This window comes from Carex rostrata, chromosome 29 (genome assembly GCF_964058835.1).
Source record: "Carex rostrata chromosome 29, lpCarRost1.2, whole genome shotgun sequence".
Taxonomy (NCBI): Eukaryota; Viridiplantae; Streptophyta; class Magnoliopsida; order Poales; family Cyperaceae; genus Carex; species Carex rostrata.
The window spans coordinates 722026-866204 of NC_135946.1; the positions used below are offsets into that span (position 1 = coordinate 722026).

Consider the following 144179-nt stretch of genomic DNA (forward strand, 5'->3'; position numbering starts at 1 on the left):
ATTTTCCTCGCTAGCAACCGAAGGGGCATTCTTTTATTCCAGAAAATGTACTCGTTTCGTTGCTTCCAAATTGCCCATACTACCCTCATAAATTCTGTGGTCCAAACCCTTTTCTTCTCGCTCATGCCTGATGCTTGTTGTATAAATTGGCACAGGAAAATGCATCTTTGAGCATGGCAATAATGAATTCCCAACTTTCTGGTATGTAACTGGACAAATTCTCCTATCCACTTTCATTACTATTATATTAAATGAAAACTGCATTTCTAGAGCTTGAGTGAATAACCATGAAATTCTAACCAAAGAATGACAACATAAAGATTTTTACCTTATTGGTACTGATTGACACTGACGATAGTGTACCAATTTTCTACGTCTCGCTAGACCTAGTATTCACAATGGTAATGGTAGACTTCTCACTCCACCTTCACAAAGAAGGTGATCAGACGTGCTGGAGCTTGGAAGACTTCATTTATTTTGAAGGTTTACCTCTCGAGCAAGTCGCCTCACTCTAGAGGCAAAGACGATAAATATTAATTATAAGATATATATGATTTATCGAAACTTGTATTGACTAGTGCAAGCATGCCTAGAAGGCAGGGTTTTATTATTGACAATAAAAGATTACACACTAAATTTGAATTGTAAACAAATTGTTACATATCATGTTGGAGACACGTTTGATTAGTTGTTATTGGAGAACTGAGCCTGGAGCCAGTCAACAGTTTTCTTGTCAAGTTGGAATGCCTTGGATAGCACATCATCTGAAATAGGTGGGTTTGACCCAAAAACTGCATTTGCGACAGTGACCAAGCCGGGATTTTGGCTACTCAGACCCGCAAATGCAACAGCAGGGACATTTCCAATGTTGAACTGGAAGTGGATGAGTCCCTCAGGAAAAACAAACACATCACCCTTGTTCAGCACCTTGGAGAAGAGCTTGAAGTTAGGGAATGACGTCACAAATCCGACATACAGGGTGCCCTCAATGACGGTGAGCACTTCAGTTGCTCTGGGGTGGGTGTGTGGTGGGTTGAGACCGCCGTTGGGTGCATAGTCGAGACGAGCAATGGAAATTCCCAGTGTATTGAGTCCGGCAAGTCTTTGCACATTGACCAGGGTGACGTTTGACCCGACGAGATTCTTACTTGTGTCGCCAGCCTTGTCGAGGCCTGAGAAGAAGAAGTCTTCTGGTTTCACGTCAGCAGAGTCCTTGCAAACTAAACCGTTCACAAATACTTTAGATCTATTGTCAGCAACACAGAAATCTTGAAGTGGGCTAGGGTCAGAAGCGAATGCTTGAGAGCTGGCCAAGGCAAGCAAAGTGAAGAGAAAAAGTGTACAGTAAGCCATTTCTTTCAAGGTTGTGGTTTGTGTAGGCAAGTTGCGAATTGCTATTTGGTTATACAATGTCCAAAGCTTGTGTGGTTATTTATAGTAGCGGGTGCTTGAAATGTTCCTCACAATTTGGAAATAAAATAAGTGAAGCTGTTGGCTAATTAGTCCATATTTGAAATGTTCTCTGTGAATTGGTCAGGAGCTAAAGATTTTTTTATCTTAGCCGTTAGCATACTTGGGCCATTAATTAAATTATTGGGAGATGATGGGATGAGGTCAAAGATGTAGACAGCTTAATTCAATCTCAGCTATGTAATCTAATTAACAAAGTGTTTTCAATTAATGATCCCGCTCTTTCGTATGTAAACATCACATATATTAATTATATGTTACTTTGCTAGGAGTTTACCATTTACTAGTCAAAAATGTGCGACGTAGAAGAGTTGGTGCAGTACTACGTAGAAGAACTTGTCAATCTGTTAGCAACAATTCTATCTTTTGATTAGTTCCCCATTAAGCACATCGATCAGTTAAAATCCGATCCAATTAACTGCATATAAAATATAATCAAAATTAAATGTATATATACCACAAAATTTTTGAAATTATATTTTGAATGAGCTTAATTTTAAAATTGAATTATGCTTATCCATCATTGAAATATGTTTATGTTTACTCTACTTAAAATGAGTTGTTTATTTATTATTTTATTATAGTATTATTGAATGAACAATTTTCTTATTTCTAGTAATAATATATATTGTGTTGGATTGTATAGAATATTAATTATTGCATGACTATTATTACTTTAATATTCTAATTAATAATTTTATGTACGTTGTTATTAATACTTTTGTTATTAGATGTAATTAATTAGCTGTACTTATAAATATTTTTGTGAATGAAACCTTATAAAATAGGAAGATCCGAGCACCTGAAAATGAGGATTCTATGAATTTGAAGTACGGTTATTAATTATTGATTGAAAGTATATATAACCCGACTATTACGGATTGAATCAAAAACATAGAAAAATGAGGATTCAATGCAACCCATTTACACCCCTATTTGCAATTTATTCTGTTATTTTTTTAGACATACTCTCTCATTACGTAATGAAAATGGTTGCTTTTGGATTAAAAAAAAATAGCCATTGTTTATCCGTACTAACATATATTTGATTAATTAATATGTACCTCCCCTAATAATAGGCTTTGGGCCTTTTCAGGCCTCTAACTTTGATTCTGTTCTCTCATTAGCGGATAACATTTTTTCTTTTGTACACAAGTAGACATGCTATTGACGTTATTAATAAAAAGTAGAAACTTATATTATAGACCAATTAATGAAATTGACAATATCCTGTAGGCTTCTTTCTTTGTAAAAGGTATGTCGTAATTAACTTCGTCTTCTAGACTCGCGACCAGCACCACCAGCGTCTCGCCCGGAACCGACGACACTGGTATCTTCTCTCTTTTCCCTTGTTCGATTTTGCTTAGTGAGATTCTAGATTAATTTTTTTTTTCGTTAATTTGATATTAATCTAGCTAATAATTACTAGAGCTTGATTTTGCATTGTTGAAGTATGATTTAAATCTTTAGTTTAAAAAAGAGCTTGATTTTGACCATCTTCTTAGTTCAGAACTGGATAGGAAAATTGAATTGACGATTTCTTTGGATATCAGGCTCATGTTTTAATACCAGTGCACTGGAGGATAAAATAAAAGAATGAAAATATGTAATTAGATTTGTTTAATTTTTAGGTTATTTGCAAATACCCAATTGTTAAAGTTAAGGTTAAAATTATTGTCCCAACAAAATTTCCTCCATTTACTAAAATAATCCAGACTTAGCTCTCTTTGACAGGAAACAAAAGGAGATTGAACTAAAGCTATTGGAAGAGGAGACTGCTAAAAGAATTGAAGAAGCAATTAGGAAGAGGGTCGAAGAGAGTTTGAGTTCAGAAGCTGCCTTGATCGAAGCCAGAGAACGGTACTTAATTATCTTGTATTTAAATAATTGTATCAGGGTGGTACCAAACTAGAATGGTACTGGTATTGACAAGTTAGATATAGGTTTGTGTAGTTTAGATGTTATTTGGTATGGTACAATGACTTATGTAGTTTAAATGTTTTGTTTAGATATTATTTGAGATATGATTGGTATTTATGTTTGATTTTTGGTATGTTTGTTATGTTTTTTTGGTACTTGTATGTTTGATATTTATTGTCTTATTTATGTTAATTGATGTAATGTTGTATGTTTGTTATCAAATATCATGGAGAAATGTAAATAATAAAACAAACAAAAAAAATGTTGGTAGAATCATCAGCGACCGGTAAACCGGTCTTTGCTACTTTTTTCTGACGTCAGCAAAAAACAACAGCGACAAAAAAAAATTAGTCGCAGAAAACTTATCAGAGACCGGATGACATCAATCAGCGACCGGTGACGTCATCAGAAGAGTATCTGCGACAATGCTTTCAGCGACCGGAATATCAGCGACCGGAATCGGATACCTGTGACCGGGATCACTATCAGAGACCGGCGCCATGACAATCAGCGACCGGAAAACCGGTCGCTGATAGTCTTTTCTGCTGTAGTGTTTCATTGATCAATCAAATAACTCGCTGCATCCCATTTCTCTTGATCTCGATCCCACATTCCCACTCTACTCTAATCTTCCCTGTTAGAGAGGAAGCCTCACCTGGTAGCCAGCACCACCGTTCTCTCGATCCCTTTCTAAATTCTAGTACTCTCATCCCCGTCAAAGAGAGATCACTTCTTTCCATTATTCTTTCGCTCCTAAGAGGCACACCTTGTCTGAGCTTCCACAGTTCTCTTCACGATCGCGGGCATCAAATAACTCTACTGGGATTTATTTTTCATTTAAGCAATTAGGAGATTACATTGTTCAATTTTAAACATCTCTACTATTTCAAAATTAGTAGTATTGTTGGAACCGACATAGGAGATTACATTTTTTTCATTTTGCATCAGAGCACATGATATATCATGTGCTGTGATGCAAAATCTTTAACCGGAGTAGTGTTCTGAAATTTTAATTTACGACAATGTCAACATATTTGATGCACACCGTTTTACAGTATGTTGTGGAAGGGATATTACGAAATTAGTTCTTTCGACTTTTAATTAGCATGCATTCTATACACGGTTTGATGTTCCGTATGTAACTGATTTTAACGGTTTCTATAAATAACAGTGAAATTCTAACCAAAGAATGAACCATGCAAGTGTGATCACTTCAATAAAGAGGCAACACCAGTAAGTATTAACTCATGCAAACATGCCCAAAGTGGCTGGGTTTTATTACTGAAAATATGAAATCATACAATAAATTCTAAACAATTTATTACATATCACGATATGACGAATCTTTAGCTGATTAGTTGTTATTGGAGAACTGAGCCTGGAGCCAGTCAACAGTTTTCTTGTCAAGTTGGAATGCCTTGGATAGCACATCATCTGAAATAGGTGGGTTTGACCCAAAAACTGCATTTGCGACAGTGATCAAGCCGGGATTTTGGCTACTCAGACCTGCAAATGCAACAGCAGGGACATTTCCAATGTTGAACTGGAAGTGGATGAGTCCCTCAGGAAAAACAAACACATCACCCTTGTTCAACACCTTGGAGAAGAGCTTGAAGTTAGGGAATGACGTCACAAATCCGACATACAGGGTGCCCTCAATGACGGTGAGCACTTCAGTTGCTCTGGGGTGGGTGTGTGGTGGGTTGAGACCGCCGTTGGGTGCATAGTCGAGACGAGCAATGGAAATTCCCAGTGTATTGAGTCCGGCAAGTCTTTGCACATTGACCAGGGTGACGTTTGACCCGACGAGATTCTTACTTGTGTCGCCAGCCTTGTCGAGGCCTGAGAAGAAGAAGTCTTCTGGTTTCACGTCAGCAGAGTCCTTGCAAACTACACCGTTCACAAATACTTTAGAGCTATTGTCAGCAACACAGAAATCTTGAAGTGGGCTAGGGTCAGAAGCGAATGCTTGAGAGCTGGCCAAGGCAAGCAAAGTGAAGAGAAAAAGTGTACAGTAAGCCATTTCTTTCAAGCTTCTGATTTGTGTAGGCAAGTTGCAAATTGCTATTTGGTTTTACAATGTCCAAAGCTTGTGTGGTTATTTATAGTAGCGGGTGCTTGAAATGTTCCTCACAATTTGGAAATAAAATAAGTGAAGCTGTTGGCTAATTAGTCCATATTTGAAATGTTCTCTGTGAATTGGTCAGGAGCTAAAGATTTTTTTATCTTAGCCGTTAGCATACTTGGGCCATTAATTAAATTATTGGGAGATGATGGGATGAGGTCAAAGATGTAGACAGCTTAATTCAATCTCAGCTATGTAATCTAATTAACAAAGTGTTTTCAATTAATGATCCCGCTCTTTCGTATGTAAACATCACATATATTAATTATATGCTGCTTTGCTAGGAGTTTACCATTTACTAGTCAAACATGTGCGACGTAGAAGAGTTGGTGCAGTACAACGTAGAAGAACTTGTCAATCTGTTAGCAACAATTCTATCTTTTGATTAGTTCCCCATTAAGCACATCGATCAGTTAAAATCCGATCCAATTAACTGCATATAAAATATAATCAAAATTAAATGTATATATACCACAAAATTTTTGAAATTATATTTTGAATGAGCTTAATTTTAAAATTGAATTATGCTTATCCATCATTGAAATATGTTTATGTTTACTTTACTTAAAATGAGTTGTTTATTTATTATTTTTGTTATATTCCAAAATTTTAAAACAGGATTAATTTGCTAAAATGATCTTTACACTAAATAAAATTTTCTAACTAAATTAAAGATCAATCAGATTGTCTAATTAAGTTTATTCAAATCTAAAATTTCAAAATATAAACGAACTATGAATTATGTACATTCAAATTATAGGAGTTAGAAGTAAAATAATTTAAAAAATATATATATATATATATTTATATATAAACTAAAATTTTGGAGATAATCGATTATAAGATTAAAAACACTAACTCAAGATTTAGAAATAAAAATTCTAGAACTTATAAAAGAAATTTGAATTATCCGAGAAAGTTTAGGGATTAATAATTGGAGAATGTATATACAAGTCGCGTTGAATTAATGGAAACAAAATTTATTTAAATTGATTTGTATTAGTAAATAAATAAATTGAGTTCTATAATTGGAAACATAAGTATATGAATTATTCGTACGAGATAAATTATGAAATTTACAAATTTCGTTCATTAGAAAATTATAAAGGTTTAATTAGATATATATATATATATATATATATACATATAGATGATATCGAATTATTCGGATCCTAAATTGAAATATAATTATTCGAATAATTCGTAACAAATTTTCCAATCAAATTTGTTGAAATCCAATTAACTAATCGAGTTATAACAATTAAGTACATCCATTCATTTCTAGAATTCTTTCACCCATTGGATCCCATCCAGCACGAATCTTGAAGCAGCCCCATTTAATAAAATCTCTTCTCTTTCTCTCGTCTCCCTCTCTGTCCGTGGAGCCCCAACCAACGCTCCCCCTTTCTCTCTTTTCGCCTCCTCCATCCCCTCCCGTTCCCTAGCCCTAGCTCCCCTCTCTTCCTTCACTGACCCGCGACCCCACCCAGGAAATCCCCTCTCTCGTTCCTTCCAGGAGAAGGATCTTGGATTCGATTTTCCCCGCTCTCTTGTGCAGTCCCGTCGGTTGTCAGAAAACCCATCCCCCGTGCTTGACTTGTGCGCAGTTTCACCTGCCCAGTGCGACCTTCGTGCCTTGCGCGTGCCTACCCTCTGACAGGGGCTTGGCCGTACCCCTCTCCATCCCTGTTGCCGTGTGCCTCCCTTCCTGGTATAAGTATACCTCTCTCTCTCTCTCTCTTGAGCTGGTTTTTGCTTTCCTATTGCTCATGTGTTGAGACCTTTGCTTGATTTTCTCTGTCTCCTTGCTCTCTCCTCTGAATTGTTGAGAATCCAAAACCCTAAATTGAATTTGGGTTTCTTGAGAGAGAATTCTAGTGTTGTTGTTGAATCTTGGGTGCTTGCTGTGATTTGGGGGCTAGCTGATTTATTTCTGGTGCTTGATTTGGGGCGGCCGAAGAGCGAGAATTCGAATCTTGGGACCGGCCGTATCTACTAAGCTTTCCCTGCGATTATTTGTCTCTCTCGGTTAGTATTAGCACCCTTGATTTTCTTGATTCGGGTTGTTTAGAATTTGGCTTGCTCGGGTTGTTGATTTTCTCGGCAAGCCAATGCACATGGCTGTGTTGCCGTGCTCTCTGACCTGTGCCTTGGCTGTGTTCTTTGCTCTTTTCTGGTTCTGTTTGCCTTGACCTGCACCTTGTTTTCTGTTTTGCTGGTCTTGCTTGTGCTTGGCTGTGTTGCTGTTGTGTGAATTGCGAAGTGCTGGTACCAGTGGTACCAGCCCAGTATACTACTGGTATGGTGCTGATTTTGTGTGTGAATACCAGCCTTTGAACTGACAGGGACCATATTGCGATTAAATTATTATTAGGGGCTGTTTGGAAAATTATAGGCTCTTATGTGAATTATATAATTATAAGGGCCTAAACGTAAATGTGAATTGTTTTTGAAATTAGAGGCCGGCCTCTATGTATGCATTTTAACAATTAGGCCTTTAAGATGAATTTGACTCTTGATAACATGAAATTGAATTGATTATGTGTAGATTGAATAAGTGGGACCAATCATAAAATACAAGAGAAGTGAAAATAAAAAGGAATTGAAATTTCGGTTTTGACATGGGAAATAAAATTACGGGATTTGGTTTAAAAGCCAAAAATGCATAATTGTTGGATTAAAAGTGCGGCTTTAAAATTTAGGTTTTGATAAAGAATCAAATAAAATCGGACACTTAATTAAACCTAATTAAATCACCCAACACATTAAACTAAAATAAAAGTTTTATAAAAAGTTTTTAAAGTTAAAATAATTCTTTTAAACATTTTCGAACTTGTGCAAAAAAATTCGTTGCTAATTAATAAAGAACAATTAATTAGCAACGAAAAATATTCATTATGGACTTTAGATTCGAAACGGCTAATTAAACGTAGAAATTAAATTAGTTATAAAATAACGAATTGCTCGACTTAGAAATAATTAGAAAAACATGTACAATAGATAAACATTTTATCTCTAAAATTTTGTAAGATTAATTTACGTATCTAAATTATAATATAACTAAAAGTATATTTTAACACTTATTGGTTTAGTAATAATTACGTAATTTATGCATGTTTATAAAAATAAATAGCATTAGGAACTTTTGATAATAACTAAACTTTTGAAACCGTATTTCGACCGATTTAAAATGATTAGGGGTTAAGCAAAAATAAATCAAATAGATAAGTAATTATGATGTATTAATAGGTAAGACACGTTTAAAATTACCTTAACTAACAAGTGATTATTTTTGTGAATATTTCGACATTAGAATTTTTACAAGCAATTTATCTTCAAATTAAATTATTAAAAATATAAATTATTTTAGAATTAAATTAGATTAATTTAGATCAAAGTAAATAATTAATATCTGATTAACCAGTTCAGTCAAACTGACTGAATCGGTAATTTTTATAAAATTAAAATAATCGAGAATTTAACTTGCACATTAACTGGGATGAGGGTTAGAATAAAATCTGCGTAGATTTTAATTAGTTTAAATTACGTGATCACAGATCAGTCAACTACGTACGAGTCTGACCCGTGGGCCGATCCGATTGACCCGCAGTTCGGAGCATACGCGGAGCACGCTGATTTTTAGCGACAGAGACTCCAGCCCCCTCAGGTGTGGGATATCTGAATTATTCTTTTCGTGGGCGTACTCTTACCAGTCGATCCATCTGACCTGACATCCGCACTTTATTTTTAAGTAGTTGCATTAAAACTTTAGAGCATGTTTATCCTTTTCTGCACTATAGGTAGAATTGCATAAGCCCCGAAAAACCTGAATTTACTGTATTGTAGGAGTAGAGTAATTAAATAATACTATATTTATATTATTAGAATATTAGGATACTAGTTTGTCTTCTTCTCGTGGAGACAATATATTATTATTATATTACGTGCATACGCATGCATTGGTGAGAGTTGAGCAGAGCCGAGTGACTTCGTTCCGTCTTGGTGTCACTTGGCATGGGACGGCCCGACAGCCACTGAGCTGAGGGTCACTTGATCCTTGGATGGCTTTAGGACTATATTATATGTATAAACTTTGATTATATCATTTTTCGATCATTTTGCTATTTGACGTGAGCAGGTCCGATCTCGAGTTCTGTGGCATGGACGATTCGGGATGTTTCCCACGCCTACATTAGGAGCTACATGCCTAGAACGGGTTACCCCACCACGGTTCCGATCTCGAGTTCCGTGGTGGCATTTTTATTACTTGAGACTGCACAGTTCCGATCTCGAGTTCTGTGTAGGTCTGTTTTACGCTACCGCATGGTTCCGATCTCGAGTTCCATGGCGGGTGTTGGTGTGGCGGGTGGCGGGTGAGGGCACAGTTCCGATCTCGAGTTCTGTGGCCCTGGTGATGATATTTTTACGACTTGCATTGTATGATTTCTCCTATTGGATATGTTTGGCTTATGAATCGTCTAGGTGAGATGACACACCGAATTTTGATATAACCATCGGCTAGTGTGCTATTATCTTGTGGAGCAATGCTCGATGTCACTAGGCAACGTGTATCATTGCACTCTGATCACAGTCCTTGGATTATATTGCTGGATCTTGTGATCCTATTGGCACAGCACGGGGTGATTTACTTTATCCATATTATTATTATTATTATTATTATTGTATTTGGGCACACAGTGCAAGGAGTACTGGATGCCGACTTGATTTATATCTGATATTTTACCTTGATTTTATTTTGGGTTATTCCGCATGTTGGCATAATAGAATAATCGCATCATGGCATCGTTCAAAAGTATTATAAATTCTATTAGATATTAATATAGGTTCACACAGGTGCATATTTTTAAATTGTATTCATATTATAAATAAAAGTGCTTTGACCATAGAGGATCCCTGAGGGGATAATTCTGGGTCACATACTGGGCGATTCGTCGCTCACCCACAAGTTGTTTCGTGGGTTTTAGGTACAGCATCTGGCGATCCGCAGCAGGAGTTGTCAGGAGTTGTCCCCGATGGCCACACCGTTTGATTAGCTAGAGTTAGACTTTTGATTAGGTTTATGAGTCTCGTATTTCCTGTGTTATATATACAAGCTCGATAGATCATGTATCCCCTTCTATAGATGGTGTTATTTGGATTCCGAGATGGATCGAATTTTATGTTATGTATGTGTATGTTTATTTATTTGCTATGTGACTGATGCTTGATATTTATATTATTTTTGCTTCCGCTGCTGTTTGATTTATTATTTATGGTTAGCCTTGCGTGCTTAATGATTAATTAAGCACGAGGCGAGGTTGATCACATCTTAATCCAGAATTCCTGATTTGGGGTATGACAATTTTATTATAGTATTATTGAATGAACAATTTTCTTATTTCTAGTAATAATATATATTGTGTTGGATTGTATAGAATATTAATTATTGCATGACTATTATTACTTTAATATTCTAATTAATAATTTTATGTACGTTGTTATTAATACTTTTGTTATTAGATGTAATTAATTAGCTGTACTTATAAATATTTTTGTCAATGAAACCTTATAAAATAGGAAGATCCGAGCACCTGAAAATGAGGATTCTATGAATTTGAAGTACGGTTATTAATTATTGATTGAAAGTATATATAACCCGACTATTACGGATTGAATCAAAAACATAGAAAAATGAGGATTCAATGCAACCCATTTACACCCCTATTTGCAATTTATTCTGTTATTTTTTTAGACATACTCTCTCATTACGTAATGAAAATGGTTGCTTTTGGATTAAAAAAAAATAGCCATTGTTTATCCGTACTAACATATATTTGATTAATTAATATGTACCTCCCCTAATAATAGGCTTTGGGCCTTTTCAGGCCTCTAACTTTGATTCTGTTCTCTCATTAGCGGATAACATTTTTTCTTTTGTACACAAGTAGACATGCTATTGACGTTATTAATAAAAACTAGAAACTTATATTATAGACCAATTAATGAAATTGACAATATCCTGTAGGCTTCTTTCTTTGTAAAAGGTATGTCGTAATTAACTTCGATATTCAAAACCTCTCGTTGCAAAGACCCGACCAATAACACGGTAACTTGGAATTGGACGGCAAATGGAACCTAGCTACTTGTGCTCGTCAGCATACAATTAAATTCATCCATAACGGAGGTGTATACTACTCAGCATACAACTAAACCATATGGAAGCAGAGGGTTCGAATGAAAATCAGGATATTCATGTGGCTCCTTTTTTGAAATAAAATCCTAACGCAACAAGTGTTGACCAAAAGGGGATGTATAGTGGATGGAGGATGTTGTTTTCGCAACATCAGTCAGAAAGAAACACATCAAGATCTATTTTGGTAGCGTAGTTATGCCAATAATTTTCGGACGGCTCTAAAAGGGGAATTGAACCTTCCACCGCTCTCAGGGACCACTCTTTGCTTAACATATGGCAAAAGGGACGCAATGGGCTAACTAAACAAGATAGACTGCACAGCATGGGCGGCAGGCACCTGGGCTCTATGGAAATAAAGGAACTGACGAGTTTGAGCTGGGGCCTAGCTCGTTCGCAAGTTGGCGAGCCAGCTCGATGAAGGTACGAATTTGTGAATTTGTGTGAATTTGTGTGAATTTGGTATGCATGAATTTATTTTGTGAACTATGCTTGCATGAATGTGGGGATATTATATTTTGGTAGCACGAATTTATTTACAAACTTAATCTATGGTAGTTAACTTTACAATACATTATCTAATACATTTGGACTTTAGGCCCACAAGCTTTCACGAGCTGGCTCGGCTCGCTCGTTGTCAAAACGAGCAAGCCATGAGCTTGGCCTAGCTTGGACCGAGCTGGCTCGTTGCCAGCCCAATTTAAACGACACGATATAATTTAGTCTCCTGTTTTTTTTCTTTTTATTTTTTATTTTTTTGGGCCTCACAATTTCGATGGATTTATAACCTAATTTTTGGGCCTTAGTAGGCCCATATTAGAAGTTGCCCGCGTTCATTATTTACTCGCACTTTCTTTGATCAATCAAATAACTCGCTGCATCCCATTTCTCTTGATCTCGATCCCACATTCCCACTCTACTCTAATCTTCCCTGTTAGAGAGGAAGCCTCACCTGGTAGCTAGCACCACCGTTCTCTCGATCCCTTTCTAAATTCTAGTACTGTCATCCCCGTCAAAGAGAGATGACTTCTTTCCATTATTCTTACGCACCTAAGAGGCACACCTTGTCTGAGCTTCCACAGTTCTCTTCACGATCGCGGGCATCAAATAACTCTACTGGGATTTATTTTTCATTTAAGCAATTAGGAGATTACATTGTTCAATTTTAAACATCTCTACTATTTCAAAATTAGTAGTATTGTTGGAACCGACATAGGAGATTACATTTTTTTCATTTTGCATCAGAGCACATGATATATCATGTGCTGTGATGCAAAATCTTTAACCGGAGTAGTGTTCTGAAATTTTAATTTACGACAATGTCAACATATTTGATGCACACCGTTTTACAGTATGTTGTGGAAGGGATATTACGAAATTAGTTCTTTCGACTTTTAATTAGCATGCATTCTATACACGGTTTGATGTTCCGTATGTAACTGATTTTAACGGTTTCTATAAATAACAGTGAAATTCTAACCAAAGAATGAACCATGCAAGTGTGATCACTTCAATAAAGAGGCAACACCAGTAAGTATTAACTCATGCAAACATGCCCAAAGTGGCTGGGTTTTATTACTGAAAATATGAAATCATACAATAAATTCTAAACAATTTATTACATATCACGATATGACGAATCTTTAGCTGATTAGTTGTTATTGGAGAACTGAGCCTGGAGCCAGTCAACAGTTTTCTTGTCAAGTTGGAATGCCTTGGATAGCACATCATCTGAAATAGGTGGGTTTGACCCAAAAACTGCATTTGCGACAGTGATCAAGCCGGGATTTTGGCTACTCAGACCGGCAAATGCAACAGCAGGGACATTTCCAATGTTGAACTGGAAGTGGATGAGTCCCTCAGGAAAAACAAACACATCACCCTTGTTCAGCACCTTGGAGAAGAGCTTGAAGTTAGGGAATGACGTCACAAATCCGACATACAGGGTGCCCTCAATGACGGTGAGCACTTCAGTTGCTCTGGGGTGGGTGTGTGGTGGGTTGAGACCGCCGTTGGGTGCATAGTCGAGACGAGCAATGGAAATTCCCAGTGTATTGAGTCCGGCAAGTCTTTGCACATTGACCAGGGTGACGTTTGACCCGACGAGATTCTTACTTGTGTCGCCAGCCTTGTCGAGGCCTGAGAAGAAGAAGTCTTCTGGTTTCACGTCAGCAGAGTCCTTGCAAACTAAACCGTTCACAAATACTTTAGAGCTATTGTCAGCAACACAGAAATCTTGAAGTGGGCTAGGGTCAGAAGCGAATGCTTGAGAGCTGGCCAAGGCAAGCAAAGTGAAGAGAAAAAGTGTACAGTAAGCCATTTCTTTCAAGGTTGTGGTTTGTGTAGGCAAGTTGCAAATTGCTATTTGGTTATACAATGTCCAAAGCTTGTGTGGTTATTTATAGTAGCGGGTGCGTATGAAATGTTCCTCACAATTTGGAAATAAAATAAGTGAAGCTGTTGGCTAATTAGTCCATATTTGAAATGTTCTCTGTGAATTGGTCAGGAGCTAAAGATTTTATCTTAGCAGTTAGCATACTTTTTTTGAAACATTGGTAGAAGCAATCAAGGGGAGCAGTTAGCATACGTGGGCCACTAAATAAATGGGAGATGATGGGATGGGGTCAAAGATGTAGACATCTTAATTCAATCTCAGCCATGTAATCCAATTAACAGAGTGTTTGTAATTAATGATCCCGCTCGTTGTCTCGTATGTAACATCAAATATATATGTTGCTTTGCTGGGAGTTTACCATTTACTAGTCAAACATGTACGACACATAGGAAAGTTGGTGCAGTACTACGTAGAAGAACTTGTCCAATCTGTTAGCAATAATATTATGTTTCAATTAACTGCATAATATAATTAATATATATATCTAATAATTTTTGAAAGAACAGTAAACAATATTTTGAACGAGGTTAATTTTAAAATTGAATTATTGCTTTGACTTCATATCTGTGTAAGTCTTGTTTAGATAATCCATATTTTAAATCATTATTGATTATGCCCTTTGATATTTATCCTCTCACATAGATAGATACCTTGATAGTGATATCGGGCATGGACCCTTAGGACAGAGCCAGCTCCCATATGGTTTTAGATGAAGTCCCTTCTCTTAGTTTAGGAGAGTCGGATGATAGGAACATCTCTGATGTCATTGATGAGGCAGCTGGTTTATTGTCTCCTGATTGGTCTTTAGTTGATACCTAGCTCTTCTAATGTTATTGCTCTTATTGATTGATATTAGGGATTTTGATGTTTTTAGTGATGTTAGTTTGATTACATTTTCTGATATACTACTTTGTTTTGTGGTTGCTGATCTTAGTTGGTTGTTGTTCCACTAATTCAGAATAATTGACTTTTTGTATGACCTATATTGTTTCGTAAATAAACAGGTGGGATTCCTCTTTCTTTTTAAAAAAAAAATGTTATACTTTACTTAAAATGAGTTGTATATTTATTATTTTATAATAGTAATATTGAATAAATAATTTTCTTATTTCTAGTAAATATATATTGTGTTATAGCACTACAGCAGAAATACCCTTCTGTGACCGGCCAAATGGGTAGAAGTCTAAATTTAGTTCGAAACATACTCGCTACATGAAAAGCCGCATAGAAATTATTTCACTTAAACAAATATAAAAACGTGTTTCCTCTGTACTCGCTTCTTCCCAATGCGAATACGCCTCTTTTCTTTTTTCGAAGCATCGATCTCCTTTTTCAATACGCTGCGAGAGAGAGAGCAGAGAAAAGCCGCATAGAAATTATTTCACAACGACGGCGCCTCTAGGGTTTCCATTTTGTTGTGCATGAAATGATTGTGCAAGTTTAACAATCTCAGTGAAATGAGTTAGTTGGACCCACTGTCTCAGTACCATTGGTACAGATTCAATGTTTGACCCAGTCGAAGTGTGACATTTTATTCATGCATATCTAGTTATCTACTGAGTATTAATTTTTTTTCCATGTAGGATGAACTAGAGATAGAAGGAAATCTACTGAGTGCTGGGAAATCTGTCAATGACACCTCAATTGATTAACAGCCGGGAAAATAATAACACAAGCACACAGTAACAAGTATCTAGCAATATCTAGCAGATTGTAGTGGTTTATGATGTACATATGCTGCTTGTATTTTTTTCTTTTTACAAATAATTGCAATTTCAGGCATTTTTAATGTTCATAAATTCGTCAACTGATGAAAAAAACATGCAGATGGTTTTCTTCAAGGCAGATTAAGATATAAACTATGTACTCTTTTTTTATAATTTTGAAAAAGAGGGTGTGAAAATGACTTAATTACTGTCATTCTGTTTTGATAAAAGATTGCTATCACAAGAACTTATCTAAATGATATTCCAGAGATAAATTTAACTAAAAGTATCATAATTATACTTAATATAATTAAAAGTTGTAATATAGACACATCTTGTGTCCTTATAAATGAAAAAGTTTCATAGCTAACAAATTGGAAAGAAAAAAAGAAGAAGATAATTTTTATAAAAGGAAAGTTGAAGAAATTATTTTTATAAAACTTGCTCTTTCTCTGATTGGTTCATAACGCAAGCGAAGAAATTAAAACCCAGTGGTTACAAAATAAAGATTGAATTAGTTTCTATTATTACCGAGACAAATGTATTTAGGGTCTCCTTTTTTATTATTTGGCTGCTCATTTCTTCTCGATTTGCTGAATCAATCAGCTGCCTCCATTTTTTAGCAATTTCTTGTGTTGTCTAATTCATTTCAATCTCCTTTCTACTACAAAAAAAAAATCATGATAATTCTTTTAAAAATGTGTAATTGTTTTGGCATATTTTTAGAGTTAAACACTAAGACTCTTGTTTGCTCTCATTATTGATTAATACATTATGAAAAAATCAAATAAAAATTAATCACTTCTAAAGAAAGAAAGTAATCAAAACAATATTTTAATCCCATTGCAACGCACGGGCACTTAACTAGTTATTCAACAAAATAGTCACCCATAAGGTCAGAAGGATTAGTTTATTTTTCCAAAAAATAATATATATGATGAAGATAAAATTAAAAAAATAATATTTATGCGGAAAATCTTACCGTACTAAATTCAACTAATTTTTTGATATTTTCTTCAAATGATACTCAAACCTCAAGGAGTTCACATTGGGTACCAGAATGCAAACTTGTTCTGACAAGAAAAGAATAAAGCATAGTAATAACCATTAGTACTGGTATAAATACATTATTCAGATTCACACCATAATCCTAATCAGACCTCAAATAAATCATTAAACAATTTGTAAAATTTTCAAGGGTACTGGGTACTAGGTAGTTTGCAGTAAGGATTGCTTTTTTTTTTTTTTTGGGTTGTTAAATTACAAAAAGGAGGAGACTATGTAAGAATATCATCTTATGCACAAATATAATCTAAATAATCTTAGTTTTCTACCGAATGTTTTCATGAAGCTTCTCAAAACTTCTGTGAAGAAATATCCACAACTAGCATGTAACAAACTTCAAATGAGAATTGTCTTTACTGATGTTAAAAAAAACAATAGATTCAAGCACCTAATGCCATCTCTACTTCGCTAGGGGTTGAAGATGTAGTCTGAAACAATTTCATCGGGTATTGTTAATTTAGGGAATCGCTGATTTAGGTGAGTTAGATGATGTGTCATTTTTAAATTCCTGAATTTTACCTTTCAGTAATGCAGTCAAGTTCACGCATAAAGGCACAGTTGGTATAAATCTTCGAGTGGTGCCTAAACCAAACTCTCTTCATACATGCACTGCAAATGAAACAGTAATGCAGTCAAGTTGTGCTGACACATCCTGTTCTTCCAAAGTCGGAAAAGAAATTGAGAATATAGGTGAAGAAATTGTGTGGCTACAATACGAAGTGTATGACACTGGAAATGGAATTCCAGGTTTGGATTTACCCCTTTTATTATATACTTTTCCTCTCTTAAAATAAAATGACTGAGTATTGTGTTTATGCGTATGCACAGAAAATGCCATCCCAACTCTGTTTAAACCATACATGCAAGCAAGTGCCGATCATGCATGGAAATATGATGGTACGGGACTGGGACCGGGACTTGCCATTTGCAAACAATTAGTAAGCAACCAATCAAATTTTTTTAACCAATTTAATTTATCGAACACCCACCCCCACAAAAAAAAAAAGAAAAAGAAAAAAAAAAAATAAGTAGATAATACAATTTGCAATAATAGCTTACTGTTATTGTTGAATTTGACACGGAAAGAATGTAATATCAATTTTTTCTGGTTGAATTATTCCCAAATGACAATCTGAATTCTAAATTCTAATAGTATGGAAAATTATCAAACAGGTGGAGCTAATGGAGGGGAATATAACAGTAAATAGCAGAGAGAATGTGGGGTCCACATTCACATTCGTGCTTCCATGTAAAGTGCCTCTTGATAAAGGCCTCTCTGACGATCCTGATGAATCTCCTACTGTTTCGTGTTTCTTCCTCTTTAAGCCAATAACAGTTGAAAAACCAAAATCACCTTGACCAGGCAGCTCACATTTGAAACAAACTGATGGTTTAGACCTTGATATTAAAGAGAATGGGAAAAGCAGGCCAATTAATTAATCAGAGTTGTACCGTTGTGTGCGATCGACCACAGTTCTAATTCTTGATTTTCAAATTGTAATGATCGATTTTTAGAATATTAGCCAATTTTGGCCCATTGTCGACTACCTTATTAAGCACCATTGTAATGATTGATTTTTAGAATAATGTACCTTTTGAATTCCTTTTTAAGTTCCCTGGAACCATTGATCTAACAGGCGGGTATCTGACATGCATGCTAAACATTGTTTGATGTTCCGTATGTAATGATCTAATAAATTTCTTGAGGTGTTGTTTTGTTCAATTGGCCCCTTTGGATTTTGATACTCTTGTCGATAGTCCCATAATTAATGACTAATCCTTGTATAAATATGTTTGAACATCATTTTCAAAGTGCTTTTTCCTTTCGGCCTGACAATTATAAACTCCTAATAATCAGGTGCGTACTGGAAAATCTTCTCTTATCCACTTTAATTACTATATTTCAACTGAGAACTGATTTTAAGGGTTTCTATAAATAACAGTGAAATTCTAACCAAAGAATGAACCATGCAAGTGTGATCACTTCAATAAAGAGGCAACACCAGTAAGTATTAACTCATGCAAACATGCCCAAAGTGGCTGGGTTTTATTACTGAAAATATGAAATCATACAATAAATTCTAAACAATTTATTACATATCACGATATGACGAATCTTTAGCTGATTAGTTGTTATTGGAGAACTGAGCCTGGAGCCAGTCAACAGTTTTCTTGTCAAGTTGGAATGCCTTGGATAGCACATCATCTGAAATAGGTGGGTTTGACCCAAAAACTGCATTTGCGACAGTGACCAAGCCGGGATTTTGGCTACTCAGACCCGCAAATGCAACAGCAGGGACATTTCCAATGTTGAACTGGAAGTGGATGAGTCCCTCAGGAAAAACAAACACATCACCCTTGTTCAGCACCTTGGCGAAGAGCTCGAAGTTAGGGAATGACGTCACAAATCCGACATACAGGGTGCCCTCAATGACGGTGAGCACTTCAGTTGCTCTGGGGTGGGTGTGTGGTGGGTTGAGACCGCCGTTGGGTGCATAGTCGAGACGAGCAATGGAAATTCCCAGTGTATTGAGTCCGGCAAGTCTTTGCACATTGACCAGGGTGACGTTTGACCCGACGAGATTCTTACTTGTGTCGCCAGCCTTGTCGAGGCCTGAGAAGAAGAAGTCTTCTGGTTTCACGTCAGCAGAGTCCTTGCAAACTAAACCGTTCACAAATACTTTAGAGCTATTGTCAGCAACACAGAAATCTTGAAGTGGGCTAGGGTCAGAAGCGAATGCTTGAGAGCTGGCCAAGGCAAGCAAAGTGAAGAGAAAAAGTGTACAGTAAGCCATTTCTTTCAAGGTTGTGGTTTGTGTAGGCAAGTTGCAAATTGCTATTTGGTTATACAATGTCCAAAGCTTGTGTGGTTATTTATAGTAGCGGGTGCTTGAAATGTTCCTCACAATTTGGAAATAAAATAAGTGAAGCTGTTGGCTAATTAGTCCATATTTGAAATGTTCTCTGTGAATTGGTCAGGAGCTAAAGATTTTTTTATCTTAGCCGTTAGCATACTTGGGCCATTAATTAAATTATTGGGAGATGATGGGATGAGGTCAAAGATGTAGACAGCTTAATTCAATCTCAGCTATGTAATCTAATTAACAAAGTGTTTTCAATTAATGATCCCGCTCTTTCGTATGTAAACATCACATATATTAATTATATGTTGCTTTGCTAGGAGTTTACCATTTACTAGTCAAAAATGTGCGACGTAGAAGAGTTGGTGCAGTACTACGTAGAAGAACTTGTCAATCTGTTAGCAACAATTCTATCTTTTGATTAGTTCCCCATTAAGCACATCAGTTAAAATCCGATCCAATTAACTGCATAATATAATCAAAATTAAATGTGTATATACCACAAAATTTTTGAAATTATATTTTGAATGAGCTTAATTTTAAAATTGAATTATGCTTATCGATCATTGAAATATGTTTATGTTTACTCTACTTAAAATGAGTTGTTTATTTATTATTTTATTATAGTATTATTGAATGAACAATTTTCTTATTTCTAGTAATAATATATATAGTGTTGGATTGTATAGAATATTAATTATTGCATGAATATTATTACTTTAATATTCTAATTAATAATTTTATGTACGTTGTTATTAATATTTTTGTTATTAGATGTAATTAATTAGCTGTACTTATAAATATTTTTGTCAATGAAACCTATTAAAATAGGAAGATCTGAGCACCTGAAAATGAGGATTCTATGAATTTGAAGTACGGTTATTAATTATTGATTGAAAGTATATATAACCCGACTATTACGGATTGAATCAAAAACATAGAAAAATGAGGATTCAATTAATGCAACCCATTTACACCCCTATTTGCAATTTATTTTGTTATTTTTTTTTAGGCATACTCTCTCTCATTATGTAATGAAAATGGTTGCTTTTGGATTAAAAAAAAATAGCCATTGTTTATCCGTATTAACATATATTTGATTAATATGTACCTCCCCTAATAATAGGCTTTGGGCCTTTTCAGGCCTCTAACTTTGATTATGTTCTCTCATTAGCGGATAACTTTTTTTCTTTTGTACACAAGTAGACATGCTATTGATGTTATTAATAAAAAGTAGAAACTTATAGACCAATTAATGAAATTGACAATATCCTGTAGGCTTCTTTCTTTGTAAAAGGTATGTCGTAATTAACTTTGATATTCAAAACCTCTCGTTGCAAAGACCCGACCAATAACACGGTAACTTGGAATTGGACTGCAAATGGAACCTACTTGTGCTCCTCAGCATACAAATTCATCCATAACGGAGGTGCATACTACTCAGCATACAACTAAACCATATGGAAGCAGAGGGTTCCAATGAAAATCAGGATATTCATGTGGCTCCTTTTTTGGAATAAAATCCTAACGCAAGAAGTGTTGACCAAAAGGGGATGTATAGTGGATGGAGGATGTTGTTTTCGCAACATCAGTCAGAAAGAAACACATCAAGATCTATTTTGGTAGCGTAGTTATGCCAATAATTTTCGGACGGCTCTAAAAGGGGCATTGAACCTTCCACCGCTCTCAGGGACCACTCTTTGCTTAACATATAGCAAAAGGGACGCAATGGGCTAACTAAACAAGATAGACTGCACAGCATGGGCGGCAGGCACCTGGGCTCTATGGAAATAAAGGAACTGACGAGTTTGAGCTGGGGCCTAGCTCGTTCGCAAGTTGGCGAGCCAGCTCGATGAAGGTATGAATTTGTGTGAATTTGGTATGCATGAATTTATTTTGTGAACTATGCTTGCATGAATGTGGGGATATTATATTTTGGTAGCACGAATTTATTTACAAACTTAATCTATGGTAGTTAACTTTACAATACATTATCTAATACATTTGGACTTTAGGCCCACAAGCTTTCACGAGCTGGCTCGGCTCGCTCGTTGTCAAAACGAGCAAGCCATGAGCTTGGCCTAGCTTGGACCGAGCTGGCTCGTTGCCAGCCCAATTTAAACGACACGATATAATTTAGTCTCCTGTTTTTTTTCTTTTTATTTTTTATTTTTTTGGGCCTCACAATTTCGATGGATTTATAACCTAATTTTTGGGCCTTAGTAGGCCCATATTAGAAGTTGCCCGCGTTCATTATTTACTCGCACTTTCTTTGATCAATCAAATAACTCGCTGCATCCCATTTCTCTTGATCTCGATCCCACATTCCCACTCTACTCTAATCTTCCCTGTTAGAGAGGAAGCCTCACCTGGTAGCTAGCACCACCGTTCTCTCGATCCCTTTCTAAATTCTAGTACTGTCATCCCCGTCAAAGAGAGATGACTTCTTTCCATTATTCTTACGCACCTAAGAGGCACACCTTGTCTGAGCTTCCACAGTTCTCTTCACGATCGCGGGCATCAAATAACTCTACTGGGATTTATTTTTCATTTAAGCAATTAGGAGATTACATTGTTCAATTTTAAACATCTCTACTATTTCAAAATTAGTAGTATTGTTGGAACCGACATAGGAGATTACATTTTTTTCATTTTGCATCAGAGCACATGATATATCATGTGCTGTGATGCAAAATCTTTAACCGGAGTAGTGTTCTGAAATTTTAATTTACGACAATGTCAACATATTTGATGCACACCGTTTTACAGTATGTTGTGGAAGGGATATTACGAAATTAGTTCTTTCGACTTTTAATTAGCATGCATTCTATACACGGTTTGATGTTCCGTATGTAACTGATTTTAACGGTTTCTATAAATAACAGTGAAATTCTAACCAAAGAATGAACCATGCAAGTGTGATCACTTCAATAAAGAGGCAACACCAGTAAGTATTAACTCATGCAAACATGCCCAAAGTGGCTGGGTTTTATTACTGAAAATATGAAATCATACAATAAATTCTAAACAATTTATTACATATCACGATATGACGAATCTTTAGCTGATTAGTTGTTATTGGAGAACTGAGCCTGGAGCCAGTCAACAGTTTTCTTGTCAAGTTGGAATGCCTTGGATAGCACATCATCTGAAATAGGTGGGTTTGACCCAAAAACTGCATTTGCGACAGTGATCAAGCCGGGATTTTGGCTACTCAGACCTGCAAATGCAACAGCAGGGACATTTCCAATGTTGAACTGGAAGTGGATGAGTCCCTCAGGAAAAACAAACACATCACCCTTGTTCAACACCTTGGAGAAGAGCTTGAAGTTAGGGAATGACGTCACAAATCCGACATACAGGGTGCCCTCAATGACGGTGAGCACTTCAGTTGCTCTGGGGTGGGTGTGTGGTGGGTTGAGACCGCCGTTGGGTGCATAGTCGAGACGAGCAATGGAAATTCCCAGTGTATTGAGTCCGGCAAGTCTTTGCACATTGACCAGGGTGACGTTTGACCCGACGAGATTCTTACTTGTGTCGCCAGCCTTGTCGAGGCCTGAGAAGAAGAAGTCTTCTGGTTTCACGTCAGCAGAGTCCTTGCAAACTAAACCGTTCACAAATACTTTAGAGCTATTGTCAGCAACACAGAAATCTTGAAGTGGGCTAGGGTCAGAAGCGAATGCTTGAGAGCTGGCCAAGGCAAGCAAAGTGAAGAGAAAAAGTGTACAGTAAGCCATTTCTTTCAAGGTTGTGGTTTGTGTAGGCAAGTTGCAAATTGCTATTTGGTTATACAATGTCCAAAGCTTGTGTGGTTATTTATAGTAGCGGGTGCGTATGAAATGTTCCTCACAATTTGGAAATAAAATAAGTGAAGCTGTTGGCTAATTAGTCCATATTTGAAATGTTCTCTGTGAATTGGTCAGGAGCTAAAGATTTTATCTTAGCAGTTAGCATACTTTTTTTGAAACATTGGTAGAAGCAATCAAGGGGAGCAGTTAGCATACGTGGGCCACTAAATAAATGGGAGATGATGGGATGGGGTCAAAGATGTAGACATCTTAATTCAATCTCAGCCATGTAATCCAATTAACAGAGTGTTTGTAATTAATGATCCCGCTCGTTGTCTCGTATGTAACATCAAATATATATGTTGCTTTGCTGGGAGTTTACCATTTACTAGTCAAACATGTACGACACATAGGAAAGTTGGTGCAGTACTACGTAGAAGAACTTGTCCAATCTGTTAGCAATAATATTATGTTTCAATTAACTGCATAATATAATTAATATATATATCTAATAATTTTTGAAAGAACAGTAAACAATATTTTGAACGAGGTTAATTTTAAAATTGAATTATTGCTTTGACTTCATATCTGTGTAAGTCTTGTTTAGATAATCCATATTTTAAATCATTATTGATTATGCCCTTTGATATTTATCCTCTCACATAGATAGATACCTTGATAGTGATATCGGGCATGGACCCTTAGGACAGAGCCAGCTCCCATATGGTTTTAGATGAAGTCCCTTCTCTTAGTTTAGGAGAGTCGGATGATAGGAACATCTCTGATGTCATTGATGAGGCAGCTGGTTTATTGTCTCCTGATTGGTCTTTAGTTGATACCTAGCTCTTCTAATGTTATTGCTCTTATTGATTGATATTAGGGATTTTGATGTTTTTAGTGATGTTAGTTTGATTACATTTTCTGATATACTACTTTGTTTTGTGGTTGCTGATCTTAGTTGGTTGTTGTTCCACTAATTCAGAATAATTGACTTTTTGTATGACCTATATTGTTTCGTAAATAAACAGGTGGGATTCCTCTTTCTTTTTAAAAAAAAAATGTTATACTTTACTTAAAATGAGTTGTATATTTATTATTTTATAATAGTAATATTGAATAAATAATTTTCTTATTTCTAGTAAATATATATTGTGTTATAGCACTACAGCAGAAATACCCTTCTGTGACCGGCCAAATGGGTAGAAGTCTAAATTTAGTTCGAAACATACTCGCTACATGAAAAGCCGCATAGAAATTATTTCACTTAAACAAATATAAAAACGTGTTTCCTCTGTACTCGCTTCTTCCCAATGCGAATACGCCTCTTTTCTTTTTTCGAAGCATCGATCTCCTTTTTCAATACGCTGCGAGAGAGAGAGCAGAGAAAAGCCGCATAGAAATTATTTCACAACGACGGCGCCTCTAGGGTTTCCATTTTGTTGTGCATGAAATGATTGTGCAAGTTTAACAATCTCAGTGAAATGAGTTAGTTGGACCCACTGTCTCAGTACCATTGGTACAGATTCAATGTTTGACCCAGTCGAAGTGTGACATTTTATTCATGCATATCTAGTTATCTACTGAGTATTAATTTTTTTTCCATGTAGGATGAACTAGAGATAGAAGGAAATCTACTGAGTGCTGGGAAATCTGTCAATGACACCTCAATTGATTAACAGCCGGGAAAATAATAACACAAGCACACAGTAACAAGTATCTAGCAATATCTAGCAGATTGTAGTGGTTTATGATGTACATATGCTGCTTGTATTTTTTTCTTTTTACAAATAATTGCAATTTCAGGCATTTTTAATGTTCATAAATTCGTCAACTGATGAAAAAAACATGCAGATGGTTTTCTTCAAGGCAGATTAAGATATAAACTATGTACTCTTTTTTTATAATTTTGAAAAAGAGGGTGTGAAAATGACTTAATTACTGTCATTCTGTTTTGATAAAAGATTGCTATCACAAGAACTTATCTAAATGATATTCCAGAGATAAATTTAACTAAAAGTATCATAATTATACTTAATATAATTAAAAGTTGTAATATAGACACATCTTGTGTCCTTATAAATGAAAAAGTTTCATAGCTAACAAATTGGAAAGAAAAAAAGAAGAAGATAATTTTTATAAAAGGAAAGTTGAAGAAATTATTTTTATAAAACTTGCTCTTTCTCTGATTGGTTCATAACGCAAGCGAAGAAATTAAAACCCAGTGGTTACAAAATAAAGATTGAATTAGTTTCTATTATTACCGAGACAAATGTATTTAGGGTCTCCTTTTTTATTATTTGGCTGCTCATTTCTTCTCGATTTGCTGAATCAATCAGCTGCCTCCATTTTTTAGCAATTTCTTGTGTTGTCTAATTCATTTCAATCTCCTTTCTACTACAAAAAAAAAATCATGATAATTCTTTTAAAAATGTGTAATTGTTTTGGCATATTTTTAGAGTTAAACACTAAGACTCTTGTTTGCTCTCATTATTGATTAATACATTATGAAAAAATCAAATAAAAATTAATCACTTCTAAAGAAAGAAAGTAATCAAAACAATATTTTAATCCCATTGCAACGCACGGGCACTTAACTAGTTATTCAACAAAATAGTCACCCATAAGGTCAGAAGGATTAGTTTATTTTTCCAAAAAATAATATATATGATGAAGATAAAATTAAAAAAATAATATTTATGCGGAAAATCTTACCGTACTAAATTCAACTAATTTTTTGATATTTTCTTCAAATGATACTCAAACCTCAAGGAGTTCACATTGGGTACCAGAATGCAAACTTGTTCTGACAAGAAAAGAATAAAGCATAGTAATAACCATTAGTACTGGTATAAATACATTATTCAGATTCACACCATAATCCTAATCAGACCTCAAATAAATCATTAAACAATTTGTAAAATTTTCAAGGGTACTGGGTACTAGGTAGTTTGCAGTAAGGATTGCTTTTTTTTTTTTTTTGGGTTGTTAAATTACAAAAAGGAGGAGACTATGTAAGAATATCATCTTATGCACAAATATAATCTAAATAATCTTAGTTTTCTACCGAATGTTTTCATGAAGCTTCTCAAAACTTCTGTGAAGAAATATCCACAACTAGCATGTAACAAACTTCAAATGAGAATTGTCTTTACTGATGTTAAAAAAAACAATAGATTCAAGCACCTAATGCCATCTCTACTTCGCTAGGGGTTGAAGATGTAGTCTGAAACAATTTCATCGGGTATTGTTAATTTAGGGAATCGCTGATTTAGGTGAGTTAGATGATGTGTCATTTTTAAATTCCTGAATTTTACCTTTCAGTAATGCAGTCAAGTTCACGCATAAAGGCACAGTTGGTATAAATCTTCGAGTGGTGCCTAAACCAAACTCTCTTCATACATGCACTGCAAATGAAACAGTAATGCAGTCAAGTTGTGCTGACACATCCTGTTCTTCCAAAGTCGGAAAAGAAATTGAGAATATAGGTGAAGAAATTGTGTGGCTACAATACGAAGTGTATGACACTGGAAATGGAATTCCAGGTTTGGATTTACCCCTTTTATTATATACTTTTCCTCTCTTAAAATAAAATGACTGAGTATTGTGTTTATGCGTATGCACAGAAAATGCCATCCCAACTCTGTTTAAACCATACATGCAAGCAAGTGCCGATCATGCATGGAAATATGATGGTACGGGACTGGGACCGGGACTTGCCATTTGCAAACAATTAGTAAGCAACCAATCAAATTTTTTTAACCAATTTAATTTATCGAACACCCACCCCCACAAAAAAAAAAAGAAAAAGAAAAAAAAAAAATAAGTAGATAATACAATTTGCAATAATAGCTTACTGTTATTGTTGAATTTGACACGGAAAGAATGTAATATCAATTTTTTCTGGTTGAATTATTCCCAAATGACAATCTGAATTCTAAATTCTAATAGTATGGAAAATTATCAAACAGGTGGAGCTAATGGAGGGGAATATAACAGTAAATAGCAGAGAGAATGTGGGGTCCACATTCACATTCGTGCTTCCATGTAAAGTGCCTCTTGATAAAGGCCTCTCTGACGATCCTGATGAATCTCCTACTGTTTCGTGTTTCTTCCTCTTTAAGCCAATAACAGTTGAAAAACCAAAATCACCTTGACCAGGCAGCTCACATTTGAAACAAACTGATGGTTTAGACCTTGATATTAAAGAGAATGGGAAAAGCAGGCCAATTAATTAATCAGAGTTGTACCGTTGTGTGCGATCGACCACAGTTCTAATTCTTGATTTTCAAATTGTAATGATCGATTTTTAGAATATTAGCCAATTTTGGCCCATTGTCGACTACCTTATTAAGCACCATTGTAATGATTGATTTTTAGAATAATGTACCTTTTGAATTCCTTTTTAAGTTCCCTGGAACCATTGATCTAACAGGCGGGTATCTGACATGCATGCTAAACATTGTTTGATGTTCCGTATGTAATGATCTAATAAATTTCTTGAGGTGTTGTTTTGTTCAATTGGCCCCTTTGGATTTTGATACTCTTGTCGATAGTCCCATAATTAATGACTAATCCTTGTATAAATATGTTTGAACATCATTTTCAAAGTGCTTTTTCCTTTCGGCCTGACAATTATAAACTCCTAATAATCAGGTGCGTACTGGAAAATCTTCTCTTATCCACTTTAATTACTATATTTCAACTGAGAACTGATTTTAAGGGTTTCTATAAATAACAGTGAAATTCTAACCAAAGAATGAACCATGCAAGTGTGATCACTTCAATAAAGAGGCAACACCAGTAAGTATTAACTCATGCAAACATGCCCAAAGTGGCTGGGTTTTATTACTGAAAATATGAAATCATACAATAAATTCTAAACAATTTATTACATATCACGATATGACGAATCTTTAGCTGATTAGTTGTTATTGGAGAACTGAGCCTGGAGCCAGTCAACAGTTTTCTTGTCAAGTTGGAATGCCTTGGATAGCACATCATCTGAAATAGGTGGGTTTGACCCAAAAACTGCATTTGCGACAGTGACCAAGCCGGGATTTTGGCTACTCAGACCCGCAAATGCAACAGCAGGGACATTTCCAATGTTGAACTGGAAGTGGATGAGTCCCTCAGGAAAAACAAACACATCACCCTTGTTCAGCACCTTGGCGAAGAGCTCGAAGTTAGGGAATGACGTCACAAATCCGACATACAGGGTGCCCTCAATGACGGTGAGCACTTCAGTTGCTCTGGGGTGGGTGTGTGGTGGGTTGAGACCGCCGTTGGGTGCATAGTCGAGACGAGCAATGGAAATTCCCAGTGTATTGAGTCCGGCAAGTCTTTGCACATTGACCAGGGTGACGTTTGACCCGACGAGATTCTTACTTGTGTCGCCAGCCTTGTCGAGGCCTGAGAAGAAGAAGTCTTCTGGTTTCACGTCAGCAGAGTCCTTGCAAACTAAACCGTTCACAAATACTTTAGAGCTATTGTCAGCAACACAGAAATCTTGAAGTGGGCTAGGGTCAGAAGCGAATGCTTGAGAGCTGGCCAAGGCAAGCAAAGTGAAGAGAAAAAGTGTACAGTAAGCCATTTCTTTCAAGGTTGTGGTTTGTGTAGGCAAGTTGCAAATTGCTATTTGGTTATACAATGTCCAAAGCTTGTGTGGTTATTTATAGTAGCGGGTGCTTGAAATGTTCCTCACAATTTGGAAATAAAATAAGTGAAGCTGTTGGCTAATTAGTCCATATTTGAAATGTTCTCTGTGAATTGGTCAGGAGCTAAAGATTTTTTTATCTTAGCCGTTAGCATACTTGGGCCATTAATTAAATTATTGGGAGATGATGGGATGAGGTCAAAGATGTAGACAGCTTAATTCAATCTCAGCTATGTAATCTAATTAACAAAGTGTTTTCAATTAATGATCCCGCTCTTTCGTATGTAAACATCACATATATTAATTATATGTTGCTTTGCTAGGAGTTTACCATTTACTAGTCAAAAATGTGCGACGTAGAAGAGTTGGTGCAGTACTACGTAGAAGAACTTGTCAATCTGTTAGCAACAATTCTATCTTTTGATTAGTTCCCCATTAAGCACATCAGTTAAAATCCGATCCAATTAACTGCATAATATAATCAAAATTAAATGTGTATATACCACAAAATTTTTGAAATTATATTTTGAATGAGCTTAATTTTAAAATTGAATTATGCTTATCGATCATTGAAATATGTTTATGTTTACTCTACTTAAAATGAGTTGTTTATTTATTATTTTATTATAGTATTATTGAATGAACAATTTTCTTATTTCTAGTAATAATATATATAGTGTTGGATTGTATAGAATATTAATTATTGCATGAATATTATTACTTTAATATTCTAATTAATAATTTTATGTACGTTGTTATTAATATTTTTGTTATTAGATGTAATTAATTAGCTGTACTTATAAATATTTTTGTCAATGAAACCTATTAAAATAGGAAGATCTGAGCACCTGAAAATGAGGATTCTATGAATTTGAAGTACGGTTATTAATTATTGATTGAAAGTATATATAACCCGACTATTACGGATTGAATCAAAAACATAGAAAAATGAGGATTCAATTAATGCAACCCATTTACACCCCTATTTGCAATTTATTTTGTTATTTTTTTTTAGGCATACTCTCTCTCATTATGTAATGAAAATGGTTGCTTTTGGATTAAAAAAAAATAGCCATTGTTTATCCGTATTAACATATATTTGATTAATATGTACCTCCCCTAATAATAGGCTTTGGGCCTTTTCAGGCCTCTAACTTTGATTATGTTCTCTCATTAGCGGATAACTTTTTTTCTTTTGTACACAAGTAGACATGCTATTGATGTTATTAATAAAAAGTAGAAACTTATAGACCAATTAATGAAATTGACAATATCCTGTAGGCTTCTTTCTTTGTAAAAGGTATGTCGTAATTAACTTTGATATTCAAAACCTCTCGTTGCAAAGACCCGACCAATAACACGGTAACTTGGAATTGGACTGCAAATGGAACCTACTTGTGCTCCTCAGCATACAAATTCATCCATAACGGAGGTGCATACTACTCAGCATACAACTAAACCATATGGAAGCAGAGGGTTCCAATGAAAATCAGGATATTCATGTGGCTCCTTTTTTGGAATAAAATCCTAACGCAAGAAGTGTTGACCAAAAGGGGATGTATAGTGGATGGAGGATGTTGTTTTCGCAACATCAGTCAGAAAGAAACACATCAAGATCTATTTTGGTAGCGTAGTTATGCCAATAATTTTCGGATGGCTCTAAAAGGGGCATTGAACCTTCCACCGCTCTCAGGGACCACTCTTTGCTTAACATATAGCAAAAGGGACGCAATGGGCTAACTAAACAAGATAGACTGCACAGCATGGGCGGCAGGCACCTGGGCTCTATGGAAATAAAGGAACTGACGAGTTTGAGCTGGGGCCTAGCTCGTTCGCAAGTTGGCGAGCCAGCTCGATGAAGGTATGAATTTGTGTGAATTTGGTATGCATGAATTTATTTTGTGAACTATGCTTGCATGAATGTGGGGATATTATATTTTGGTAGCACGAATTTATTTACAAACTTAATCTATGGTAGTTAACTTTACAATACATTATCTAATACATTTGGACTTTAGGCCCACAAGCTTTCACGAGCTGGCTCGGCTCGCTCGTTGTCAAAACGAGCAAGCCATGAGCTTGGCCTAGCTTGGACCGAGCTGGCTCGTTGCCAGCCCAATTTAAACGACACGATATAATTTAGTCTCCTGTTTTTTTTCTTTTTATTTTTTATTTTTTTGGGCCTCACAATTTCGATGGATTTATAACCTAATTTTTGGGCCTTAGTAGGCCCATATTAGAAGTTGCCCGCGTTCATTATTTACTCGCACTTTCTTTGATCAATCAAATAACTCGCTGCATCCCATTTCTCTTGATCTCGATCCCACATTCCCACTCTACTCTAATCTTCCCTGTTAGAGAGGAAGCCTCACCTGGTAGCTAGCACCACCGTTCTCTCGATCCCTTTCTAAATTCTAGTACTGTCATCCCCGTCAAAGAGAGATGACTTCTTTCCATTATTCTTACGCACCTAAGAGGCACACCTTGTCTGAGCTTCCACAGTTCTCTTCACGATCGCGGGCATCAAATAACTCTACTGGGATTTATTTTTCATTTAAGCAATTAGGAGATTACATTGTTCAATTTTAAACATCTCTACTATTTCAAAATTAGTAGTATTGTTGGAACCGACATAGGAGATTACATTTTTTTCATTTTGCATCAGAGCACATGATATATCATGTGCTGTGATGCAAAATCTTTAACCGGAGTAGTGTTCTGAAATTTTAATTTACGACAATGTCAACATATTTGATGCACACCGTTTTACAGTATGTTGTGGAAGGGATATTACGAAATTAGTTCTTTCGACTTTTAATTAGCATGCATTCTATACACGGTTTGATGTTCCGTATGTAACTGATTTTAACGGTTTCTATAAATAACAGTGAAATTCTAACCAAAGAATGAACCATGCAAGTGTGATCACTTCAATAAAGAGGCAACACCAGTAAGTATTAACTCATGCAAACATGCCCAAAGTGGCTGGGTTTTATTACTGAAAATATGAAATCATACAATAAATTCTAAACAATTTATTACATATCACGATATGACGAATCTTTAGCTGATTAGTTGTTATTGGAGAACTGAGCCTGGAGCCAGTCAACAGTTTTCTTGTCAAGTTGGAATGCCTTGGATAGCACATCATCTGAAATAGGTGGGTTTGACCCAAAAACTGCATTTGCGACAGTGATCAAGCCGGGATTTTGGCTACTCAGACCTGCAAATGCAACAGCAGGGACATTTCCAATGTTGAACTGGAAGTGGATGAGTCCCTCAGGAAAAACAAACACATCACCCTTGTTCAACACCTTGGAGAAGAGCTTGAAGTTAGGGAATGACGTCACAAATCCGACATACAGGGTGCCCTCAATGACGGTGAGCACTTCAGTTGCTCTGGGGTGGGTGTGTGGTGGGTTGAGACCGCCGTTGGGTGCATAGTCGAGACGAGCAATGGAAATTCCCAGTGTATTGAGTCCGGCAAGTCTTTGCACATTGACCAGGGTGACGTTTGACCCGACGAGATTCTTACTTGTGTCGCCAGCCTTGTCGAGGCCTGAGAAGAAGAAGTCTTCTGGTTTCACGTCAGCAGAGTCCTTGCAAACTAAACCGTTCACAAATACTTTAGAGCTATTGTCAGCAACACAGAAATCTTGAAGTGGGCTAGGGTCAGAAGCGAATGCTTGAGAGCTGGCCAAGGCAAGCAAAGTGAAGAGAAAAAGTGTACAGTAAGCCATTTCTTTCAAGGTTGTGGTTTGTGTAGGCAAGTTGCAAATTGCTATTTGGTTATACAATGTCCAAAGCTTGTGTGGTTATTTATAGTAGCGGGTGCGTATGAAATGTTCCTCACAATTTGGAAATAAAATAAGTGAAGCTGTTGGCTAATTAGTCCATATTTGAAATGTTCTCTGTGAATTGGTCAGGAGCTAAAGATTTTATCTTAGCAGTTAGCATACTTTTTTTGAAACATTGGTAGAAGCAATCAAGGGGAGCAGTTAGCATACGTGGGCCACTAAATAAATGGGAGATGATGGGATGGGGTCAAAGATGTAGACATCTTAATTCAATCTCAGCCATGTAATCCAATTAACAGAGTGTTTGTAATTAATGATCCCGCTCGTTGTCTCGTATGTAACATCAAATATATATGTTGCTTTGCTGGGAGTTTACCATTTACTAGTCAAACATGTACGACACATAGGAAAGTTGGTGCAGTACTACGTAGAAGAACTTGTCCAATCTGTTAGCAATAATATTATGTTTCAATTAACTGCATAATATAATTAATATATATATCTAATAATTTTTGAAAGAACAGTAAACAATATTTTGAACGAGGTTAATTTTAAAATTGAATTATTGCTTTGACTTCATATCTGTGTAAGTCTTGTTTAGATAATCCATATTTTAAATCATTATTGATTATGCCCTTTGATATTTATCCTCTCACATAGATAGATACCTTGATAGTGATATCGGGCATGGACCCTTAGGACAGAGCCAGCTCCCATATGGTTTTAGATGAAGTCCCTTCTCTTAGTTTAGGAGAGTCGGATGATAGGAACATCTCTGATGTCATTGATGAGGCAGCTGGTTTATTGTCTCCTGATTGGTCTTTAGTTGATACCTAGCTCTTCTAATGTTATTGCTCTTATTGATTGATATTAGGGATTTTGATGTTTTTAGTGATGTTAGTTTGATTACATTTTCTGATATACTACTTTGTTTTGTGGTTGCTGATCTTAGTTGGTTGTTGTTCCACTAATTCAGAATAATTGACTTTTTGTATGACCTATATTGTTTCGTAAATAAACAGGTGGGATTCCTCTTTCTTTTTAAAAAAAAAATGTTATACTTTACTTAAAATGAGTTGTATATTTATTATTTTATAATAGTAATATTGAATAAATAATTTTCTTATTTCTAGTAAATATATATTGTGTTATAGCACTACAGCAGAAATACCCTTCTGTGACCGGCCAAATGGGTAGAAGTCTAAATTTAGTTCGAAACATACTCGCTACATGAAAAGCCGCATAGAAATTATTTCACTTAAACAAATATAAAAACGTGTTTCCTCTGTACTCGCTTCTTCCCAATGCGAATACGCCTCTTTTCTTTTTTCGAAGCATCGATCTCCTTTTTCAATACGCTGCGAGAGAGAGAGCAGAGAAAAGCCGCATAGAAATTATTTCACAACGACGGCGCCTCTAGGGTTTCCATTTTGTTGTGCATGAAATGATTGTGCAAGTTTAACAATCTCAGTGAAATGAGTTAGTTGGACCCACTGTCTCAGTACCATTGGTACAGATTCAATGTTTGACCCAGTCGAAGTGTGACATTTTATTCATGCATATCTAGTTATCTACTGAGTATTAATTTTTTTTCCATGTAGGATGAACTAGAGATAGAAGGAAATCTACTGAGTGCTGGGAAATCTGTCAATGACACCTCAATTGATTAACAGCCGGGAAAATAATAACACAAGCACACAGTAACAAGTATCTAGCAATATCTAGCAGATTGTAGTGGTTTATGATGTACATATGCTGCTTGTATTTTTTTCTTTTTACAAATAATTGCAATTTCAGGCATTTTTAATGTTCATAAATTCGTCAACTGATGAAAAAAACATGCAGATGGTTTTCTTCAAGGCAGATTAAGATATAAACTATGTACTCTTTTTTTATAATTTTGAAAAAGAGGGTGTGAAAATGACTTAATTACTGTCATTCTGTTTTGATAAAAGATTGCTATCACAAGAACTTATCTAAATGATATTCCAGAGATAAATTTAACTAAAAGTATCATAATTATACTTAATATAATTAAAAGTTGTAATATAGACACATCTTGTGTCCTTATAAATGAAAAAGTTTCATAGCTAACAAATTGGAAAGAAAAAAAGAAGAAGATAATTTTTATAAAAGGAAAGTTGAAGAAATTATTTTTATAAAACTTGCTCTTTCTCTGATTGGTTCATAACGCAAGCGAAGAAATTAAAACCCAGTGGTTACAAAATAAAGATTGAATTAGTTTCTATTATTACCGAGACAAATGTATTTAGGGTCTCCTTTTTTATTATTTGGCTGCTCATTTCTTCTCGATTTGCTGAATCAATCAGCTGCCTCCATTTTTTAGCAATTTCTTGTGTTGTCTAATTCATTTCAATCTCCTTTCTACTACAAAAAAAAAATCATGATAATTCTTTTAAAAATGTGTAATTGTTTTGGCATATTTTTAGAGTTAAACACTAAGACTCTTGTTTGCTCTCATTATTGATTAATACATTATGAAAAAATCAAATAAAAATTAATCACTTCTAAAGAAAGAAAGTAATCAAAACAATATTTTAATCCCATTGCAACGCACGGGCACTTAACTAGTTATTCAACAAAATAGTCACCCATAAGGTCAGAAGGATTAGTTTATTTTTCCAAAAAATAATATATATGATGAAGATAAAATTAAAAAAATAATATTTATGCGGAAAATCTTACCGTACTAAATTCAACTAATTTTTTGATATTTTCTTCAAATGATACTCAAACCTCAAGGAGTTCACATTGGGTACCAGAATGCAAACTTGTTCTGACAAGAAAAGAATAAAGCATAGTAATAACCATTAGTACTGGTATAAATACATTATTCAGATTCACACCATAATCCTAATCAGACCTCAAATAAATCATTAAACAATTTGTAAAATTTTCAAGGGTACTGGGTACTAGGTAGTTTGCAGTAAGGATTGCTTTTTTTTTTTTTTTGGGTTGTTAAATTACAAAAAGGAGGAGACTATGTAAGAATATCATCTTATGCACAAATATAATCTAAATAATCTTAGTTTTCTACCGAATGTTTTCATGAAGCTTCTCAAAACTTCTGTGAAGAAATATCCACAACTAGCATGTAACAAACTTCAAATGAGAATTGTCTTTACTGATGTTAAAAAAAACAATAGATTCAAGCACCTAATGCCATCTCTACTTCGCTAGGGGTTGAAGATGTAGTCTGAAACAATTTCATCGGGTATTGTTAATTTAGGGAATCGCTGATTTAGGTGAGTTAGATGATGTGTCATTTTTAAATTCCTGAATTTTACCTTTCAGTAATGCAGTCAAGTTCACGCATAAAGGCACAGTTGGTATAAATCTTCGAGTGGTGCCTAAACCAAACTCTCTTCATACATGCACTGCAAATGAAACAGTAATGCAGTCAAGTTGTGCTGACACATCCTGTTCTTCCAAAGTCGGAAAAGAAATTGAGAATATAGGTGAAGAAATTGTGTGGCTACAATACGAAGTGTATGACACTGGAAATGGAATTCCAGGTTTGGATTTACCCCTTTTATTATATACTTTTCCTCTCTTAAAATAAAATGACTGAGTATTGTGTTTATGCGTATGCACAGAAAATGCCATCCCAACTCTGTTTAAACCATACATGCAAGCAAGTGCCGATCATGCATGGAAATATGATGGTACGGGACTGGGACCGGGACTTGCCATTTGCAAACAATTAGTAAGCAACCAATCAAATTTTTTTAACCAATTTAATTTATCGAACACCCACCCCCACAAAAAAAAAAAGAAAAAGAAAAAAAAAAAAAAAGTAGATAATACAATTTGCAATAATAGCTTACTGTTATTGTTGAATTTGACACGGAAAGAATGTAATATCAATTTTTTCTGGTTGAATTATTCCCAAATGACAATCTGAATTCTAAATTCTAATAGTATGGAAAATTATCAAACAGGTGGAGCTAATGGAGGGGAATATAACAGTAAATAGCAGAGAGAATGTGGGGTCCACATTCACATTCGTGCTTCCATGTAAAGTGCCTCTTGATAAAGGCCTCTCTGACGATCCTGATGAATCTCCTACTGTTTCGTGTTTCTTCCTCTTTAAGCCAATAACAGTTGAAAAACCAAAATCACCTTGACCAGGCAGCTCACATTTGAAACAAACTGATGGTTTAGACCTTGATATTAAAGAGAATGGGAAAAGCAGGCCAATTAATTAATCAGAGTTGTACTGTTGTGTGCGATCGACCACAGTTCTAATTCTTGATTTTCAAATTGTAATGATCGATTTTTAGAATATTAGCCAATTTTGGCCCATTGTCGACTACCTTATTAAGCACCATTGTAATGATTGATTTTTAGAATAATGTACCTTTTGAATTCCTTTTTAAGTTCCCTGGAACCATTGATCTAACAGGCGGGTATCTGACATGCATGCTAAACATTGTTTGATGTTCCGTATGTAATGATCTAATAAATTTCTTGAGGTGTTGTTTTGTTCAATTGGCCCCTTTGGATTTTGATACTCTTGTCGATAGTCCCATAATTAATGACTAATCCTTGTATAAATATGTTTGAACATCATTTTCAAAGTGCTTTTTCCTTTCGGCCTGACAATTATAAACTCCTAATAATCAGGTGCGTACTGGAAAATCTTCTCTTATCCACTTTAATTACTATATTTCAACTGAGAACTGATTTTAAGGGTTTCTATAAATAACAGTGAAATTCTAACCAAAGAATGAACCATGCAAGTGTGATCACTTCAATAAAGAGGCAACACCAGTAAGTATTAACTCATGCAAACATGCCCAAAGTGGCTGGGTTTTATTACTGAAAATATGAAATCATACAATAAATTCTAAACAATTTATTACATATCACGATATGACGAATCTTTAGCTGATTAGTTGTTATTGGAGAACTGAGCCTGGAGCCAGTCAACAGTTTTCTTGTCAAGTTGGAATGCCTTGGATAGCACATCATCTGAAATAGGTGGGTTTGACCCAAAAACTGCATTTGCGACAGTGACCAAGCCGGGATTTTGGCTACTCAGACCCGCAAATGCAACAGCAGGGACATTTCCAATGTTGAACTGGAAGTGGATGAGTCCCTCAGGAAAAACAAACACATCACCCTTGTTCAGCACCTTGGCGAAGAGCTCGAAGTTAGGGAATGACGTCACAAATCCGACATACAGGGTGCCCTCAATGACGGTGAGCACTTCAGTTGCTCTGGGGTGGGTGTGTGGTGGGTTGAGACCGCCGTTGGGTGCATAGTCGAGACGAGCAATGGAAATTCCCAGTGTATTGAGTCCGGCAAGTCTTTGCACATTGACCAGGGTGACGTTTGACCCGACGAGATTCTTACTTGTGTCGCCAGCCTTGTCGAGGCCTGAGAAGAAGAAGTCTTCTGGTTTCACGTCAGCAGAGTCCTTGCAAACTAAACCGTTCACAAATACTTTAGAGCTATTGTCAGCAACACAGAAATCTTGAAGTGGGCTAGGGTCAGAAGCGAATGCTTGAGAGCTGGCCAAGGCAAGCAAAGTGAAGAGAAAAAGTGTACAGTAAGCCATTTCTTTCAAGGTTGTGGTTTGTGTAGGCAAGTTGCAAATTGCTATTTGGTTATACAATGTCCAAAGCTTGTGTGGTTATTTATAGTAGCGGGTGCTTGAAATGTTCCTCACAATTTGGAAATAAAATAAGTGAAGCTGTTGGCTAATTAGTCCATATTTGAAATGTTCTCTGTGAATTGGTCAGGAGCTAAAGATTTTTTTATCTTAGCCGTTAGCATACTTGGGCCATTAATTAAATTATTGGGAGATGATGGGATGAGGTCAAAGATGTAGACAGCTTAATTCAATCTCAGCTATGTAATCTAATTAACAAAGTGTTTTCAATTAATGATCCCGCTCTTTCGTATGTAAACATCACATATATTAATTATATGTTGCTTTGCTAGGAGTTTACCATTTACTAGTCAAAAATGTGCGACGTAGAAGAGTTGGTGCAGTACTACGTAGAAGAACTTGTCAATCTGTTAGCAACAATTCTATCTTTTGATTAGTTCCCCATTAAGCACATCAGTTAAAATCCGATCCAATTAACTGCATAATATAATCAAAATTAAATGTGTATATACCACAAAATTTTTGAAATTATATTTTGAATGAGCTTAATTTTAAAATTGAATTATGCTTATCGATCATTGAAATATGTTTATGTTTACTCTACTTAAAATGAGTTGTTTATTTATTATTTTATTATAGTATTATTGAATGAACAATTTTCTTATTTCTAGTAATAATATATATAGTGTTGGATTGTATAGAATATTAATTATTGCATGAATATTATTACTTTAATATTCTAATTAATAATTTTATGTACGTTGTTATTAATATTTTTGTTATTAGATGTAATTAATTAGCTGTACTTATAAATATTTTTGTCAATGAAACCTATTAAAATAGGAAGATCTGAGCACCTGAAAATGAGGATTCTATGAATTTGAAGTACGGTTATTAATTATTGATTGAAAGTATATATAACCCGACTATTACGGATTGAATCAAAAACATAGAAAAATGAGGATTCAATTAATGCAACCCATTTACACCCCTATTTGCAATTTATTTTGTTATTTTTTTTTAGGCATACTCTCTCTCATTATGTAATGAAAATGGTTGCTTTTGGATTAAAAAAAAATAGCCATTGTTTATCCGTATTAACATATATTTGATTAATATGTACCTCCCCTAATAATAGGCTTTGGGCCTTTTCAGGCCTCTAACTTTGATTATGTTCTCTCATTAGCGGATAACTTTTTTTCTTTTGTACACAAGTAGACATGCTATTGATGTTATTAATAAAAAGTAGAAACTTATAGACCAATTAATGAAATTGACAATATCCTGTAGGCTTCTTTCTTTGTAAAAGGTATGTCGTAATTAACTTTGATATTCAAAACCTCTCGTTGCAAAGACCCGACCAATAACACGGTAACTTGGAATTGGACTGCAAATGGAACCTACTTGTGCTCCTCAGCATACAAATTCATCCATAACGGAGGTGCATACTACTCAGCATACAACTAAACCATATGGAAGCAGAGGGTTCCAATGAAAATCAGGATATTCATGTGGCTCCTTTTTTGGAATAAAATCCTAACGCAAGAAGTGTTGACCAAAAGGGGATGTATAGTGGATGGAGGATGTTGTTTTCGCAACATCAGTCAGAAAGAAACACATCAAGATCTATTTTGGTAGCGTAGTTATGCCAATAATTTTCGGACGGCTCTAAAAGGGGCATTGAACCTTCCACCGCTCTCAGGGACCACTCTTTGCTTAACATATAGCAAAAGGGACGCAATGGGCTAACTAAACAAGATAGACTGCACAGCATGGGCGGCAGGCACCTGGGCTCTATGGAAATAAAGGAACTGACGAGTTTGAGCTGGGGCCTAGCTCGTTCGCAAGTTGGCGAGCCAGCTCGATGAAGGTATGAATTTGTGTGAATTTGGTATGCATGAATTTATTTTGTGAACTATGCTTGCATGAATGTGGGGATATTATATTTTGGTAGCACGAATTTATTTACAAACTTAATCTATGGTAGTTAACTTTACAATACATTATCTAATACATTTGGACTTTAGGCCCACAAGCTTTCACGAGCTGGCTCGGCTCGCTCGTTGTCAAAACGAGCAAGCCATGAGCTTGGCCTAGCTTGGACCGAGCTGGCTCGTTGCCAGCCCAATTTAAACGACACGATATAATTTAGTCTCCTGTTTTTTTTCTTTTTATTTTTTATTTTTTTGGGCCTCACAATTTCGATGGATTTATAACCTAATTTTTGGGCCTTAGTAGGCCCATATTAGAAGTTGCCAGCGTTCATTATTTACTCGCACTTTCTTTGATCAATCAAATAACTCGCTGCATCCCATTTCTCTTGATCTCGATCCCACATTCCCACTCTACTCTAATCTTCCCTGTTAGAGAGGAAGCCTCACCTGGTAGCTAGCACCACCGTTCTCTCGATCCCTTTCTAAATTCTAGTACTGTCATCCCCGTCAAAGAGAGATGACTTCTTTCCATTATTCTTACGCACCTAAGAGGCACACCTTGTCTGAGCTTCCACAGTTCTCTTCACGATCGCGGGCATCAAATAACTCTACTGGGATTTATTTTTCATTTAAGCAATTAGGAGATTACATTGTTCAATTTTAAACATCTCTACTATTTCAAAATTAGTAGTATTGTTGGAACCGACATAGGAGATTACATTTTTTTCATTTTGCATCAGAGCACATGATATATCATGTGCTGTGATGCAAAATCTTTAACCGGAGTAGTGTTCTGAAATTTTAATTTACGACAATGTCAACATATTTGATGCACACCGTTTTACAGTATGTTGTGGAAGGGATATTACGAAATTAGTTCTTTCGACTTTTAATTAGCATGCATTCTATACACGGTTTGATGTTCCGTATGTAACTGATTTTAACGGTTTCTATAAATAACAGTGAAATTCTAACCAAAGAATGAACCATGCAAGTGTGATCACTTCAATAAAGAGGCAACACCAGTAAGTATTAACTCATGCAAACATGCCCAAAGTGGCTGGGTTTTATTACTGAAAATATGAAATCATACAATAAATTCTAAACAATTTATTACATATCACGATATGACGAATCTTTAGCTGATTAGTTGTTATTGGAGAACTGAGCCTGGAGCCAGTCAACAGTTTTCTTGTCAAGTTGGAATGCCTTGGATAGCACATCATCTGAAATAGGTGGGGTTGACCCAAAAACTGCATTTGCGACAGTGATCAAGCCGGGATTTTGGCTACTCAGACCGGCAAATGCAACAGCAGGGACATTTCCAATGTTGAACTGGAAGTGGATGAGTCCCTCAGGAAAAACAAACACATCACCCTTGTTCAACACCTTGGAGAAGAGCTTGAAGTTAGGGAATGACGTCACAAATCCGACATACAGGGTGCCCTCAATGACGGTGAGCACTTCAGTTGCTCTGGGGTGGGTGTGTGGTGGGTTGAGACCGCCGTTGGGTGCATAGTCGAGACGAGCAATGGAAATTCCCAGTGTATTGAGTCCGGCAAGTCTTTGCACATTGACCAGGGTGACGTTTGACCCGACGAGATTCTTAGTTGTGTCGCCAGCCTTGTCGAGGCCTGAGAAGAAGAAGTCTTCTGGTTTCACGTCAGCAGAGTCCTTGCAAACTACACCGTTCACAAATACTTTAGAGCTATTGTCAGCAACACAGAAATCTTGAAGTGGGCTAGGGTCAGAAGCGAATGCTTGAGAGCTGGCCAAGGCAAGCAAAGTGAAGAGAAAAAGTGTACAGTAAGCCATTTCTTTCAAGCTTCTGATTTGTGTAGGCAAGTTGCAAATTGCTATTTGGTTTTACAATGTCCAAAGCTTGTCTGGTTATTTATAGTAGCGGGTGTGCATGAAATATTCCTCACATTTTGGAAATAAAATAAGTGAAGCTGTTGGCTAATTAGTCCATATTTGAAATGTTCTCTGTGAATTGGTCAGGAGCTAAAGATTTTATCTTAGCAGTTAGCATACTTTTTTTGAAACATTGCTAGAAGCAATAAAGGGGGGCAGTTAGCATACGTGGCCCACTAAATAAATGGGAGATGATGGGATGGGGTCAAAGATGTAGACATCTTAATTCAATCTCAGCCATGTAATCCAATTAACAGAGTGTTTGTAATTAATGATCCCGCTCGTTGTCTCGTATGTAACATCAAATATATATGTTGCTTTGCTGGGAGTTTACCATTTACTAGTCAAACATGTACGACACATAGGAAAGTTGGTGCAGTACTACGTAGAAGAACTTGTCCAATCTGTTAGCAATAATATTATGTTTCAATTAACTGCATAATATAATTAATATATATATCTAATAATTTTTGAAAGAACAGTAAACTATATTTTGAACGAGGTTAATTTTAAAATTGAATTATTGCTTTGACTTCATATCTGTGAAAGTCTCGTTTAGATAATCCATATTTTAAATCATTATTGTTTATGCCCTTTGATATTTCTCCTCTGACGCATATTGTCACCTTGATAGTGATATCGGGCATGGACTCTCAGGACAGAGCCAGCTCCCATATGGTTTTAGACGGGGTCCCTTCTCTTGGTTTAGGAGAGTCGGATGGTAGGGACATCTCTGATGTCATTGATGAGGCAGCTGGCTTATTGTCTCCTGATTGGTCCCTTTTCTACCAATTTTGTTTATTATTAATTTGTCATTAGTTAATACACAATTCAAAATACTCCATTTGTATTATAATACGAATGGTGACCTAGTGATCTAGCTAGTTCGACATAGTTTCTGGCAGTACAAGAGTGTGTTTGTAATTGTAATGTCTATACTATATTGTATTAGTAGATTATTTTATGTAATCATTTGTCAACAAAAAAATATTTGAATTTTTTTTTTAATTTTCCTTTTTTTTTAATACAAAACAAGCTTATGACAGAAAAACCCGAGTTTCTGATCTGATTCACCCGATTCCTACTGATTCTGATTCTGATTCTGAATTTTCCTTTTTTGGTTAAAATCCAATCCGGACGTAGCCGAATGGCGGGTGAACTAGGGGCGACCCGGGTTAACAAAAGTGGTGAATGTATGGAAATCTTTTGTATAGACTACAATGGCAACAACTTTTGGTTTCCTTGGCTACTGTTACTATTGATAACACTAAATCCGATTGCATAATATAATTAAATACACACACCCGCCTGATAATTTTTGAAAGAACAGTAAACTATATTTTGAATCAACGTAATTTTAAAATTGAGTTTTGCGTATCCATCATTATAGTATGTTTATGTTTATTTTACAAGAGAGAGCAGACACAACAGAAATGACGTGGGAAAGATCATGCTCCAACTGTTCAGGTATGCGGGAGAAGAAAACAGTTTGGACTACAAGATTTATGGGGGTATTATGGGTAATTAGGAAACAACAAAACAAGTACATTTTCATGAATAAAATAATACGTCAATGGTTGTTAGCAACGAAGATACGGGAATAGACATCATTGTGGATGCACTTTAAGGAGAGAAAAATCGGTTACAATTATGTTTTTTTATTTTTCTTCTACTGTTGTTCTTAGTTTTGAGAAGCTGTTATAAACAAATTTACATTTTGTAAATTTGACAGTCACTAGCAAGCAATTTAAAAAAAAAAAAAAAATTCATTCACAATTAACACGTTATGTGTCCTTATGTACCCCCTTATTTATTTCTCATTCCATTTTGTTATATTTTCAAAGTTTGAACTTACCATGTTTGGAGCAATGTCTTTAAGTCATATCATGTTTAGTTTTACGGATTTAAACGTAGGGCTGGAAAAAAAAAAAGGGAGTGCTATATTGAGGGCTACGTTTGTGATTTTGAGAGCTAACTGACATTTTTTTTCTTAAATGCCAATTTTACCTTTTCAATTTCTCTCACTCATTTAATTAAAAACCTAATAAGGAAATAACTTTAAAGGAAAATTACTGAAACAAATCTGTTTCTCCCATTTGGCATAGCTAGGAATGTTTTTTATCTTGGTTTGATTATTTTTATATTTGACATCCAAAGAATGTTTTCTTATATATTTTGCTGAGAAACTAGCAGTGAACGTATTGAAGTAATTGAATATCCAAACTTTATCTTAGAATATATATGTATTGAAAATTTTTGGATCCGTACCTGCCTCACCAAATAATAACTTCATCTTAGTATATACTTAGTTGGAATCTTCGTTTATATACAAAACTAATTTTTTTTTTTAAATGTTAATTTGATTTGTATATATGTACTAACAGGTCATCAGGGTATACAAAACTATTTTTTTTGCTTAAATGTTAATTTGATTTGTATATATGTACTAACAGGTCATCAGGGAGAACGATGGTTGAGATTTTGTTTAAATTTCATTAATTTATCATCATAAGTATAAAATTACAAGAGTTTAAGCCAACATAAATAAAATTAACATATTATTAGATTACAAAAAAAACACGTTAATTTGAAAACAAAATACAATTTGACAGTATACATCTTGTGAGATAGAGGAAGAGAAAAAAACACAAAAATGAGAGAATAAAAAGAAAAACAGAAAAATGAAAAATGAAAGGCTATATGGATTTGTCAAAAAAATGAAAAACAGAAAAAAGTAAACTTCTCAGATACTGGGAGGATACAGATTTGTTTCTCATAGGAGAAAAGCAATTTTCCTTTAAAGTTATTTTCTTATTCGGTTTTTCATTAAATGAGTGAGAGAAATTGAAAGGGTAAAATCGGTATTTAGGAAAAAAAAAGTCAATTAGCTCTCAAAATCAGAAACAAAGCCCTCAGTATAGCACTCCCCAAAAAAAAATAGTCGCTCATGGATCAATGGTGGCTCGCATCTGACTTGTTCGTTAACAACTCGTTAGTTAGTGGACAGAACTGTTAACAAGTCAGCTCACCACTAGATCGGTGTAAAATTAACAAGTTTGAGTTGGGGCCTAGCTCGTTCGCGAGTTGGCGAGCCAGCTCGGTCGAGCTATGAATATGTGAATTTGGTATGCATGCATGAATTTATTTTGTGAACTATGTTTGTATGAATGTGGGGATATTATATTTTGGTATGTGTGAATTAAGTTGCAAACTTAATTTATGATTATAGGTTTTATGATATATTATCTAATACATTTGGACTTTTGGCCCACGAGCTATCACGAGATAGCTCGGCTCGCTCGTTGCTATAACGAGCGAGCCATGACCTTGATCTAGCTTGGACCGAGCCGGCTCGTTGCCAGTCCTATTTAAACAACACGATATAATTTAGTCTCCTTTTTGTATTTTTATTTTTATTTTTGGGCCATACAATTTCAATGGATTTGTAACCCCAATTTTTGGGCCTTAATAGGCCCATATTAGAAGTTGCCCACGCTCATGATTTACTCGCACTTTCTTTGATCAATCAAATAACTCGCAGCATTCCATTTCTCCTGATATCGATCCCACATTCCCACTCTAATCTTCTCTGTTAGAGATGCAGCCTCACCCGGTAGCACCACCGTTCTCTCGATCCCTTTCTGAATTCTAGTACTCTCATCCCCATCGAAGTGATATCACTTGTTCCCGTTCTTCTTTATTATTTCGCTCCCAAGAGGCACACCTTGTCTGGGCTTCGACAGTTCTCTTCACGATAGCGGGTATCAAATCACTCTACTGGGATTTATTTTTCATTTAAGCAATTAGGAGATTACATTGTTCAATTTTAAAAATTTCTACTATTTCAAAATTAGTAGTATTGTTTGAACCGACATACTCTACAAATGAAATTTATCTTGTATCACGTGCTCTGATTCAAAATCTTTAACTGCATGGAGTAGTGTACTGATATTTTAATTTACGACAATGTCAACATGTTTGATGCATGCCATTTTACAGTATGTTGTGGAAGGGATATAACACAATTAGTTCTTTCGACTTATAATTAGCATGCATGCTAAACATTGTTTGATGTTCCGTATGATGTAATGATCTAATAAATTTCTTGAGGTGTTGTTCTGTTCAATTGGCTCCTTTGGATTTTGATACTGTTGTGGATAGTCCCATTATTAATGACTAGAGTAAAGATGCTAGCAACTTTGTTGGACTAATCCTTGTATAAATTTGTTTGAACATCATTTTAAAAGTGCTTTTTCCTATCGGCCTGACAATTATAAACTCCGAATAATCAGGTGCGTACTGGAAAATCTTCTCTTATCCACTTTAATTACTATATTTCAACTGAGAACTGATTTTAAGAATAGTTCGAAAAATCGGCGGATTCCGAGTCAAATCAGCCGATTCAACTCGGAATCGGACGGGACCGGGCTGATTTTTGACCGATTCTCAAGTTCGTGCGATTTATTCCAAAAAATCGGATGAACAGTGACGGAATCGGCCGATTTTCCAATTTTCCGTCCGATTTACACCGATTCAAGCCGATTGAAAGCAAAAATATTTTCAATTTCACTAACCTATGCCAATTCAAGGCGGAGGAGAAAATCGTGCCAGAGGAGAGAAAATCGTGCAGGCCATTTGAGCTTGAAAGGCGCCAGAGGAGAGAAAATCGTGTGAGGACTGAGGAGAAGCAAAATCGCGCAGGAGGAGAAGGAAGTCCGAAGGGTCTGATTTGTGGCATTTTTGAAATCTGGCCCTTCATGTTTTTATTATTTAGAACTTAATATGTATATATATATTTTTTTTAGTGAAAGACCCTCATACATGTATTAATTTAGTGACATACCCTCAGCGGCATGACTAGTGTTTCTTTTGTTTTTTCTTGCATGTGAATCTCTTTATATTATGCATGTGGCTACAAAACAAGGCTTCTGCCAAAAAAACCCGAGTTACCGATCTGATTCTTCCGATTCCGGCCGATTCATCCGATTCTAACTCGGCGGTCAAAAATCCGATTCCGATTCCGATTCTGATTTTTTGAACTATGATTTTAAGGGTTTCTATAAATAACAGTGAAATTCTAACTAGAGAATGAACCATGCAAGTGTGATCAATTGATTTTAAATCTGTCGTTTAAAGTCAATTTGATAAGTTTTGATATTAACTCCATTAAATAAAAATATCCTAGTTCTACTCGATATGATATGCATGCATGTCTTATTTGTGAGTTACAAATTTTGACTCTTAAGGTTATTTATTTATTACAATATATAACCTAATTCCTCCAAATGTCTTCAACATCCCCACAAAATCTATTGACTTGTATGTACCTTAAGCAAATCAGGAGCCAATTTCTTTATGAAGTCTTTCGCAATCTCATCGCCTCCAGGATACTTTATTATTGTCCGGTCATGCACCGGCACAGGTACCGTTGGCACAATGCCCGTCTGACAAGTGGAAGCCCAAGCCTCCATAAACTGCCAGAACCCTCTCCCATTAGCCCCTATGTGGTGCACGGAAATCCCTAATGCTACACCACTATTGGAAAGCCTTGTTACTTGCACTGCAAGAACTTCTCTTGGCAGCTCCAGCACGGTTATATTTGGCACCAGTTAGCACCTTTTGGACTTTAGATTTGGGCATAATCGTATCATATATGTTGTTCATTTTCTTTTTCTTTTTTTGAAATTTCTTGGTAGTGGCTACCAAATATACAAAAAGGTAAATTTGTTTACAACATCATAGTTGAGCCTCTCAAAACAAAAGACTTAGAAAAAAATAATAAAAATCAAGACAACAACAAATACAAAAACTCAAGTGTGGGTCCGATTTCTTCATCCATAACAGCTCATCCACAGTGATATCTCCTCCTGCATTTTCCTCGCTAGCAACCGAAGGGGCATTCTCTTATTCCAGAAAATGTACTCGTTTCGTTGCTTCCAAATTGCCCATACTACCCTCATAAATTTTGTGGTCCAAACCCTTTTCTTCTCGCTCATGCCTGATGCTTGTTGTATAAATTGGCACAGGAAAATGCATCATTGAGCATGGCAATAATGAATTCCCAACTTTCTGGTATGTAACTGGACAAATTCTCCTATCCACTTTCATTACTATTATATTAAATGAAAACTGCATTTCTAGAGCTTGAGTGAATAACCATGAAATTCTAACCAAAGAATGACAACATAAAGATTTTTACCTTATTGGTACTGATTGACACTGATGATAGTGTACCAATTTTCTACGTCTCGCTAGACCTAGTATTCACAATGGTAATTGTAGACTTCTCACTCCACCTTCACAAAGAAGGTGATCAGACGTGCTGGAGCTTGGAAGACTTCCTTTATTTTGAAGGTTTACCTCTCGAGCAAGTCGCCTCACTCTTGAGGCAAAGACGATAAATATTAATTATAAGATATATATGATTTATCGAAACTTGTATTGACTAGTGCAAGCATGCCTAGAAGGCAGGGTTTTATTATTGACAATAAAAGATTACACACTAAATTTGAATTGTAAACAAATTGTTACATATCATGTTGGAGACACGTTTGATTAGTTGCTATTGGAGAACTGAGCCTGGAGCCAGTCAACAGTTTTCTTGTCAAGTTGGAATGCCTTGGATAGCACATCATCTGAAATAGGTGGGTTTGACCCAAAAACTGCATTTGCGACAGTGATCAAGCCGGGATTTTGGCTACTCAGACCGGCAAATGCAACAGCAGGGACATTTCCAATGTTGAACTGGAAGTGGATGAGTCCCTCAGGAAAAACAAACACATCACCCTTGTTCAGCACCTTGGAGAAGAGCTTGAAGTTAGGGAATGACGTCACAAATCCGACATACAGGGTGCCCTCAATGACGGTGAGCACTTCAGTTGCTCTGGGGTGGGTGTGTGGTGGGTTGAGACCGCCGTTGGGTGCATAGTCGAGACGAGCAATGGAAATTCCCAGTGTATTGAGTCCGGCAAGTCTTTGCACATTGACCAGGGTGACGTTTGACCCGACGAGATTCTTACTTGTGTCGCCAGCCTTGTCGAGGCCTGAGAAGAAGAAGTCTTCTGGTTTCACGTCAGCAGAGTCCTTGCAAACTAAACCGTTCACAAATACTTTAGATCTATTGTCAGCAACACAGAAATCTTGAAGTGGGCTAGGGTCAGAAGCGAATGCTTGAGAGCTGGCCAAGGCAAGCAAAGTGAAGAGAAAAAGTGTACAGTAAGCCATTTCTTTCAAGGTTGTGGTTTGTGTAGGCAAGTTGCAAATTGCTATTTGGTTATACAATGTCCAAAGCTTGTGTGGTTATTTATAGTAGCGGGTGCGTATGAAATGTTCCTCACAATTTGGAAATAAAATAAGTGAAGCTGTTGGCTAATTAGTCCATATTTGAAATGTTCTCTGTGAATTGGTCAGGAGCTAAAGATTTTTTTATCTTAGCCGTTAGCATACTTGGGCCATTAATTAAATTATTGGGAGATGATGGGATGAGGTCAAAGATGTAGACAGCTTAATTCAATCTCAGCTATGTAATCTAATTAACAAAGTGTTTTCAATTAATGATCCCGCTCTTTCGTATGTAAACATCACATATATTAATTATATGTTGCTTTGCTAGGAGTTTACCATTTACTAGTCAAAAATGTGCGACGTAGAAGAGTTGGTGCAGTACTACGTAGAAGAACTTGTCAATCTGTTAGCAACAATTCTATCTTTTGATTAGTTCCCCATTAAGCACATCAGTTAAAATCCGATCCAATTAACTGCATAATATAATCAAAATTAAATGTGTATATACCACAAAATTTTTGAAATTATATTTTGAATGAGCTTAATTTTAAAATTGAATTATGCTTATCGATCATTGAAATATGTTTATGTTTACTCTACTTAAAATGAGTTGTTTATTTATTATTTTATTATAGTATTATTGAATGAACAATTTTCTTATTTCTAGTAATAATATATATTGTGTTGGATTGTATAGAATATTAATTATTGCATGAATATTATTACTTTAATATTCTAATTAATAATTTTATGTACGTTGTTATTAATATTTTTGTTATTAGATGTAATTAATTAGCTGTACTTATAAATATTTTTGTCAATGAAACCTATTAAAATAGGAAGATCTGAGCACCTGAAAATGAGGATTCTATGAATTTGAAGTACGGTTATTAATTATTGATTGAAAGTATATATAACCCGACTATTACGGATTGAATCAAAAACATAGAAAAATGAGGATTCAATTAATGCAACCCATTTACACCCCTATTTGCAATTTATTTTGTTATTTTTTTGGAAGCGTCTAATTGTCCACAGTCTTTTGTCCACCATTTGTCCACAGCTTAGACTTGCATGAATACTGTAAAATTACTTCTACATGCTGTATAATTATACAATATATCACATAAAATATATCAGTTAATCACAAAACAATCCAGCAACTATTTGAAGTGGTCCCATGATAGTTAGAAAAAGATTGCAACTTGCACAACAGGACAAAATAAATGTAGTTTCAAACTGTACTTTCGGAAATTACAGTTATAGGAAGTTATTGACAGTTAGAGTTAGTTATTAGCGGTTATTAACGGTTATTGGCAGTTAGATTTAATTATTAGCGTCCGCACTGGGTTGAATCTTGTATACTGTAAAATTGAATCTTGTATACAGTAAAATTTTCAATTGAATCTTGAATATTGTAAAATTGAATCTTCTACACAATAAAATTTACAATTGAATCTTGTATACTGTAAAATTGAATCAGCAAAACTGTAAAATTAAATCTTGTATAGTGTAAAAATTAAATCTTGTATACAGTAGAATTTTCAATTGAATCTTGCATACTGTAAAATATATACTGTAAAATTGAATCTTGTATACTGTAAAATTTTCAAATAATACTGTAAATTTTCAATTGAATCTTGTATACTGTAAAATTTTCACATAATACTGTAAATTTTCAATTGAATCTTGTATACTGTAAAATTTCTAAAACTAAACCATAAAATAATACCATCTATACTGTAAGATAAAATGTAACAAATGCTACATTTCAGTTTAAACTACAACTTACAAAGAATCATGTATACTGTAAAATTGCAAAATATAAACCAAAAAATAATACCATGTATACTCTAAAATTGCTAAATCTATACATACATCCATCATCACACAAAAAATCTGTTCACCACAAAACAACATATGTTCACCACAAACAACATCTGTTCAACACAAGATAAAAATATTCACCGCAACATTCAGAATAGCATAATAGCAACAAAAAAACTATGGACAAATAACTTTTACATTAAAAACCTCTTGTGTTCATTGTTCGGATGAGTAAGAAGCATCTCTACCATCTCTTTCCTCTAGATTTTCAGAAGATGAATCTGTAAAATTACAAGATGAATACTGTAAAATTATAAGATAAATACTGTAAAATTAACAAATCATCTATTTCTTTCATATTTCCACAAGATGAATACTGTAAAATGACAACATGAATACTGTAAAATTAACAAGGCAATACTGTAAAATTAACATATTAATACTCCATATTGCTTCTCTATCATCTATTTCCTCCAGATTTCCACAAGATGAATACTGTAAAATGAAAAGATGAATACTGTAAAATTAACGGGGCAATACAGTAAAATTAGCAGATCAATACTCCATATCGCCTCTCTATCATCTCTTTCCTCCAGATTTCATTTGAAATGCTAGATTTGTTACTGCATACAACGAAAACAACAAATTCAACAGAAATAACTTACTAGATTTGAATTTTACCGTGCTCTTCAACAAAAACAACTTCTATTCGATCGCGCTCCACGATTGAAGGTTCCATTGCGATCATGTATAAAAATGAGATCGAGTCAGTAATCTCAATTAAAATCGACATTGCAAAGGAAAAATGAATCAGAGAAGGTAAATACAAAAAAACAACAATTACGATTTCGTTGCCGTCGCGGCCGATCCAGATTATTCTTCCGATCCGATCTGATCATCTCTTTCTTATCCACTCTCGTTGCCATTGCGGCCGTCGGTAGAGAGGTGAGAGAGAGGAGAGATGAGAGGCGAGAGGTGAGATCTGATCATCTCTTTCTTATCCACTCTCGTTGCCGTTGCGGCCGTCGGTAGAGAGGTGAGAGAGAGGAGAGATGAGAGGCGAGAGGACAGAGAGAGGAGAGATGAGAGGCGATCTGTCGTGATTTTATAATTTGAATTTCCGTTAAAAGATAGTTAGACGGGAGTGGATAAGGTTGTGGACAAATGGTGGACAAAACCCAGTGGACAGAAACCTTTTCTCTATTTTTTTAGGCATACTCTCTCTCATTACGTAATGAAAATGGTTGCTTTTGGATTAAAAAAAAATAGCCATTGTTTATCCGTATTAACATATATTTGATTAATATGTACCTCCCCTAATAATAGGCTTTGGGCCTTTTCAGGCCTCTAACTTTGATTATGTTCTCTCATTAATTAGCGGATAACTTTTTTTCTTTTGTACACAAGTAGACATGCTATTGATGTTATTAATAAAAAGTAGAAACTTATAGACCAATTAATGAAATTGACAATATCCTGTAGGCTTCTTTCTTTGTAAAAGGTATGTCGTAATTAACTTTGATATTCAAAACCTCTCGTTGCAAAGACCCGACCAATAACACGGTAACTTGGAATTGGACGGCAAATGGAACCTACTTGTGCTCCTCAGCATACAAATTCATCCATAACGGAGGTGCATACTACTCAGCATACAACTAAACCATATGGAAGCAGAGGGTTCCAATGAAAATCAGGATATTCATGTGGCTCCTTTTTTGGAATAAAATCCTAACGCAAGAAGTGTTGACCAAAAGGGGATGTATAGTGGATGGAGGATGTTGTTTTCGCAACATCAGTCAGAAAGAAACACATCAAGATCTATTTTAGTAGCGTAGTTATGCCAATAATTTTCGGACGGCTCTAAAAGGGGCATTGAACCTTCCACCGCTCTCAGGGACCACTCTTTGCTTAACATATAGCAAAAGGGACGCAATGGGCTAACTAAACAAGATAGACTGCACAGCATGGGCGGCAGGCACCTGGGCTCTATGGAAATAAAGGAACTGACGAGTTTGAGCTGGGGCCTAGCTCGTTCGCAAGTTGGCGAGCCAGCTCGATGAAGGTATGAATTTGTGTGAATTTGGTATGCATGAATTTATTTTGTGAACTATGCTTGCATGAATGTGGGGATATTATATTTTGGTAGCAAGAATTTATTTACAAACTTAATCTATGGTAGTTAACTGTACAATACATTATCTAATACATTTGGACTTTATGCCCACAAGCTTTCACGAGCTGGCTCGGCTCGCTCGTTGTCAAAACGAGCAAGCCATGAGCTTGGCCTAGCTTGGACCGAGCTGGCTCATTGCCAGCCCAATTTATACGACACGATATAATTTAGTCTCCTGTTTTTTTTCTTTTTTATTTTTTATTTTTTTGGGCCTCACAATTTCGATGGATTTATAACCTAATTTTTGGGCCTTAGTAGGCCCATATTAGAAGTTGCCCGCGTTCATTATTTACTCGCACTTTCTTTGATCAATCAAATAACTCGCTGCATCCCATTTCTCTTGATCTCGATCCCACATTCCCACTCTACTCTAATCTTCCCTGTTAGAGAGGAAGCCTCACCTGGTAGCACCACCGTTCTCTCGATCCCTTTCTAAATTCTAGTACTGTCATCCCCTTCAAAGAGAGATGACTTCTTTCCATTATTCTTTCGCTCCTAAGAGGCACACCTTGTCTGAGCTTCCACAGTTCTCTTCACGATCGCGGGCATCAAATAACTCTACTGGGATTTATTTTTCATTTAAGCAATCAGGAGATTACATTGTTCAATTTTAAACATCTCTACTATTTAAAAATTAGTAGTATTGCTGGAACCGACATAGGAGATTACATTTTCTCATTTTTGCATCAGAGCACATGATATATAATGTGCTGTGATGCAAAATCTTTAACCGGAGTAGTGTTCTGAAATTTTAATTTACGACAATGTCAACATATTTGATGCACACCTTTTTACAGTATGTTGTGGAAGGGATATTACGAAATTAGTTCTTTCGACTTTTAACTAGCATGCATTCTATACACGGTTTGATGTTCCGTATGTAACTGATTTTAAGGGTTTCTATAAATAACAGTGAAATTCAAACCAAAGAATGAACCATGCAAGTGTGATCATTTCAATAAAGTGGCAACACCAGTAAGCATTAACTCATGCAAACATGCCCAAAGTGGCTGGGTTTTATTATTGACAATATCAAATCAAACAATAAATTCTAAACAATTGATTACATATCACGATATGACAAATCTTTAGCTGATTAGTTGTTATTGGAGAACTGAGCCTGGAGCCAGTCAACAGTTTTCTTGTCAAGTTGGAATGCCTTGGATAGCACATCATCTGAAATAGGTGGGGTTGACCCAAAAACTGCATTTGCGACAGTGATCAAGCCGGGATTTTGGCTACTCAGACCGGCAAATGCAACAGCAGGGACATTTCCAATGTTGAACTGGAAGTGGATGAGTCCCTCAGGAAAAACAAACACATCACCCTTGTTCAACACCTTGGAGAAGAGCTTGAAGTTAGGGAATGACGTCACAAATCCGACATACAGGGTGCCCTCAATGACGGTGAGCACTTCAGTTGCTCTGGGGTGGGTGTGTGGTGGGTTGAGACCGCCGTTGGGTGCATAGTCGAGACGAGCAATGGAAATTCCCAGTGTATTGAGTCCGGCAAGTCTTTGCACATTGACCAGGGTGACGTTTGACCCGACGAGATTCTTACTTGTGTCGCCAGCCTTGTCGAGGCCTGAGAAGAAGAAGTCTTCTGGTTTCACGTCAGCAGAGTCCTTGCAAACTACACCGTTCACAAATACTTTAGAGCTATTGTCAGCAACACAGAAATCTTGAAGTGGGCTAGGGTCAGAAGCGAATGCTTGAGAGCTGGCCAAGGCAAGCAAAGTGAAGAGAAAAAGTGTACAGTAAGCCATTTCTTTCAAGCTTCTGATTTGTGTAGGCAAGTTGCAAATTGCTATTTGGTTTTACAATGTCCAAAGCTTGTCTGGTTATTTATAGTAGCGGGTGTGCATGAAATATTCCTCACATTTTGGAAATAAAATAAGTGAAGCTGTTGGCTAATTAGTCCATATTTGAAATGTTCTCTGTGAATTGGTCAGGAGCTAAAGATTTTATCTTAGCAGTTAGCATACTTTTTTTGAAACATTGCTAGAAGCAATAAAGGGGAGCAGTTAGCATACGTGGGCCACTAAATAAATGGGAGATGATGGGATGGGGTCAAAGAAGTAGACATCTTAATTCAATCTCAGCTCGTTGTCTCGTATGTAACATCAAATATATATGTTGCTTTGCTGGGAGTTTATCATTTACTAGTCAAACATGTACGACACATAGGAAAGTTGGTGCAGTACTACGTAGAAGAACTTGTCCAATCTGTTAGCAATAATATTATGTTTCAATTAACTGCATAATATAATTAATATATATTTCTAATAATTTTTGAAAGAACAGTAAACTATATTTTGAACGAGGTTAATTTTAAAATTGAATTATTGCTTTGACTTCATATCTGTGAAAGTCTCGTTTAGATAATCCATATTTTAAATCATTATTGTTTATGCCCTTTGATATTTCTCCTCTGACGCATATTGTCACCTTGATAGTGATATCGGGCATGGACTCTCAGGACAGAGCCAGCTCCCATATGGTTTTAGACGGGGTCCCTTCTCTTGGTTTAGGAGAGTCGGATGGTAGGGACATCTCTGATGTCATTGATGAGGCAGCTGGCTTATTGTCTCCTGATTGGTCCCTTTTCTACCAATTTTGTTTATTATTAATTTGTCATTAGTTAATACACAATTCAAAATACTCCATTTGTATTATAATACGAATGGTGACCTAGTGATCTAGCTAGTTCGACATAGTTTCTGGCAGTACAAGAGTGTGTTTGTAATTGTAATGTCTATACTATATTGTATTAGTAGATTATTTTATGTAATCATTTGTCAACAAAAAAATATTTGAAATTTTTTTTTTTAAATTTTCCTTTTTTTTTTTAATAAAAAACAAGCTTATGACAGAAAAACCCGAGTTTCTGATCTGATTCACCCGATTCCTACTGATTCTGATTCTGATTCTGAATTTTCCTTTTTTGGTTAAAATCCAATCCGGACGTAGCCGAATGGCGGGTGAACTAGGGGCGACCCGGGTTAACAAAAGTGGTGAATGTATGGAAATCTTTTGTATAGACTACAATGGCAACAACTTTTGGTTTCCTTGGCTACTGTTACTATTGATAACACTAAATCCGATTGCATAATATAATTAAATACACACACCCCCCTGATAATTTTTGAAAGAACAGTAAACTATATTTCGAATCAACGTAATTTTAAAATTGAGTTTTGCGTATCCATCATTATAGTATGTTTATGTTTGTTTTACAAGAGAGAGCAGACACAACAGAAATGACGTGGGAAAGATCATGCTCCAACTGTTCAGGTATGCGGGAGAAGAAAACAGTTTGGACTACAAGATTTATGGGGGTATTATGGGTAATTAGGAAACAACAAAACAAGTACATTTTCATGAATAAAATAATACCTCAATGGTTGCAAGCAACGAAGATACGGGAATAGACATCATTGTGGATGCACTTTAAGGAGAGAAAAATCGGTTACAATTATGTTTTTTTTTATTTTTCTTCTAGTGTACGTTGTTCTTAGTTTTGAGAAGCTGTTATAAACAAATTTACATTTTATAAATTTGACAGTCACTAGCAAGCAATTTAAAAAATAAAAAAAACAATTCATTCACAATTAACACGTTATGTGTCCTTATGTACCCCCTTATTTATTTCTCATTCCATTTTGTTATATTTTCAAACTTTGAACTTACCATGTTTGGAGCAATGTCTTTAAGTCATATCATCATTTTCAATATTTCTTTTGTTTAGTTTTACGGATTTAAACGTAGGGGTGGAAAAAAAAATAGTCGCTCATGGATCGATGGTGGCTCGCATCTGACTTGTTCGTTAACAACTCGTTAGTTAGTGGACCGAGCTGTTAACAAGTCAGCTCGCCACTAGATCGGTGTAAAATTAACAAGTTTGAGTTGGGGCCTAGCTCGTTCGCGAGTTGGCGAGCCAGCTCGGTCGAGGTATTAATATGTGAATTTGTATAAATTTGTGTGAATTTGGTATGCATGCATGAATTTATTTTGTGAACTATGTTTGTATGAATGTGGGGATATTATATTTTGGTATGTGTGAATTAAGTTGCAAACTTAATTTATGATTGTAGGCTTTATCATATATTATCTAATATATTTGGGCTTTTGGCCCACGAGCTTACACGAGATAGCTCGGCTCGCTCGTTGCTATAACGAGCGAGCCATGAGCTTGATCTAGCTTGGACCGAGCCGGCTCGTTGCCAGCCCTATTTAAACAACACGATATAATTTAGTCTCCTTTTTGTATTTTTATTTTTATTTTTGGGCCATACAATTTCAATGGATTTCTAACCCCAATTTTTGGGCCTTAATAGGCCCATATTAGAAGTTGCCCACGCTCATGATTTAGTCGCACTTTCTTTGATCAATCAAATAACTCGCAGCATTCCAATTCTCCTGATATCGATCCCACATTCCCACTCTACTCTAATCTTCTCTGTTAGAGATGCAGCCTCACCCAGTAGCACCACCATTCTCTCGATCCCTTTCTGAATTCTAGTACTATCATCCCCATCGAAGAGATATCACTTCTTCCCATTCTTCATTATTATTTCGCTCCCAAGAGGTACACCTTGTCTGAGCTTCGACAGTTCTCTTCACGATCGCGGGCATCAAATCACTCTACTGGGATTTATTTTTCATTTAAGCAATTAGGAGATTACATTGTTCAATTTTAAAAATCTCTACTATTTCAAAATTAGTAGTATTGTTTGAACCGACATACTCTACAAATGAAATTTATCTTGTATCACGTGCTCTGATTCAAAATCTTTAACTGCATGGAGTAGTGTTCTGATATTTTAATTTACGACATTGTCAACATGTTTGATGCATGCCATTTTACAGTATGTTGTGGAAGGGATATAACACAATTAGTTCTTTCGACTTATAATTAGCATACATGCTAAACATTGTTTGATGTTCCGTATGATGTAATGATCTAATAAATTTCTTGAGGTGTTGTTCTGTTCAATTGGCTCCTTTGGATTTTGATACTGTTGTGGATAATCCCATTATTAATGACTACAGTAAAGATGCTAGCAACTTTGTTGGACTAATCCTTGTATAAATTTGTTTAAGCATCATTTTAAAAGTGCTTTTTCCTTTCGGCCTGACAATTATAAACTCCTAATAATCAGGTGCGTACTGGAAAATCTTCTCTTATCCACGTTAATTACTATATTTCAACTCAGAACTGATTTTAAGGGTTTCTATAAATAACAGTGAAATTCTAACCAAAGAATGAACCATGAAAGTGTGATCAATTGATTTTAAATCTGTCGTTTAAAGTCAATTTGATAAGTTTTGATATTAACTCCATTAAATAAAAATATCCTAGTTCTACTCGATATGATATGCATGCATGTCTTATTTGTGAGTTACAACTTTTGACTCTTAAGGTTATTTATTTATTACAATATATAACCTAATTCCTCCAAATGTCTTCAACATCCCCACAAAATCTATTGACTTGTATGTACCTTAAGCTAGCAAATCGGGAGCCAATTTCTTTATGAAGTCTTTCGCAATCTCATCGCCTCCAGGATACTTTATTATTGTCCGGTCATGCACCGGCACGGGTACCGTTGGCACAATGCCCGTCCGACAAGTGGAAGCCCAAGCCTCCATAAACTGCCACAACCCTCTCCCATTAGCCCCTATGTGGTGCACGGAAATCCATAATGCTACACCACCATTGGAAAACCTTGTTACTTGCACTGCAAGAACTTCTATTGGCAGCTCCAGCACGGTTATATTTGGCACCAGTTAGCACCTTTTAGACTTTAGATTTGGGCATAATCGTATCATATAAGTTGTTCATTTTCTTTTTCTTTTTTTGAAATATCTTGGTAGTGGCTACCAAATACACAAAAAGGTAAATTTGTTTACAACATCATAGTTGAGCCTCTCAAAACAAAAGACTTAGAAAAAAATAATAAAAATCAAGACAACAACAAATACAAAAACTCAAGTGTGGGTCCGATTTCTTCATCCATAACAGCTCATCCACAGTGATATCTCCTCCTGCATTTTCCTCGCTAGCAACCGAAGGGGCATTCTTTTATTCCAGAAAATGTACTCGTTTCGTTGCTTCCAAATTGCCCATACAACCCTCATAAATTCTGTGGTCCAAACCCTTTTCTTCTCGCTCATGCCTGATGCTTGTTGTATAAATTGGCACAGGAAAATGCATCTTTGAGCATGGCAATAATGAATTCCCAACTTTCTGGTATGTAACTGGACAAATTCTCCTATCCACTTTCATTACTATTATATTAAATGAAAACTGCATTTCTAGAGCTTGAGTGAATAACCATGAAATTCTAACCAAAGAATGACAACATAAAGATTTTTACCTTATTGGTACTGATTGACACTGACGATAGTGTACCAATTTTCTACGTCTCGCTAGACCTAGTATTCACAATGGTAATGGTAGACTTCTCACTCCACCTTCACAAAGAAGGTGATCAGACGTGCTGGAGCTTGGAAGACTTCCTTTATTTTGAAGGTTTACCTCTCGAGCAAGTCGCCTCACTCTTGAGGCAAAGACGATAAATATTAATTATAAGATATATATGATTTATCGAAACTTGTATTGACTAGTGCAAGCATGCCTAGAAGGCAGGGTTTTATTATTGACAATAAAAGATTACACACTAAATTTGAATTGTAAACAAATTGTTACATATCATGTTGGAGACACGTTTGATTAGTTGCTATTGGAGAACTGAGCCTGGAGCCAGTCAACAGTTTTCTTGTCAAGTTGGAATGCCTTGGATAGCACATCATCTGAAATAGGTGGGTTTGACCCAAAAACTGCATTTGCGACAGTGATCAAGCCGGGATTTTGGCTACTCAGACCGGCAAATGCAACAGCAGGGACATTTCCAATGTTGAACTGGAAGTGGATGAGTCCCTCAGGAAAAACAAACACATCACCCTTGTTCAGCACCTTGGAGAAGAGCTTGAAGTTAGGGAATGACGTCACAAATCCGACATACAGGGTGCCCTCAATGACGGTGAGCACTTCAGTTGCTCTGGGGTGGGTGTGTGGTGGGTTGAGACCGCCGTTGGGTGCATAGTCGAGACGAGCAATGGAAATTCCCAGTGTATTGAGTCCGGCAAGTCTTTGCACATTGACCAGGGTGACGTTTGACCCGACGAGATTCTTACTTGTGTCGCCAGCCTTGTCGAGGCCTGAGAAGAAGAAGTCTTCTGGTTTCACGTCAGCAGAGTCCTTGCAAACTAAACCGTTCACAAATACTTTAGATCTATTGTCAGCAACACAGAAATCTTGAAGTGGGCTAGGGTCAGAAGCGAATGCTTGAGAGCTGGCCAAGGCAAGCAAAGTGAAGAGAAAAAGTGTACAGTAAGCCATTTCTTTCAAGGTTGTGGTTTGTGTAGGCAAGTTGCGAATTGCTATTTGGTTATACAATGTCCAAAGCTTGTGTGGTTATTTATAGTAGCGGGTGCTTGAAATGTTCCTCACAATTTGGAAATAAAATAAGTGAAGCTGTTGGCTAATTAGTCCATATTTGAAATGTTCTCTGTGAATTGGTCAGGAGCTAAAGATTTTTTTATCTTAGCCGTTAGCATACTTGGGCCATTAATTAAATTATTGGGAGATGATGGGATGAGGTCAAAGATGTAGACAGCTTAATTCAATCTCAGCTATGTAATCTAATTAACAAAGTGTTTTCAATTAATGATCCCGCTCTTTCGTATGTAAACATCACATATATTAATTATATGTTACTTTGCTAGGAGTTTACCATTTACTAGTCAAAAATGTGCGACGTAGAAGAGTTGGTGCAGTACTACGTAGAAGAACTTGTCAATCTGTTAGCAACAATTCTATCTTTTGATTAGTTCCCCATTAAGCACATCGATCAGTTAAAATCCGATCCAATTAACTGCATATAAAATATAATCAAAATTAAATGTATATATACCACAAAATTTTTGAAATTATATTTTGAATGAGCTTAATTTTAAAATTGAATTATGCTTATCCATCATTGAAATATGTTTATGTTTACTCTACTTAAAATGAGTTGTTTATTTATTATTTTATTATAGTATTATTGAATGAACAATTTTCTTATTTCTAGTAATAATATATATTGTGTTGGATTGTATAGAATATTAATTATTGCATGACTATTATTACTTTAATATTCTAATTAATAATTTTATGTACGTTGTTATTAATACTTTTGTTATTAGATGTAATTAATTAGCTGTACTTATAAATATTTTTGTGAATGAAACCTTATAAAATAGGAAGATCCGAGCACCTGAAAATGAGGATTCTATGAATTTGAAGTACGGTTATTAATTATTGATTGAAAGTATATATAACCCGACTATTACGGATTGAATCAAAAACATAGAAAAATGAGGATTCAATGCAACCCATTTACACCCCTATTTGCAATTTATTCTGTTATTTTTTTAGACATACTCTCTCATTACGTAATGAAAATGGTTGCTTTTGGATTAAAAAAAAATAGCCATTGTTTATCCGTACTAACATATATTTGATTAATTAATATGTACCTCCCCTAATAATAGGCTTTGGGCCTTTTCAGGCCTCTAACTTTGATTCTGTTCTCTCATTAGCGGATAACATTTTTTCTTTTGTACACAAGTAGACATGCTATTGACGTTATTAATAAAAAGTAGAAACTTATATTATAGACCAATTAATGAAATTGACAATATCCTGTAGGCTTCTTTCTTTGTAAAAGGTATGTCGTAATTAACTTCGTCTTCTAGACTCGCGACCAGCACCACCAGCGTCTCGCCCGGAACCGACGACACTGGTATCTTCTCTCTTTTCCCTTGTTCGATTTTGCTTAGTGAGATTCTAGATTAATTTTTTTTTTCGTTAATTTGATATTAATCTAGCTAATAATTACTAGAGCTTGATTTTGCATTGTTGAAGTATGATTTAAATCTTTAGTTTAAAAAAGAGCTTGATTTTGACCATCTTCTTAGTTCAGAACTGGATAGGAAAATTGAATTGACGATTTCTTTGGATATCAGGCTCATGTTTTAATACCAGTGCACTGGAGGATAAAATAAAAGAATGAAAATATGTAATTAGATTTGTTTAATTTTTAGGTTATTTGCAAATACCCAATTGTTAAAGTTAAGGTTAAAATTATTGTCCCAACAAAATTTCCTCCATTTACTAAAAATAATCCAAACTTAGCTCTCTTTGACAGGAAACAAAAGGAGATTGAACTAAAGCTATTGGAAGAGGAGACTGCTAAAAGAATTGAAGAAGCAATTAGGAAGAGGGTCGAAGAGAGTTTGAGTTCAGAAGCTGCCTTGATCGAAGCCAGAGAACGGTACTTAATTATCTTGTATTTAAATAATTGTATCAGGGTGGTACCAAACTAGAATGGTACTGGTATTGACAAGTTAGATATAGGTTTGTGTAGTTTAGATGTTATTTGGTATGGTACAATGACTTATGTAGTTTAAATGTTTTGTTTAGATATTATTTGAGATATGATTGGTATTTATGTTTGATTTTTGGTATGTTTGTTATGTTTTTTTGGTACTTGTATGTTTGATATTTATTGTCTTATTTATGTTAATTGATGTAATGTTGTATGTTTGTTATCAAATATCATGGAGAAATGTAAATAATAAAACAAACAAAAAAAATGTTGGTAGAATCATCAGCGACCGGTAAACCGGTCTTTGCTACTTTTTTCTGACGTCAGCAAAAAACAACAGCGACAAAAAAAAATTAGTCGCAGAAAACTTATCAGAGACCGGATGACATCAATCAGCGACCGGTGACGTCATCAGAAGAGTATCTGCGACAATGCTTTCAGCGACCGGAATATCAGCGACCGGAATCGGATACCTGTGACCGGGATCACTATCAGAGACCGGCGCCATGACAATCAGCGACCGGAAAACCGGTCGCTGATAGTCTTTTCTGCTGTAGTGTTTCATTGATCAATCAAATAACTCGCTGCATCCCATTTCTCTTGATCTCGATCCCACATTCCCACTCTACTCTAATCTTCCCTGTTAGAGAGGAAGCCTCACCTGGTAGCCAGCACCACCGTTCTCTCGATCCCTTTCTAAATTCTAGTACTCTCATCCCCGTCAAAGAGAGATCACTTCTTTCCATTATTCTTTCGCTCCTAAGAGGCACACCTTGTCTGAGCTTCCACAGTTCTCTTCACGATCGCGGGCATCAAATAACTCTACTGGGATTTATTTTTCATTTAAGCAATTAGGAGATTACATTGTTCAATTTTAAACATCTCTACTATTTCAAAATTAGTAGTATTGTTGGAACCGACATAGGAGATTACATTTTTTTCATTTTGCATCAGAGCACATGATATATCATGTGCTGTGATGCAAAATCTTTAACCGGAGTAGTGTTCTGAAATTTTAATTTACGACAATGTCAACATATTTGATGCACACCGTTTTACAGTATGTTGTGGAAGGGATATTACGAAATTAGTTCTTTCGACTTTTAATTAGCATGCATTCTATACACGGTTTGATGTTCCGTATGTAACTGATTTTAACGGTTTCTATAAATAACAGTGAAATTCTAACCAAAGAATGAACCATGCAAGTGTGATCACTTCAATAAAGAGGCAACACCAGTAAGTATTAACTCATGCAAACATGCCCAAAGTGGCTGGGTTTTATTACTGAAAATATGAAATCATACAATAAATTCTAAACAATTTATTACATATCACGATATGACGAATCTTTAGCTGATTAGTTGTTATTGGAGAACTGAGCCTGGAGCCAGTCAACAGTTTTCTTGTCAAGTTGGAATGCCTTGGATAGCACATCATCTGAAATAGGTGGGTTTGACCCAAAAACTGCATTTGCGACAGTGATCAAGCCGGGATTTTGGCTACTCAGACCGGCAAATGCAACAGCAGGGACATTTCCAATGTTGAACTGGAAGTGGATGAGTCCCTCAGGAAAAACAAACACATCACCCTTGTTCAACACCTTGGAGAAGAGCTTGAAGTTAGGGAATGACGTCACAAATCCGACATACAGGGTGCCCTCAATGACGGTGAGCACTTCAGTTGCTCTGGGGTGGGTGTGTGGTGGGTTGAGACCGCCGTTGGGTGCATAGTCGAGACGAGCAATGGAAATTCCCAGTGTATTGAGTCCGGCAAGTCTTTGCACATTGACCAGGGTGACGTTTGACCCGACGAGATTCTTAGTTGTGTCGCCAGCCTTGTCGAGGCCTGAGAAGAAGAAGTCTTCTGGTTTCACGTCAGCAGAGTCCTTGCAAACTACACCGTTCACAAATACTTTAGAGCTATTGTCAGCAACACAGAAATCTTGAAGTGGGCTAGGGTCAGAAGCGAATGCTTGAGAGCTGGCCAAGGCAAGCAAAGTGAAGAGAAAAAGTGTACAGTAAGCCATTTCTTTCAAGCTTCTGATTTGTGTAGGCAAGTTGCAAATTGCTATTTGGTTTTACAATGTCCAAAGCTTGTCTGGTTATTTATAGTAGCGGGTGTGCATGAAATATTCCTCACATTTTGGAAATAAAATAAGTGAAGCTGTTGGCTAATTAGTCCATATTTGAAATGTTCTCTGTGAATTGGTCAGGAGCTAAAGATTTTTTTATCTTAGCCGTTAGCATACTTGGGCCATTAATTAAATTATTGGGAGATGATGGGATGAGGTCAAAGATGTAGACAGCTTAATTCAATCTCAGCTATGTAATCTAATTAACAAAGTGTTTTCAATTAATGATCCCGCTCTTTCGTATGTAAACATCACATATATTAATTATATGCTGCTTTGCTAGGAGTTTACCATTTACTAGTCAAACATGTGCGACGTAGAAGAGTTGGTGCAGTACAACGTAGAAGAACTTGTCAATCTGTTAGCAACAATTCTATCTTTTGATTAGTTCCCCATTAAGCACATCGATCAGTTAAAATCCGATCCAATTAACTGCATATAAAATATAATCAAAATTAAATGTATATATACCACAAAATTTTTGAAATTATATTTTGAATGAGCTTAATTTTAAAATTGAATTATGCTTATCCATCATTGAAATATGTTTATGTTTACTTTACTTAAAATGAGTTGTTTATTTATTATTTTTGTTATATTCCAAAATTTTAAAACAGGATTAATTTGCTAAAATGATCTTTACACTAAATAAAATTTTCTAACTAAATTAAAGATCAATCAGATTGTCTAATTAAGTTTATTCAAATCTAAAATTTCAAAATATAAACGAACTATGAATTATGTACATTCAAATTATAGGAGTTAGAAGTAAAATAATTTAAAAAATATATATATATATATTTATATATAAACTAAAATTTTGGAGATAATCGATTATAAGATTAAAAACACTAACTCAAGATTTAGAAATAAAAATTCTAGAACTTATAAAAGAAATTTGAATTATCCGAGAAAGTTTAGGGATTAATAATTGGAGAATGTATATACAAGTCGCGTTGAATTAATGGAAACAAAATTTATTTAAATTGATTTGTATTAGTAAATAAATAAATTGAGTTCTATAATTGGAAACATAAGTATATGAATTATTCGTACGAGATAAATTATGAAATTTACAAATTTCGTTCATTAGAAAATTATAAAGGTTTAATTAGATATATATATATATATATATATATACATATAGATGATATCGAATTATTCGGATCCTAAATTGAAATATAATTATTCGAATAATTCGTAACAAATTTTCCAATCAAATTTGTTGAAATCCAATTAACTAATCGAGTTATAACAATTAAGTACATCCATTCATTTCTAGAATTCTTTCACCCATTGGATCCCATCCAGCACGAATCTTGAAGCAGCCCCATTTAATAAAATCTCTTCTCTTTCTCTCGTCTCCCTCTCTGTCCGTGGAGCCCCAACCAACGCTCCCCCTTTCTCTCTTTTCGCCTCCTCCATCCCCTCCCGTTCCCTAGCCCTAGCTCCCCTCTCTTCCTTCACTGACCCGCGACCCCACCCAGGAAATCCCCTCTCTCGTTCCTTCCAGGAGAAGGATCTTGGATTCGATTTTCCCCGCTCTCTTGTGCAGTCCCGTCGGTTGTCAGAAAACCCATCCCCCGTGCTTGACTTGTGCGCAGTTTCACCTGCCCAGTGCGACCTTCGTGCCTTGCGCGTGCCTACCCTCTGACAGGGGCTTGGCCGTACCCCTCTCCATCCCTGTTGCCGTGTGCCTCCCTTCCTGGTATAAGTATACCTCTCTCTCTCTCTCTCTTGAGCTGGTTTTTGCTTTCCTATTGCTCATGTGTTGAGACCTTTGCTTGATTTTCTCTGTCTCCTTGCTCTCTCCTCTGAATTGTTGAGAATCCAAAACCCTAAATTGAATTTGGGTTTCTTGAGAGAGAATTCTAGTGTTGTTGTTGAATCTTGGGTGCTTGCTGTGATTTGGGGGCTAGCTGATTTATTTCTGGTGCTTGATTTGGGGCGGCCGAAGAGCGAGAATTCGAATCTTGGGACCGGCCGTATCTACTAAGCTTTCCCTGCGATTATTTGTCTCTCTCGGTTAGTATTAGCACCCTTGATTTTCTTGATTCGGGTTGTTTAGAATTTGGCTTGCTCGGGTTGTTGATTTTCTCGGCAAGCCAATGCACATGGCTGTGTTGCCGTGCTCTCTGACCTGTGCCTTGGCTGTGTTCTTTGCTCTTTTCTGGTTCTGTTTGCCTTGACCTGCACCTTGTTTTCTGTTTTGCTGGTCTTGCTTGTGCTTGGCTGTGTTGCTGTTGTGTGAATTGCGAAGTGCTGGTACCAGTGGTACCAGCCCAGTATACTACTGGTATGGTGCTGATTTTGTGTGTGAATACCAGCCTTTGAACTGACAGGGACCATATTGCGATTAAATTATTATTAGGGGCTGTTTGGAAAATTATAGGCTCTTATGTGAATTATATAATTATAAGGGCCTAAACGTAAATGTGAATTGTTTTTGAAATTAGAGGCCGGCCTCTATGTATGCATTTTAACAATTAGGCCTTTAAGATGAATTTGACTCTTGATAACATGAAATTGAATTGATTATGTGTAGATTGAATAAGTGGGACCAATCATAAAATACAAGAGAAGTGAAAATAAAAAGGAATTGAAATTTCGGTTTTGACATGGGAAATAAAATTACGGGATTTGGTTTAAAAGCCAAAAATGCATAATTGTTGGATTAAAAGTGCGGCTTTAAAATTTAGGTTTTGATAAAGAATCAAATAAAATCGGACACTTAATTAAACCTAATTAAATCACCCAACACATTAAACTAAAATAAAAGTTTTATAAAAAGTTTTTAAAGTTAAAATAATTCTTTTAAACATTTTCGAACTTGTGCAAAAAAATTCGTTGCTAATTAATAAAGAACAATTAATTAGCAACGAAAAATATTCATTATGGACTTTAGATTCGAAACGGCTAATTAAACGTAGAAATTAAATTAGTTATAAAATAACGAATTGCTCGACTTAGAAATAATTAGAAAAACATGTACAATAGATAAACATTTTATCTCTAAAATTTTGTAAGATTAATTTACGTATCTAAATTATAATATAACTAAAAGTATATTTTAACACTTATTGGTTTAGTAATAATTACGTAATTTATGCATGTTTATAAAAATAAATAGCATTAGGAACTTTTGATAATAACTAAACTTTTGAAACCGTATTTCGACCGATTTAAAATGATTAGGGGTTAAGCAAAAATAAATCAAATAGATAAGTAATTATGATGTATTAATAGGTAAGACACGTTTAAAATTACCTTAACTAACAAGTGATTATTTTTGTGAATATTTCGACATTAGAATTTTTACAAGCAATTTATCTTCAAATTAAATTATTAAAAATATAAATTATTTTAGAATTAAATTAGATTAATTTAGATCAAAGTAAATAATTAATATCTGATTAACCAGTTCAGTCAAACTGACTGAATCGGTAATTTTTATAAAATTAAAATAATCGAGAATTTAACTTGCACATTAACTGGGATGAGGGTTAGAATAAAATCTGCGTAGATTTTAATTAGTTTAAATTACGTGATCACAGATCAGTCAACTACGTACGAGTCTGACCCGTGGGCCGATCCGATTGACCCGCAGTTCGGAGCATACGCGGAGCACGCTGATTTTTAGCGACAGAGACTCCAGCCCCCTCAGGTGTGGGATATCTGAATTATTCTTTTCGTGGGCGTACTCTTACCAGTCGATCCATCTGACCTGACATCCGCACTTTATTTTTAAGTAGTTGCATTAAAACTTTAGAGCATGTTTATCCTTTTCTGCACTATAGGTAGAATTGCATAAGCCCCGAAAAACCTGAATTTACTGTATTGTAGGAGTAGAGTAATTAAATAATACTATATTTATATTATTAGAATATTAGGATACTAGTTTGTCTTCTTCTCGTGGAGACAATATATTATTATTATATTACGTGCATACGCATGCATTGGTGAGAGTTGAGCAGAGCCGAGTGACTTCGTTCCGTCTTGGTGTCACTTGGCATGGGACGGCCCGACAGCCACTGAGCTGAGGGTCACTTGATCCTTGGATGGCTTTAGGACTATATTATATGTATAAACTTTGATTATATCATTTTTCGATCATTTTGCTATTTGACGTGAGCAGGTCCGATCTCGAGTTCTGTGGCATGGACGATTCGGGATGTTTCCCACGCCTACATTAGGAGCTACATGCCTAGAACGGGTTACCCCACCACGGTTCCGATCTCGAGTTCCGTGGTGGCATTTTTATTACTTGAGACTGCACAGTTCCGATCTCGAGTTCTGTGTAGGTCTGTTTTACGCTACCGCATGGTTCCGATCTCGAGTTCCATGGCGGGTGTTGGTGTGGCGGGTGGCGGGTGAGGGCACAGTTCCGATCTCGAGTTCTGTGGCCCTGGTGATGATATTTTTACGACTTGCATTGTATGATTTCTCCTATTGGATATGTTTGGCTTATGAATCGTCTAGGTGAGATGACACACCGAATTTTGATATAACCATCGGCTAGTGTGCTATTATCTTGTGGAGCAATGCTCGATGTCACTAGGCAACGTGTATCATTGCACTCTGATCACAGTCCTTGGATTATATTGCTGGATCTTGTGATCGTATTGGCACAGCACGGGGTGATTTACTTTATCCATATTATTATTATTATTATTATTATTGTATTTGGGCACACAGTGCAAGGAGTACTGGATGCCGACTTGATTTATATCTGATATTTTACCTTGATTTTATTTTGGGTTATTCCGCATGTTGGCATAATAGAATAATCGCATCATGGCATCGTTCAAAAGTATTATAAATTCTATTAGATATTAATATAGGTTCACACAGGTGCATATTTTTAAATTGTATTCATATTATAAATAAAAGTGCTTTGACCATAGAGGATCCCTGAGGGGATAATTCTGGGTCACATACTGGGCGATTCGTCGCTCACCCACAAGTTGTTTCGTGGGTTTTAGGTACAGCATCTGGCGATCCGCAGCAGGAGTTGTCAGGAGTTGTCCCCGATGGCCACACCGTTTGATTAGCTAGAGTTAGACTTTTGATTAGGTTTATGAGTCTCGTATTTCCTGTGTTATATATACAAGCTCGATAGATCATGTATCCCCTTCTATAGATGGTGTTATTTGGATTCCGAGATGGATCGAATTTTATGTTATGTATGTGTATGTTTATTTATTTGCTATGTGACTGATGCTTGATATTTATATTATTTTTGCTTCCGCTGCTGTTTGATTTATTATTTATGGTTAGCCTTGCGTGCTTAATGATTAATTAAGCACGAGGCGAGGTTGATCACATCTTAATCCAGAATTCCTGATTTGGGGTATGACAATTTTATTATAGTATTATTGAATGAACAATTTTCTTATTTCTAGTAATAATATATATTGTGTTGGATTGTATAGAATATTAATTATTGCATGACTATTATTACTTTAATATTCTAATTAATAATTTTATGTACGTTGTTATTAATACTTTTGTTATTAGATGTAATTAATTAGCTGTACTTATAAATATTTTTGTCAATGAAACCTTATAAAATAGGAAGATCCGAGCACCTGAAAATGAGGATTCTATGAATTTGAAGTACGGTTATTAATTATTGATTGAAAGTATATATAACCCGACTATTACGGATTGAATCAAAAACATAGAAAAATGAGGATTCAATGCAACCCATTTACACCCCTATTTGCAATTTATTCTGTTATTTTTTTAGACATACTCTCTCATTACGTAATGAAAATGGTTGCTTTTGGATTAAAAAAAAATAGCCATTGTTTATCCGTACTAACATATATTTGATTAATTAATATGTACCTCCCCTAATAATAGGCTTTGGGCCTTTTCAGGCCTCTAACTTTGATTCTGTTCTCTCATTAGCGGATAACATTTTTTCTTTTGTACACAAGTAGACATGCTATTGACGTTATTAATAAAAACTAGAAACTTATATTATAGACCAATTAATGAAATTGACAATATCCTGTAGGCTTCTTTCTTTGTAAAAGGTATGTCGTAATTAACTTCGATATTCAAAACCTCTCGTTGCAAAGACCCGACCAATAACACGGTAACTTGGAATTGGACGGCAAATGGAACCTAGCTACTTGTGCTCGTCAGCATACAATTAAATTCATCCATAACGGAGGTGTATACTACTCAGCATACAACTAAACCATATGGAAGCAGAGGGTTCGAATGAAAATCAGGATATTCATGTGGCTCCTTTTTTGAAATAAAATCCTAACGCAACAAGTGTTGACCAAAAGGGGATGTATAGTGGATGGAGGATGTTGTTTTCGCAACATCAGTCAGAAAGAAACACATCAAGATCTATTTTGGTAGCGTAGTTATGCCAATAATTTTCGGACGGCTCTAAAAGGGGAATTGAACCTTCCACCGCTCTCAGGGACCACTCTTTGCTTAACATATGGCAAAAGGGACGCAATGGGCTAACTAAACAAGATAGACTGCACAGCATGGGCGGCAGGCACCTGGGCTCTATGGAAATAAAGGAACTGACGAGTTTGAGCTGGGGCCTAGCTCGTTCGCAAGTTGGCGAGCCAGCTCGATGAAGGTACGAATTTGTGAATTTGTGTGAATTTGTGTGAATTTGGTATGCATGAATTTATTTTGTGAACTATGCTTGCATGAATGTGGGGATATTATATTTTGGTAGCACGAATTTATTTACAAACTTAATCTATGGTAGTTAACTTTACAATACATTATCTAATACATTTGGACTTTAGGCCCACAAGCTTTCACGAGCTGGCTCGGCTCGCTCGTTGTCAAAACGAGCAAGCCATGAGCTTGGCCTAGCTTGGACCGAGCTGGCTCGTTGCCAGCCCAATTTAAACGACACGATATAATTTAGTCTCCTGTTTTTTTTCTTTTTATTTTTTATTTTTTTGGGCCTCACAATTTCGATGGATTTATAACCTAATTTTTGGGCCTTAGTAGGCCCATATTAGAAGTTGCCCGCGTTCATTATTTACTCGCACTTTCTTTGATCAATCAAATAACTCGCTGCATCCCATTTCTCTTGATCTCGATCCCACATTCCCACTCTACTCTAATCTTTCCTGTTAGAGAGGAAGCCTCACCTGGTAGCTAGCACCACCGTTCTCTCGATCCCTTTCTAAATTCTAGTACTGTCATCCCCGTCAAAGAGAGATGACTTCTTTCCATTATTCTTACGCACCTAAGAGGCACACCTTGTCTGAGCTTCCACAGTTCTCTTCACGATCGCGGGCATCAAATAACTCTACTGGGATTTATTTTTCATTTAAGCAATTAGGAGATTACATTGTTCAATTTTAAACATCTCTACTATTTCAAAATTAGTAGTATTGTTGGAACCGACATAGGAGATTACATTTTTTTCATTTTGCATCAGAGCACATGATATATCATGTACTGTGATGCAAAATCTTTAACCGGAGTAGTGTTCTGAAATTTTAATTTACGACAATGTCAACATATTTGATGCACACCGTTTTACAGTATGTTGTGGAAGGGATATTACGAAATTAGTTCTTTCGACTTTTAATTAGCATGCATTCTATACACGGTTTGATGTTCCGTATGTAACTGATTTTAACGGTTTCTATAAATAACAGTGAAATTCTAACCAAAGAATGAACCATGCAAGTGTGATCACTTCAATAAAGAGGCAACACCAGTAAGTATTAACTCATGCAAACATGCCCAAAGTGGCTGGGTTTTATTACTGAAAATATGAAATCATACAATAAATTCTAAACAATTTATTACATATCACGATATGACGAATCTTTAGCTGATTAGTTGTTATTGGAGAACTGAGCCTGGAGCCAGTCAACAGTTTTCTTGTCAAGTTGGAATGCCTTGGATAGCACATCATCTGAAATAGGTGGGTTTGACCCAAAAACTGCATTTGCGACAGTGATCAAGCCGGGATTTTGGCTACTCAGACCTGCAAATGCAACAGCAGGGACATTTCCAATGTTGAACTGGAAGTGGATGAGTCCCTCAGGAAAAACAAACACATCACCCTTGTTCAACACCTTGGAGAAGAGCTTGAAGTTAGGGAATGACGTCACAAATCCGACATACAGGGTGCCCTCAATGACGGTGAGCACTTCAGTTGCTCTGGGGTGGGTGTGTGGTGGGTTGAGACCGCCGTTGGGTGCATAGTCGAGACGAGCAATGGAAATTCCCAGTGTATTGAGTCCGGCAAGTCTTTGCACATTGACCAGGGTGACGTTTGACCCGACGAGATTCTTACTTGTGTCGCCAGCCTTGTCGAGGCCTGAGAAGAAGAAGTCTTCTGGTTTCACGTCAGCAGAGTCCTTGCAAACTAAACCGTTCACAAATACTTTAGAGCTTTTGTCAGCAACACAGAAATCTTGAAGTGGGCTAGGGTCAGAAGCGAATGCTTGATAGCTGGCCAAGGCAAGCAAAGTGAAGAGAAAAAGTGTACAGTAAGCCATTTCTTTCAAGGTTGTGGTTTGTGTAGGCAAGTTGCAAATTGCTATTTGGTTATACAATGTCCAAAGCTTGTGTGGTTATTTATAGTAGCGGGTGCGTATGAAATGTTCCTCACAATTTGGAAATAAAATAAGTGAAGCTGTTGGCTAATTAGTCCATATTTGAAATGTTCTCTGTGAATTGGTCAGGAGCTAAAGATTTTATCTTAGCAGTTAGCATACTTTTTTTGAAACATTGGTAGAAGCAATCAAGGGGAGCAGTTAGCATACGTGGGCCACTAAATAAATGGGAGATGATGGGATGGGGTCAAAGATGTAGACATCTTAATTCAATCTCAGCCATGTAATCCAATTAACAGAGTGTTTGTAATTAATGATCCCGCTCGTTGTCTCGTATGTAACATCAAATATATATGTTGCTTTGCTGGGAGTTTACCATTTACTAGTCAAACATGTACGACACATAGGAAAGTTGGTGCAGTACTACGTAGAAGAACTTGTCCAATCTGTTAGCAATAATATTATGTTTCAATTAACTGCATAATATAATTAATATATATATCTAATAATTTTTGAAAGAACAGTAAACAATATTTTGAACGAGGTTAATTTTAAAATTGAATTATTGCTTTGACTTCATATCTGTGTAAGTCTTGTTTAGATAATCCATATTTTAAATCATTATTGATTATGCCCTTTGATATTTATCCTCTCACATAGATAGATACCTTGATAGTGATATCGGGCATGGACCCTTAGGACAGAGCCAGCTCCCATATGGTTTTAGATGAAGTCCCTTCTCTTAGTTTAGGAGAGTCGGATGATAGGAACATCTCTGATGTCATTGATGAGGCAGCTGGTTTATTGTCTCCTGATTGGTCTTTAGTTGATACCTAGCTCTTCTGATGTTATTGCTCTTATTGATTGATATTAGGGATTTTGATGTTTTTAGTGATGTTAGTTTGATTACATTTTCTGATATACTACTTTGTTTTGTGGTTGCTGATCTTAGTTGGTTGTTGTTCCACTAATTCAGAATAATTGACTTTTTGTATGACCTATATTGTTTCGTAAATAAACAGGTGGGATTCCTCTTTCTTTTTTAAAAAAAAATGTTATACTTTACTTAAAATGAGTTGTATATTTATTATTTTATAATAGTAATATTGAATAAATAATTTTCTTATTTCTAGTAAATATATATTGTGTTATAGCACTACAGCAGAAATACCCTTCTGTGACCGGCCAAATGGGTAGAAGTCTAAATTTAGTTCGAAACATACTCGCTACATGAAAAGCCGCATAGAAATTATTTCACTTAAACAAATATAAAAACGTGTTTCCTCTGTACTCGCTTCTTCCCAATGCGAATACGCCTCTTTTCTTTTTTCGAAGCATCGATCTCCTTTTTCAATACGCTGCGAGAGAGAGAGCAGAGAAAAGCCGCATAGAAATTATTTCACAACGACGGCGCCTCTAGGGTTTCCATTTTGTTGTGCATGAAATGATTGTGCAAGTTTAACAATCTCAGTGAAATGAGTTAGTTGGACCCACTGTCTCAGTACCATTGGTACAGATTCAATGTTTGACCCAGTCGAAGTGTGACATTTTATTCATGCATATCTAGTTATCTACTGAGTATTAATTTTTTTTCCATGTAGGATGAACTAGAGATAGAAGGAAATCTACTGAGTGCTGGGAAATCTGTCAATGACACCTCAATTGATTAACAGCCGGGAAAATAATAACACAAGCACACAGTAACAAGTATCTAGCAATATCTAGCAGATTGTAGTGGTTTATGATGTACATATGCTGCTTGTATTTTTTTCTTTTTACAAATAATTGCAATTTCAGGCATTTTTAATGTTCATAAATTCGTCAACTGATGAAAAAAACATGCAGATGGTTTTCTTCAAGGCAGATTAAGATATAAACTATGTACTCTTTTTTTATAATTTTGAAAAAGAGGGTGTGAAAATGACTTAATTACTGTCATTCTGTTTTGATAAAAGATTGCTATCACAAGAACTTATCTAAATGATATTCCAGAGATAAATTTAACTAAAAGTATCATAATTATACTTAATATAATTAAAAGTTGTAATATAGACACATCTTGTGTCCTTATAAATGAAAAAGTTTCATAGCTAACAAATTGGAAAGAAAAAAAGAAGAAGATAATTTTTATAAAAGGAAAGTTGAAGAAATTATTTTTATAAAACTTGCTCTTTCTCTGATTGGTTCATAACGCAAGCGAAGAAATTAAAACCCAGTGGTTACAAAATAAAGATTGAATTAGTTTCTATTATTACCGAGACAAATGTATTTAGGGTCTCCTTTTTTATTATTTGGCTGCTCATTTCTTCTCGATTTGCTGAATCAATCAGCTGCCTCCATTTTTTAGCAATTTCTTGTGTTGTCTAATTCATTTCAATCTCCTTTCTACTACAAAAAAAAAATCATGATAATTCTTTTAAAAATGTGTAATTGTTTTGGCATATTTTTAGAGTTAAACACTAAGACTCTTGTTTGCTCTCATTATTGATTAATACATTATGAAAAAATCAAATAAAAATTAATCACTTCTAAAGAAAGAAAGTAATCAAAACAATATTTTAATCCCATTGCAACGCACGGGCACTTAACTAGTTATTCAACAAAATAGTCACCCATAAGGTCAGAAGGATTAGTTTATTTTTCCAAAAAATAATATATATGATGAAGATAAAATTAAAAAAATAATATTTATGCGGAAAATCTTACCGTACTAAATTCAACTAATTTTTTGATATTTTCTTCAAATGATACTCAAACCTCAAGGAGTTCACATTGGGTACCAGAATGCAAACTTGTTCTGACAAGAAAAGAATAAAGCATAGTAATAACCATTAGTACTGGTATAAATACATTATTCAGATTCACACCATAATCCTAATCAGACCTCAAATAAATCATTAAACAATTTGTAAAATTTTCAAGGGTACTGGGTACTAGGTAGTTTGCAGTAAGGATTGCTTTTTTTTTTTTTTTGGGTTGTTAAATTACAAAAAGGAGGAGACTATGTAAGAATATCATCTTATGCACAAATATAATCTAAATAATCTTAGTTTTCTACCGAATGTTTTCATGAAGCTTCTCAAAACTTCTGTGAAGAAATATCCACAACTAGCATGTAACAAACTTCAAATGAGAATTGTCTTTACTGATGTTAAAAAAAACAATAGATTCAAGCACCTAATGCCATCTCTACTTCGCTAGGGGTTGAAGATGTAGTCTGAAACAATTTCATCGGGTATTGTTAATTTAGGGAATCGCTGATTTAGGTGAGTTAGATGATGTGTCATTTTTAAATTCCTGAATTTTACCTTTCAGTAATGCAGTCAAGTTCACGCATAAAGGCACAGTTGGTATAAATCTTCGAGTGGTGCCTAAACCAAACTCTCTTCATACATGCACTGCAAATGAAACAGTAATGCAGTCAAGTTGTGCTGACACATCCTGTTCTTCCAAAGTCGGAAAAGAAATTGAGAATATAGGTGAAGAAATTGTGTGGCTACAATACGAAGTGTATGACACTGGAAATGGAATTCCAGGTTTGGATTTACCCCTTTTATTATATACTTTTCCTCTCTTAAAATAAAATGACTGAGTATTGTGTTTATGCGTATGCACAGAAAATGCCATCCCAACTCTGTTTAAACCATACATGCAAGCAAGTGCCGATCATGCATGGAAATATGATGGTACGGGACTGGGACCGGGACTTGCCATTTGCAAACAATTAGTAAGCAACCAATCAAATTTTTTTAACCAATTTAATTTATCGAACACCCACCCCCACAAAAAAAAAAAGAAAAAGAAAAAAAAAAAATAAGTAGATAATACAATTTGCAATAATAGCTTACTGTTATTGTTGAATTTGACACGGAAAGAATGTAATATCAATTTTTTCTGGTTGAATTATTCCCAAATGACAATCTGAATTCTAAATTCTAATAGTATGGAAAATTATCAAACAGGTGGAGCTAATGGAGGGGAATATAACAGTAAATAGCAGAGAGAATGTGGGGTCCACATTCACATTCGTGCTTCCATGTAAAGTGCCTCTTGATAAAGGCCTCTCTGACGATCCTGATGAATCTCCTACTGTTTCGTGTTTCTTCCTCTTTAAGCCAATAACAGTTGAAAAACCAAAATCACCTTGACCAGGCAGCTCACATTTGAAACAAACTGATGGTTTAGACCTTGATATTAAAGAGAATGGGAAAAGCAGGCCAATTAATTAATCAGAGTTGTACTGTTGTGTGCGATCGACCACAGTTCTAATTCTTGATTTTCAAATTGTAATGATCGATTTTTAGAATATTAGCCAATTTTGGCCCATTGTCGACTACCTTATTAAGCACCATTGTAATGATTGATTTTTAGAATAATGTACCTTTTGAATTCCTTTTTAAGTTCCCTGGAACCATTGATCTAACAGGCGGGTATCTGACATGCATGCTAAACATTGTTTGATGTTCCGTATGTAATGATCTAATAAATTTCTTGAGGTGTTGTTTTGTTCAATTGGCCCCTTTGGATTTTGATACTCTTGTCGATAGTCCCATAATTAATGACTAATCCTTGTATAAATATGTTTGAACATCATTTTCAAAGTGCTTTTTCCTTTCGGCCTGACAATTATAAACTCCTAATAATCAGGTGCGTACTGGAAAATCTTCTCTTATCCACTTTAATTACTATATTTCAACTGAGAACTGATTTTAAGGGTTTCTATAAATAACAGTGAAATTCTAACCAAAGAATGAACCATGCAAGTGTGATCACTTCAATAAAGAGGCAACACCAGTAAGTATTAACTCATGCAAACATGCCCAAAGTGGCTGGGTTTTATTACTGAAAATATGAAATCATACAATAAATTCTAAACAATTTATTACATATCACGATATGACGAATCTTTAGCTGATTAGTTGTTATTGGAGAACTGAGCCTGGAGCCAGTCAACAGTTTTCTTGTCAAGTTGGAATGCCTTGGATAGCACATCATCTGAAATAGGTGGGTTTGACCCAAAAACTGCATTTGCGACAGTGACCAAGCCGGGATTTTGGCTACTCAGACCCGCAAATGCAACAGCAGGGACATTTCCAATGTTGAACTGGAAGTGGATGAGTCCCTCAGGAAAAACAAACACATCACCCTTGTTCAACACCTTGGAGAAGAGCTTGAAGTTAGGGAATGACGTCACAAATCCGACATACAGGGTGCCCTCAATGACGGTGAGCACTTCAGTTGCTCTGGGGTGGGTGTGTGGTGGGTTGAGACCGCCGTTGGGTGCATAGTCGAGACGAGCAATGGAAATTCCCAGTGTATTGAGTCCGGCAAGTCTTTGCACATTGACCAGGGTGACGTTTGACCCGACGAGATTCTTAGTTGTGTCGCCAGCCTTGTCGAGGCCTGAGAAGAAGAAGTCTTCTGGTTTCACGTCAGCAGAGTCCTTGCAAACTACACCGTTCACAAATACTTTAGAGCTATTGTCAGCAACACAGAAATCTTGAAGTGGGCTAGGGTCAGAAGCGAATGCTTGAGAGCTGGCCAAGGCAAGCAAAGTGAAGAGAAAAAGTGTACAGTAAGCCATTTCTTTCAAGCTTCTGATTTGTGTAGGCAAGTTGCAAATTGCTATTTGGTTTTACAATGTCCAAAGCTTGTCTGGTTATTTATAGTAGCGGGTGTGCATGAAATATTCCTCACATTTTGGAAATAAAATAAGTGAAGCTGTTGGCTAATTAGTCCATATTTGAAATGTTCTCTGTGAATTGGTCAGGAGCTAAAGATTTTATCTTAGCAGTTAGCATACTTTTTTTGAAACATTGCTAGAAGCAATAAAGGGGGGCAGTTAGCATACGTGGCCCACTAAATAAATGGGAGATGATGGGATGGGGTCAAAGATGTAGACATCTTAATTCAATCTCAGCCATGTAATCCAATTAACAGAGTGTTTGTAATTAATGATCCCGCTCGTTGTCTCGTATGTAACATCAAATATATATGTTGCTTTGCTGGGAGTTTATCATTTACTAGTCAAACATGTACGACACATAGGAAAGTTGGTGCAGTACTACGTAGAAGAACTTGTCCAATCTGTTAGCAATAATATTATGTTTCAATTAACTGCATAATATAATTAATATATATATCTAATAATTTTTGAAAGAACAGTAAACTATATTTTGAACGAGGTTAATTTTAAAATTGAATTATTGCTTTGACTTCATATCTGTGAAAGTCTCGTTTAGATAATCCATATTTTAAATCATTATTGTTTATGCCCTTTGATATTTCTCCTCTGACGCATATTGTCACCTTGATAGTGATATCGGGCATGAACTCTCAGGACAAAGCTAGCTCCCATATGGTTTTAGACGGGGTCCCTTCTCTTGGTTTAGGAGAGTCGGATGGTAGGGACATCTCTGATGTCATTGATGAGGCAGCTGGCTTATTGTCTCCTGATTGGTCCCTTTTCTACCAATTTTGTTTATTATTAATTTGTCATTAGTTAATACACAATTCAAAATACTCCATTTGTATTATAATACGAATGGTGACCTAGTGATCTAGCTAGTTCGACATAGTTTCTGGCAGTACAAGAGTGTGTTTGTAATTGTAATGTCTATACTATATTGTATTAGTAGATTATTTTATGTAATCATTTGTCAACAAAAAAATATTTGAAATTTTTTTTTGCAAAATTTTCCATTTTTTTTTTTAATAAAAAACAAGCTTATGACAGAAAAACCCGAGTTTCTGATCTGATTCACCTGATTCCTACTGATTCTGATTCTGATTCTGAATTTTCCTTTTTTGGTTAAAATCCAATCCGGACGTAGCCGAATGGCGGGTGAATGTATGGAAATCTTTTGTATAGACTACAATGGCAACAACTTTTGGTTTCCTTGGCTACTGTTACTATTGATAACACTAAATCCGATTGCATAATATAATTAAATACACACACCCGCCTGATAATTTTTGAAAGAACAGTAAACTATATTTTGAATCAACGTAATTTTAAAATTGAGTTTTGCGTATCCATCATTATAGTATGTTTATGTTTATTTTACAAGAGAGAGCAGACACAACAGAAATGACGTGGGAAAGATCATGCTCCAACTGTTCAGGTATGCGGGAGAAGAAAACAGTTTGGACTACAAGATTTATGGGGGTATTATGGGTAATTAGGAAACAACAAAACAAGTACATTTTCATGAATAAAATAATACGTCAATGGTTGTTAGCAACGAAGATACGGGAATAGACATCATTGTGGATGCACTTTAAGGAGAGAAAAATCGGTTACAATTATGTTTTTTATTTATTTTTCTTCTAGTGTACGTTGTTCTTAGTTTTGAGAAGCTGTTATAAACAAATTTACATTTTATAAATTTGACAGTCACTAGCAAGCAATTTAAAAAAAAAAAAACAATTCATTCACAATTAACACGTTATGTGTCCTTATGTACCCCCTTATTTATTTCTCATTCCATTTTGTTATATTTTCAAACTTTGAACTTACCATGATTGGAGCAATGTCTTTAAGTCATATCATAATTTTCAATATTTCTTTTGTTTAGTTTTACGGATTTAAACGTAGGGGTGGAAAAAAAAATAGTCGCTCATGGATCGATGGTGGCTCGCATCTGACTTGTTCGTTAACAACTTGTTAGTTAGTGGACCGAGCTGTTAACAAGTCAGCTCGCCACTAGATCGGTGTAAAATTAACAAGTTTGAGTTGGGGCCTAGCTCGTTCGCGAGTTGGCGAGCCAGCTCTGTTGAGGTATATAAATATTTGAATTTGTATAAATTTGTGTGAATTTGGTATGCATGCATGAATTTATTTTGTGAACTATGTTTGTATGAATGTGGGGATATTATATTTTGGTATGTGTGAATTAAGTTGCAAACTTAATTTATGATTGTAGGCTTTATGATATACTATCTAATATATTTGGGCTTTTGGCCCACGAGCTTCCACGAGATAGCTCGGCTCGCTTGTTGCTATAACGAGCGAGCCATGAGCTTGATCTAGCTTGGACCGAGCCGGCTCGTTGCTAGCCCTATTTAAACAACACGATATAATTTAGTCTCCTTTTTGTGTTTTTATTTTTATTTTTGGGCCATACAATTTCAATGGATTTCTAACCCAATTTTTGGGCCTTAGTAGGCCCATATTAGAAGTTGCCCACGCTCATGATTTACTCGCACTTTCTTTGATCAATCAAATAACTCTTAGCATTCCATTTCTCCTGATATCGATCCCACATTCCCACTCTACTCTAATCTTCTCTGTTAGAGATGCAGCCTCACCCGGTAGCACCACCGTTCTCTCGATCCCTTTCTGAATTCTAGTACTCTCATCCCCATCGAAGTGATATCACTTGTTCCCATTCTTCTTTATTATTTCGCTCCCAAGAGGCACACCTTGTCTGAGCTTCGACAGTTCTCTTCACGATCGCGGGTATCAAATCACTCTACTGGGATTTATTTTTCATTTAAGCAATTAGGAGATTACATTGTTCAATTTTAAAAATTTCTACTATTTCAAAATTAGTAGTATTGTTTGAACCGACATACTCTACAAATGAAATTTATCTTGTATCACGTGCTCTGAGTCAAAATCTTTAACTGCATGGATTCGCTCTGTTTACACCCCCAATGTATAATGCATCACTATTATATACAACCGTTCTCTCAAAAAAAATGAATCTGGCGGAGTGTCACGTCTCCGTCACCGGGTCGGAAGTCACGACAAGAGAGACACTCTCGCATCTATCCTTCGTCCCATCAACTTACGTCACAACAAAAATAAACAATACATGTCAGCTACAAAACTCAATAACCGGTTATTTAATGACGCGTTTCTATATAATTGGCTTATTTAAAAAATCATTCAAAAATACTGGATTGATCCATACAAATTCAAATCAAATTATGCCTGCATATTTAACCGACGATAGCGCGCTCCCAGATCTGAGTTATATATTAAATAAATCACACAATATCTATATCATTTAATTTCACACAATCAAATAATTTCACAAATAGTTTACAGCTAGACATTTAAGGGGAGACAGTGATTTGATATTTGGAGAAACACCACATCCCAAGGTCAGCTCAATTGTCAATTGTCACTGATTTATTATAATTTTAACTACATAGACCCTGTTACTTTTTGAGTTTTGTTTGAAGTCCACTTAATTACCTAAATTTCAGTCCCCACAGAATTGTGTCTTTAATTTCAATCCAAAATTCAGAGCCCCACTTAAAGATAATTGTTCTTAATCACTATGAAATACTAGTTCTCTCTAATTGAATTTTGTAATATAACATGCTACTAACTAGTTAGCAATAGAAAAACATTATGAAGTGCTTCTTTTACAACAATTAGTAAAATATGACAACTTAAGAAGGTCTGAAGATTATTGTTTTTTTAATGTACTTTAGGATGAAGTTAAATGGATAATTAATTCATGTCAAGTAAGTTTCAATAGAAAAAGGAAAGAAAAAGATTTGATAAATATAATATTTTTATTAGTTTTGTGTCCCAACCATAACTCATATCTCTATCTCCGATTTCAAAGTTGAAATAGTTGATCCGAACTGTTCAACATGATCTTTATATTAAAATGTGTTTAGAAACCAAATTTTTTAGATTGATATAAAATCATTGTTCTTAAAAGATGAAGAAGTAATGTTTTTCAATGGTCTAGAAGTAATCATTTCACTCTCTCTTCTTACTCTCTATTCCCAAGAAAAGAAAAGATGGAAGGCCAATCGCACAACAACAAGGTAGGTATTTTTCGCAAGAGAAAAAACATATTTATGACGGTATTCCATCGCGAAAAGTACCGTCGCAAATAGAAAAAACAAGTTTATAATGGTACTCCATCGCGTAAAGTACCAGTCTTTTGTAGTGTCGGTAATTTACAGTTCTGAATTGTCATATTGTAGATCAACAGTGTTCTCTACATTAAGTATGAAATTTGGGTCCCACCAAAATACACTCCCTTTCTCTCTTGGAAAGCTATACTCGTCACTCATGTTTAAACAATGTGTTCAGAGTAGGTCCGATGGTGTAGTCACTCTCTGATTGCATCAAGATTCGTGCTATCAGTATTAAAATCCATGCGCATCTATATCAATTTCCGTGCGCACAGATCTTTATGCTAATCGTACAATTTTAAAGCTAATTGAACCTAAAAGTAAGTCCGATGCCCATCGGACCTACTCCTATCTCTTAAACAATGCACTATTAATAGTCCATATTAATAATCCATATCAATAACTGGTAGTTAATTTTTTAATTTTCCCACAGTATTTCTAAATTAATTTGTACTAATAAATTACATATTCATTAGAGGAAAATTAATTTATACTAATAAATTACATATGCTGAAAAAGTTGGAAAACTTAGTCCTAAAATTGTTTATCTTGAGAAGACTTTTTCAAAGCTTGACGACCTTGAACAAGAAATTATTCAGCTCTGTGAAGGAGTGGACGACCTTCAACAAAATGAAATTGTTTAAAATGCAAAGAAGTCTGTGATGATGTATTATGCAAAGAAGTCTATTATGCAAAATGAAATTGTTTATTGGAAGAAACATGTGATGATGTAAGTTTGTTTTACAACTTACATGTTTATTTTCTAGATATTTATTTTTCAACTTATTGATGTGGATAATTTCTAGATGTTTATCTTTTTAACTTTTTGATTCATATAAAAACAAAATCGAAATGTGATAAATTAATATTAGCACGTAATGAAAATCATATAGATCATATCTTATGGTTTTATTTTAACATTTATGTTTTAAATTGTGAGTTATTAACGTTTGAAAAATATGCACAAAAAATCAAAGCATTTGAACCCACTCTTTCTATAATATATTTTATCTAGGATAAGTTCCAAAGAAATCGATCACAATCTCACCATAAACTGATAAAACATGTATAGTATAGCCTTACTCATAAAATATATTTAATACCGGATAAATTATATCTTCAATTTTGGTATTTTTTTTCTTTAGTTCTGATATCTTATTAATTATTTTTTACCTAATCGAATTATTTAAATATTTTTTAAAAATATTTGCTCGTCGTATTTACGTACAATAAACGTTTAAATGTTCATGGGTCTCATAAACTTGTGTGAACTATTTTTGAAAAAAAATCTAAATAAATTGAATTGTTTTATTTTTTATATATGTTTTTGAAATATTTAGTTTGCGAGCATTCTACTAAGTCGGAAAAGAAAGTAGGATGGTGTAGAAATCGAATGAGACAATGGAATTTATTTTGTTATTGCGGTATTTTTTTTAATAGCTTATTTCACCGAAATTCAATTATAATTTCCACAAATTACAATCATTAACAAACACTACAAGAATCTAGGAGGGTATCCATAAAGATCAGGTGATCTAGATTGAATAGAAATGACAAGTGGCCATCTAAAATTGCTGATTTTTTAGGTGGACCCGAATTAATGTTTAGAAGATCTATAATCGATAATGATATACATATACAATTTGGTTATCTTCTTTCTCTTCAAGTATGCACTCCAATTCATAAAACAATGGAGGTATCTTTTCAAGTGACGTAATTTATATTTTTTTGAAATATTGGTCTATTTTCATAATTTTTCTGAGAAAAGACATAGAAGTAGAAGTATATTCACAAAAAATATTAGAGTGAGACATGATTCTTTATATGTCGAAATAGCACCATATTATCAAAAAAAAAAAATTGAAGTCAGAAAATGCAAGTTTCATCTTCTGACTCTATGTGCTCTGTCATAGCAAAATATGTATGATACCAGCAAAAACAATAGAAAACAACAACTAGTAACAAAATTTATGAGGCATATAGAAGACAACAAATGCATGATTTCTTTGTTAAATGAGTCCTTCCAATTACATGATCTCGTGACACTTTACAAACCCTACCAATGTCATCGCTTACATAAAATTTTACTAATAGAGCTCAAGTGCATATAGTATATGGAACTAAATATTAATATTAAATAATATTAGTTTCCAATAAAGGCTAAATTTTATTGTGATATTGGAGGAAATAAAAAAGAACATACAGTTGATTGAAATGGCATAAATTATTGGAGTAAGTATTAGTTTAATTTATATTGTTCAAATTATTCAATTATAGAAAAATCAGAATTCTTTGTATCTTTACAGTTGTGGCAGTGTTTTGAAAAAGCTGAAATCATAAATCCTAGCAGTAGCTAGAGGATTAATAATTAATGAAGTTATAATGTTAGGTTTTATTAGAATATATAAAGATTATTAATATTTAGAATACTCTTTATCTTGGTAATTGGTTAATTTCATATAGATATAGGTGATTATTGAAAACTGACAAAAAAGGAGGAGATCAATACTAATGTTGTTCTCTCCAGGCAAAGAGTGCCCCATGTGGATTCTGCACAAGACTCTTCAAACAACCGATCTCGACCTATATGAAAGCCACCTTCTCTTGACAACAAAGATGGTGGAACTTTTTTTTATACAAGTAAGCGATCCCACAGGCTCTAAGTATTGGTTAATTTCATATAGGTGATTACTGATTTAGGCTCTAAGCGATCCCACAATGCTACTTGTTGTGATTTGTTGATTTGTTTTTGGAAGCATCCAAGAATCGAACCAGTGATGTACTAATTAAGTAACATTTGACTTTCCAACTACACTATCTCACTTTTGATATCTTAAACTACTAGATTTTATATTTAAATTATACTCGAGTTTATTTTTTATATTTAATTATATATACAGGCATTATATTAACAAACTAATTAAAATAAAATATATATAATAGCCGTATCATTTTTAGGATTTTTGAAAATGGACGTATCGCCGTATCCATATCGTATCTAATGCGCTTGTATTCATATCCATACAACATAGATTTTAATTAATTACAAAACTTTGCTAAACAAAATATAAATAAGTTGAAAAAAAGCCTATCTAAGGCCTACTGTTGTTTCTTTTAATAAAAAAGTTGGGCCCAACCAATTCGCTGGGTAGCCCAACTAAAACCTATTATATCGGCCCGACTATTAAGACATTTTATAGCCCAACTAAAACCTATTATATTTTTCTTTTCATTAGTTTTTAGTTTAATTATATTTTACTATATTAAAATATAAATTTTAGAGGATGTTTGTTTTTATTAATTTCTACATCTATAAGATCTATTAAGACATTTTATAGGGCTTGTGTTGCTTGTGTATCCTATTATAATCGTAAGAATTCACACTATATATTTTTTATATTGGAAAAAAAAATTATGATAACCTTTCGAAATCACCTTTTTGTGGATCTTGTAGAATGTCGCAATTATAATTAATGGTACAATAAATATATAAATGTGCATGTCTCATTAAATGTTGTCTATTCTTGAAAAAAAATCTGAATAACTTGAATCTTTTTTTCATGTAGGCATAGAAAAAAAACAAACATCTAAACCTAAGATATTTTTAACCTCTTATAGATTTTTCTACATCTTACACTACAAGATATTTGATTTGATAGTTTCTAGACAATTCTTGATATCTTTATGGAAACTAATTTTGAGCTTGGGCTTATTTGTAATTTGTTCTATGTAGAAGTGGAGACATTGATCATGGGCCTTTAACAAAAGTCATAACTCCTTTGGTACGTGAACATCCGGCCCGTAAGATAATTTAGTGTTAAAAGGTTTGTAATGCGAAACTTAACAGGAGTTATTCAGCATGCAATTTAAAAGGTATGTGAAAATAGATTTTAAAACGAAATATCAAAACGCAAGGGAAAAGTTACTGCAGCTTCAACAGATTCAAAATTTTGTTCCCCATTAATTTTATCCATACTGCTGTGGTATTTGAGCTCGGTTTGTTTGGATGGCTTCTGAGCCCGATCACTCAAGACTCAAGAGGCGACCATGCTGTTGTTGGAATGCACATGAAAAGCTATCACAATCAATCCAGGATTCTCACCTATGGGGGTTTAGATTAGTTGGATTTATTTCCTTGTTTAGAGAAATTGTATTAAAGAGAGAATATTACAAAATAAGGAAAGAAATAGAAAGTGATAATTACGAGAAAAAACAATGTACTCGAATGAAGAGATATACAGTAAGGAAAAACCCTTACAGCCGCCATTGGGAAACTCTTTTTTTTTTATATATATATATTTTCCCTAAAAATTTACACTTCTCATAGATCTACCAATTGGTTCAAAAAGTATCTTCTATTGGCACCTGCTACGCTTTTGTTCCCTCAGAAAAGGTTGGTGGGTCTAACCTTTCTCATGTTTACTCTTTCCCCACAATTTTTTTATACTTCTCGCAAATATTTTGCCTTCTATGGTATTGACTTATAGCTTTTCCGGACAAATTCTTTTTTTGATCTTGGATAACAATGTTTTTCGATCTCGGGTAACAACTCTTATTGTGTCGAATTTGTTTTTGAAGAAAACCTCAATCAAATTATTGGTGGCATCTTTAACAATGGGGACAAAAAAGAAACCCGTCTAATTTGGTTTACTCTGAAAATCAAGTGTAGATTATTTCTATTTCTTCTCCATATCAGATTTTACTACCATACTTTATATATATATTCTTTGCCTGTTATTTGACTATAGCTCATGTATATAGAGAAACAAATATACATAAAATTGTATTGCAGAATAAATGCACAATTCAATAATTCACAACTCAACTATTTCTGTTTTCACACATATCTTCTCTAAAATTGGCATGGCAAGCTCATAATTCTCACTGATCTGCACCACAATTGATTAAAAAATCTATCCAATCGGCACCAGCTACGCTCTTGTTCCCTAAACAAAAGGTTGGTGTGTCTCGCCTTAATTTCTCTTTTTTTTTTTGTTAGCTATACAAGTATATTTTTCCTGTTAGCCTTAATTTGACATATTTTCTCGTGTATTCGTGGCTAGTCTACAAACAACTGAACTTGATACAAATTAGTTTTTAACTCATGTGCATTGTAAAATATGTTAAAAAAGAGTAACATATATAATTGAATTTACATGTCCACACAATTTGAAAACGATACACATTCAATTTATTACATTAATAACGATTATTATTGATGGTTTTAATTATATGTGGTGTGCTGGTTTGTGCACATAAATAAAGTACCTTTCCATTTTGATCAAGTACATTATTTATAATATTGTCTATTGAGAAAGTCTTCTCATAGCGGTGTAATTGATAGAACGGCTCGAGGGAAAATGGGGAGACAAAGGGCGATTCCGGCTGGCGAAGGCTGGATGACGGTGGTACGCCAACACAGCAAGAAACCGGCTAACAACTGCTGTCAACCTCCCACATGCCACGACAGTAACAACGAAAGGTATGTGGGGAATTTAAATCTAAAGCAAAGTTTTATAATTTATTTCATGAAACTATAACCCCTTGATTAATTATAATGCAGGAGGGAACGGCAGGTGTTGCAATTAATGTCGACAGCAAACTGGTCGGAGCTCCCTAATGACGTGCTTGGGTATCTAATTGGCTTCTTACCCTTACTAGATTATTACCGATTCGGCGCTGTATGCCGGAATTGGTGAATGGTGGCAAGAGAAAAACATTATCGTCAATCTCACCAACTGCCATTCTTGGTGCTGGGTGAAGACATTGCCACCAAAAAGCGTATTTTTTTCAACCTTTCTGATAACAAACATTACTACATAGACATACCCGAGCTGCACGGGCAATTCGTGTGTGGTTCTTCATTTGGTTGGCTCTTCACTGTAGATAGTGCTTTGAACATCCGTATGCTGAACCCATTTACTCGGAAAAGTTACAACCTGCCTCGTCTTGATCTTGGCCTTGAAGATTTCCCTATTAAATGTGATAAAACAAGGTTGGTGCACAGTGTTATCTTGGATCATGATCCGAATGAGAGGTCAAATTTTACAGTGATGGTAATCAATGGCAGTTATTACAAGGTAGCCTTTTGGAGACAGGGTGAATCAACTTGGACATCAGCTATAAAGCACTATGATTTCCTTACCAACATAACATTTTTTAAGGGACAATTCTATGCTGTTGGATGTGATGTTGATATTTATGGTGAACATCAACTTCAAATTTTTATTGTTGATGTTGGCCCGGATTCAAAATTCATACCACTTCGGCATCATGTTCCAATGATTAAAGATACTTACAATTCTCTGGTGGACCTCAATGGAGAATTGTTGCTCTTACAATTGAAGAGAGAGATGGTGGCAGAAATGTACAACAGAAATGTTGTAGTTCCTTACATGATTTTTTTTTAAATTTTCTAATGTATTTAGTACAAAGTCAGGCGGTCAAAAAAATAAATTTGATAAGTTATTTTTAATTTATTCATTTATCCTCATTTTTGGACCACATGACATTGTATTAAATAAATTTAAAAATTTCTATATTTTTCATGTACATATGACCACTTTTCAGAAAACTTGTGAGGATAAAGTTGTGTACAATTGTCGGAGCAATGAATATACGCGTCCAAAAATGCGCTCCAACAATCATACATGGTTTTTAATAAATAATCATGTACAATTGGGTTCAATTATGAATGGTTAATTATTAAAGAACAACATATGAATGTTGGAGTAAATTTATACACGTTCATTTATTGGAAACCATGCATCTATGTTGGAGCAAATTTTTGGAATAGTGTTTTCTTACTTTGGGTATAGATTTATTGTGAATTTTTAACAAACGTTTATAATGTGCCTTGTATGCTTTGCGTTTTTGTAGTAGCGGTAGTTATTGATTATTTCATTAGAAGTGGTAAAAATATTCAAATACATTGGAAGTGCTAAAAAAAATCAAATAGGCATCGTTATTACAGCCTCACAAACTAAAAAATACATCATTGATGTTACTTGTGCGGGTTTGCAGTGCCTCGATCTGTCCTCACATGGCATAACATTGTTCATTGATCGCCTCTATTAGCACCTTCCATTCTGAGTATATTGTAACATTTCCTCCCCTCGTTAGCTCGCTCCATTCATCCATGTATTCCATTGCTTTCATAAGGCCATCGCTTCATCATGTAGGGGTTTTACTGCAAAAATCAGATTGTAGTAGGTCACGCCGACACCTACCCTCCCATTAGTGTCCCATGAAGCACCAAGCAGGACTGTGGCTGTTCCTTCTCTTAAGGTGTTCATTTGGTCCTCTATGCTTAAAATATATCTTTATTTCTGGCCTTCCAGTGTATACACCATAAGATGTTGCAAAAAAGGAATGATGAGCTGGTGTCGTCAGAAGCGCTTTATTGATCAGCAATGCACGCATTATATATGTATATCATTTTATCGGTTATGGATCATATTTGCACATTTTTTCTTTCTCTCCTCGGACTTGAAATCCCACGGACTTTGCGGGTTTGGATTGGCCCAAAGTCCTTTCCTAGAGACTTGAGCTTCCAGTTGCCACTGAAAGAAAAAAAAAACACATTGTAAAAGAAAATTGTTAGTTCAAAAGATCCATTGAAAACAAATTTAAAAATAAAAATAAATAACAAGAGTTGTGTTCTTGAACCAACCCGTGCAAACTCCAGACGCTTGTCGAAGAAATTGTAGTGCCATACATGACCTTCTTTCAATAAGTGTTTCTGTGCCATAAAATTAAATTTACATAGCTTATATTTCAAAATACTACGTTTTAGATTTAGGTTTGTGAACAAATAAAACAGTCCAGCTAATTCAATCAAACAAATTGAAGTTGAATATAATTATTTACCTGAACAAAATGATTGCCAATATATAAATCAGCCAAGAGGCGACCATATTGATCATTGCCATACACCACTAATTGAAGTGATTTGCCCCCAACCAGGTCTATTAGAGCATTCTTGGCCTCCTGTCCATACGCCATGCCCATCTCCGGAGCATCAATGCCCCTAAACAAATTTGCAACTTAGTTTAAAACTTGTCTCAAATGGTAATGAATGTTGTGAGCACTATAATTTATTTTTGTAGATTTGAATCAAGTGAAACACTATATTCTAGCATGAAAATGTTATAAGCACTATAAAATATTTGTAATAACAAGTTATCATAATCGAGACTACTTGACTATTATGTTGCTAATAACAATATTGTGATAACTATAACTATTATTTTGCATGTTCTGGTTCTATTTAATGTGGTTGCAATTTTTTTAATTATTTTACTACTATTTTAATTCTAATATGTTTCGAAGAAACTTTAACAACTTAAAGTACTCAACTTGAAACTCTAACAAATATGAATATCTTTTAATCCTTCTTGACTTTAAAAAATCTCGAAATTATTTACTATTGTTTATTTTCTATTTTCCAAATATGTCGGACGTAGTTTATGACATGGTTTTGAACCAGTGACTTAACAATATTGAACTAAGCAAGCAGTTAAACAAAATTTGGATCTAAAAGCACAAAAATTAAATAAAAATAAAATGAGAAAATGCGTACTTCAAACGGACTCTGCACTCCTTAGTGAGAATTTCCTCATTCAATGAGCCCCTTATAATTCTACAATGAAAAAAAAATTAACAATATTTTAAACATAAGCTGATATTAATTGCTTTGGCGTAGACATAAAACATAAGCTGATATCAATCGCATTTCCGCAGTTTGACAATGTTTCTAAATTCAAGTGTGTTCAATTTTGCATTTCAAGTATATTATTTTTGGTATGAAGTAATCAATGTCACCTATATCCTGCTCTATTAATTGCATCTTGGAGTGCATCGGCTTTAACAAAATCTCGTGCAGCCTTTGCATGCATCCTTGCAATCACCATATGGTGTATCTCTATCGGTACGGGAAATGTTGCTCGAGTTTGAGACAAATCTACATGGATGGTCAAGCCGTCTCCATCACCAATAAGCTTTGGATTCACCTGTCGGAGCATTTACTCTTAAAATATCTCACAACATAAATCTACTAATTAAGCATTGATATGTTCTAGTTGACAAAATTTATAAGTGCTTATGATAGGCAGCTTCCATCGACTTTTTATGGGCTAGTATGTGTAATTCTAATTTGTTTTCAGGGGGCAATACTACATTTACAAATCAAGAGAAACGTTCATGTAAAGTTATAGTTCAACCAAGGGTAAGATAGGCTTGATAGTTTAATTAATTTTCCTCGTAATTTGATCTTTTTTTTTCCCTTGATTTATCCTTATTTTGTTTAATTTATCGGAATATACACTTGCCATTTTATTCTGGCTGATATTGGGGTATATGTAATTTATTATCACATGATTTCACATCAGAAAGCCTAATACCAATTTGCACAACAAAAAGAATGATATTAGAAATGAAGAAAATAAAGAGATGATTGATATGATACCGGCAAAGTATGTATAATTGCGAAGAGAGTCCTCGGCGGTGGATGTTGAGCCGGTACAGCTCGCCAATGTACAATTGGTACAAATGGACAGATCAGTTGTGCCATGTGAGGTGTGTATGAAAGAGAGACTACCAATTTTAAAATAATAAATGACGATGTTGAAAGACGGACTTGAGTAATTTTGAGAGAGCTAGTAGATTTATAACCCATGGTAATTAAGGAAGGCTCGTCACAAAATTTATTTTTAGATAGGCGGTAGAATAATTAAAAAGGATATAGGCCAATTAAAGAAAGACACATCACATAACTAACACAACATGACATGGCGTAATTATAAGTTGCCGTAATTTTAGAAAGGCTCCTTGAATAAGCTACCATAATTTTGGAAAGCCTCCCCCGCAAAACTAATTTTAAGCTGCCATATTTTTGGAAAGGCTCCTCGCAAAATTATTTATAAGCTGCCATATTTTTGGAAAGGTTGTTGAATTATCCGTTAATTTAAGAATTATAAGAAGATAAAATAGTTCTGAGGCGGTTTAATGAGTAGCTATCCTAATTTAATCATCCTTGTCTGTAAAATATCATTACTATTTCTGCCCTGCTAAAAATGTAACCTATTCAATAAGTAGCTATCCTAATTTAATTATCAAAACTTCAACCCATTTGATTGCCTGTTGCATGCCATTACTATTTTTATCATCTAATTTTGGATACTCCGTCAATATTAATCTCCATCACACAAAAATAAATTTGACTTTAATAAGTATTTTGTAAAGCGAACAAAAAGAAAAGTCACCCATTTACTAATCAGTACAACAAAAATAGACGCTTTCTATTTTCCATCAAATCACAACAGAACACAGTTTCGTAACTACAAATTTAGAATACAAAACAGAAGAGGATATATGACATTCACATTTAAATTTTTATTAAATATTAAACAATGCATAATTTACAATCAATAAAATGCAATCCATATATACAATTATACATTGACATAGATATAGTGCAATGAAATGAGAACATCAGATCAGTTCAAACTTTCTATTAATATATACATAAAACCACACAGTACAAGGCTTGGATTAGAGAGCCCTACTCTCGCAAGGCAGTTTTATTATCTGTCTCATCTTGCGCACACATCTCAACCTTACAAATCACACAATCTACAGCATCATCATCCAACAAAAGCACAGTACAAGGCTTGGATTCGAGAGCATTATGTGCTGTAGGGTTGCCACCACTCTGACTCACATCCTTCACCTCTATCTAGTGTCATAACCTCAGCCTCCTCTGACGGCTGTGGTTGCACTTGATCAACATACAAAAGGGGAGGTACTGCATTGTCTCCAAAACTAAATATGTGTTTTAGAATTAGAATGAATGAGTCACTTCATTATTTTCAAAAGCCAGATCTAAAGAGAGAACTGAGTTTTCAAATAAACTAATTAATACAGTATTTATATTTTGCATGTTTTTCCATAATTTCTTTTTTTTTATTCGTTTGCAACTGTGGACTGGTTTAAAAATATATCTCTTTTTTCGAATGAAAAGGAAAATTTTCTGGCAACAAAGTATAAATATTGTAAACAACTTTTTTTATGTAGATGAAAATGATCAAACATAGAAATACTTATCATTTTAATTCGAAATAACAAGTTTCAAATAAAATAGACAAACAGTTATGATTAAAAAGTAAAAAAAAAAAACTTTTGGGACAAGAATCAAAATCACCTTTCTTCACAGATTCACTCATTGTATCAACAATACAAGACTACGTTAACATTCTCTCTACTTATATATGACTTTATATTCTAAATAAAGGAACTATTTTCAATTCCTTTTTTGACAAACTTTTGATATAAAAATAGAATAGCCAACTTGAAGCTTGTGGAAAATAGCAATTATTTCCAAAATTAATTCATCATACAAAAAATATCAAATTGGGCATGACCCCATAAGCCAGATTGCTCTAATTTTTGTCCAATCCTATTTTATCAATTGACTTATGTCACGACCCTGTCGTCGGACTGGTAATCACGACAAAAGAGGTACCCTCGCATCCATCCATCGTCCCGTCAACCTACGTCGCAAATACAAAGAAACAACAAAAACAATATGGAGTCAGCTAAAAAACTCAGTAACCGGTTATTTAACAACATGCTTCTCTATTACTGGCTAAATTAAACAACCATTCAATCAGATTGAATTAATCCACACAAATTCAAATCAAATTATGAATATATATTTAACCAGTGACAGCACCTGGGACTGAGTTATCAATTAAACAAGTAACACAATATCCATATCGTTTCATTTAACAATTTCTCATAACACAATCATATCATTTTCACAAATCAAATGCGAACCTCAGACCCGCTATTCCGTTAAATATGCATCATAATCCAATAACCCAATTCCATCATCCAATTCAAAATTCAATTTAACCAAACAAAACGAAAACATAGATTATAGAGAAGTCCGGTTACCTGATAGCGGTTAATTTAGATAATCCAAATCGAACTGCAACGGTCGACTATTCAGAATCAACGCCACGTTGTCAGAATTCCAATCGAATTACAAACACTCGAATAAATTATTTTATGAGAATATATCTCTTTCTCTTTCTTTCTTTTTCTTTTTCTCTCTTTTTCTTCGGTTTTACACTTTGATTTTAAGTAATCATTTCTTTTCCTAATCAAATAAAGAGAGATAAATACGCTTTTATGGGGATTTTTAACGGTGGTAAAAATTCAAGATGGCAAGACATACATAAGCCGCGTGGCCATAGTGTGCCACGTTATCAAATTTTACTTTTTACACTTTAAACTCTAAACTTTATAAATATTATATAAAGATCCAAAATAATTTTTAGAAAAACAAAAAAAATATATTTATCGGATGTTACAAATTACGCAAATAAGATTATTAAAAACAAAAAATTGGCATGTGAGATAACAATACCTGTCATTTTATTCGAAAAATAACATATACAAAGACTGCTTCAATAACATATTGAGATATTCTAAGGCAGTCACCAAATAAAATTGATTTGTACTAGTATCTTTTTGTGATGTATATATGTTAAAAAAGATTCATGTGTAGTTAATGTATATATTGCTGATTTTTTTTAGGTGGTTACCAATTTAATTTCAAAAAATCTTCATCTGAATTCACGTTTTTTGGATCTAAATATCAAATTTGTTATTTTCTCTCTCTCCGAGAATGCACTCCATTTCTTAAAACAATGGAGGTATCGTTTCAAGTGACATAATTTTATATTTATTTTAAATATAAGTATATTTTTATATTCTTCTGAGCAAAGCAATGAAATAGAAGTATATTCTTGAAAAGAAAATAGGGTGAGACATTATTCTATAATTTTTCTAATATTAAAAGTAAATCTTTAACAAAATATAGAGAAAGAATCATTTTTTACAAAAAAATGAAATCAGGAAGGGCAAGTTACATCTTGTGACTAATAATTTTCAAAATTTTGTAGTCCCCATGTAATATGTATGATACCAACTAAAACAATAGAAGCAATAGTTAATCACAAAATTTATAAGGCACGTAGAAGACAACAAATGCATGATTTATTTGTTAGATCAGGGTTATCAATTAGATGACCCCATGCTACTTTCTAAACCCTAAGAATTAATGCCATCACATACATAAAATTTTACTAATAGAACTCAAGAGCATATAGCATATGCAACTAAATGTTAATAATAAATAATATTATTTTCCAAGAAAGATTAAATTTGTTTGTGATATTGGAGCAACTCAAAGACAACAGAGAGTTGTTTGAAATGGCGTAAATTAGTAAGTACTAGTTTAATTTGTATTGTCCAAATTATTCAATTATAAAAAAAAAAACAGATTTCTTAGTTTTTATTTACAATACAGTTAATGTTTTGAGAAAGCTAATGTCAGATATACTAGCTTGACAAGAATAATTGATATCCTAATTTATTATCAAAACTTCATTCCATTTGACTGTCTATTATTTATCTGTGTCATGTCATTTCTATTTTCATCATCTAATTACATTTTTGGAAAATAGAAATGCATGCAATCCAAATAATTATAAATTGACATCCCGACACATCTATCAAACTATAATTTGAGTTTTATGAATATTCACCCCTAATTAAATTCTTCTTATAAATTTAACTTTCAAAACTATTACTTTTACCTAAAAATAAAATAAAATGTGAATTATGGTTGAGCAAAAATAGTATTTTTCAATTGAGAACAACAGTTTTAGTTTTCAACAATTAAATTACGCAAAACAACTGTTTTTGAAACCGCCTAAATGGGTTGTGAATACAAATTTGCAAACTCCAAATCGGGTATATCCACGATTAGAATAAAGTGAACCGTTAACCGACTCTCGAAATATTAATATGCTTCTAAAAAATAATTATTTTTGAAGTCTTTTGTTGATACAATTTAGCATGGATAGTCAATTGTTTTTCTGGTTCTCCACCTCTAGAAAAGCGGCCATTTTTATTAATATCCCTAAAAAAAATGAAAATTAAAAAAATAACCCTGTGTACCATTTTTTTTTATTTCTACCCTGACTGCCTGGACTTCGGGCGTTCCAAAATACCAAATGAGGCGCCAGGCCCTGGGGCGCCCCATAAGGCCAGTGAGGCGCCAGGCCCTGGGGCGCCCCATAAGGCCAGTGAGGCGCCAGCCCCCTCGGGCGCCCCATGGTTGGTTTATTTTTTATTTTTTTTTATTTTAGAGATCTTAGTATTTTGATTTGAATAATTTTGTAAAAAAAAAGTTTTCTTATTTAGAGTGTATGCCAAAAAATAAAATATTTGATATATTTACGAAGTGATGTCGTGAATTTTTATAACTTTGATTTTTTTTTTGTGAACTTTGATTTTATTTGTCAGTTGGATATCACAAGTCTAAATATAACACTAATTAAGGACTTGGCTTTTATTATGGTTTTTATAATATATGTATAATATATACATACACACATACACACATACACACATACATATACATATACATATACATATACATATACATATACTAGTATTTTGATTTAAATAATTTTGTGAACAAAAAGTTTTCTTGTTTAAAGTGTATGCCAAAAAATAAAACATTTGAATATATTTATGAAGTGATGTCGTAAATTCATATAATATGCAATAAATTTTTTTTTACGAAATTGATTTTCAGTGGTTCGTATAAAAGTTATACATATTCAATTAATTTTATGTATAAATATTTTCTTATAATTTTGAACGAAAATTTTAACTGAGAATTTTTATTTTTTATTATGTATGCACATATATGTTGATGAATGTCATTTGGAGATGTAATATGTTGAAGATCTTTAACCAAGAAACATCATGTCATGGATCACATGCATACTCTTTTTTTGATATGTTGGATCTAATACGCCTTAGTTTGTATGAAATTTCGTTCCAAACTAGATCATAACCAAGCATTTTGGCAATTTGAGCCCAAAGCTTGATCATGTGGTTACTGAGTAGTAAGGATATAACTTTTATACAAACATTGTATTGGATCCTGAGGAGTATATGTTATGTTTTATCACATGAGATTGCATGTACAAAAGGCTTTGTGTATATATATGTTGCATGAATTGTAATCTTCTACCTTTTCTTGTTACTAACTAATACCAAATTATAATTATAGTATGGACCAAATCAAAAGTGTATGTGTATATGTATACTAATATTATTTGTTAGTTGGATATCACAAGTCTAAATAACACTAATTAAGGACTTGGCCTTTATTCAAAATAGTAGTTTAGAGCTACTAAAATAGTATGTGTATATATGTAGCTTTGTATATGTATATATGTATATGTATATGTGTATGTGTATGTGTATGTGTATGTGTATATGTATATGTGTATATGTGTATATGTGTATATGTATGTGTGTGTGTGTGTGTGTGTCTCTGTGTATTTGTATGTGTATGTATATGTGTATATGTGTATATTATACATATATTATAAAAACCATAATAAAGGCCAAGTCCTTAATTAGTGTTATATTTAGACTTATGATATCCAACTGACAAATAAAATCAAAGTTAACAAAAAAAAAAAAATCAAAGTTATAAAAATTCACAACATCACTTCGTAAATATATCAAATATTTTATTTTTTGGTATACACTCTAAATAAGAAAACTTTTTTTTTTCACAAAATTATTCAAATCAAAATACTAAGATCTCTAAAAAAAAAACAAAAAAAACAAACAACCATGGGGCGCCCGGGGGGCTGGTGCCTCACTGGCTTTATGGGGCGCCCCAGGGGCTGGCGCCTCATTTGGTATTTTGGGCTGCTCGAAGTCCAGGCGGTCAGGGCAGAAATAAAAAAAAATGGTACACAGGGTTATTTTTAAAATTTTCATTTTTTTTAGGGATATTAATAAAAATGGCCGCTAGAAAAGTATCATGATCGTTTATATTTTTTTCCAGCTCTAGCCTGAATAATTAATTATTCTTGACTATATTAAAATATAAATCCGAGATGATGTATATTTTTCAAAAATTTCACATTTACAAAGATCAAAAGATATTTTATACTGTTATTGCTTGTATTCACACTGTATTTTATAATCGTAAAATAATATGAAGAAAACCTTTCACAATATGTTTTTACAGATCAGAGTGAATCATGTGCCAATTATAATTAACAGTACAATAAATGTATAAATGTTCAAGTGTCTCACAAAAGTTTGTCTATTTTTGAAAAAAAGCTAATATAACTTGAATTTGTTTTTTGAAAAATTTATTTTAGGAAAACTCTACTAACTGTACGTGAAGGCAAGGACAACTCGGAAAAAGAAAGTAGAAAATGAATCTCCCGAATGATCGATGAATTAGCGACCAAACCGTCCTCGAAGACTACTTCATCAACAATAACATACTGAGATATTCTAGTACAGCCAAAAACAAAATTGATTTCTACTAGTAGTTAAAGTAGTTGTCATGTTTAACGTGTGTGTTTTTTTTTCCTTTTCTTCACTCTATCCAGGCATCAAGGATAATGGAATTTAACAAGCCTATTTCAACGAATTTAACTAGCATAATGTTTAACATGTATGTCTTTTTCTTATTGCTGTATTTTTTAACTAGCTTATTTCACCGATTTTTTTTTCAAAATTTCTAAAAATTACAAGTAGTCTGAAGTAAAAGAAAGAGTTAGAAGTATTGAATACGATCTTTAACAAAAACTACAAGAATATGCAGTGTATCCATTTTCTAGATTGACTGCAAATGACAAGTGAACATATAAAATATATTGTTGATTTTTTTAGGTGGTTGCCAATTTAATTTCAGAAGTTCTTGATCTGAATCCACATTATTGAGATCTAAATATCAAATTTCTTATCTTCTTTCTCTCCGAGAATGCACTCTATTTATTGAAACAATGAAGGTATCATTTTAAGTGACATAACTTTATATATATTTTAAATATTAGTATAATTTTATAATTTTTCTGAGAAAGGTATAGAAATAGAAGCATATTTTAGAAACAAAATTTAGGGTGAGACATGATTCTATACTTTTTTTTAATATCAAATATAATTCTTTTAAAAAAAATGTATAGAAATAGAACCATATCTTTAAAAAATTTGAAGTCAGGAAGGGCAAGTGTCGTCATTGTGAAATATGCATGATACCAACTAAAACAATAGAAACAACAACTAATCACAAAATTTGTGAGACATATTGAAGACAACAAATGCATGATTTATTTGTTAGGTCTGGCTTCCAAATTATATGACCCCATGCCACTTTATGAACCCTAATAGTTAATGCCATCGCTTACATAAAATTTTACTAATAGAGCTCAAGTGCATATAGTATATGCAATTAAATATTAATAATAAATAATATTATTTTTCAAGAAAGACTAAATTTGCTTGTGATATTGGAGTAAATTGAAAACAGCAGAGGAATTGTTTGAATTGGCGTAAATCAGTAAGTATTAGTTTAATTTCTATTGTCCAAATTATATATTCAATTATAGAAAAATTAGATTTCTTGGTATTTTTACAGATGAGGTAATGTTTTGAGAAAGCTGATATCAGATATAATAGCACGACCGGAATAATTGCTATCCTAATTTAGTTATCAAAATTTCATCTCATTTGATCGTCTGTTATTGATCTATGTCATGTCATTCCTATTTGCATCATCTAATTTTGGATACTCCAATATCTTTTGTACTCTCTTGGTTATTTCAATGAATAGGTATTGAGTAGATATGTATTCTATAATGTGAAAAAAAAAAATCATCCAATTACTAATCACAACAAAAATAGGCGGTTTCTAATTTATATACAGTTCATAATGCAACTACTATTTTCCATCATATCACTACAGAACACAGTTTTGTATCTACAAATTCTAATAAAAAAGTAAAAGGGATACCTGACATTCTTTTTTTTTTTGACTGAACTAATTAGTGCCAGCAAAACCAGAAAAAAAAAAAAAACTAGCCCTGCAACAACCAGAGTAATTAGGTATTGATTTTAAAGCAGTAACCTATCTTTCTCCTTCTTACTACTACAATTATTCTCCCATAACGTTGCCTCATGGATAATCCAATAAGTGACCACATCCACCGGGGGTAGTTTGTCTTCAAAGATTTTGGAATTTCGCTGTCTCCAAATGAACCAACACACAGCCGAGAAGAGTATTCTCCATTGATGCCTTGCTCTAGCATTGCCTCTGAACTGACTGGCCGATCTGATCCAAACCTCCGTGACTGAATCAGCTTGTACCAGTAGAGTCGTACCAGCATACACCTCCAATTTATCCCATATTGCCCTTGAGTATGAGCAACAAAAAAACAGGTGCAGGCCCGTTTCCAATTCACAATCATCACAGATAACACAATTGTAAGTGCAATTGAAGTTTCTTTTTTGCATTACCTTGCCCGTTAACAATTTCCCTTGTAGAAGAAGATAGATAAATATTTTAACAGTAGGCGGAATTGAAAATTCCCAAATTTTTGAGAATTGCCATTTGAGATGTCCACCTGCCATGAGGCTGGAATAAGAGGATTTGGCACTGTAAACCCCCTGAGATGTCCATCTCCATCTAAGATCATCGGATGAGTCATTGAAAGTAGGTGTTGGTTGGCTTATTTGCATGGTGGTCCACAGAGCTGAATTAGCTGCATCTCTAAGGCTAATTTTATGATGTAGTTGTCTAGACCCCGATTGAGCTAAGACATTCTTTCCCCAACAATCATACCAGAATGAGATAGTATACCTATACCCATTGCCGATTACCCAAACCGTGGACCAATCAAAGATGAATTTGATGGAATGAAGCTGCAACCAGAAAAAGGAGCCCTGCTTTGACCAAGTCAGAGGACCTGGTGAGAATGCCCCTTGCCACCTGATTTTTACCATCATTACTGACCACATGGATTGCGGCTCCTTGTATAGTTTCCACCACCACCGCAAGAGGAGAGCAATGTTCCTTAAGTACAGATCCGATAGGCCAAGCCCCCCCCCCCCCCCCCCCCCCCCCCATTCTCTAGGTAAGCATACCAAGCTCCAATTGCACAGTGGGATAGCTCGATTAGCAGAACCCAATCTGCCCCATAAGAAAGACCTTCTAGTTCTGTCAATACGGGCTATAACCCATTTTGGAAGAACAAAGCAAATCATGAAGTAGATAGGAATTGTCGATAACACCGACTGGACCAACTGCAATCGGCCCCCTCTACTAAGAAGTTTAGATTGCCAACCTTGCAGCCTCTTTTCAATTCTCTCAATCAGTGGCACGAAGAGATCTCTTGTTGGCTTTTTAATTGTAAGCGGCATGCCTAAGTATAACATAGGGAATGATGTTTGAGAGCATCCCATAACAGCTTTGACCCAAGCCAAGTTCTCCACTGCAATATTCAATGGAATGAATGTACTCTTTGTGTAATTAACCTGCAAACCCGAGATCAAAGTAAACAACCGTAATACAAGTTTGAGGGAGATTAAAGTTGAGATATCCGCATTCGCAATAATTGCCGTATCATCGGCATATTGTAAAGCTATGATAGCATCATCAATCTTGTTCGAGAGCGGCAATTGGAGGAGGGAGTTAGCAACTTGGATCATTCGTTGGAATACATCCACTGCAATGTTGAATAACATTGGAGATAGCGGGTCTCCTTGGCGGAGGCCTCGCTTGTGAAAGAATGGAGCCGAAGGTTCACCATTGATGAAAATTCGAGAAGAAGAGGTGGTCCAGATGTTAGAAATCCATTCCACCCATCGAATTGGGAAGCCTCGGGCAATCATAACCGATCTTAGAAAGGACCAATCGATTGTATCAAAGGCCTTTTTGAAATCGATTTTGAGAAGACAGCTGGTTTTCCCCCATGCGAGATATGATGAAGCAGCTCCCTTGTGGTAACAAAGTTTTCAGAAATTTGACGACCGTGTATGAAAGCCGTTTGGTTGCCAGAAATCAGATCCGGAAGCACTCGTCTAAGTCTATTGGAGAGGACTTTAGAGATGAGCTTTGGGATTAGATTCAAAACACTTATCGGTCTAAAATCACTTGTGGTATGAGGTGAATCAGTTTTGGGGATCATGATAATCTTGGCTTCGTTGAAAGGCATCAGGTCCAACCTGTTCTCATAGAATTCGTTCAAAATCTGACACACCTCATCTTTAACCTCTGACCAGTAGTTCTTAATGAACTCGTTCGGGAGCCCATCAGGCCCCGATGCCTTGTGATTTGCTAATTGCACAACTGCTGTTCTGATTTCAGCATATGTGAAAGGTAACTGAAGTTGTGAAAGGTCGGGATTGGATGGATAGAGTGTGGTTGCATCAAAGGGTAAGGCCGAAATACTGACTCCAAGGATATCTTTCATGGTGGTGGAAAAGATTTCCTTGATCTCTTGCTGATCAGAGGTAGTGCGACCCTCATGCTGAATCTCTAAGATTAGGTTTCGCCTCAATCTTGAGGAAGCAAAGCTGTGAAAGAAACGAGTGTTACGATCTCCTTCCGCGATCCATCTACATCTTGAGCGTTGTTTCCATTTGAGCTCAATGTTATTAGCAAGATGGAATGCTCTTTCACGGATTGAGATTCTCATTCTGAATTCCTGATTTGATAAGTGGCGGTGCTCTTCTATTTTATCAAAGAACAAGATGGAATCTTTGCAAACTTGGAGCTGCTTCTCCATTGCTCCAAACGCCTCTGCTTGCCACAGTTTTAGTGCACGGTGTAAGAGTTTTGTTCTATGATGAAAATTCATAATTGGGCTGTCCAGGTTGTTGGTGTTGTCAGCCCAAAGCTGTTGAACCATGAGTTTCAGGCATTGGTATTTGAACCAAAATGATTCAAACTGAAAGTGGCGCTGTTGTTGGTGGATGCCCTTGCAAGTTAGCATTATAGGTGTATGATCAGAGACCATCACTTCTAGTGCCTCGAGCAGAATTATCGGAAAACTGGTTGGGGCCGCTTACTGGACCAGGTGTAAGCCCGGTTCCGCAGTGGTACGTCTATCACCCCTGAATCAGTAATAAACTGATTGAAAAGATCCATTAGATTGAAACTTCCCATATTGGTTGATCGGTCCGTCAGCCAGCGTGTTAAGTTGAAATCGCCAGCAAGGATCCATGGGACGGCAACTCGAGGCAACAGAGATCTTAGCTCATCAATAAACTGCGGTTTTAGAGCATCCTCGGACGGCCCATATACATTGGTGACCAAGAACTGAGCTCCCGTACTGATTTGTCTGAGAAGGACCGTGACTGAGTGTCGGGTTGACCATGAGGAAAGTGACTCAAAAGTTCGTTTCCAGATGATAATTGTGCCTCCCTTGGAGTTGCTCGCAAGGTTGTATGCCACCTCAAAACTGAAAAAAGAAGGCAGAAAACGCAAGATGTAAGAAAGCTCAAACTTGTTGCACTTTGTTTCTTGCATAACACAAACATCACATCTAGAATTCTTAATCACATTGCGAACCACATTACATTTTTCATCGTCTCCTAAACCTCTAACATTCCACGACAGAAATTTGAATTTTTTCAAAAACATTTAAAACTGAGGAAAACACAGAACATCATAAAAGGTGGAAATTGAGCAAGCTAGACTAGGTCCAGCTCCTCCTCTGAGTCAAGTTCTTCTTCAAAGTCTAGCCCCAGGTCAGGACCTGCTTGGTCCATCTCCGTGTCTTTGGAGGTTTGAATCGGGTCAGAGAGTCGCTGCATATTGTCATCAGACAAGGCCTGAATCACGCTCCCTGTGTTGACACCACAACCTTCTCCAATGGCAGCAAGGTGAGAGTACTGCACATCCACTTCATAAAAGCCCTCAGGATTGAGGTGGACTTGAGCTCGGTCTGAAATCCCTTTCCCTTTTTCCTTAGCCGAGTAGGCCTTGGGATTCGGCCTGGTAGGTTGTCCTCCTTTCTTGGGCTTAGGCTGGGAAGAGTGCTGCACCATTTTTTTGAAAGAGGGCTTTAGAGGAATTTGGGATAAAATTCCTTTCTTGGGCCTCAAATGGGCTGCCTTGACATTAGAGGATTCTGCCAACCCTTTTGTTTTATTTTGGGGCATCACTGCTTTACCACGTGTCCGTTGCCCAGCTGTGAAAGAGATGTCGTTATCTCTATTTTGTCGACTGACCTCACTGCACAGAATCAGAGAATCAGAAGCTTCCAGTACGGAACTGCCATTTGTCGGGGGCACGTCTGTCATTGTGGAATCCTTCTTTGGGGGCGAGCGCTGGAGAATTCGAATCTGTTTTGGGATCGACTGTGGCGTTACCCTTACGGGTTTCCTATTGCGGCCAGTTTGACAAAGGTTTGGATCCGCATGGTGAGCATTGTCATTGTGTGGCACCACCACGTTACTGATAGGTTGGCCCGTGATCAACTGTGGAGAGTCTGTGAGCGTTTTCTGTGATGGGTCATTGATGACTGGTTGATCGTGACCCACCTCATCAACATTGCTGATGTTGTTTTTGGCTGAAGGGAGCTCCGGTAAGTCCACCACCAGCTCCACCTGCCGCAAAGAGAGTGCGGAGGACGGACCACCACATTCCAGGAACGCTCGGATCTCCGTTGGGAGAGAGGCAAGATCCCGGTCCTTGCAAAGCTCACGAAGGACCTTGCGTGACACATAGAACGGCTCTTCAGAGGGCTCTGTTCGAAAGCTAGTGGTTGAGCTCCTTGTTGGTTTGGTGAATTTGGGTAGCGGTTTTGGAAAGTCGGCAGCCTTGTAGAGGGGTGAACGGATCCAGTTCTTTGTCTGAACACGTAGGTAGAACTTGAGGCCGGCATCATGAAACTCAATCTCATCTGGTATGCGCTCCAACCGGTCAACAGCCACCATTATTGTCAAGAACGATAGGTTTGCATGGTCATGGTGTGGTATAGAGCCTAGAAATGTGCCAAAAGAGCTAATGGCTCTAGCCGCCTCTCTCTCTTTGAACAGATGCGGTGGTAGTCCATGAAGCTCAATGAGTGTTTTGTACTCAGGTAATGCTAGATGAGCCCCATCCAAAGGAGACCAAGGCTGAAATGAAAAGCCTGCGTCCCACAGTGAAGGCGATGTGGCATTAATGAAGGTTTCGTGCGCCAACCCTGGGGGGAGAACTATAAGGAACTTGTCTCTGGCTAGGATGCCAATGGAAATTTCATGAACCTCCACAGTTAGAGTACTTGTTGCAAATTCCGCTACATCATCCATGGTGAAGTTAAGTTCATGACCATGCGTGTCAAATATCACGGCCGATTGGAGCTTGGTTAGCTCTGTCACTACAGCTTGATCGCGCACACCAAATGACGATATCATTTTGGGTCGGTTGTTTGGAAGAGAGGGGGCTGCCAGGGGACATGGCTTGAGGAGCTCTTGAATCCACTTATCCTGGACCGAAGGTTGTAATTGTTGCTGCTCCTGTAGTTTGCGCTTTGATTCAATTTAGAGAACACAATCCTCCCAAGAAATCCCTTCCCTCCCTCAATTTTATTTATCAGAAAGATTAATTTTTTACAAGGTTTGTTTCTCCTGTTTTCTATATCCTATACATTCCGCCTCTACCTCTATTTATTTCTGTTTTTCTCCTTATCTATATTTAGAAATTATAATACAATAAATACAATACAATCAATCACAGGCCTATTACAGCTTAGCTAATATTACATACGAATTTTGAAGATTTCCTTCCTGCTTACATCTTTCCTTGTTTATTTCTTCTATGCTGGTTATGTGCCAGCTTGTAAATCCGACACCCTCCCTCAAGCTGGCACATACATATCCTTCATTCCTAGCTTATTAACTGCTTCACTGAAAAATCTACTCACTACAGGTTTAGTTAATATATCAGCAAGTTGTTCATTTGATCGCACAAATGGCATAGATATAACCTTAGTCTCTAGTTTCTCTTTAACAAAGTGCATGTCAATTTCAACATGCTTCATTCGATCATGCTGCACTGGGTTATGAGCAATATCTATAGCTGCCTTGTTATCACAAAATAATTTCATTTCGGTTTCCGGCTCAAAGCCTAATTCGGTTAAGAATTTCTTAAGCCATAGGAGTTCGCACATTGCTTTAACCATCCCTCTGAATTCCGATTCTGCACTAGACAGAGACACCACATTTTGCTTCTTTGATCTCCATGTGACTAAGTTACCCCCCACAAAGGTGAAATAACCCGCCGTTGATCGTCTGTCCATAGCACATCCTGCCCAATCTGTATCACTGTATGCAAATACCTGAAGAAGTGAATTTTTTCTAAAAACTATACCTTTTCCGGGTGTCCCCTTCAAATATCTGAGAATTTGCATTACTGCTTCTAGATGCTCTTCTTTGGGAGAATGCATAAATTGACTCACTATGCTCACGGCATACGCAATGTCAGGTCTTGTGTGAGCCAAGTAAATTAATTTACCCACAAGTCTTTGATATCTGTCTAAATTGGTGGGTGTGTGATCAGTGTAGGCTTCTAACTTCAAGTTTGGCATCATTGGTGTATCAACCGGCTTGCAATCTAGCATTCCTGTTTCACATAGAAGATCAAGTATATATTTTCTTTGTGACAAATATATTCCTTCTTTATCCCGAGTTACCTCTATCACGAGAAAGTATTTTAACCCACCCAAATGTTTCATCTCAAACTCTTTGAACAACTTTTCCTCTAATTCTCGTATTCCCTTTTCATCACTTCCTGTTATTATCATGTCATCAACATAAATTATGAGAACAACAACTTTTCCGTAGTTCTTCTTGTAGAACATTGTGTGATCCGAATTGCTTTGGGTATACCCGTATCCCTTCATGGCCTGACTAAACCGCCCGAACCATGCCCGTGGTGACTATTTTAATCCATATAACGCTTTCTTTAGTTTACACACTTTACCCATCATGTTTGGTGGTTGATAACCTGGTGGCATCTCCATGTAGATATCCTCTTCTAATTCTCCATGTAGGAACGCATTTTTCACATCTAACTGATGCAGTGGCCATTCTAAATTTGCTGCAATAGATAGAATGACTCTGACGGAGTTCAACTTAGCGACCGGAGAAAAAGTTTCTTGAAAATCGATTCCATATGTCTGGGTATATCCCTTTGCAACCAGCCTCGCCTTGTATCTCTCTATCTTTCCTTGCGCATTGTATTTCACGGTATACACCCATTTACACCCCACAACTCTTTTGTCATCAGGTAAATTAGTGACTTCCCAGGTATTATTTTTCAGTAGTGCACTCATTTCTTCGTTTATTGCTTGTCTCCACTTTGGGTCTGTTATGGCTTCTCATTTCTTCGTTCATTGCTTGTCTCCACTTTGGGTCTGTTATGGCTTCTTCCAGTTTTTTTGGTACTATTACTGATGAAATTTGGTTCACAAATCCCTTTAAAGGTTCTGTCAAATGATTTGTTGTTGTATAGTTTGCAATTGGATACATTTCTGTGCTTGTCCCATCTTCAGGGACATACCGTTTTGGTGGTTTTCCTCTATTTTTCCTTGGTGGTAAAGTAAATAAAGGCTCAGAAGAACTTACCTCATTGGGAGTCTCAGGCCGTGTTGGATCATCGGCGGGTTGTATTGTTATCTCTTCTTGATCTTCAGTGTTGTCATTTCCCTCTGAGTGATTTATTTCATTTCCATTGTTTATGTCCTGATTCATTTCTTCTTCCGAAATATTTTGTGTTTGGTGATGATTTATTTCTTGATCCGAATTATTTTGTGTTTGGTGATGATTTATTTCTTGATCCGAATTATTTTGTGTTTGGTGAGGTTGATATAAGATAGATGAGGTTACCATATTATGATATCTTGTGAAATCTAAGAAATCAAAATTCAATTCTCCCTCAGATATATTTACCTGCTCCCCCTGAATTGGATTTTGTGGAACTTTAAAATATGGTTCATGTTCTATAAAATTTACATCCATGGTGGTAAAAAATTTCCTTAAATTTGGACTATAACATTTATATCCTTTTTGGTTTTGACCCATTCCTAAAAATATACATTTTTCCGCTCTTGGTTCAAGTTTTGATCGGTATTGTTTTTGAAGATGAACATAGGCTGTACATCCAAAAATTTTAGGAGATAAATTCAAAACCGAATTAATTTTCAGATTTGCAGAAAAAACTTGTAATGGTGTTTTAAAATGATTGACTTGAGTGGACATTCGGTTCATGAGGTATACAGCAAACGTAATTGCATTATCCCAAAAAATATTTGGTACATTTGTCTCAATCAAAAGGGATCTCGTAATTTCAAGTATATGCCTATTTTTTCGTTCTGCAACACCATTTTGTTGAGGCGTTCCTACACATGATGTCTCATGTACTATGCCGTTATTTTGAAGTATTTCTTGCACTTCTCTATTCATATATTCTGTTCCATTATCACTTCTGATTACTTTGATATTTTTCTCAAATTGCGTTCTGATCATAGTTAAAAATATTCTAAATATGTCTTTTACCTGTTCTTTGGTTTTTAATAAATACAACCATGTTAATCTTGAAAAATCATCAACAAATATTATATACCATCGATAACCAGCTTTTGAAATTATTGGGGATGGTCCCCATACGTCAGTATGAATTAAATCAAATAGAGCTAATGCTTTAGTATTACTTAGCGGATAAGTAGACCGGTGACTTTTGGCCTTAATACATGTCTCACAAAAAATTCTCTCACAATTGTAATTAAATAACTGAGGACAAAGTTTTTTCATGTACCCTAGCGATGGATGACCTAATCTTTTGTGCCATAATAAAATTTCACTTTCTCTCTCCTTCGAGTCAGTACTGAGTAATGCTTCTCCTGTCTTCAAACCATCAAGATAATACAACCCGCCTCTCCTAGTACCACGGCCCAAAATTTCCCTGGTTTTGATATCCTGAAATACACAGTGATTAGGAAATATGTTGACCATGCAATTTAATTCCCTTGTCAATTGGCCGACTGATACTAGTTTAGAGGATAAAGATGGTACAACTAATGTATTCTGGAGTGTCAAGTTTGGACATAATTTTACATCCCCTGCTGTACTGACAGGATAGCATATACCATTTGCATTAACAATACCAGTTTTTCTAGGTGTTTTGAAATTAATGAGGTCATTTCTATCAAATGTCATATGGTCTGTAGCCCCTGTATCTAGTACCCATTCATTATCATTTTTCCATGTAATACTATTACCTGTACCTTCTTGATATGCTGCATAGGCACTGGCCGAATTTAAAATATTCGAATTTGTCTCACCATCAATATTCTGGATATCTACAGGGTTCGGACTCCAAATTTTATTTGGTTTAAATATTGCACTGATATTAAGTTCTTTTCCAGGGTCTGTTTTAAAAACATGCTCATTTTTAGTAACATCAATTGGCCACAGAACATTATTTGGTTTATTCTCAAGGTCTGAATTAAAAATTACCCTATCCTTTCTTCCCAAATTATGGTCCGAACAAAAGAGGAACTTACCTGCTGATGAGATGGGGTCTGATCCATTACCAGCGCCATTATCGGCACCTTGTCTCTTGCCAGCGCCACTGCTGCTCGCCTCCAAACGGTGTGTACCAGGTGGTTCGGCTGGAACCTGGTACCACGTGCCCGCGCCCAGGTAGCTGGCTGGTGGCCCCGCGCCAAGTGGACCCGTGCCAGCGCCTCCAGAGCCTCCAGCGCCTCCAGGACCCGTGCCAGCACCCGGGTGATTGATTTGTGGTGCGTGGGCCAGATCTGTTCGGGCCACAGAAGCATGGCCTTTTCCCGACTAATTCCCCTTCTCCTTACGCCGGTCTTTGAACCAATCCGGGTATCCCACCAATTTGAAGCACTGATCCTTTGTGTGCTTCGTCATACCACAATGAGTACATTTTAAATGAGATTTATCAATACCTTTGTGTCCCTTTGAGTACATGGCAGCAGAGAGCTGGGGTTCGGCCTCAACACCTGTGTGCATCACAACCTGCCGAGTGGCTTCCTTCCTTACCCGAGCAAAGGCTTGTTCAAGGGAAGGAAACGGGGTCATTTGCAGCACGTTGGCCCGTTCGTTGTCGAATTTATCGTCAAGCCCATCCAAGAAAGAGTACACTCTTGATTCTTGTAAAAATTTTGCAAACCTTTCTATATCGGCTGTGCACTCCATTGGATTTGGACGTCGGAAGTCTATTTCTAACCATAGGTCCTGAAGGTCATTATAATACTCTTCTACAGACCTACCGGCTTGTTTGGTTTTGTTCACCTTTTTGTTTAAATCGTATACCTGAGCGGAATCACTTCCGTCATAGAAGGTTGTGGCTATTGCGTCCCACACCTCCTTAGCCGTGGGATATCTCAGAAACTTGCCGTAGAGGTTCTTGTCGAGTGAGTTGCATATCCACCCTTTGACCACGGTATCTTCAATGTCCCACCGTGGGAACAGTGGATCACTTTCATCTGGAGGTGCCGCCGTGATATGCTTCAATTTCTCGCGAGCTTTAAGGCACATGCGGATGGATTGAGACCATAATGGATAATTCTTTCCATCGAGTTTTATGGGTATTAGGTTTGTATGCAAGGTTGGTTCATGAACTGGGATTTGTGGTGGTGTATTACGTGGCTGTTGCATAGCCAGTAATTGATTTTGCTGCAAGGTGATTAGTTGTGTTAATTTCTCAATGAGAGTATTGGTTTCGGCCATGGTGCTGTTACCAGAGTCGTTTCTGGCAGCGGTTTTGTTTGGAAGAGAAGGCTAGCGAGATCTTACCAAAGCTCTGATACCATGATTCAATTTAGAGAACACAATCCTCCCAAGAAATCCCTTCCCTCCCTCAATTTTATTTATCAGAAAGATTAATTTTTTACAAGGTTTGTTTCTCCTGTTTTCTATATCCTATACATTCCGCCTCTACCTCTATTTATTTCTGTTTTTCTCCTTATCTATATTTAGAAATTATAATACAATAAATACAATACAATCAATCACAGGCCTATTACAGCTTAGCTAATATTACATACGAATTTTGAAGATTGCCTTCCTGCTTACATCTTTCCTTGTTTATTTCTTCTATGCTGGTTATGTGCCAGCTTGTAAATCCGACACGCTTGTTAGACCAGAACGGCATGGCAGCTGGGTTCAAGGCTTTAGAGCTACAGCGGGAGCCGACATGGCCTTCTCCCCAACACTTGCCACAACGCATTGGGTTGCGACAGTTGGCCGCATTATGGCCAGTCCGACAACAGCGAAAGCAACGGCCACGCCATTCGGTGAATTGGGATGACGGTGGAAATCTGAGTTGAGCTGGGCTGTGAGGGGAAATGTAGTAGGTGGCTTGTGTGGAGAGTGGAGAGGTTGGAGGAGAGGTATTGGCCATGGCTTTGTGCTTAGGGAGAAAGGGTTTCTTTGGAGCTGGAGCAATGGTTGAGGGGGAGGCTGCGGTATGGCTAAATAGAGCTGCTGTCTGGAAAGGTCGGTAGGGTTTCACCTTGTTGAGCGGTGCGGCTGAGGGGTTTTGGGATGCTTTTCTCCTTCTCCCAGAGACCTGCTGCCAAGGGTTCTCCATCGAGCTCCTCGAGATGTGATCTCCGGGATACCTGACATTCATAATTACATTTTTGGAAAATAGAAATGCATGCAATCGAAATAATTATAAATTGGCCATCTCGACTATCTCTCATGCTTGATTTGTTGTCTAATCTATAGAGAGGTTGAAGCGACATAGTGGCCATGTGTTGTTACTGCTGAGCCACAGCACGATACAATTTCTATGGAAGAGTTGGTTGCTAGGCATCTTTGATATCTCTGCCTCATCCATACAGATCACACATTCTGCCATATTATCATCTAATGTAAGGACACAAGTCAAGGACTCGAGCGCATGTTGTGTTGCAGGGGTGACACCACTCTGAGTCAAGCCGTTGATGTTAGGCACCTGTGGTACTGGATAAACAATCAGAATCTCAGCCTCATATATTCTGATTCACTACCCAATTTTGAAGGGCCTAGTGATGATGAAAGTGAAAAGAAAAATCTAAGATTGACGGCTCAGAATTTGCTAGTGGCGGCAGATAGGTATGTATAATATTTTTTGTTTGTTTTTCTCTTCTAATCTTCTTTCTAACGGACGAATAACTGAAAAAATAGGTACCAGTTGGAGAGGTTGAGGTTGATTTGTGAAAATGTACTGTGCAAGAATCTCGATGTGAGCAACACTGTGACTACATTAATTTTAGCCGAGCAACACAATTGCAGTGTCAACTAAAAGCAGAGTGCCTCAAATTTATGAGCATCCCTGAGGTTTTTAAAGCTGTGACACAGATGAATTTCAAATTTCATGAAGATTTGTCCATCAATTTTGAAAAATATCTAAGTTCTTTGTTGTTAAAAATCATCATCATATCCTTGATAATAATTTTTCCAGCGATATTTTTTGTTTTTTCCATGTTATTTTGGCTTTTAGGTTGTCACTCTTTATGAATGAAAGTGTAGCTGGTTTGGCATTGCATATGTTAAATGAACATCCTATATGGAAATAACTATGTAGTATTCTTAACTTCTTTTTTTCCAGTGTAATTGCTTTCGGTACAGCTTACCTCTGAACTGTGTAATTGCTTTCGTCACAATGCTTAAAAAGATTTAGTTTCTGATTTGTACCTTGTCTCTAATTTTGCGTCACAATTGGATAATTGCAACTTGCATATTTTCTCTAATTTTGCTTTCACAACTCCATATTGTATAATTGGCAAGTTCCTGACTAATTAAATTATTTGCAAGATTAAAAAAATAATTCATGATCACGAAGTGACAGTTATCATATTTAGTTTTATTATTTTTATTTTATAATGGAGTAAGGCTACGGTGCTATGGGTTGCATAGAGGACTACAGTGCTACGGTTCAATATTCGAGTTTTCAAAATTCTAACGGTCAATCCGAACCGTTCATCTTGTTCTCCATATTAATGTGTTTAGAGACCAAATTTTACATGTTTTGAAAATTTTTTACTATTTTTTTAAATAGGTAGAAAATCACTTGATCTAAAAAATTTTACACCATTCAGATATTTGATTTTCTACCTATCTAAAAAAAATAGTAAAAAAGTTTCAAAAAATGTAAAATTTGGTCTCCAAACACATATTAATTTGGAGAACAAGATGAACGGTTCAGATCGACCGTTAGAATTTTAAAAAATTGAGCTGTAGCACCGTAGCCCTCTATACAACCCATAGCACTATAGCCTTACTGATAACAAATAAGTGGTAATTATTATATATATGAGTGAGATAAAAAAATAAAGCACAAATTTCAAAACAGGAGCATATTGTCCTTCAATTTTAACCGTTCAAAACAGGAGCATATTGTTCAACACACCTAATTAATTGTGCAAAAACCAACGCCTCTTCCAAACAAGTTTGACCATTAACTCTACAATTCAATTTGAGACAAATTGGCTGAATTTAAATGGACAGGCGGCTCAAAAAAATTGCAGGTTTCAATTCAGTTTTGTGTATACTCATTTTTATCTTAAAAATTCAATTTTTGTTGTGAAAACCAATTTTATGGCGACAAACAAAATATTTGGCAAATTTAAGATATACATCCTCCCGCTTTTGTATATTCTACAGGTACAACGACTTTTTAAGGTTAAGTCTTGACTTCATGCAAAAATTGTTCACTCCATTTCTTGAAAAAATTGAGGTATCATTTAAAGTAATATCATTTTATATTTATTTAAATATTATAATTCTTTTGTAATTTTTCTGAGAAAAGTATAGAAATAGAAGTAGATTTTAGAAATAAAATTTAGGGTGAGATATGATTAAATAATATTTTTGAATATCATATATAATTCTTTAAAAAAAATAGAAATAGCACCATATTTAAAAAAGAAAAATTTGAAGTTAGGAAAAACAAGTTTCATCTTCTGATTCTATGTGATCCGTCATTGCAAAATATGCATGATACCAACTAAAACAATAGAAACAATGACTAATCACAAAATCTATGTGGCATATAGAAGACAACAAATGCATGATTTCTTTGTTAGGTGAGTCTTTTCAATTACATGACCCTGTGACACTTTATAAACCTTACTAATGTCATTGCTTACATAAAATTTTTCTAATAGAGCTCAAGTGCATATAGTATATGGAATTAAATATTAATATTAAATAATATTATTTTCCAAGAAAGACTAAATTTGCTTATGATATTGGAGTAAATCTAAAAGAAGAGAGAGTTGATTGAAATGGCGTAATTATTTTGTCCTTGTTGTTTTATGATTTGAATTACTTTTTTTCTTTGGGGCAAATTTGAGGTTGAATGATGTTTTTGATCTGCTTTGCTTTTTTGCTAATTGAGGAACTAATTATTTTCATAATTATTCAGGAACTTCTAGAGCTGTGGGATAAACCAATGGGCATCAGCCAGCCGACAAACATGAGTTCTCTTAATTTCATGATAAAGCTGGCTCCAGAACCATAGCCTCCGCTAGTTCAGTTCAAACTAGATGCAATGGTGGCATCACTGACTTGTCAGTCAGATAGAAAGGAAAAGGTTGCCAAGTCAGCACAGCCAAAGAAACGACGTATGGAGATACTCCAGGAGAGGAGGTCGTCATCTACCCACAAATGGCAACGTGTTCAGTGATCAAGACAAATACGGGAGCATTTGTTTAGTGACGTATTCTTTATAATTAGCAAATACAACAATAAACGATTTCTTTTGCAATGAGTAGTTAGAAAAACTAAGAGAAAAAAACCTTACATTGTATAAGTAATCAATAATTTCAATCAAAGATCTCTTTTGCAATCTAGTAATATTACAAAGAGGAGGGATCGGATGACACCGTTTTTTGGTGACATCGGATGACACCGTCCATTTTCAAAGTCCAAACAGTCGATCCAAACCATTCAACTTGATGGATATGTTAAAATGTGCTTGCAGATCAAATTTTACATTTTTCTGAATTTTTTTTGGGTTTATTCAGATAGGTACAAAAATTCAACGATCCGAATATAGCGATTTTGTTAAATACTTAATAAATAGTAAAAAAATTCAAAAAAATGTAAAATTTGATCTTCAAGTAGATTTTAATATATCCATCATATTGAACGGTTTGGATCGACTATTTGGACTTTGAAACTTCAAAAATGGACATTGTCATCCGATCCCTCCTCTATTACAAAATAGAGAATATCGGTTTGTATTAGATATAAGTAAATTTATATAATTATTTACTGAACACATGTTTGGTAATGAAAAATTTCTTAGTATTAGATTTGACCAAAAATAAAAATAAATAATTCGTCATGGTAGCTAATGGTATGAAGGTTCAAATAAATGGCATAGGTGAACTCAATTTTTGTACCAAACATATTTATAACGTGCTATATTTGAAATTTTTTCCAATAAACCTACTTTCGGTACAAAAGTTAGCACAAAAGTTTAATTGTGAAGTAATTTTCTCTTGTATAAATGTTATCTTTCTGGATGGAAAAACCAGGACAAAGATTGGTGAAGGGTTTCGTGAAAATGAACAATACTTTTTGAACTCAAATAATTATCTTTGTGCATCTACTAAATCCATTAATAATGAATTTTGACATTAGAGACTTGAGCATCCTCTGGCAAGATTTTAAATTGTATTTTGGATTGAAAACAATTTAATTGTAATAATTGTAAAATTTATATATTGGCAGAACAAACATGGTCTCTTTTTCCTCATTCCATTAGTAAAAGTGAAGCAATATTTGATTTGATCTAATCCGATGTATGAGAGGTCCGGCTCTAATTGAATTTTCTAATGGATTTAAAAAAAATTGTCATTTTTATTGATAATTTTACAAGAGCCACTTGGCTATATTTACTTAAATTCAAAGATATAGTCTTTAATAGCTTTAAAGAATTCTTTTATATCATAGAAAGTCGCTAAATATGAGAACGAAGGAGATAAGAGAGAGACAAGAAATTGCTTTAATTTGAAAAATAGACGTAATCATGGAAAGTTGGAGTGGGGACTGTAGACAGTAAAATCATGGTAAAAAGTAGACCCGGAAGTTTTGGGGGATAACAAATAATAAATAAATAATAAATGTACTGCCCAAAAGATGATCAAGAATAACTAGCCAGCAAGGTCAAGTCATTGGAAGTTAGTTAATACAGTGCCTCTAGCACAAAAATAGATTTTCAAGTCTACAATGCTATGAAAAATTACCAAAATTAAAAAGTATAAATAATAATATAGATTAAGAAAAAAAAACCCAAAATATAAAATAGGAAGCAATGTTCTAGTCCGACTATAATGTAACAGGACAAATATTTACCTAAAAAAATAAATACAAGCTGCCGATAGACAATAATAACTCGTCATTTCTACTTCACAAAATAGTGATTATAAGAACATTACTTCACAAAATAGTAGCTATCCGAATTTAATTATGTGTCATTACTAATTTTATCATCTGATTTTGGATACTCTGTCAATATCAATCTCCATTACGCAAAAATAAATTGAGCTTAGGACCTAACAGTAAAGTCATATATTTTGTAAAGTGAAAAAAAAAAAAAAGTAAACCAATTACTAATCAGCACAACAAAAATAGCCGGTTTCTATTTTCCAACATATTTGGAGAACAGAGTTTTGTAACTACAAATTAGTAATAAAAACGAAAAGAGGATATATGACATTAACATTAAAAATTCTATAAAATATTAAACAGTGCATAATTTACAATCAAGGAAATGCAATCCATATATGTAATTATAAATTGACAGAGATATAGTGCAATGAACTGAGAACATCAGATGAGTTCAAACTTTCTATTACTATATACATAAAACCACACAGTATAAGACCTATTACCCCTACTCTCCCTCGCGCATGATTTGTTTTTCATGTACGGGGAATTTGAACTGACAAAGCGGGCATGTGCTGTTACTGCTGAGTTCAAATTGGTGGTCGGAAGGCAGTTTTGTTATCTCTGTCTCATCCTGCATACACATCTCATCCATACAATTCACACAATCTACATCGTCATCTTCCAACGAAAGCATAATAGAAGGCATGGATTTGAGAGCATTATGTGTTGTAGGGTTGCCACCAATTTGAAGGCATGGTGCGGGTAAACTGTAATGCATCGGTGGGACATAGGCTGGATATTGTGGATATCAATGATATGGCGGTGTGTCTAATCTGTAATGTGTGGGTGTAACATAGACTAGATATTGTGGGTGCCTATGATATGGCGGATATGACATAGGTGCAGCACTGGCCTCAAATGATGGCCGTAATACATTTCCTCTGTACGGTGCTGATACAACGTAGTATGGTGTTTCCACGTAGTACTCCGTCTCGAAAACTAAAAATGCGTTATAGAATTAGAACAAATGAGACACTTCATAATTTTATTAAGCCAGATCTAAAGAGAGAACTTAGTTTTCAAATAAACTAATTTATACAGTTTATATATTTTGCATGCTTTTGCATAATTTCTTTTATTTTTTTTCTTCTTTTGCAATTATGGACTGATTTAAATATTGATCTATTTTTCCGAATTAAAAGTCAAATTTTCTGACAGCAAAATATAAATATTGTAAACAACTTTTTTTATGTAGATAACAGAGAATTGAAGCATTATTGATGAAAATATTCAAACATAGAAGTACCTATGATTTTTATTCGAAATAACAAGTTTCAAATGAAAGAGACGAATAGCTATGACTAAAAAGTAGCCTAGACATTATAACCGACTTTTTCTTTTGCTATCCTACCTTTTTTTTCGAATGTAGCCTAGACATTATAAATTTAGCACATTATATAAAATGTTATTACTAAACAATTTATTTCTAAAATAAGAAAACTGTTTATTAAAAGTTTATTTTTTATTATTCTTCAAAAGATTTGGTATATTTAACAACGTTTTGCTAATGATTTTGCATGGTCATAATTTAATGTATGTCCGGCTAGTTCAATATAATTCCTTAGTTACACTAATGAAATCAAATGATAACATACTCTTCTATCCAGCTATATATAAAACTCCCACACGTCGTCTTGAAATAATTATATGCTGGAATCATTATATAATTTGGCATATACATGGCTGTAGTAATAGAATTTGGCATAGGTGGTTTAGGATTTGAAAATACATAGCGATCCTTGTTTTATTTGTCATCAAAATATATCTCATTAGTCCTTAAAATTGTTGATTTTATTAGGTAGGCCGGACTGTTTAGAATATCTATAATCCGATCTTGATCTGAATCCACATTAATTATTTTATTATAAATATCATATTTGTTATCTTCTTTCTCTCCAAGAATCCACTCCATTTCTTGAAAAAATGGAGGTATCCTTTCAAGTGACATAATTTTATATTTATTTTAAAAATTAGTATGTTTTTATAACTTTCGGAGAAAAGCATAAAATAGATATATATTTTACAAAAAAATATTAGGGTGAGACATGATTCTATAATTGTTTTGATTATCAAATATAATTCTTTTAAAAAAAATATAGAAATAGCAGGAAAGGCAAGTTTCATCTTCTGACTCTATGTGCTCCGTCATTGCAAAATATGTATGATATCAACTAAAACAATAGAATCAAAGGCAAATAACATAATTTATATGAGGCATATAGAAGACAATAAATACATGATTTTTCTGTTAGGTGAGTCTTTCCAATTACATGACGCTGTAACACTTTATATAAAACCATACTAATGTCATCGCTACGTACATAAAATTTTACTAATAGAGCTCAAGTGCATATAGCATATGGAACTAGATATTAATATTAAATAATATTATTTTCCAAGAAAGGCTAAATTTACTTCTGATATTGGAGTAAATCAGAAAGTAGAAAAGATAGTTCATTCAAATGGCATAAATTGTTGAAGTACGTATTAGTTTAATTTATATTGTTCAAATTATTTAATTATAGAATAATCCGAGTTCTTTATATTTTTTATTAGTGTTTTGAAAAAAAGGTGATATCAGAAATCCTAACACTAGAGGAATAATTATTAATGCAGTTATGATGTTAGCTTTTTTTTAATATATAATGATTATTAATATATACAATACTTATTATCTTGGTAATTGGTTAATTTCATATAGGTGATTATTGATCAATACCAACGTTGCTCTCTCCAGGCATAGAGTGACCCACGTGGATTCTGCACAAGAGTCTTCAAACAACCGATCTCGACTTGTATGAAAGCCGCCTTCTCTTGACAACAAAGAATGTGGAGCCAACTCCCATGTTGAGACTTCTGATGGATGCAGAGCATGAATCAGTTCACGAGAAGTCGGGACTGAAGGTGTGAGCTTTCGACCTGTTTGGTAGAGAGTATGACATGGCGTTTATATTCTTGCGATCCAACATTGCATATCGCTTGATTAGGTAATGGAGTCAGTTTTTGTGTGAGAATGATGGAGCAATGAGAGCACGCGATGCTATTGAGATGTGGGGGTTCCACATACAGGTAGAGGAAGGTCGTACAGAGATGGGAATGAATTGTTACATATTGGAAGGAGGTTGAAGAAGATAAAGAAAGAGAGTGGATGTGATTTTGTATATAATTTATATATTGTTCCACAGGCCCTATGTATTGGTTAATTTCATATATACTTCTCTGATCGTACTCTGGGTAGGTCGGTATTGATTTTGTTTTGTTATATATGTACAATGAATATATATTCAATTGAAGAAGTTGTCACGTTTAACTTGAGTGTTTATTTTCCTTGTTTTCACTCTTTGCAAGAATGAATCAGAATGGAATTTATTTTTTTATTGCTATAATTTTTTTACACCCACAAATTTATTAATAATAATTTGTACAAATTACAAGTAGCTTCAAGGAATAGAAAAAGAGACAGAAAAATAAAGATATAGAACGACTATAAGATGCAATCTTTAACAAATATGCGTTTGAATTTTTTGAAATGATGAAATTAATTTAGGACTTTAATGAAACTTAAAAAAAGGAGTAAAAGAAAAAAAGAAAAAGAAAAAAGGAAAACACATGAGATGTAAGTGGTTATAAGTACTTTGCAACTCTATATGGAAAAGTTTGAAAAAATAATACTTCATCTCTTGTGTTAAATCAAACTTCCAAGAAAGGTATCTCTCTATGAGACAAAGAATTTTTATAATTTTTAAGGAGAAAATCATAGAAATGGAAGTATATTATGGAAACAAATATTTAGGGTGAGACATAATTCTATAATTTTTCTAATATTACATATAATTCATTTACAAAATATATTGAAGGAGAACCATATTTAATGTGAAATATGCATCATACCAACTAAAATAGTAGAAACAACAACTAATCACAAAATTTGTGATGCATATAGAAGACAATAAATGCATGATCTTTTTGTTAGGTCAGGCTCCCCAATTAGATGACCCCATGGCACTTTATAAACTCTAAAACTATCATTGTTTACCTAAAGTTTTACTAATAGAGCTCAAGTGCATACCGTATATGTAACTAAATAATACTATTAAATAATACTATTTTCCAAGAAATACTAAATTTTCCTGTGATATTGCTAGTTGGACTAAATCAAAAACAGCAGAGAGTTGTTCGAAATGGCGTAAATCAAAAAGGCTAAATTTTCATGTGATATTTGAGTTTACCAACAGTTGAGATTGAAGTGGAAATATATTCAAGGACTGAATTTTAAGTTTTCTTTCAAGTATAAAATATCTATAATATATTGTACCGACCAAGTTCACTCAATTAAACAAGTTATATATATATATATATATCACAAGTCTGTGTTTGTTCGTCATTGCATATATAACTTCACAACTCCATACGCTTAATGAATTCCTTGATATATTTCCTTCATTGATGAAAAATTTGGATCATCTTTAGCAATCTATTGGTAAAGGACCTGCTGCGTATGGCTAAAGTGCTGCAGCGAGTGCACCGCCAGCCTTCCCTCAAATTTTATCTGAAAATTTAAACAGAACCATCATTTTTCTGTTAAATATGTGGTTCTAATTGCTTACAAAAAAATAGTTGATCATTTGTGATAATTTTTGTTAGTGTTTCATTCAGATTTAATTTAATTTTATTAAATGTACAAATTTCAACAATATCCTCAACTTCCATTATTTCCTGATAGAAAATCCGATATTGTTGTGGTATTGAATATTTTGAAATGAAAATTTTCATCATCACAAACAAAATACACAAGGACCAACAATAAAAACAAAGAAAGTTTTCATAATTGTCAAAAAATACACAAGGACAAACAATAGGTATTTATAGTGTGTTATATATAATACTCTTGTCAATTTTGTTACACATGTAAAAAACAAAAAAAGTATTCATAATTGTATTAGTAATGTATACCAATTTTTGTCACCCTGCTGCATATATATTAAAACATATTGAACCTAACCCAATTAATTAAAAAAGATACAATACACATCAAACATCAAAACTAAAACTAAGATTTTACAAAAACAATCCTAAAAAGTCTCAGCTTATAACGCAGCCAAAAATTAATCAAACCCTCTTAAATATCAATAGAAAGAGAGGGGACTAACCTATCTTTGAATTGCATGAAATTTTGTACTCACCTTATCATGCGAAGAAAAAATATTTTAATTTTTCACATTAAAAGTTACATGAAAAGTTGTCATAAATATACCTTAGTGATTAAAGATTTGTAAAATAAAAGATATATATATATATAGAGTACGGCTAACGCGCTTCCTCTAGCATATGGGCCGAAATGCTTCCGGTGGAAATTTGAAATTTCAAAATCTAAAAAGTCGATCTGAACCGTTCATCTCCTTCTCCATATTAATATCTGCTTGGAGACCAAATTTTACATTTTTCTGAATTTTTTTACTATTTATTAAGCCACTTTGAAAATTGCTGATCCAACGGTAGCTTCTGATTTTTACTGTTTGGCAAGCCACCGTTGGATCAGCGATTTTCAAAGTGGCTTAATAAATAGTAAAAAATTTCAGAAAAATGTAAAATTTGGTCTCCAAGCAGATATTAATATGGAGAAGGAGATGAACGGTTCAGATCGACTTTTTGGATTTTGAAATTTCAAATTTCCACCGGAAGCATTTCGGCCCATATGCTAGAGGAAGCGCGTTAGCCGTACTCTATATATATATATATATATATATATTTATATATATATATATATATAGAGTTAGGCTGGGGTGCTATGGATAGCATAGTGGCCTCTATGCTACGGCTCAATATTCGAGTTTTCAAAATTCAAACGGTCGATCCGAACCGTTCATCTTATTCTCCATATTAATATCTACTTGGAGACCAAATTTTACATTTTTCTGAATTTTTTTACTATTTATTAAGTATTTTATAAAATTGTTGATCCAACGGTGGCTGCACAAAACAGTAAAACCGTTGGATTAGCGATTTTCAAAGTGACTTAATAAATAGTAAAAAAATTCAGAAAATTATAAAATTTGGTCTCCAAGCAGATATTAATATGGAGAATAAGATGAACGGTTCGGATCGACCGTTTGGATTTTGAAAACTCGAATATTGAGCCGTAGCATAGAGGCCACTATGCTATCCATAGCACCCCAACCTAACTCTATATATATATATATATATATATCAAATATGTACCTTCATGTCCCCACAAAGGAATCCATGGTGTGTCGCAATCAGGCGGGCAAAAAAAAATGCAGTAGATTATCCAATGCCTCCTTATGCATTTGTTCCAGCACTTTCTACCATGGTCGCAATCCAAAATATCCCCCGCACAATTTGATGTGTAGAGCCCCAGAAATATGGTTAAGAGAAAAAACACGGCCAAAACATGACGGGACTCCATGTCGACCTAGAAGATAGATTTTGTCTCGGGTGAATTGTTCCTCTCTAGTTTGTAAATTATGGTGGGTTTTGTTGAATTGCAGTTTAATGAGTCTAATTTATTTGGGTATATTAATTTGTACTAATTATATAATGATGTCAAATAAGTTACATTAGCGGAATGTAACGATGCACTGTGAGGATACAGTTAAGAAAACTGTTGACATGTATAAGCTAAGAGTTGTTTAATCAAGTAAAGAAATCTATAGTTAGCAAAAGCTCTTAAAAGGTTGGGTGTCACTAACTGCTGATGACACCAAAAACAGAATTCAGAGAGAAAAAGAAACTAAGTTCCAACAACAAATTCAAACTGTATAAGGAGTTAAATAACATAATTTATTATTTATTATTATTTTGTAGTATTATTAATAATTTTAAATTGGGAACTTGCTGCAACCACACAACTAGCATTTCGCCTTTCTCATGAGTTTGCATCATCTGAGGTAACCGATCAAAACTTAATTTGAGTTTAGATCCAGACTGTCCGATCAGAATCCTGACTAATCCAGTCCAATTAGGGTGGAATACACATAACTCCTTTAATATTTGTGTCTAAGAAAATCGTATGATCGGAATCTAAACTCAAAATTTAATATTTGTTGTTGTATTTTATGAAGAAGATAAATACCGTAATATAAGAATTTGTTTTACTTGTGAGAATAAAATTGCTTAACTGTGTTAGTAATTTTATGGATACTTCTATCGTTAATATATAACAATTTGTTGGAGAGGAGTACTTTCTTTAGTTTTACTCTTGATAATAGTCAATTTTTATCCTCAAGATAACTATTGAGAAACAAGGAAATAACCTCATAAAAATCATCATAGGTTATTTAGGAAGGAAATACAACTAGCATAAAAAATACAGCTGTTAGGCTAATTTAGGTACCTAGCTTAATTCCCTCTATTAGGCAAATACAGAATCTAATATTTTAGGCAAGCCACCAACGCCTACAAGAGAATTAGGCTATAAAGAGTCATGTAATATCTCTGTACAGAGACAACTTCAATAAGAAAATTATTATTCATTTCATATTCTCTGTTCTTTCTATCACATCACAAAATTCATTATGGTATCAGAGTGGGAGTAAATCCTGTAAATCAAGCATCAAACTAACAGAGGATTTAGAGCCGACAGAGCCAAAACACCTAAGATTTCATTTACCAGTAAACCCACAAAAATCCAGAAATCATGTCTCTATCTATCGATAACACTAAAATTACCTCAATCTTACTCAGTGGCAACACAGATTATGTTCCATGGTCAAGATCAATCATAATTGGTCTTGGTGGTAGAGGCAAATCAGGTTTCATTGATGGAACCATAAAAAAACCAACACCAGCAAAATCAAATGAGACAACTCCTGAAGAACAGGCAAAAATAACAGAATGACAAACAACAGACCACATGGTCATGTCGTGGCTCATCAACACCATGGATCCAAAAATTGGACACTTATGCATGCTTCTGAACTCATCCAAAGAAGTGTGGGATAAGGTAAAGCGATTATACGGCCAACAACAAAATTTTGCTCATATTTTCAATCTTAAACAGGAACTATCATAGATCAAGCAAGGAAGCAAAAATAGTTCTCAATACGGAACCGAGGTATTGATGAGATCGGAGGAGCTCCAACTCTACCTCCCACCTACAACAAACCCCGAAGAAATCCGAAAAAGGGCAGAACAAGAATGTGTACACTTACCTTGGAGGCCTCGACTCGAGTTTTGAAGCCATCAGATCTCAATAAATGTTGATTATGAATTGTTAAATATGTCCAAAATAAGCGTACCATATATAATTCAATTTAGATGTCCATGCACATACTTTTTAAACAGTAGTATATTATGCGTTGAATAAACATAGTTTTGAACACAAATTATGTTGATGCATCATTCAATTTATTTATATTTTGTATTGCTTAGAATATTGTACAAGTTTATTATCACATTAATAATGATTATTATTGAGAGTTTTAATTATATGTGATGTGTTGGTTTGTGTACAATCATATTGTATAAATAAAGTGACATTTAATTTTAGGAAGAACCTTATTAATGATATTGTTTATTGGGAAACTCTTATCAAAGCAGTATAATTGATACAAGAGCTGGAGGGAAATGGGGAGACAAAGGGAGGTTCCAACTGGAGGAGGATGGATGACGGTACTGTTACGCCAACACAGCAACAAACCTGCTAACAACACCTATCAACCTCCCACGCGCCGCTACTGTAACAACAAATTGTTTGTGGGGAATTTAAATATAAAGCGAAGATTAATTATAAAGACTGCATGTGACAATGATTTTATTAGTTATATTGCAGAGAGAAGGAATGGCAGGTGTTGCATTTAATATCGACATCAGACTGGTCGGAGCTACCCAATGACGTGCTTGGGTATCTAATGGGCTTCTTACCCTTACCTGATTATTATCGATTTGGCACTGTTTGTCGGAATTGGTGCACGATGACAAGAGATGAAAATTATCGTCCAGCTCAGCAACTGCCATGGTTGGTGCTGGGTGATGATATTGCCACTAAAAAGCGTATTTTCTACAACCTTTCTGAGAACAAACATTACTACATAGACATGCCCAAGCTGCACAGGAAATTCGTGTGTGGTTCTTCATTTGGATGGCTCTTTGTTGTAGACAACAATTTGAACATCCGTATGCTGAATCCATTTACCAGGAAAAGCTACGACCTACCTCCTCTTGATTTTAAAGATGAAGAGGTCTTTAAATGTCAACAAAGTGAATGTGCAAGGTTATCTTGGATCATGATCCCAGTGAGAGTTCAAATTTTATGGTCATGGTAATCGGCGGTTATTATAAAAAAGTAGCCTCAGCATCAAGTTCCAATGTTTGGAGAAACTTACAAGTATTTTATTGTAGACCTCAAAGGAGAACTGCTGCTCTTACAATGGTATAGAGAGGAGAAAGAGCTTCGAAAGGTCACCACAAATGTTGTCATCCACAAGCTTGATTTTGAGGAGGGAACTTTTTCTGAGTGTAAGGATATTAATAGCCAAGCGTTCTTTATTGGTAACAATTCGCCTATTGTTATTGATCCAATGCAATTTTCTGGTTGCACCCCAATTGCTATTTACTTCACACAAGCTTCTTCAGACCTTTACCGAATTGGACGAAATGATCTAGAAACCTATAACATATTTACCAAATGCTCGGCTAAATATTATCCATTTCATAATTCATTCCCCTTTTATGTTGCCCCAACCTGGCTTGCCACAAGTCCATGACACCATTAAATGGACAAGTTTGAAAGCATCTTTGTATAGTATTGTTTATTATTATTATTATTATTATTTTCCTTTTGAAATTTTTAATTTCCTTTATCAAAATTTGCTTTGTTGCTACCAATCTAAATTGCAAGTCGGACGTATGTTCACTAGTTAATGTGGAGCATTCGTTTATTAGTGTTAGAAACTCCTGTTATAATATTCTGTTCTTTTTTAATTACGTTTTTATAAAAAATATATATAGTAATAAAGTTCAAAAATAAAAGTCATCTTATATTTGTATTTTTTTTTTGCTTTAAATGAATAGACGAAATAAACATGTGTATTTCAATAATTTATTTGGCCCATACAAGTTTTGATCTTAAAAGTTGTTCAGAGTGTACTTTATTTGGAAAATTACATTGTTTTGCGTCTATTTGTGGATAATAGAAGGATTACTTGTTCACCAATACCAAATTCATTAATATAGACAAATTTAACTCCTATAAACCGAGTTAAATCTGAATTCCAGACGCTCCCTGTCATCCCTTCGAGGCGCGCTTTAAGATAATCATTTTTCCTCTTAAGGATTTTGACCTTGACATTAACCTCCGTCACATGGCTACTAAGTTCAGACAAGAAATTGGGATGTGATGCATTATGGCCTGTTTCGATGATGGTAAAGAATAAGGATTGTCGGAAGGGCTGATGAAAGAATAAGGATTGTCGGAAGGAGAGAAACCCAATACTTGCACCCGGACTCCACACAGGACACTCAGCTCTTGAATACCTTGCGCATTTTCAAGAAACAAACATTAACCAACTGCTCAAAACACGTTAAAGAAATCTTAGTTAGAACTTTACAATAGCAAAACATTTCAAACGGCTAACGTGATTCTTTATTTTCTCAAGTAATATAGAGGTAACATAAATAGAGAATATGAACATGAACATGTTAAGCACCTGACGGGCAACTTCATTTGGGACCTAATTTTTTTTGAATAAAAATATATGAATAAAGTTCTTCCATTTGTTGTTTACTTTATTTTCGTATTGTAGTTTAAATATAGAAAACTATTTCTAGCATATAAAATGTATAAATTTTATATACAAGACATAAATGCTAGAAAGGTTATATATTTAGTGTCCGGACCGTTCTTAATATAGAATATCTCGATAGTGATTTTCAGAATTAATAGTCAGATCAAAAAAAAAATATTATCATTAAAATTAGTGGAAATAAAAAGGAAAGAAAAATGGTGATTGACAGCCGCCATTGATGCTTGGCTTTTTCAATTCTCATAGATCTTTACCAATTATTGGTAAGCATTTCTTCCATGACAGAAGGTTGGTAGCTAGGTGTAACCTTTCTCATGTTTATTATTTCAACGCAACTTTTAGGTTACGTTCTATGGTTTTGTCTTCTAGCTTTCCAGGATATATCTTATTTTGAATTTGTTTTTGAAGAAAACTCATTTCTTCACCATATAAGAAACCCATATAATTCGGTTCATACCTTATACTGAAAATCAAGTGTATATTATTTCCATTTCTTCGCCATATCAGATCTTACTACCATACCTTATATGTTTATTTCCTGCCTTTTAATTGAACTATAGCTCATGTATAAACAAATATACATAAAATTTTATTGCAGAATAAATTCGCAATTCAATAATTCACCATTCAACTATTTCTGTTTTCACAAATATCTTCTCTAAAAAAGGCGTGACAAGTTTATAATTCTCACTGATCTCAACCAATTGATTAAAATATCTCTCCAATCGGCACCTTCTACGCTCTTGTTCTCTCACAAAAGGTTGGTGTGTCTAGCCTTAATTGCTTGCTCATGCTTTTTGTTAGGTATACGATATGTTTTTCCTGTAAGCCTTAATTTCATAGATTCTCTCGTGTTGGTGCGCCTAGTCTTAAAAGTACCGAACTATATGTTATTTATTTTGATACATATTAGATTTTAACTCGTGTGCTAAATATATGTTGATTTTAACTCATGCGCAACATATATATATATAATTTTATTTACATGCATGTCCATACACACTTTTTAAATATTATTAAATTATGCATTGAATAAGCATAATTTGAACTATATGTTATTTATATTATTTTACTATTTATTATAACGTTAATAACGATTATTATTGAAAGTTTTAATTATGTGTTGCGTTGGTTTGTGCACAATCATATTGTATGAATAATGTGGCTTTTATTCCTTATCAAAACTTTATTTATGATATTGGAAAATCCTCTCAAAGCAGTGTAATTGATACAAGAGCTGGAGGGAAAATGGGGCGACAAAGGGCGATTCCAACCGGAGAAGGCTGGATGACAGTGGTACGCCAACACAAGAACAAACTTGCTAACAACTATCAACCTTCCACACGCAGCTATAGTAACAACAACAGGTATGTGAGGACTTTAAATCTAGAAGGAAGTTTTAGGCAAACAGGTGATCAGAAAGAACAGAAGAGCCGACCAATTTAAATCTATAGAGACAGTCACAATAATGATTTTATTAATTATAATTCAGAGTGAAGGAACGGCAGGTGTTGCACCAAATGTCGACACCAAACTGGTCAGAGCTCCCCAATGACGTGCTTGGGTATCTAATTGGCTTCTTATGCATACCTGATTATTATCGATTCGGCGCTGTATGTCGGAATTGGTGCACGGTGGCAAGAGAGAAACATCATCGTCCAGTTCAGCAACTGCCATGGTTGGTGCTGGGTGAACATATTTTCACCAAAAAGCGTATTTTCTTCAACCTTTCTGATAACAAGCATTACTACATAGACATACCCGAGCTGCAAGGGAAATTCGTGTGTGGTTCTTCATTTGGCTGGCTCTTCACTGTAAACATCACTTTGAACATCCGAATGCTTAATCCATTTACCCAGGAATGCTACAACCTACCTCCTCTTGATTTTAACAATAAAGATGTCTTTAAAGCTCATCACCATGACATGGTGTACAAGGTTATCTTGGATCATGATCCCAGAGACAGTTCAGATTTTACAGTGATGGTAATCGGTGGTTATTATCGAACTGTAGCCTTTTGGAGACGAGGTGATCTAACATGGACATTACCTATATGCCAATATGATGGCGTAGTTAATGACATCATATATTTCAAAGGAAAATTTTATGCTGTTTTTTTTTGAGTAAGAATAGGAGTCATGCTCCTATTTTATTAACCGCAATTGGTTACATGGTTTCAAGGGCTTTGAGAAATAGCCCTTTGATGGATTTACAAATGGTTAAGGAAATGAAAAAAGAAAAGAAAAAAAAAGATTAATTTTCTGTAAAAAAAAAATCAAAATCAAAATCAAAACAAGCTTCACGTAACTTCTGGATTTGAGAATTTCCACTGAATCATCACTTCTTCTGCTAGATCTTCAATCGTTTGAAACTGTTCTTGGAACAGTCTTGCACAGCGCTCTCGCCATATTATAAATATTGCAATTAGTAATAATCCCCTGAATTCCTTAGGCTTCTTGTTATCAAGCAACGTTACTTCGTAGTCTATATCTCCAGTGAATTGTGCACTATGTTGAGGAAACAGTAGGTTGAAAATCCGAGTGTATAGTAGCTTCGAGAACACACATTCTCTAAATAGATGCATAGAAGTTTCTTGTGACTCTCGACACAGGTAGCAAATGCTGACCATATTGAATCCCCTTTTATTTAAATTTTCTGTAGTCAAGATTCTATTCAACAATAATAACCATCCAAAAATTCTGAACCGTGGTGGTGCTGGTAACTTCCAAAGGCGGTGCAATTTGCTTTTGATTCTTGGTCCATTCTTTAGCACATAATAAGCAGATTTGACAGTGAACAAACCGGTTGAGTGACCCTTCCACATTGCATCGTCTATATTTTCTTGTGACATCATTAACCTTGATTGGTCTATTATCTGATGAAATGCTTCAAACTCAAAATGAGCCCTTTGAGTGGTGATCGGTCTGAACAGGTTGCTTGTGTTTGCAGTCTGGAGCACCTTATTGAGAGACACTTCCTTGCTCCATGAAAATGTATATAAAGCTTTGAACCGCAATTTAAGGATCCCTTCTCCCCAATCTTCATCCCATAAACTGATTGTGCTGCCATCTCCCATTTTTCGGATCATAAAACATTGACAAAATTGTAGTACACTCTTCAAATGGTTTTTGAAAAAATATGACTCACACAACCCATTATTTTGTGGCATATAAAGCACTTTGATCATGGATTTCCAGAGCTTATCTTCCTTTTTAACCCATTGCCAAATCCATTTGGCTAACATTGCTTGATTAAAATCTTTAAGATCTAACACTCCGAGGCCGCCCAGCTTTTTTGGAGTACAAACAAGGCTCCAGTTTACCAAATGTATTTTCCTTTGATTTCCTGAGAGACCATGCCACAGAAAGCCCCTTCTTATTTTGTCAATCTCCATTATTACCCAAATCGGAAGCTTAAACACCGACATGTAGTAGATAGGAATAGAGGTTAAGACAGCATTTATCAAAACAACTCTGCCGGCCATGTTCAGAAATTTTGCCGACCATCCTGACAATCTCATCCCCACCTTTTGTATCAGCGGCAAATAAGCTCTTCTTGGCAATCTTCTCATTGATAATGGTAGACCAAGGTAGGTAAAAGGAAACTGACCTCGACGGCATCCCATGATTTGTAAAAGCTGTGGTATAGGATATTCAGAACCTTGCACAAGGAGTTCAGATTTTGCCATGCTCACACTTAGCCCCGACAAATTGGCAAAAGTTAGAAGCACGATCTTTAACACTTGAATTTGTTGAATTTCTGGTTTAACAAAAAAGAGTGCATCATCTGCGTACAAGAGACAAGGCTTCATTCCTTCAATTGGCATTCTCAATGCTCCTATCGATACAAGCTTCTGTAGCCATCGTGGTATGAAATCCATGGCTAATATGAACAAGAAAGGTGACAATGGGTCACCTTGACGAACCCCTCTTCTTAAAATCAGCTTTTTCCCCAATAAACCATTTATTAAAATTTGAGAGCTCCCTTGTAGTACCAAATTCTTTATCCAATTGATCCATAAACCAGGGAAACCCAAGTTAGTCATGATCTTTAATAAGAAATTCCAATTTAGCGTGTCAAACGCCTTATGAATATCCGCCTTAAACATTGCTAGCGGTATATTTCTATTCTTTGAAAAATGTAGAATTTCTTGTGCATATACAAAACCTTCGGTGATCTGCCTTCCTTTAACGAAACCAGTTTGGGTTGTGCATAACAGTTTGTCAATGTGCTGTTGTAGTCGGTTTGCAAGCACCTTTGACATGATTTTTTGAATGCCATGCACAAGACTTATTGGCCGAAAATCCTGAGGCTTAGAGGAATTTTCTTTTTTTGGAATCAACACTACATAGGAAGTGTTTAGAGGAGCAAGACTGGAGTGTGCATTAGTAACCTGAGTAAACACTGCCATGAGATCAGGTAGCATCACATGAGCAAATTCCTTGTAGAACTCACTTGTCAATCCCTCGGGCCCTGGACTTTTATTGTTGGGGCATTGCACAATCACTTGTAATATCTCGTCAGCTTCTATTGGTCTTGCTAGAGTTGTTAAATCATGTGCTTCTGGATACAGCCTTGACCAATCAATATCGGTGTTGCTCTGCCAATTTTTTCCCATTAATTCTGCAAAATAATCGAAAAAAGCTCTAGCCTTCATCTTTTGGGTCGCACACATTCTATCATTGTATTCAATTCTTCCAATGAAATTATTCCTTTTTGATGTTGAGGCGTAAGCATGAAAAAATTTTGAGTTCTTATCACCCTCCATCTCCCATCTGATTTTAGCACGTTGTCTCCACATTTTTTCTTCTAATTTTGACAACTCAGTATATCTTTTCTTTAAAACCGCCTTGATTAGTTTTTCTAGATCAGTGACACCCCTTAATTCTTGCACTTCATCCACCCATTTGAAATAATCTCTACAAACAGTTAGTTGCCTTTTGATGTTGCCAATTTTATGTCTCGTCCAAGCTGTTATTTCCCGTTGCATGGTCACAATTTTCCTATGTAGCTGAGTAGGGTTTTCAGCTGTCGGCATCTCTGTCCACTTGCTGCGCACAAAATCTCTGAATTGTTCGGATTGTAACCAGAAATTTTCAACTCGAAACACGCTGGATTTTCTGAAATTGGTTGAAGCCTTGTACAAAATTGGACAGTGGTCCGAAGAAGAATTTGGTAGTGTCCTTTGGGTAGAATCTGGGAACAAAAGGCTCCAATTTGTAGACAGTAAAAACCGATCTAGCTTGGCCATCGATGGTTGTTCTCTTGCATTACTCCATGTAAACCTCCTTCCTTGCATAGGTATATCCATTAATTCAAGTTCACTGATTAGGTCCGAGAACTGTAGAGGTCCCCTCCAATCCGAATGCTCTCTGTTTCTATCATCAGAGTGAATGGTTATGTTATAATCACCACAAACTAGCCAATGACAATCATCTATCGGCTTTGCATCCCTTAAGTCGGTAAAAAACCCTTCTCTCAAACCCGGCCTTGAAGGTCCATAAACACCAGTGATTACCAATTCAGCACCTGTGAAGGTATCTATCAATCGAACAGAGAGGCAATATATGTGTTCAATATGAGTGATATAGCGGTATCTTCTATGTCTCCATGCAATAAGGATCCCTCCTCTTGTGTGTTGTGCCTTTAAAATTACTGCTTCCCCTAATCTTCTCCCACAAATTTCTTTCTTCATGACATCATTGATTTCATCCAACTTCGTCTCTTGTAAACAGATTATGTCCGGCTTTTCAAAGAAGAAAGTTTGTCTAACCGCAAGTCTCTTGTCTCTTTCATTCAATCCTCTCACATTCCAGCTTATAATTTTTATGTGTGTTCTATATTCCATGAGTTAAAATTGTCATTCATCCATTAAAAAAATTCCTTGAGACAGAAGTTCATTCCCTAAGTTTCAAATAGCCAGAATTCCCCTGACCTTCTTCTCTAGGTCATTCTTCATTTCAACCCCAGCTGCAAGAACAACTGCCTCAGCATGATTAAAAGACAGTGGATCATGTGTCTTCAAATACTCCATCTGAACTTCCTTAACATTATTTTTTTTCTTCTTGTATGCCCTTGCTACACCTAAGGTTCCAGGTTTTTGAAGCATTCTAGCTCTTTCTTCAGGGCTTTGATAGGTTCCATTCCCTTTTAAAGAAAGCCTGGGGCTTCTTCTTAATGGCACTGTGTTGTATTTTGGTGGGTCTGGGAAACCCGGTGGTGGGCCTTCCATGAAGTCTTCATTAATTTCCCCTTCCTCAATATTATTGGGTCCAAAAAAGCTTTCATTTATCTCATGTAATTCATCTGATTTATCCAGGCCCAAAGTAATTCTGTTTTGGGTTTTGTAGGTTGCGACCCAATTAGTCTCCATATGAGAGATTTGAAATGGTTTATCCTTAAATGCTGATTGAAATAATTGCACTACTGGAAACCCTTCGAAATCCGCACTGCCAGTATGATTTTTAAAGAAAGCATCAATATTTTCAAGGAAGAATTTTTGGGGAATGTCAAATGAAATCTTGTGTAACGGCTGGAAAGTTCCTTCAGTCAAATTTATTTTTGCATGTATCTGTGCACCTTCCCATGTAATTAATATCTGAACTGAACTGTTATGCTTGATTTTGGAACCCGCATGGTGCATAGGGATGATGGCCAGGTTCTCTCCATTTTCTGGCTGAACTGTTGTCTCTTTTTGAACTTCTTTTGGGCCCCACTCCAGGTACTGATTTGGTCTGTTAGAACGAATTACTTGCCCGCCATGTTGTTGATGTGTCACCAGAGCCTGAGTTGGCGGCTGTTCATTGGACAGCTGATCTGGAAAGCGTTGCTGCTGAGGTCCTTGTTGGTTGTCATTGTTAGGTGGCCTTCTATCATCAGCACATCTGTTGGGAGCCCATGCTTGCACTGGACAAGTCGGGTTAGGATTCGAACTGGAGGCATCAATGTCTCCTCTTCCAACTCTAGGTTGATGGCTGCCTCCTATTCTTGCCGGATATGTACTGTAATCCATGTTGCTTCCACCCGGGTACCATGAAGACTGTTGTTTTTTGCACCGACTGTATGTGTGCCCTGGTTCATTACATTTGAGGCATCTTTTCACATTTGTGCATGCACTTAGAATGTGACCTGTCTTTAAGCAACGAAAGCATTTCCTCTGTGCCTTTAAGATCTTGTATTGCTCATTGAGATAAGGATTTCTGACTTTTTCACGAGGAAAAGTTTTGATTGTGCGATGCTTTTTTTTTTTTCTCACAACCTCTGTCCATCCTTCATTTCCCACATCTCTTGATTCTTCAATGACCTTCTCACTTTGTGTGCTCGTTTTGTGTCTTGTTTCATCTACCTTCTTGTTGTTTTCTCCCAGCTTTGTTGAATTCTCTTTGGTAATCACGCTTGTCACAGTGTTTGTTTTGGAAAGTGCTATCATTATCGCCTCTGTAACCGCCTTGGAAGTCATCTCTGTAATCACCTTCGTAAGTGTCACCGCAAGCACCTCTGTCATCTCCGTAATCGCTTCTGTAACTGCCTTGGTAGTCACCTCTGTAATCGACTTTCTAATCAGCTCTGAAATCGTCGCTGCCATGTCTTCAGTTTTTTCTCCGAGTTCAACAGGGATAGTGCCCACAAGAAATGAGGAGGGGGCATTGAGAGAAGAAGAGAGAGGAGGTCTGGTAGTGGGGAGAGAGGGAGGTGGTGGAGGAGGGAGAGAGATTAATGAGCTCATCTTGATTTGGCGTGAAAATTTTATGCTGTTGGATATATTTGTTCTCATAAAATTTTTGTTGTTGATGTTGGCCCGAATCCAAAACTCATACCGCTTCAGCATCAAGTTCCAATGATTGGAAAAACTTTCAAGTTTTTTATTATAGACCTGAAAGGAGAATTGTTGCTCTTACAACGGTATAAAGAAGAGACGATGCTTCCAAATGCCACCACAAATGTTGTCGTCCACAAGCTTGATTTTGAGGAGGGAATTTATTCTGAGTGTAAGGATATTAATAGCCAAGCATTTTTTATTGGTAACAATTCGCCTATTGTTATTGATCCAATCCAACTTTCTGGTTGCACCCCAAATGCTATTTACTTCACACATGCTACCTACCGAATTGGACGGAATGATCTAGAAACCTATAACATAGTTACCAAATGCTCGGCTAGATGGACAAATCCTTTGATGTTGCCCCAACCTGGCTTGCCACAAATCCTTGACACCATTAGATGGACAAGTTTGAAAGCATCTTTGTATAGTATTGTTTATCTTTATTATTTTCTTTTGAAAATTTTAATTTCCTTCATGAAATTTGTTTTGTTGCTACCAATCTAATTTGTTAGTTGGACGTGCGTTAACTAGTTAATGTGGAGCATATGCTGTGCTGTCGTTTATTAGTGTTTGAAACTCCAATTTTATTATTCTGTTCTTTAATTTGAATTACATTTTTATAAAAATATATTCATAGTAATAAAGTTCAAAAATAAAAGTCATATTATATTTGTATGTTTTTTTTTTGCTTTAAATGAATAGACGAAATAAACATGTGTATTTCGATAATTCATTTGACCCATACAAGTTTTAATCTTAAAAGTTGTTCAGAGTGTACTTTATTTGGAAAATTACATTGTTTTGCATCTATTTGTGGACAATAGAAGGATTACTTGTTCACCAATATCAAATTCATTAATATAGACAAATTTAACTCCTATAAACTTATTCTTAGGATATCACAATGAGTTAATCCTTTCCATTTATGATGTTTCATCTAAAATAGAATAAATAAATAAATTTGTACACAAGAAAGCTCTGTCAATTTCTTTGCATGTAAGAATTGGGACCTTATGTTTTCTAGCAAATTAGCTAATTATATTGTTAAAATTTACATTGTATATTGTCATATATAATTATCAGTACTTGTCATTGTTGAGCACAAAGATGCGTTAATTGATAAATTTGTACAGAAGATATATAATAAATAGATAAATTTGTACAGAAGAAAGTTCTGTCAATCTCTTTGCATGTAAGAATTGGGACCTTATGTTCTACCAAATTTGCTAATTATATTGTTAAAATTTACATTGTATAATGTCATATATAATTGTCAATACTCTGTTAATCAGAAAATTTACTATCGTTAAAATTGGTGGAAATAAGAAGGAACGAAAAATGGCGATATTGCAGCCTCCATTGATGCTTGGCTTTTTCTACTTCGAAATTGGAAACACTTTTATATTTCCCACCAAAACAAGTTTCAATTCCCATATATCTTTACCAATTATTGCTAAGTATTTCTGTTGGTATATGCTTGCCTTGGTCTATCTAACATGTCGCGCAAATTTTTAGGTTACATTATATGATACGGTATTGATTTCTAGCTTTTCAGGACATATCTTATTTTGATTTTTGGTCAAAACTATTATTGTGTTCAATTTATTTTGGAAGAAAAATTCATTTCTTCACCATATAAGAAACCCATTCGGTCCATATATACCTTGTACTGAAAATCCTAGAGACATTATATTTTTGGATGAGGTAAAGAATAATGCTAATCCGGGTTAGCGACTATTTCGGACTACTATTCTATATTTAGATGTGTTTGAATTAGCAAATCATCAAATTTTGCTGTAAAAACATTTCATGTTAATGGTTCTAAATATTTAATAATAGAATGAGAGTTAAAACCAATATAAATTTCCAATCTTCTTTGAGGTTCCATTTTTGTGCTTTGTGGAGAAGAAATTGAAACATATATATCCTGCACAAACAAATACCTTTAGATGTGACAAATTTGGTTCTCTTCTGGAGACCAATTGCAATGGAGAATATTTATGATCAGAAGTGAGTCTTAATCTAATTAATGCAGCGGCATGTAATACGGCATGTCTCCATGCGGAAGACGATAAACTAGACCTCATTAGTAATGGTCTAGCAATTAATTGTAATTTTTTAATCAATAATTCTGCCATATCGTTTTGTGTATGAACATGAGCCACTGGAGATTCTACCGTAATGTCACACCCCGAGACAACCCGCCACGTATTTCTACGTAAGGCGTATTCACATCACATACATTATCAATAACAACATAATAAAGCCACATTTTATTTCAAAATCAAACAAGTTTTCACAAACGATCATGGCGGACATGGCTAGTAACACAGACACTGTCATGCCTGCTCAATGTATCAATATAGAATTATGGAAATAAAAACTAAACAACATGTGACAATCTATCAATAATATGTCTTCCCGCTTAGTCTCACTCTTGTCATTGCTCGATTCATTCCTCTTCATTACCTGGAACCCACATAAAAGTGGAACGGGTGAGAGATCGAACATTCTCTCAGTGCGGGATTTAGTTCCAGCCCAGAGCTTATAAAACCTTTACTTACATTCACAAATATGATAAGAAAGTAAAATGCATATGCTTCTTCTAATGCAATGCATATTCTATCATTACTTACTACTTTCATTTATTTAAAGAAAAATCCGTTAATCTTGTTCGTTTGCCTCACTAGACGGTGAATTCATATGCCGCTAGGTCTTGGCGTGATAGGACCGCTTCCGCCTACAATCACGTCCGTGAAAGGACCGCTTGCGCCTACGATCACGTCCGTGAAGGGACCGCGTCAGCCTACAATCACATCCGTGACAGGACCGCTTTCGCCTACAGTCACGTTAACGAGGGGTCCAGTCGAAACTAAACCCAATGTATACATCCCAATATGCAAGCATATTGGCCCCTGTTCAATTACCATGTTCGTTCTTTTTCAAAAACACATTTATTCAATCACACAGTTCATGCCATGCTCAACACATCCTATTCATGCAAGTCCATTGGTCAATATATGAATCCTATCATTTCATGCAAGTTATTTGTGTCTACTCAAGTCATACGAATGGTTCGACAACAACATGCATAAATCCGACTAATGCAATAATAATAAACAGTTTAATGACAATAGGAAAGTAAAATAGTTTTATAAAGTCTAGGAAACCCGCACCTGTTACCGTTTATCGATCTTCTTGTCTTCTAGAACTTTAGAATTCGAACCTAAGTCACATAAATACTACTTCTAATTAATATTGTTTCATGACAGTACTTATCCGTATTTTCTGAAGTTCTTTAATACTATTTATCATCATATATAGTTGCAGATTATTAGACTTCTTCTAAATTTTAAACGAGTTAAATCTTTTGATATTTTAATACTATTATGTAAAGACAAATAATTAAAAGAAACCAAGAAAGTAATCAAAGTAAGTTTGAAACTCTGTTCCGGATCATTTTCATATTTACTTATTATATATTGTTTTTAGAATTAGAAATAAATTAATCATATCAATATAAACCTTAATAAGAATCCAAAACTTATTAATTACTTATATATAAGTTCATAAGAATCCGAAAATTTTATTGAAGGAAGATGTGATAAATTCGTTTCTAAACTTTGATCATCAAGTAATAGAAATAAAGATAATAAAAATTGTATCTGATGCCAATTAAAAATAAATAAATGAAATATCAGAGTCTTTGATCTATTACAATTAAAATAATTGTATCCGGTAATAGGGCAGTAGAATATATATAATAGAAATAAGTTTCACTTTAAATAAAAGTTGAATATAAATTCTATAACAGTAAAAGATTTGAAATAATATAAATAACATAGAAGAACAAAATATATAAGAAAGAAAAGAATTATACACACGATAAACTATAATTTCTTCAAGATTATTAATTACTATTCATCTATGTCATTACTTTTGTGATGATCGAATTACTACACTAATTTAAATATTTAAATCTAATTAATTAACGGTCTTGTGGTTACCTCAAAGGTTCGGAACGCGCAGAAAATAAGGTGACAGTTACGGGTGGTGTTCAGTGGGGCGACGCATCATGGTCGAAGCACATAGTTGTAGTGGCTGCCGAAGCTGCGGCGGGCTGCTGACTTGGTTAAGGGTGGCTGCCGCAATATTTATTTTTGTTTAAAAAGAGGAGGCGCTAGGTATTACAGCATCCTATGTACATATGATTTATTTATAAGAAACTTTACATGGTATCCTTCTAATTGGCCGGCCAAATTCATTCAGAGAAATTATGGAAGTCAATAGAAATTTAGGAGTAATTTGTGGCATGCTTTTATTCTTCATGTAAAACCTGGACATTTTGCAAAGGATCTTCCATATATACGTAGATTATATCAAATGAAGATCTCCGGCAAATTCTCATTCTTTAGTTAATTGACCTCAATCTAGGTCCGAAATCCAATCTCTCTTCATGTTCTATATATTCTTTTATATATTAATTTATAATTATATATATTAGACCTATTTTATTTTAGGTGAGTTTATCTGGTTCCTATATATACGTGGAGCTTATCTTTATGTAGCATTAACATATATAAAAATTGTACATAAAAATCTTTAATATATTATCATATTAACTTCTAATAAATTATCATGACATAGTTATAGAATTTGTTGCATGAATCAAAGATTCGAGTACGACTAGTGTTGCATAGATAATTTTTAAAAATCAAATTATTATTTATTTATTACGTTCAATATTATATGCTCCTAAATTCATTGATAATAAAAAAAATATTCACATGATGGAGTATTACATCCCTCCCTTCTTAAAATCCTTGTTCAGTCCCCTGAACAAGATTCTCTCTAGATGTCTTGGTCCATATTGCACCCTCCAACCTCTTAGTGGCTTCCTTGACTGAACGTCGCTCTTTTATTACACGAATATTTCAAATTTTTTTGATCCTGAGTCTATCTTTTGTCTAAGACCCCTGTTGGTATTTTATATGATTAAGTTAGAGGTATAAAATGGGCTATTGTCATTAGAGGGTCGACAATGACCTGTCATTTGTTCCTTTTCAAAAAAAAATTATTCAACTGCAATAAAATATAACTTGTTGTGCCAAAATATTACGATGAAAATTTTTTGTAACCATAATTAATAATAATTCATTTTTTTTCCAGAATGACAGAGCGTTACACGTAATTTCAATAGATATGCAATAATCATTAAAGGCTTGAGGAGTAAACTCACCTTCATTATCAAGTCAGATTCTTTTAATTTGATAATTCGGAAAATTAGCTCTCAATTGGATAATTTGTTCTAATAGTCTAGCAAATGCAACATTTCTTGTTGCAAACAAACTCACATGAGACCAGCGTGTTGATGTATCAATTAACACCATAAAATATCTAAACGGTCTATATGGAGATGTAATAGGTACACATGTATCTCTTTTAATTATTTCTAAAAATGAAGGAACTTCAAGTCTAACTTTATTTGGAGATGACCTAGTAATTAATTTTTCAAGAGAGCATGCTTTGCATGTCACATTTTTCATAATAGGATCTTCGGGTCCTTTAGGGGATGCCCATTTTCACTTTCAGTTATTCTCTTCATCAAGATATTTCCTGGATGAATCATTTTATCATGCCATAATGTAAATAATTTTGGATAAATTAACTTTGGGTTAATAACAACTAACTTCTAGTTAATAACAATTAACTTCAGGTTAGCAACCATATTTGATTATATTCTACTTATATAAGTACTACATAGTCCAGAGGATATTGCTTGCATCTTTTCAATTATGATCTTCTGGCCATTCTTTATAGATGTCATATGAAGATATTCGTAATTTTGTCATTCATAATTTCAATATGATAACCATTCTATCGAATATCTTTAAAGCTTTGTATATTTGTTCTAGATCTACTTGAATATAATGCATCATCTATTATTAATTTTTTTCCTTCATGTAACAAAATACAAGCTTTTTCAAAGTCTTCTATTAAATTACTTGTGCTAGATATCGTGTGAATATTAGTCTCACCAAAATACAATTATGAAAAGTATTTCTTATTTTTCAATATGGTATTAGTTGTTCCACTATCTACTAGACGTGAACCTTTATTGCTTATAATTGCAAGAATAAACTACTTTTATTCATTGAACTTATTTGCATATAAAAATTTAAAAGTAAACTAAATTTTTATTAAACATTAACATAAACTTCTATACTATATTTTCTCCCTAAGTAATATATATTTCTTCATTCATATTCTGGAACAAATCTAATATATTAAGATGTGTATCCATATGGCATTCATTTTTGTAGTCATTTTCAGTAAAATTAGTTTCCACTTTTTTTTTCTTTTTTTTTTCTTGGTTGAGGCTTAATAAAGCTCAACAAAATGCTTTGATGTACGACAGATACGTGACCAATGATTTGCCATCCCACATCTGTAACAAACATCTTTCGGACATTTTTATTTTTCATTCTTCATTTTTCATTAATACTTATTTATAACGTCATGTTATTACTACCATAACTTCAAGTTATGATAAATGAAATAGGAGATAAATTCAAACTTTGTGAGATTTGCCATATGTACTACAAAATAGATACGTATTAACTTTAGGTTATTAATGTCATGACTTCAAGTTATGAATGTCATGACTTCAAGTTATGAATGTCATGACTTAAAGTAATGATAAATTAAAAGGGAGATAAATAAAAGCAAGTAAAATAATATGTAAATTGAATAAATAAATAAATAAATTTAAATATATTAATAACTTCAGGTTAATTGTTGGTTCCAAACCTTGGTATAGCTTCTATTTATAGAGAGCTGATAAAAAGGAAGTAAGTGGTGCTGACCATTGCAACGGTACAAGGGACTGTTATAACGGTAGGTTAATCTGAGTGGTTTGGAGTATAACGGTGGTTACTGTTGATAATGGTCATTGACCGTGACCACGGTACCCACCACGAAAATCCTCTAGAATGGTTAGCGTTCGGTGACGCTAAAAACTATTTTTTGCATCACGACATTTGTACATGATTTATTTATTCCATTGTAACAGTCACTGGACCGTTACAACGATAGGCCTCACTTAGGTCAATCTCAAGCTTATTTTACCAATCTTACATATACGTTATCCTTAATCTTGAGTTAATACTTTTGCTATCCAATGTCTTCCTTCACTTGTCATAAACCTGCACAAATACTCAAGAAGAAAAACTGTAAAATGCAATTATGTATGTTTTGGAAATCCAGTCAAACGGATAAGTCGACGGCTCCCAAGGCCAACATTAATATTATATAACTTCAGGTTATAAGAAAATATTTATTTAATAACTTCCGGTTATTAAATTGCTTGATTGCGCAATTGTAGAATTTAATTTGAAATAACTTCTGTTCATATTTTCATCTAGTGACCTATAATAACTTTTGGTTATTTAATTGATTTTATATGAAAATTTC

At 35.0% G+C, this 144179-nt stretch overlaps 6 protein-coding genes, 2 long non-coding RNA genes and 14 pseudogenes across 8 annotated transcripts; 6 read left to right on the top strand and 16 right to left on the bottom strand.

The window, feature by feature from the left end:
* Positions 1–505: 505 nt before the first annotated feature.
* Positions 506–1356, bottom strand: LOC144546308 (putative germin-like protein 2-1 pseudogene; annotated as a pseudogene).
* Positions 1357–4630: 3274 nt separating this feature from the next.
* LOC144546298 (putative germin-like protein 2-1 pseudogene) lies at positions 4631–5419 on the bottom strand (annotated as a pseudogene).
* A 1487-nt stretch (positions 5420–6906) lies between these two features.
* On the top strand, positions 6907–10762 carry LOC144546422 (uncharacterized). Its single transcript, XR_013508777.1, has 3 exons — positions 6907–7543; positions 9073–9182; positions 10501–10762. It is a non-coding gene; the product is annotated as an uncharacterized LOC144546422 (long non-coding RNA).
* Positions 10763–13242: 2480 nt separating this feature from the next.
* LOC144546295 (putative germin-like protein 2-1 pseudogene) lies at positions 13243–14029 on the bottom strand (annotated as a pseudogene).
* A 3358-nt stretch (positions 14030–17387) lies between these two features.
* LOC144546531 (putative histidine kinase 1) lies at positions 17388–18317 on the top strand. Its single transcript, XM_078295079.1, has 3 exons — positions 17388–17618; positions 17700–17809; positions 18045–18317. The coding sequence occupies exons 1-3, from the start codon at positions 17498–17500 to the stop codon at positions 18228–18230; spliced, it is 417 nt and encodes a 138-aa protein (XP_078151205.1). The 5' UTR covers positions 17388–17497; the 3' UTR covers positions 18231–18317.
* A 566-nt stretch (positions 18318–18883) lies between these two features.
* Positions 18884–19670, bottom strand: LOC144546374 (putative germin-like protein 2-1 pseudogene; annotated as a pseudogene).
* A 3016-nt stretch (positions 19671–22686) lies between these two features.
* On the bottom strand, positions 22687–23473 carry LOC144546294 (putative germin-like protein 2-1 pseudogene; annotated as a pseudogene).
* Positions 23474–26831: 3358 nt separating this feature from the next.
* On the top strand, positions 26832–27761 carry LOC144546530 (putative histidine kinase 1). Its single transcript, XM_078295078.1, has 3 exons — positions 26832–27062; positions 27144–27253; positions 27489–27761. Exons 1-3 carry the CDS (start codon positions 26942–26944, stop codon positions 27672–27674), a joined length of 417 nt encoding a protein of 138 aa, XP_078151204.1. The 5' UTR covers positions 26832–26941; the 3' UTR covers positions 27675–27761.
* Positions 27762–28327: 566 nt separating this feature from the next.
* Positions 28328–29114, bottom strand: LOC144546386 (putative germin-like protein 2-1 pseudogene; annotated as a pseudogene).
* Positions 29115–32130: 3016 nt separating this feature from the next.
* LOC144546293 (putative germin-like protein 2-1 pseudogene) lies at positions 32131–32917 on the bottom strand (annotated as a pseudogene).
* Positions 32918–36275: 3358 nt separating this feature from the next.
* Positions 36276–37322, top strand: LOC144546506 (putative histidine kinase 1). The gene is made up of 3 exons (XM_078295056.1): positions 36276–36506; positions 36588–36697; positions 36933–37322. Exons 1-3 carry the CDS (start codon positions 36386–36388, stop codon positions 37116–37118), a joined length of 417 nt encoding a protein of 138 aa, XP_078151182.1. The 5' UTR covers positions 36276–36385; the 3' UTR covers positions 37119–37322.
* Positions 37323–37771: 449 nt separating this feature from the next.
* On the bottom strand, positions 37772–38558 carry LOC144546389 (putative germin-like protein 2-1 pseudogene; annotated as a pseudogene).
* A 3016-nt stretch (positions 38559–41574) lies between these two features.
* On the bottom strand, positions 41575–42363 carry LOC144546320 (putative germin-like protein 2-1 pseudogene; annotated as a pseudogene).
* A 6465-nt stretch (positions 42364–48828) lies between these two features.
* On the bottom strand, positions 48829–49683 carry LOC144546303 (putative germin-like protein 2-1 pseudogene; annotated as a pseudogene).
* A 5153-nt stretch (positions 49684–54836) lies between these two features.
* LOC144546313 (putative germin-like protein 2-1 pseudogene) lies at positions 54837–55511 on the bottom strand (annotated as a pseudogene).
* Positions 55512–60303: 4792 nt separating this feature from the next.
* LOC144546304 (putative germin-like protein 2-1 pseudogene) lies at positions 60304–61147 on the bottom strand (annotated as a pseudogene).
* A 3275-nt stretch (positions 61148–64422) lies between these two features.
* LOC144546302 (germin-like protein 12-2) lies at positions 64423–65211 on the bottom strand. The gene has a single exon (XM_078294862.1). It carries the CDS (start codon positions 65203–65205, stop codon positions 64537–64539), a length of 669 nt encoding a protein of 222 aa, XP_078150988.1. The 5' UTR covers positions 65206–65211; the 3' UTR covers positions 64423–64536.
* Positions 65212–66698: 1487 nt separating this feature from the next.
* On the top strand, positions 66699–70554 carry LOC144546443 (uncharacterized). Its single transcript, XR_013508784.1, has 3 exons — positions 66699–67335; positions 68865–68974; positions 70293–70554. It is a non-coding gene; the product is annotated as an uncharacterized LOC144546443 (long non-coding RNA).
* A 2480-nt stretch (positions 70555–73034) lies between these two features.
* LOC144546319 (putative germin-like protein 2-1 pseudogene) lies at positions 73035–73817 on the bottom strand (annotated as a pseudogene).
* Positions 73818–77179: 3362 nt separating this feature from the next.
* On the top strand, positions 77180–78226 carry LOC144546508 (putative histidine kinase 1). Its single transcript, XM_078295057.1, has 3 exons — positions 77180–77410; positions 77492–77601; positions 77837–78226. The coding sequence occupies exons 1-3, from the start codon at positions 77290–77292 to the stop codon at positions 78020–78022; spliced, it is 417 nt and encodes a 138-aa protein (XP_078151183.1). The 5' UTR covers positions 77180–77289; the 3' UTR covers positions 78023–78226.
* A 449-nt stretch (positions 78227–78675) lies between these two features.
* On the bottom strand, positions 78676–79464 carry LOC144546311 (germin-like protein 12-2 pseudogene; annotated as a pseudogene).
* Positions 79465–91198: 11734 nt separating this feature from the next.
* Positions 91199–92782, bottom strand: LOC144546106 (putative staphylococcal-like nuclease CAN3). The gene is made up of 5 exons (XM_078294637.1): positions 92583–92782; positions 92341–92400; positions 91629–91788; positions 91432–91500; positions 91199–91321 (listed from the first exon to the last, which is right to left on the bottom strand). Exons 1-5 carry the CDS (start codon positions 92780–92782, stop codon positions 91199–91201), a joined length of 612 nt encoding a protein of 203 aa, XP_078150763.1.
* Between the last annotated feature and the right edge of the window lie 51397 nt (positions 92783–144179).

Coding starts and splice junctions, on each gene's coding strand:
- LOC144546531 (XM_078295079.1), top strand. CDS start 17,498: ATGCAGTCAAGTTGTGCTGACACATCCTGTTCTTCCAAAGTCGGAAAA. Junction 17,619..17,699: donor CACTGGAAATGGAATTCCAG/GTTTGGATTTAC, acceptor GCGTATGCACAG/AAAATGCCATCCCAACTCTG. Junction 17,810..18,044: donor TTGCCATTTGCAAACAATTA/GTAAGCAACCAA, acceptor ATTATCAAACAG/GTGGAGCTAATGGAGGGGAA.
- LOC144546506 (XM_078295056.1), top strand. CDS start 36,386: ATGCAGTCAAGTTGTGCTGACACATCCTGTTCTTCCAAAGTCGGAAAA. Junction 36,507..36,587: donor CACTGGAAATGGAATTCCAG/GTTTGGATTTAC, acceptor GCGTATGCACAG/AAAATGCCATCCCAACTCTG. Junction 36,698..36,932: donor TTGCCATTTGCAAACAATTA/GTAAGCAACCAA, acceptor ATTATCAAACAG/GTGGAGCTAATGGAGGGGAA.
- LOC144546302 (XM_078294862.1), bottom strand. CDS start 65,205: ATGGCTTACTGTACACTTTTTCTCTTCACTTTGCTTGCCTTGGCCAGC.
- LOC144546530 (XM_078295078.1), top strand. CDS start 26,942: ATGCAGTCAAGTTGTGCTGACACATCCTGTTCTTCCAAAGTCGGAAAA. Junction 27,063..27,143: donor CACTGGAAATGGAATTCCAG/GTTTGGATTTAC, acceptor GCGTATGCACAG/AAAATGCCATCCCAACTCTG. Junction 27,254..27,488: donor TTGCCATTTGCAAACAATTA/GTAAGCAACCAA, acceptor ATTATCAAACAG/GTGGAGCTAATGGAGGGGAA.
- LOC144546508 (XM_078295057.1), top strand. CDS start 77,290: ATGCAGTCAAGTTGTGCTGACACATCCTGTTCTTCCAAAGTCGGAAAA. Junction 77,411..77,491: donor CACTGGAAATGGAATTCCAG/GTTTGGATTTAC, acceptor GCGTATGCACAG/AAAATGCCATCCCAACTCTG. Junction 77,602..77,836: donor TTGCCATTTGCAAACAATTA/GTAAGCAACCAA, acceptor ATTATCAAACAG/GTGGAGCTAATGGAGGGGAA.
- LOC144546106 (XM_078294637.1), bottom strand. CDS start 92,782: ATGCTCCGACAGGTGAATCCAAAGCTTATTGGTGATGGAGACGGCTTG. Junction 91,789..92,340: donor GAGTGCAGAGTCCGTTTGAA/GTACGCATTTTC, acceptor AAATTTGTTTAG/GGGCATTGATGCTCCGGAGA. Junction 91,501..91,628: donor TTGGCAATCATTTTGTTCAG/GTAAATAATTAT, acceptor TTTATGGCACAG/AAACACTTATTGAAAGAAGG.